Here is a 144,179-nt window from a genome sequence, read left to right on the forward strand (position 1 = left end):
CAAGGCTGAATAAACTTGATTCTCTTAGTCCTCAAAGGAGAGTTGCTTAATTCCTCTAATAATTTTGGTGGCCTCCTCTGGACTCGCTCCAACAGGTTGATGTGCTTCCTTGCTGAGGATCCCAGAGCTGGATACAGCATTATAGCTCAGAGAAAAGGCACATATTTAGATGATGTAGGGGTGTCTGAGAAAAAGCCATTGCAAGGACTCAAAATTGCTCCCATTTAACAACCTACTCAGGATATTTTAGATTCTTAAGGGTGAAGATAGATTTCCTTGCTTCTCATACCATTACCACAGTCATGGGAATGCCTCTGTAAGTCATAAAACTACAAGAGAGATGCAGTGAGAATAGATCACCAGATCATATGAAAACCATAGAGTTACGTCCTGTAGTTGCAGTTCCTCTGTACCCAGACAGTCAGGACTGCCTGCCAAGAAAGAAATATGCTCCGTAAGTCTCAAATATTTCAACACCACCAAGATGACTCAGTATTTCAGTAAGAGATAAGAAGAGAACCTAAAATGCTCCATGATAATTTCACATCTTTTCTTCTCAAGAAATCTTACTTCCACAATGTGAACAAGGGGCTTGGGAAACAGAAGACAATCATGATTAATTCAAAGTGTAGGAAAACAGAAGATTGTCTTATGAATTCTGAGGGATTATTTGGGGTTTTTTTAATACGACAGTAAAGTCAACCTTGCACAGTTTTCTATAGACAAAATTCAGCCTGCCATTTGTTGTGTTCCTTCTGCATTTTCCTTTACCAACCTGCTACAATCCAGCTGGGTACCATTTTAGGTACCTAACTTAAATTGCATCAGACTTTTTTCCTTGCTGCTTGAAACTGACATGAAGCCAGGGAAAACTAAGTTCACGATCTCCTCACATTGTTAAAACTGCCATTGATACTTAAAACAAGTTCTTTGAAAAGGTGTGCCAGGACGGTCAACAATAATTTCTCTGATGGACTGAAACCCAGCTTCAGAAAATACTATGTTTGAAAAGGGGGGAAAAGTGGAAAAATTAAAAGAAAATAAGGTAGTTGATACAAAGTAATTCTCACTGTGGTCCATCAAGCCTGTGCATCCATGTTCTCATTCTTCTAGCTGCAGAAATGCCCAGAATAAAATATACAAACACTTGTTTCAGGATCAGAAATCTTCTTTTTACTAGGCATTGAAAAAAGAAATGACTGGTCTAGAGGCCAAGGTTAGTAAAATTCAGCCTGATGAGAGAAGGCTGCCCATGTCTCACACAGAACCATTTAGGTTTTGATACCATTTTCCCCTATGCTTCTTGACAGATAAGTGAAGGAACCCTCAGCAATCTTTGTCCTCAAACCACATCTCTCACAGCAGTGCACAGTAGCAGCCAGTACAACCAACTACACAGAGCTGTAATTATCTTGCCTTCCTCCTGTGTAGCCAAGATCTCTTCCCTCTCTTCTCCTTGAGGTTTTTCTGAGCAGCTTACAGCTATCAGTCCGTACAGCTGCAGTCTGGAACACTCCACTGAACCCAAGTGCTATGGACATGACCAGCAACAGGAAAAAAAAAGGAAAAACACTTCTGAATCTCCAAGCTCAAAATCCAAACACTTTTGACTTACAAGAGAAACCAGATCATCTGTCTGGGCTGATGGAGTACAGACCAGTGAGTCTAAGTAGGCCACAGCACACTGCATTGTTATGCTTGCATTATGCGCAGTTCTCTTTTCTACTATTGTTTTCAGAGAAGTAGTGGCATAATAAATAGACCTAGGGAGAACTGCTCATTTTTCAGCTGAACGCAAACACTGCAAAGCACATGTTTTCTGTTTGACAACCCTTCTCTTCAGCTCTCTTCAACCATCAAGCTTCTTTCAAAAATAAACCCCCTTCATTCCATTACGAGAATACATTCTTTTATATGCAGATCAAGCATTTAAGAAGGGCTGGGAGAGATTCACGAGCTATGGACACCAGTATCCTCCAATCACACACACATCTTCATAAACGTATCACTCTCAGTCTTAAAAGCAGTCTACTTTTTTCTGGTCATCTTTCCTATTCGAAAGCCATTGCCTGGTCATCTGCTCTTAACAGAGCCTCTTTAATTCCATGTTACACTGTTACAACGTGTTCTTCACTTTTTTGTGTGGGGGTTTTTTTTTGTTTGTTTTTTGGTGGGGTTTTTTTGTGTTTTTTGTTTGTTTGTTTTGTTTTTTGGGGGTTTTTTTGGGTTTTTTTGTTTTGTTTTGTTTTTGTTTTTTTTTTTTTTTTTAATTTGGTTTGAGGTTTTTTTTGTGGTCTTGTTTTGGTTTGGGTGTTTTTTTGTTTTGTTTTTTAGGTTTTTTTTGTTTGTTTGTTTGTGTTTTTTTGGTGATTTTTTGGTTTGGGGTTTCTTTGTGCTAGATTAATCTTTCAGTGTTAATACCACCACTTTTGATGAATAGACATTTGAGGTACTTTTAGACGCTATTTGTATCTGCTTTTGGTCTGCCACCCCAAAAGATTAAAAGGCGACAGGCTTTCCTTATGTGACACATTCTCCATCCTCTTTGTTTTTCCAGTCTGCCTGGTGAGGTACACTCTTCTCCCTGTCGGTCCCATTTTCAATTAATATCTTTGAACACAGGTGACCAGGTTTGTACTCACTATTCTAGGCAAGGTCTCACCAGTGCCTTGTATAATGAATGGCAGCAATACTTCCCTATTTCTGCAGCAAATGCCTCTCCAGACACATCCTATATCACATTTGTCTTTTTCATGGCTGTCTCCCACTGGCGCATTGAGCCTACCTAGAACTCCTAGCTGCTTCTTCTCCCCCTCTGTCATTTCCAGATGATGAGCACCTGTGAAACCTGGTAAAGCAGAAGGGTCAGCTGCACAGAGGACTGCTCCTACTGCATCTCTTTATTTAAGACTGCTCAGAGAAAGGAGGAGGCATAAGTGAGTCTGTAACAGCTGTCACAGCAGTTGTTACAGCCAGCGAAATCCTGTGAATGTTTCCCATTCCAATTCACTGAGCAACCCCTGAGAGCAGGACCAAGCCACAAGCAAGAGCATCTTTGGAGCACTGAACTCCAGCTTCAGGAAGGTTCTCAGCGGGGGAGGAAGAAGTGAGAAAATATCACTGGAGTCACACACAACCTGCAAGAAACCCTAAAACTGATATGATGCAGAAAAGCTATTATAATTATTCTTAAAATCTTGGATGAAAAAAGCTAATTTGCAATGGAGGTGGGAATTTTTTTATTCAGGCAAAGACATGTGCAGAGGTAAATGGGAGGATGGTATTAAATTGCTTTAAAAATATATTTTCATTGAAATATTAACATCGTTGCTCACATGAGATTATAAAATGAGCAGATTTTTTTCCGATAATATTGCTTCATGTGCTGGAGATGAGAAAGTCTGGTAACTATCCTCATTCTTTCGGCCACTGTTTTTTTTATTAGGTGGCCAGACACAGCATCATTAATATCACAAGAGGATTCATGCTTATTTATTCTAAAATGAGTGCAGATTGGACTTCATACCTAATACTTTAAAGCCATGCTGAAACACAAGATAGTCTACGATCTTTGTATCATATATTTTAGGGGTTTTTTCTCCCCACTCTAGCAGAAGACTGACAGTTTATAACACAGCAGTGTGACTGCCTCATTTGCACATTTACGGTGCTTGATAAGGAGTTGAAATGCTTGATTCCCCAAAGGTCCTCCTTGTTCTTTTCCCAACAGAAAATGCCTCCCTATATTTCAATACAGCTGTGACAAATTTTTCAAAATAATGGATAGCTAGCCTTTAGATAATGCCTTTTGTGAAGAACATAAAAACACTTTACACAGGGCTCATGCAAATCATTTCACTAGGTGTCAGGCAGCACAGAGCACAGGCTGGAATCAGAAGCGGAGCAATGCATTCCACATACCACTCTTGCCCATAGTCTTGGGACAAGTGGTGTCCTTAATTACCATTTTTTCATCAAATGTGTCCTAAATTACAGTTAAAACAAACAAACAAACAAACAAAACCAACAAAAAAACCCCACCCCCCCCACACAACCAAAAAAAAGAGCACCAAAAAAAAAAACCAAGACAGAATTGCTGAAACTCCTTACAGCTGAACCTCTAAGCCATACTGGACAAACAGCACATTAAAACATGCAGCTAAATTCCATATTGCTTTTGCTCAGGAAATGAGCTAACACCTTTGTCCACCAAATCAAACTATTTTCCTTCAATGTTAATAGCATTCTCTAAACCCAAACTTGTAATAGCAGCCGTATCACCTATTCTCATTTATACCATTACTGTGGACTTTGTTACTGGACATTTGTTATAACATTCTTAAAGTATAATGACAATAAACCCAAGAAAATTACTTCTTCATGCACTAGCTTCGGGGTATTTTTTAAAGACAGATTTAATTGAAAGGTAAAGATTAGCTCAAAATTCTTCCACCCCTTCTTTTATTTGAATATGAAAAGAAAGTGGAATACAGATGCTTACCTTGATATGACATTAAAAGACAGTTTGGGTCCTTAAAATTACTGTAGAACAGCAGATTTTTTTTTATTTTTTTTTTAAATCCTTAAATATTTGTACTTACTGATTGTAACCTCCAGATGCATTTTAACATTCTGGGGTAATCACCTAGGTCCAAACCACAGATGCAGAAGTAACCATTAGACAGTTCCTCCCCTTAACTTATACACTGTGCATATGTTATCACAGGTTAATCTCTCCTAAAACAAGGAAAAATTTATTTCTGCAATGTTTTAGAACATAACCATGTGAATTCGAAGTGACCCCACAGAAGAGCTTCTTTGCACTCCTTGGCAGGTTTATGGACATGTTGTAAATGTCAGACTACACCATTTTTAATAATAAAAAAAGACACTATAATACTGTTTCCTTGTAACTGGGACAGAAAATCATTTGGTAAGAGTAAGAACATTTATTGGTTTTGACATAAAAATTTCTTGCTGTGCAGTGGAAATGCTGTAGTCCAAATACTGGAAGAAACGTGAAATCTCAAGGGCTATGTTCAGTAACTCTTGGTTCAAAAGCAGACGTGGCAGGTGCATTATTTAAGAGCTTGTCAGAGATGATCTTCTACAGCACACCACTCCAGGATTCATCTCCTGCTATGTCTGGGAAGGGGATTCTCATGCAAGTGTATGGCAGAACTGGCTGCCTGCACATCAAACCCAAACTGCTCAACCCTCATCAACACCACTGTGCTCACTGCAAAACGTTAGATTCAGAAAAGGTCTCCAGTACTGAAGGCAACTACCCTCCTACATACCATGTGAGAACAGCTCTTTGGATTAGCTGTTCAGAGTGCATTTGCCCTGAAAAATCCAAAGTAGCATTTTTCTCACTAGCCATAGTTGATGTTCTAAAGCGTTTTTGTACTACTGTATACAGTGTTAATTTGGTGCCACAAAGACATAGTATATTCAACATAAATGAGAATCAGTGCAGCACATGTTCTGCTTTGCATTTCTTGACTCCTGCACATACAGAAACTGAAGTTAATTTTATTTTATTCTATTGTATTCTACTTTATACTTTTATTTCATTTTGCTTTAATTTTCTCTCACAACATGAATCATTGAGTAGAAGCTAGTCACATCAGGATTTCAGTTGGAATGATCAGAAATAAATAGGGTAGTAACAGAAGAAGCATTTATTTATGCCAAGGACCTAGCATGTTTTTGAAGAATATAGTCCAGGAATATGTAGACCTGAATGGCTACTTTCTTGGTTCTCCCACACACCTATCAACATTTCAGGAAGAAGAAATTTTGTATTTTCTTCAGATGCCAGAGTTCAACGCAATACACAAAATCCAACTTGAACTATTCCAGAACCAATTTGAACTATTCCAGAACAAACTTAAAATCCCTCATACATGAAAAAACATGGCTAGTGAAGTAAATCTTATTTTCTTTTTATGTAATGGAAGTGCTTAAGAAACAGGAGAGAGAAATCACTTATGGCTAAAAACAAACAGAGAAATATAATTTAAAATTGTGCATCTTTAGAAAACTCTGGTTTGATAGGAAGTGTTCCCTTTAAATGTACCTATACTGGCCCATCAGAAAAGATATAAAAATGAAAAGAAATTTCTTTCTTAATCAGTCACTGTACTAAGTAAGTTTTGAGAAGGGAAGAATACAGAGTAAGAGATGGTTGCACCTTGAATTTGGAGTATGCAAACACAACAGCATCAAAACGCTTTACAAAAAAAAGTGCTGTGGAGTTGCAAACAAAACTAATGAATGAAAAAGGAAGGTGACCCTACATATGCATAACTGAAAAACATAAAGTAGCTTTGTACCATCTCTCACTTGCACTCAGCCCTGAAGGGGAAAAAATTAGGACAACTACACATTTAACTGCAGTAATCCTGGATTAAAACATTTGATTCCTACACTGCTTACAAGCCATCAATACAAACATTAATAAGCAGATATACAGCAGGCTGCTTCAGAAGTATATTACCTTGCTGTCAAAACTATCTCTGTTAAAAAATCCAAGTGTATGCAATGTTTCATTCTTTTTCAAGGAATGCTTTATCTTGGATGTTTTAAGTAATCTCATGCCTGAACTACTATATAAAAACACAACACCCTCTTTAAGTGTTAAGCAGGTGGTTTCTCTTTTATTTAGTAAATGGTGTCCACCATAGCATTTCATATTTTTGAATGGCTTTGAAAAGGTTTCTCCAATATGTTTTAACCAGCAAATTCTATTTCTTCAGAGTAAAAAGAGTAATTTTTAACAGAAGGTATCTGTACCATGTTTACTTTTATGGAGCATTTTTGTGTTAGGTAGCACAGAACCTTAGTATGAGTGAAACCTTACATTATTCTGGGGGACATCTGGAAAACTCTTCACCATTGACCCTAAGGAACTGATAGTTCTGAGAGAAACTTGCCTCTACACTCCCCTCCATCAAGCATCAACAATTACTCAGAGCACAAGTGAACAACTTCAACTTATGTCTTGTGTTGACATTTCAAGAAAACCCAAAATATTTCTAAGCTTGGGTTCATGTACCAGCAGTCACCACGGGCTGTCACCACATGACAGACTTGCATGTTTGGGGTAGGGATTTCCACCATGCACAGCATCATTTCAGAAATGGGTTACAAAGCAACAAAATACAAATTTTCCTTTGGATATTTTTCCATTTCCTTTTTTTCTATTACAGACAGCATAACTCCTCCCTCTGCCACTCCTCCCAGCAGTGCATTAATTAATTTTCCCTACCTTACTTTTACTTGTGTTCCTTAACGTCATGGAAGCTGGGCTAAATCCTTGATCTAAACCCAAACGTCAGTGGGAGATGTCTGCCTGTGAGAGCAAACAGACTTCAGGCCCAGATGAGGAAACCCTGATGTCATGCTGCAGTGCAACAGCGCTCCCAAATCCTACCGAGCTCTACATACTCACTAGGCATATGAGCAGTAATGGTCCTCAAATTCACTCTCTCCCAAGTTATGGGACAACACAGGTATGTCAGACGGGAGACCACAAAACTGGGACGTGGCAAACTCTTAGGTGACAGGCAAAGTCTGATGACTCCAAGTGTTCAGAATCAGCGCAGTCACGTAACTTAAGAAACTATAAATTCACAGCTTTCACTATCTCATAGAAACTACATTGTGTTTCAGTGTCAAAACCACAAGTATCTGTAGTGGTATGTTCCATGACTGAAAAGCTGCACGTGTGACTGAGATAATCACACACACAACGAGGGAGGGGAGGAAAAAAAAAAAAAAGAAAAATGCATCTTAGAAGTTACTTATGTTTAATGCTTAAAAGTCTGAATGCACAAACAATAATCTACCATTATAGAAGTACTGGTGGTCAATACAATGCATTAGAACTATGTACAATGACACAGTTTAGTATCAAAATCTTTCTACAATGTAGAGTATTACGAAACTGTTAATGACATCAAACACTAAGCACTTAAGACACCATTTTTTTGCTACCACATTTGGAACTTCAATAAACAGTCCATTTTAACTTGCAGCATCAATCCATTTCTAGTATGAAATTAAGTAATTTTCTACTTATACAATAAGATTTATCTACACGGGTCTCTTGATTTTGATCCATAGCAGCAAAGGCACTGTACATCAGCAGATCCACAGACTTAAAGATTTTTTTTAAAGCATTCAAAAGAAAAATGTCACAGATCATAGTTTAACAGCAACAACAACAACATAAAAAGATAACACGTTGTCTCTGGCACAATGGCTCAGTCTGCGTCCGTTTTAGGGACATCCAATCAAGACTTGGACTGAACTGCTGGCGAACAAAGCAAGTCCTTATCCCAATGAGAATCCATTCCTTTTTGTATGTCGGAATGAGTGCTCTTGTAAATCCTACCTCAGAGGTCATTGCTTTTGTAGTTTGTATATTGGTAGGCATCCATTCTTATTTCAGTGCAGTTTCCAAAGAACATATCAAATATTTTTCATAATCTCTTGTAATTGAAAAATTGCCCAAAGACACATATCCCCATTTTCAAGGAAACATTGCAAAAGTTTCCAGAAGTAACAAAGGTGATTCTTTGAGGCAACTTATTGTACTCTCTACAATATAACAAAGAGAGGTGTTTATATTAAAAAACCTAGCTTGACACCTAAAATGCTTTATGTTTATCAACTGAAAAGCATTGAGAACAAATCTGTACACAAGATGCTATATTAACATTGCAAATATATAAATTAGCACATTCTTACTTAAAGTGAATTTAATTTAGATGTGAACTGAATTTGCCATTCATCACAGGCATGTAGATCACTGGCTACAGTTTGCAATTTCCTAAGTTTCCAAGACTGTCTAAAGTAGTTAAGATACAGCATCTTCCCACCAAATAATTATACTGTAGTAACACTTAGAGGTCTCATCCAAGAACAGGACTAAAAAATATAACAAAGTTTATTTTTTTAAATAGAAACTACAAGTCTATTTAGTGTAATTTTAACTATCTCCTGAACATCCTTCTCCAGGATCCCCAATTTATCCACCTGCAAAAACACAAGTATATGATGAAACTTTTAAACTAAAGCCGGGCCAGACAGCTTTATTTAGTCAGTTCATTGTTAGAAAGACTTCTTTAAACAAAATAAATACATTACAGCTATAATACATAATTAAAGAGTCAAGGTCACCATTAAGTTTGCTTATTCCATCTTCTTCCAAGTAGATATCTGACAATTTGGTATCACAAGTTCTTAATGAACATTCACAAATCAATAGCCAGTTAAGAAAGTAAAAATAAATCCTACAACTGTGATGAGCATTTAAGTTTTCAGTTTAAAACAAAAAGAAAAAAAAAGAATATACAGCAAAGTGCTAGGAGAAGGAGTTCTGTCTGCATTCAGATTTGTCTCTAATAAATAACTTCATAGACTGTAGCTTTCTTGTCCCCAGAGCCAGTGACAATGTATTTGTCATCCACAGAGATATCACAGCTAAGCACAGATGAGGATTCTTTGGACTACAAGGAAAAAAAAAAAGGAAAGAGAAAATTACATCTTTCCAATCTTTCAATCCTGAAGGGCTTGAAGATTAATTGGAAGACTTTATAGATAGGGAATACATGAAAAGCTCATTAAAGTATCAGAACCATAGCAGCAATTTTTTTAAAAATACTTTTGTTCCACAAAAAGATCTACTGTAAAACGAAGCAGTGGTAGAAAGGGAAGTGAATATTATGGACCTATAGGTAATCTACCAATCTAACAAACAGAAGTAGTCCTTTCTGTATAATTTACAAGGAATGAGCATTCATAAATATTTTATTAATTTGATTTGCATAAAAATGAATGAAAACCCATCTTCTTCCCATTTCTTTTGTTGTAAACAAAAAATTCACAGAGAGAAACACTTCAAAGCCCTACCTTCCCACAGGTATGAAACAAAGATACTCCACAGAAATAACTGTCTCTCTTTTCACTACTTCCCCACTACAAAAAGACAAAAGCTTTGTACAAAGGACTTTACATTATCACAGAGCATGCAAGCAGAAAAAGACACCTTGGTGGAACAGGGGAACAGGATACACAAGTGTGTAGGAACTGTATGAGACACAGGATAGAGCAGGTTGAAGTAGCTCTGTCTCTTCTGGCTTTGCTGCCTTTTCTAAGACGAAGTGTATGCACTGTCACACTTACCTTGCTGTTTCAGCGCATGTTTTCTTTACATAATATATGTCCACATCATTTTCTGCCCATTACCACAAGAACTAAACACTTCCCAGTCACGCTGTGTTGCAGCAAAAACATCTCTGTTCACTGCACTAGAAGTTTCCTTATCTACCCTCTGTAAGAAAGCTGTACTGGAGTTTTTAACATCACTTTTAAGGGGGATCTGCTCTTGTCAGGATGATTTGGGCTGCCTGTGGGGGTCGGTTCTAGAAAGGAATAGTCTCTACTAGGAAAACTTAGACCCCCACCTTTCTCAAGGTAATATATCCCCATCATACCAAGGTAAACTGCACTGTCTCCAAATGTGGAGACATGGCAGGCATCAGTACACATGAGACTGGTAATTTAAACTAGAGTCAGTCAAACAGTTAAATTAAAAAAAAAAAAATTCCCAACCTAGAGGTGCCTGCAGGTGAAAGAAAGGAACGACATGCCAAAAATTCCAGTCTTCTATAGTGGCACTGAAATGCCATTAAAACTGGGCACAGATGGACTATAGATAGGTTTCAGCTTCCAGTAACATTTCAATGGGCCCCTCCATACAGCCTCAGTTTTCAGCTCAGGAGTCTGCTGGTCCAATCCCTCAACACACCTCATCCAAGAAAAATACACATGCTGAATATGACTTTCACTGGTTTAGCTACATTTTGGACCTTCAGTGAATGTTCACTGACATGATCTGGGTACTGTATTTCACCAATATGCAGAAGAAGGTGAGAAAGGAGGTTATTAAGAACAACTTTGGATTAACGGGCTACTTTACTGTTAGAGCTAAATAAGTGAAATAGTAGAAAGGACTAAAGCATTTCTTTCTTTCTCTAATTACAGACAAACTCTTTAAGGACTACAGTAATTAGATGCATATCCACCTGAAAACTGCTTAGACTACTGACAGACCCTAATATGTGCAGCTCTACTGCACTGCAATGTATGTGGAAAATAGCTTTTAGGAGATTATTACCTGGAATATACTGGCTCCATAAGGTGTTCTCCAAGCATTAAGAAGATTATCTTTTCCAGTGCTTACAAACCATTTGCCTGCAACAGATTGTTTAAATGTTATTGCTGCATTTTGTTTCCAAGGAATACACCCCAAGAAACAGATGATCATAACAACAAAGCATTCACACATATCCAAAGAACAGTAACATTTTCATCCAGTTGCACTATGATGTTCCATCACAAAATAAGCAGTACGTAGAAAAAAAGCAGTCAGAGTGTTTTAAATAACCTTAATACTTAAATTTAATATCTAATTTTTAACTATACTTCTGTAGTTAATAACTATATTGCACTTCCATTTAAAGGTAACCTTAAAAGAATTTTTCATGAAGGAAAACACTGATATAGAAAGATTTGCCTACCACAGTGAGCAAACTTGAGTGACAACACACAGCTCTCATGAAGATGCAGCTGATACTTGTCCGGCTTAGTAACGTGCAGCACCTCGACATTGCTGTTCTCCATTCCTACTGCCAACCACTCACCAGTTGGACAATAGCCCAGTGAGAAGATCTGTAATTAGCACAGCACATGCTTCAATCACTAAAGGAATGAGCTTGAGATATTCAAAACTGACCCTTGCTCACTGTTAGCACTGTGCAAACTCACATTTTTGGTCTACTGCAGTTTTAAAAACATGATAATCCAATTAGTACAGTAATCAGGATAAATTAGTTCATGCAAACACAGCTAAAAAACTATGCTATTAAATGCTATCAAAACTTCAATAGTGAAGTACTGAATTAAAATATAAAAGTTAATGTCCAAGCTTATCTGACAGCATTTAAAAATATTTTCATAAAATATTTTTGAACTTGAATCTACAGTAATGGGAACAGATTGCAGAGAGGAACACTTTAATCTGGCACTTGTTTTATAAAACCTATTCTCCCTTACTCTCATGGGAGAGGTACTAATCTGTCAAACAGTCATAATCCAGATAGACATTTAGCTGCCACAAGAGGAAAAAAAAAATCAAAAATGAGAGTATGGAATAGGAGGCTAAGTGAGAAACTCTTTGGAGTTCTCTTTGAGACTGCTTTTTTTGGCTTATAAAGGAGAAAAAAAATTTAAGTGTTTGTTTTAAAAAACCATGAGAAAATCTTGTTAGCATGCCAAAGGTTCTGAAATTGAACCTGTGATGTGAAGTCATGTTGCTGTAGCTGTCTCCCTTCTCTGAGATCCCAGGATCTGACTGTATTGTCCAGACCTCCTGTCCATAATTTGGTGCCATCATTAGAAATATCAATACAGCTTGCTCCATCTGTGTGGCCCTGAAATTGCCTGAAAATATTAAAAGGAGATCAGTACATTCTGAGCAAAAATACAATATAAATTCTTTCAGTCCCTGAGTTGTAAATTAAGAGTCCAACAGCAACCCCAGGTTAACACAAACTCTGGGACAATCATATGAGTTTTGTGATGAATGGATGATGCAATCAGGCCAGGCAGCTAATTTGATTTCAAAAAGAACACTTTAGGAGTCAGGTACTCTGGAAGTCTTTGCTGCTGGCTGTGTGATACCCACTACTCAACTTAAAATAGTCATTTCCCCCAGAAGACTGTAGCATGATCAGCAAAATTACCTTCGTTTAAGAAAAATGTGCAGGTCACTGAAGTTAAAAAAGAGAAGTCTAAATGGTAACATCAGGTAGTAAAAGCTTGACTTTACATGCAACACTGATACCACATGTAACAACACATATACAATGCAGCGCACAGAGAAACTCTGCATGACCAGCTCTTAACTTACTATGTATCAGTGTTGAGCACCAACCCATACTCATGAAAGCTTAAGTCTGCAATGCAATAATTTACACATATGTTTACCCAAGACATATATGCTGGATCTCTGATCAGAGAATAGAGTGAGAGCAGTGTATTTGCACATAAACAAAGAAAAGCATCTGTTCAAGGAATCTACAGCAGTATTGACATCTGCTTATATTTAGGGAACTATAGTTATGGGCTGATCAAAAGGCCTGGAACTATGAAACTCTCAAAACCTATAAAAATACCTTTTGTCAAGGTATTACCATGGCTATGCTGAAAAACAAAACACTAGAAACATCTATATGCAGAGAAAAGAGAATACACATGCAAAAGCACGTTTATGGCAGTATCTAAATAATTCTTCACTATCTGATCCCGTTTGGTCAACTTACCTTACTAAAGTCTGATTATGCAGATCCCACACTGCAATGTTGCCATCACTACAGCAAGAGAAGCAGACCTTGGAATCAGGGCTGATAGCTAGGGCATAGCAGGCTGGAGCAGAAGATGTCAGCTCTGCCTTGATGCGAGGAGTTGGAGCTGCCAGGTCCCAAATGGATAACGTGCTGGCTTCCCCACCAACAATCAGGGTGCGGCCGTCAGGGAGCAATCTGCAGGAACGGATGTAGTTGTCTCTGTTCTATGGAGACAGAAGCCATCAAGAGATTACTCATGAGGAAAGAAAACAGCATTAACATGAGAGCAGAAATCCATAAAAGTATTGTATTCCCTCCTGGTTTTAATGAGCCATTTATACGTATGACAATGATAAAGTGTATTAATGCCAGAAAATTATATGACATTAGGGAAGTACTTCAACTTGATCTACAAAATTCAGTAGTGAGAGATATTTAATCTTAATTAGCATCAAAACGCAAAGACCTGAACCCAGCCCAAAACAATTCAAGATAGCTGAATTTGACAGCTGGTGTAGAAAGTTGTATTTTCATACTCTGTTTATTTCAGCACATTACCCTCTCAGCATGGGGGAGTGCCAAATTCCCTGCACACTTTCTCCCTTCCCATTCCAGTGAGACATGCTGCCACCATCTAGGAGATGTCAGAGGGAAATATTTGGGCAATTTTCCTCATTTGTGTAGCAGCTTGTGTAGCAATTCATTGTAAGTCTACACATGCTGCACAGCTCTCATTTTACTGCCTCTGTAACAAGCAGCAACATCTCACCAAGAACTGGTAAATGACAAGAGAAAAGCTGCTAACAATAGTTCATCCTGTTAGCACATTCAAATAATTTGTGAATAACACTCAAGGATATTTTTAATTGCCACATTAAGACAGGTCAGTGCATTCATACACATACACAGACATAAAATACGTGACACAGTCTCCAAACATTCTTGGAGAATACAGCTGCAAGACAGCAATTTTTTAGCATGATAGGGTATCAACAAGCTGTAAAATTGCCAGCAAATGTCAAAGTTTATAAACAATATTTGCTGTGCTGTCTTTGATCTTTCCTCCTACCACGATTTAAGGATATTAAAAATGTTTTGACTCATTGTGGGGGATAAAAACCCACAAGTACAGTGAGGAACATACTTAAACCTCAGTTCTAATAGAAACAACAAAATTACAAATGGAATACCAACCTGTGATACCACAATAGAAATCAAATGCCCGCTTGCTCTTTACACCTTAGTGGAATCACTGCAATCTCAACACAACATCCTCTCTCCTTTCACCTACCAGGCAGTCCAGCTGAGAGACAGGACTCTTGTTGCCAGGATGGCTGATGTCCCAGACCTTGACACAGCCCTTCCCACCTGTGTACACATGTCTTGTGGGGTTGCTGATGGTAACTGCACACACAACTTCCCCGTGGTTCAGGGTGTTGATCTGACGGGCATGGCGAGGGATTCCTGGACCGATGAGGGCATCAGGAGGGAAGGGAACTGGCTGCATCTGACCATCTGCACTTACATGAAATGAGTAAGCTCTGAGGGGAAAGAAATTAAAGGGGTGATTTAAAGAGTTTTACTTCAAGTCTGCTTAAACAGAATCAAAGATGTGCTTTCACTGCAGGCATTCAGGTTGTACCCTCAGCTCAATTTTTTCACAGATATTTCACAGAATATTCTGAGCTGGAAGGGACCCTCAAGGATTGTGGGGTCCGACCCTTAAGTGAAGGGCCATATGGGGAATGAATACATGACCTGGGTGTTATTAGTGCCATGCTCTACTCAACTGGGCTAATACCAGGTATTTTAATCACGTAAGGAAACAACGTTTATTTATCTATAGCATGGCCCTCAAAGCACAAACATGCTCAGCTTTTAATGTGAAAAGTCAAGCACCAATCAAATGAGATTTTACAACCCACATTATGATGATTTCTGGCATGAGTGAGGCTATATTACACCACCCTTAATTTTGGATGGGGATCTCACTGCATGAAGAGAAGGGAAGGAAGGTTGGGTCAGGGCCCCTTGGAAGGCAGAAATCATTGGCTGGTGACTGTCAGAGCATGGTGAGTAGCTGCATGCCAGGGGACATTTGGCTGCTTGCTTTACTGATTCTTATGTCCAGCTTCAGTTGGACTGCTGCCAATGTGGGTCCCAGAGCCCCTTGAGCAAAACTGCTCAGCGCTGTACCTAAGGGTGCAGTGAAACTTCCACCAAAACTGAGGAGGTTAAATCCTGAAGGTGCAGTTTTTGACAGCTGACATGACAGACCAGCAAAAATGCACTGCAATGGAATTTCAAGTTTTGTGGGTTGTTTTGGGTTGGGGTGGTTTTTGGTTTTTTTGGTTGGTTTTTTTTTGTTGTTTTTTTTTGGTTTGGTTTTGTTTTGTTGTGGGTTTTTTTGGGTTTTTTTGTTTGTTTTTTGTTTGTTTGTGGGTTTTTTTTTGTGGACTTGACAGATCCAAATTTCTCTTGCCAAAATAAGGCCTCTCACTGAGAAGGAATCTGTTCTGTGATTGTCACTTATGCCACCTGTGAATAACCTATTAACAGCTTTATCTCAAAGTATTTTCCAGGGAGAACAGTTAGGCTGTGAAATTGCCTTGTTCTGAGATGCTACTGATACATCACATCTATTACAAGAGCACAACATTTTCAAGAGGGTTTGGTTTACCTATACATACCAAGGTATGCTTAATGGAAGGCTTTAATTTTCTTACATATAAAAAATCATCATAGTGCTCATGGAAAATCCATTGTCACAATGGTGGGATAACAAGAGCTCACAATAAAATTGTTTCATGAGAATACTTTCTAAGTTCACTTCCTTAATTGATACTTTGAAGTGACTAAAGAAGGCAGTATTCCACAATTAAACTACTGAATTTGTCATTTAAGATTCATAATGCATTTACACTGGATCAGTAATTTTCAGGACAAAACGCATTAGCTATCTTTCAGTATTTATATACTGTACAATACTCAAGAGTTGATACAATACCAAAGTGAAAGAGAGTTATTAGGGGCCAGATCCTGAATGTACCACATGCTGCCCACTCCATTTCAGGACACTCAATAGTGCTGAGAAGTCACACACATTTCCCTCTAAGGTAATGAGCAAATGAGAAAATAACAATCTTGGAAGATATGACAACTATCACATTCAAGACAAATTAATTATAATTGTGCAAAAAGAATCGCAGATTTTAAAAGTTTTAAGCCCTCTGGTAGACAGTTCTATTTAAATGTTTAAAATAGACATCAACAGACTAACAAAATTTTAAAATCTTGGAAATATACCAGAATTGAAATTACTTGATTTCAGTTCACCTTGTGTTTTATTCCTCTTAATTTTAATGGAAGTAAGATAGGGAAGTCTTTCAACTCCTGCAATTGCCATTTCTCTCACCACAGCAAGCAAAGCCTAGTAGATCCAGAGACACTTCTTTCCAGGTGACTGACTCCATCAGGGATGAACTTAAATCCATTGAGCATTTGAAAATTACATCAAGACATTTTTTAGAGCCCACTGTATATAATGGATGAAGATCTGTGCCACACAGAATTTTTAATGCAAACAGCTGGTCTACAAGCTGGTGTACATCAATTTCCATACCTGCCCCATGCATTCACCTAGAAGAGTGGCACAACTAGCAGAAAAGTAAATTAAAGTGGTTACCAGTGTGCGACGCCTGAGAGATCTGGACCTGGCTCATGATTTGTGTGACGTGTGTACATGAGGAGTCATGGGCACTAGGCCTGATCACTTATCACCTGATGCTGTTAAACCTGTGTGTCTGCAAGCTCACTGGCAAGTAAGTGTATGCATTTACTCACACAAATCCAAATGTGTGACTAACCCCAACCACTCCTACACAAACATGTTCACACATAAAAGAGCTTGAGAAGGACTGGCACAAACACCGCTTGACCATCAAACTCTCCCGTATGAACTGGTCATAATCTCCCAGAAGTGTGACAAGGAAGTGGAACTGGATGAACCTTAAAGAAAATCTGGATCAATATGGTTTGTGTAGGTGCTTTAGTTTTTCTCCTTTCTACCTCAAGAGGAATGTGAGCAGAGAGTTATTTGTCTCTGCAATTCTTCCAAGGCTCACAACACAAAAAGCCTGGTGAAGCAGATCACATTATACAGGTCAGCTCCATCAACGATGAATCTGAATATTATCGTAAAATAATTCTTTCAGTATTTTCAATCAAACAAAACATTTCAGTATTCATTTTTCTGCACACAGCTGCTAAGCTTGCAAATAACTGCAAGGCTTTTGTGAACAAAGAAATAATTTTTTTAAGCTGAGAAGCAGAGTACAGTGGAGATGGAAAGCTGAGATCCCATTCCAGCGCGTACTTCCATAAACAACCAAGTTCATCACCTTTTGAAGTTCATCTCCTTTTCCCATTTATTTCTGTCTCCTTTACTTTGTATCACTTTGTCCATGTCAACTGCTATTAGTCTTTGAAACAAATTTACAAACGCAGCTTTAAGATTACACAGTGATTCTCCTGCTCTTGCTGAGTATCTATACTTATTTCTATTCACACAATTGCTTTCAGCAGCTAAGGGGAATTCCAACCAGCAAGGGAACATGACTTCCAACAGATGATTGACTTTTAAAGCTGAATGTTTGATACTCACGGTTTTCCTCCCGGGATGCCTGTGAGATTGGGAGGGATGCCTGGGACTCGCATGTGATGATGTGGATCAAAACCAACCTATAGTTTTCCCCAAGCAAAACAAAAAGGTGTATTAAAGTAGGAGTTAGGCAAAGGAAGACTGTTTAATTCATGCTCTCCACAGTATACTCCCCAAACCACAAAGTGAGTGAACCAGAGTTAACTCCACAGGCCTTATATTCAATATAAACAGCTCTCAAAGTGAAATGCACGAACAGCAAACACTCACCACCGGAGATCGCCCGTAAGCTGCCGCCGCCGCCGCCGCTGCAGCTGCTGCACTCATCTGAGGGGAAATATTGTGCAGACCAGCATAGGCGGCTCCAGGGCTGGTCAGCTCCCCGTTCATACCAGCATGGGGCACGATACCAAATGGAGTAGGATAAGGACACGGTACTGCCATAGGTGTCCTTAAACCTGAAGCTATAAGAAGATGGGGGAAAAGTGAGAAGTCACAGAGGTATTCTAGAGCCATCAGATGAAACATGACTTTGGAAAGCTCCAAAAAAACCCACAAATAACTCAAACCAACCAGCCAGGCAGGCAAGGAAAGCCACACAACACTGTATTACAGTGCTGAAGAACCAGCTCAGCACACAGTTTAAGCATCTGTAACATACTGACTTGTCATTACAGATTTAAAGGGAGCCTGACAAGAGGCAAACAGTCAATGCTTCTTTCACACCACCAAAATATATGGACACTAACCTATTGGATCCACACCTGGGGGTTTGCCGGGCACTGGCCTCAGTCCGGGAGTGGAGTTACTGCCTGGAGTTGGGGCATCAGTCCGCGGAGTTGGGGTATTCGATTTAGACACAGGAGTGGTAGATTTCTCATTCTAATCACCAAGAAGTAAAAAGATATTTTATTTTAAAGATAAAAAAATATTTTATCTTTAAAACTAGGGATTAGTGATATTAGTGATATATAGCTTCTGGGTTTGGGTTTCAACAGTCCCTGGCAATGAAGAGAAGATGCAAAGACACTGAAAAACATAGAATGGCTTTGGTAATTAAATACAGCCTTCACAGCTTTTCTCGTCAGGAGAATCTGTATGATTCAGAATGAGGTAAATGACTGAAAATCATTGCCATCTGACAACTGGCAGCATATGTGAAATCTGTCAGTGATCTCACTATGGTAATGGACCTTCTCCCATTATAATTTTCTGTGAGAGATAGACAAGAAGAGCAGAAAAAAAATCCCTGAACTGACCGACTACTCATACCCAAGCGTGGTGCTAGAAACTCAAGATAAAGACAGTGATGGGTATAAAGTCAGGAACTGTGCAGTGCAGCTCTTGTGACAGGCTTGTTCATCAGACACACCACTGATTCCCAGGTCTGAACCTGTCATTCCATCACCTTTCCTGAGCACTACATTCACTTTAAGCTTTCTTTTTGTTTATTTTATTTCTTAAAATAATAGCATACCCTGCCCTGTGAAGAATCGAGAGGGGAATTACTGTGCAGCTCAGGTAGGTGATTAACTGTGGACACAAACAGGAAAGGAAAGAACACCCCTTGCAAGCAGCTCTTTTCTTTTGCATTATGATTTGCGATGCAAGTCAAGGAAGGCTCTTGTAAATGACAGATTACTTTTTAGATAGAAAATAAAATTTATTGTTGTTGTATATAGCCTGGTAATTCAAACAAAGCTAACAACCAAATCACATCCAAGCAAGGAACTGAATTTGCTATAAACCACAGCAAAGGAAAACAGCTCAAGAAACCCCTGTGTACTTTTATTTATTCTCAGAATAACAGTTCTTCATATGGAGGAGGAGAAAAATATCTCTCAGAACACCACATCTATCATCTACTCACACCACCAGTGAAAATAACCTCCTCCTATCCCTAAAAAAGACTGTGAACTTTCTATTATTCCATTAGACTCCCTTGAAAAGATAAACTAAACTGATATTAAATTGATGCTTCACAATTCTTTACTGACAGCGGTAAAAATACTAATTGTGTCCAGACAGAAATTCCATAAGCATGTATTTCAGTCTATGATTAGGGATCAGAAGCATTTTGTAGCACTTACAAGGCTAAGTTCTTTGGATTTGGAAGAAGGAGTACTGCTAGAGGATGCAATAGATGCCGGACTAATTGGTGCATCTTTTTTCAGCAGTCGAGTCTTGTCCAAGCCATTTTCCCGTGGAGAGTGTGCTGGGCTTCCACGGGGAGAAGAAGGATCCTAAATATCAGGAATATAGGTTAGCATAAAAACTTCATACTAGCCACTAGTTCTTGTCTTGAGCAGTCCTCAATTTGGAATGAAGATCTGTCATAGGACATTTAGCTGATACAACTGTAAAATTGAGAGGGATAGTGAAGGACAATTTGTTTTTCTTTTTAAAATGTTAAAAATTGATGCCATTAAACCATGAAAAATAATACCAAAAAATGGATATTGAAATAGGCAAGTAAGTATCTTTTTTCAAGTGGTGTCTTAAAAAGATCTGATGTATTTGGCAGACCTGATAAGGTTCACACATGAAGTCATGGCCAAAGTGAAAAAAACACTCTTAAAAGCTGCACCCCCTCTCTTGGCTTCAAATAACTCAAGAGAATTTTTTGTTCATAGGAGAAACAACTGCAGAAATAATTGTTTCTGATATGATTTGTATTCTAAAGAAAGAGGACATGACTGGACTCTCTCAGGCATTTCAAGCTCCTTTATGAAGGCAAATGCCAAAATCGTATTCATAAAATCAATATGCACAGAAACCACTGAAGATGCCCTCACTACCATTTCTGTAAGGTAGAAAAAATACCATTGTGTATACCTCATTGGAAACATCAACTACCAAGTTGTCATCACTCTTCTCACCATCGCTGTCCTGCAATGACAAATCACAATGTGTTAAAAAACTTCTATTTAATATCCCAATGTCTCTTAATAACTATGAAAACAGTGGAAGGCTTCTCACAAATCTGCAGTGTACCATTTACATTTACCAAACTTTATGTAGTAATACAATTAAAGTCTTTTGGCCACCTATAGGGCCTCTGCTTAGCAGGCTGCCACAACTACAGCATTTTTCCCAGTTTTCACACTGGTGGAGGAGGACATAGGATGAAAATCTTCATCTGAAGTGGCATTGTACTATGAAAAGGAGTCAAAATATACTTCACTAACAAATCCTGGCCTAACTAAACCTCAGCACTGTTATCACACAACTTCCAGGTGCTTTGCATTTATATTGTAAGAAATAGTATCAATCATATGCACCGAAACATTTAATCCAGCAGAGACACTAGAGGTAGGCAGCAAAAACCAGTAAAATTTGACTCCCATTTTAAAAATAGTTATGTAGCAGAAATCAGGTGAAATTATAGAGGAACACTGAAGTTCAACAATGCACAATGTAGACAATCTACTCACGTAACGAGCTGCTATTTCCTTCTCTTCTGTTTTCTGTTTTTTACTATCTGAACAATAATCCGTTGAATTTCTGTGCTTTTCTGCTGTTCTGAAACTAGCTGAGGGAGATACAGAAGAGCTCTGTAGTCCAAAGAGAGAAGAAAGCATCATCAGGCCCTCATTCGCAACAGTGGTTCATTTGTCACTATGCTCCAATACATCTTAGGCTGATAGTGTGATCTGGAGCTGTTCTCACAGACAGCACATTGGGTTTTGACCAGCAAGCATCTCATATTGAAAACTGCACTATGTATTGCAAGAGAAAGAAACAGGTGATCAACTGACAGATCATAAAGGCTGTCTGCACTGCCAATGGGATGAATTCGATGAATACTGTGCACTGGTCTTGTTTTGGTTTGTTTCCTCTACAAATACACCGGGTTAAGTCAATAGTCCCAGAAAAGGGGTGTGTGTTTGCACATGTGTGTGTGTGTTTGCCTGTGTAAATCAAAAAGAACAAGGAAGCTCAAGGCAAGTCACACTTCAGCAAACATTTGAATGAAGATTTCTACCAAAGAAAGAAGCAAGCTTCTGAACAGTTTTGAAGCAGGCAAGAACAGGAGAAAACACCTAAACTAATTTTATTTTGCTGCCTTTTACAATTAGAGGCTACGCCTGCAGCAGACAGAAACAAAAGACAGACTGGCTCAGTGATACCTTTGCTATTCCACAGTTCTCACCTAGTAATGATTGCTAACAAGCACACATATGGACAGGAGAGAAAGGAAGATAAGGTGTGCTTTAATGAACTATCCTCCAACAACTCCACTCTACTCCTTTAAACAAGGCAGGCAACATTTATCGAATTCTACCATATTTCCAAAGCTTTGTGGTGCCCGTAGCTTCGTATACAAAAAAAAAAAAAAAAAAAAAAGGAAGCAATGAAAGATGCAACGTTCCTTCTGGGACCGATTTTAGTAGCAGCAGCAGCTTTTGGCCCTAGTTCAAGAAAGCATTTAAGTATGCACTAAACTTTATCTCACTCTGAAGTCAGTAGTTGAACGTACGTAAGTAGGGATGCATTCAGGCTTTTTACAGAAATGGAAATAACAGCAATGGAGACAAAAATAATTGTCAGTTGAAATCCTGCTGACTGTTTCCATGTCTGTCCTCCTTTTTTACTGGTGTGGTGAGGAACAACCACAGAATTCCTGACTGATGGAATTTAGTTCCCCCTCTTCCCCCAGAAACACTTATCTGGGGTTTTTTCTTCCATGCATGATGGACAACTGTTGTTCCACATAAAACTGTACAACGTAGCAATTTGGTTTTGGGGTTTTCGGTGCAGCTATTAACATTAATACAAACTGAGAAAGTAGCATTTACACTGAGTAACTTCTGTTCCATGATTATTACAGAATTCCTTCTTTTCCTTATTATATCACAAGCTTCTGGTAAGGATTAACAACACTTAACCACAGAAATTATCATCCAAGTCACATAAGAGAATATTACTACCTACTGGGACACACAAGTCCTCCTCTCCATTTTGCTGAAATTTCCAGTTCTGGAGAACAGCAGCTCAGATTAATGAGTGGTAGAATTTGCAAAAATATTCCGTATTTTTGACTGGTAATTGTTAATTACCCTCTAAGAACACTGAGTGGAAATAAAAATTTTAGAGCAATCCTAGTGTTGAAGGCACAGCCTGTGCCTTTCCTATACTATGCAAATACATCTTAAAATACTGATTTAGTTTTAAAGCAGATCATTAATCAACGATTATGGCAAATAATGCAAACTAACAAAGTTATTTTCTGCTCTGAAGCATCAACACATGTTAAGACATTTGGAGACAGCAGAGCCAGGGTACAGAAGCCCTTAAAATAAAGGCCAAGTAGAAACACAACATTAAATGAACTGATGACTTGAAAAATGTATTTGTTTCTGTAATGATATAGCATAGCCTTTTGCAAAAGATTTTTGTACTAAGCTCCTAGTATATTTATATTCATCTACAATTTGGAAGGCAGTAGCTTGTAATGTGAATTCAATTCATTATTCTCAACTTCACCCTACAGAAAGCAATTTGCTTTAAAACGAAGAAAAATAATCACCAATAAACTACAAATTAAAATGTTGTCTAAAGAATTAAACTACTGCACTTACTTAAATAGAAGTACTTCTTTTAATAAATTTGAAACCATACAGTTCCATTTTTCACAATCTGGTTAGCAATGTGCCATAGATACCACTTTAATCTTTGATTTCACTACTTAATAAAGTAATAAATTGAAGGTCCCTACCAGAAAGATAAAGTAGCTAATTATCACTAGCACATTAAAGGATGAGCACCACACTGGGCAATGCACACTGCTTAATGCTTTTATTGCTTGATGGATCTGACCTTATACCAATATGAAAAGATCCTTCTGCAGTATTCTCACCTGACATTAACAGAAAAAATGGAGACAACTCACCTACTGACAGCAGGCAGGATCTTACTTCCCAATCTGAAATTAGGCCAGTGTACTAGGACTGACATTATTTTGCTTCCTGTGTCAATTACTACAGAACAAATATAAACACTTCCAATTTTAAGTGTCACACCCATTTCCTCACACAGAGCCAGCCTACCAATACCCCTGAAGAATTGCCTTCTTTTCCCTTCAACTCTAAATGCACCTGCCTCATAAAGACCAGTGATTTCATGGGATGGATCTCTTGTACTCTTGCTGACAGAGCTAAATTTATCTCTTATGTTAAATAACAAAGATATGTCACATATATAGACAATGAGCTGTGGTCTAGATCTTCCTATGGACCTAATGCCAACTATGTTCACTGTGTGAGACTCATATTGAGTTTCCTTTATTGCCTGTAACAGCTTTTCAGTCTATAAACAATGGTAAGGACATACCTTCACTGAGAAATACTGCGGTATAACAATGTCCTCACGGTTTCTACTGACTTTAGATTCAGAAAATAATCGTGTACCCACCTAAACCTTGGTTCCTGAGTGTGCAAGCCCACACTTACATTTGCAGACTGTGAAAGAAAACCTATTAAAACACACTGTTCAGCTGAAAGACTGCCCTGTTCCTTGATTAAAACATCAGTGCTATCCTAAGAGCTGCCTTTAAGAAGTTGGAATAGGATAGTTACTTAGAGAAATTAAGTGATTCAGCACTATGACTTGGCAGGCTGTAACTTAATGGGCTAGTCCTTGTTTCAGTAACTATTAAAATTTATAGAGAAATAAAGCCTTTTAACACCGCTGTTTTCTTCAATAAAATGCATTAATCTACTAGAAGAGCAGCACTTCCTACTGAACAATGCTGAGCTTGCTCACATGCAATAATTATATCAGACATGGGAAGAAATACTCTTTGGTGAAAGTAGGTTACACTTAGTTCGTGTTCGAGCAAAACATACCAGTTTTTCATTTTCTGTTTTGGTAGAACATTTTTATTCATGGTAAATACACCACAAAATGCTGACAAAAACAATAAACATACACATTTATAGAAAAGATGAGCACATTGCCATGTTCACATAATTTGCTTAAGAAGTGGAACAGTGTCTTTCTCATGCTGGACCCACAGTAATTTTTGCACTAGGCTACAGAGCATAGCATGCTATGATTCAGTCTCTGTTTTGGGCAGTGCTGAGCACAGTGCTATCTGAAATGGTCTCCCACCAGAAGGATTGTGCTGTTTTCTCTCCAACACCATCAGGGTGCTGCTCCTGGGAGTATCAGTGCCATACAGGTGCAAATTTAATCAGTATCAAGAGAGACACACAAGCCTCCTATGCAGCCATAAAATTCTCACCAGCATACTCACTGTCTATTTGGGATAATTAATAGTTCAAATTTCTAGGGGGAAAAAAAGGCATTGTTCTACCCTCACCTTCCACTGGAATTCAGTTGCATCAACACAGATAGCTGACACTGTAACGTGGCAGAAATCAGTGTGGAAATCATAAATCAAATTCTACAGCTATCCAAGCTGCAGGCTTCAACTCCCCATTTGCTGACTTCTCCAGATAAGAACTGGCCTGAGCACAGTAAGTGATAATTAAATGAAATCAGTGTTAAAGGTAATGACTAGAGATGACAAGATGAAAAGCCTTCCTACATGTTAAAACTGGTAACTCTTTAAAGCGTTCACAAGAATGACCATTCCCCAATGTACCCTTACTACTATGTCAAAATGATGTATTTGGAGTGCAATAATTAAAACAATAATTCCCAACAAAGTGGGAATTACAAGATAATTGACCATACTGAAGTATTAAGCAAACTGCAGTAAAAACCAAGGATGCTCAACGCTAAGGTCAATTACAGTATAATTATCTGAATGACATTATTGCTGTTATAAAGACTGTTGAAAGTATGAAAGAAACTATAAAAATGGATAAGCCTGCAACGCAGGAAACAACCAGGCAGCAATGCTGCTTCGTTGGCTGCAGCACTGAGCTTGGACTTCGGGCACTGCCCTAGGTTTGGGCTTGGAGCACTAAGCTGCCTAATACTGTAAACTTAAATCAGAAGCGGGGGCAGGGGGAGGGGGGAAAATAAAAAATTCGGGTTAAGTAGGGTTAAGGCTTCTGACACCATAAGGGTGAGATGACAACTGCTCTGACATGCAGTGAGAAATGTCCCACCAGACAGGTGAGAGGCCAGGGCAGAAGAAAAAGAGGCAGTGCAAATACAGCACAGAGACCATGTGCTCAGGGAGGAAACTGTGCAGCCAAGGGCTTCCACAAAGCAAACCTAAGGGCTCCAAGGTAACACAAATCTACCCATTTAAAAAATGAATTCACTTACATATATCTCTATGCACAGATACATTACTTTGATTAAAGTCAGGAAGATGGCATGAAATGCTGTGGGTTGATCTACAGATACCATAATGGAGGACTAGCACAAAGACTCTGCCTCCTGAAGTCACCCACACTTACACGGCCTTTTGGTTGCTGGTATTGTTATTATTATTATGATTGTTATTACTACATCCCATTATCTGCATGGATGGACATGGATTTTGTCCCTTTTGCCTTAATTTTTCAACACACACTCTTTACAGCCCTTAGGCAAGCAGATTTTCTTTACCATGCCCTTACCTTAAGGTTGTTTACACAGTGGGTCATCATCAGGCTGACACAGTCAGGCACTACAATCTGGACCACAGCTCTTCCAAAATGATTCATCACAGGAGGCTGGCAGTCAAGTGTTGATCCCACAAGTATCACTCACTGGTGATGGTGGACTTCCTTAACATTTTCATGCACCCCTTTCCCCCTTTTTCTAACTTGTTTCTCTATTCTCCCAAACTAAAAGGTAACTTCCACTCAGTGACACCATGAGCTTCTTGGTTTTTTTTTTTTTTTTTTTCCCTCATTCACTGCCTTGTCCCTATTTTCAGATACTAGGAAAAGCCTCAGTAATTGTCAGAGTAGAATGCAACTAACTAGCTAGGAAAGATACAGAACAAAGCCAGTTTAATATCACATGACCCAGCCTGAGCTAACTGCACTGAGCTTTGTAATCAAGCATGTGATAATTATTTTGAATACAAACTATGATTAAAATGCAAACTTTGAAGTTTTATATAGCATTTTAAACCACTAATTAACTTCACTAATTGCAAAATTAATGAAGTTAATTAGAGGATAAGAGTGCTATAAAAAGCTTCAAAGTCTAGATGTGCAGTGCTGTCTGCAAAAGCAATGAGAAGGCCATAAAAATGTCCAGAATAAAGAGAAAATGTAGGGTCAGCAGCCTTCAAAATCCAAGTATTGTCGTAAGTGTTATGTCAAGAAAAATATAGATATATGTGTGTACTATGTATATCTTTGTGTATCTTCATTAAAAAATGCCCATGTAACTGCTTACCATTGGTGGCAATGATCATGATGTGCTTGCCATTGGTGGTACCACTGGAGCATTTAATTTGAGCTAATTAAAAGCATCAAAGTCTAGATGCTATGAAATGGGTGATAAAACAAGGCAATAAACTATACACTTGCACACATTAATTCCAGTTGTATTTCAACATATACTTATCAATTTGCCAGAAAAGCTGAGAGAGCCACACAGCAACAGTTGAAAATACCCAGCAATTTTGATGTATAATCCTATCAGTGTGTGATGATGCTTCTCTGGCCCCTCCTGGTGTACAGGTTCATGTTGATGACAAGAAAAGTAGATGTTTAAAGCAATGGTGAGGTCTGCCGGCTAGTCTTTCAGAGATGGATTTTTGCAATAAACCCTTTAAAATACAGCTTCTGCACTAATCACTGGCCGAAGGACATAACACATATAAGGTGTAATCACTACTTGACACTGTGAGAGTCAAAGGATGAGGAGAACAAACACACCTTTGGGACAAACAGTTGAGCAGTAGAAGAACACAGATGAAAGTGAAAAAAAGGAAGGCCAGGTTTAAAGTATATCCTAGCACAGGCACATGAAGATAGTGAAATCAGATGTGCTAAGAGTAACAAGCACCCTTTGGTAAAGCAGAACAGTTTAAACACAGGACCTGGTTTCAGCAGGGAACAAAAGAAAAAGAAACAGATGGCAGGAAAGGGAGTTAAACTTTTCTGATAGGTTTACAGAAGCCTCTAAGTTCACATATTACATTTACTAGGAAGTCTGTTCTCACCCACTTTTGCTACTTGTTAAATTGAATTTAATTGACAGTATGACAACCGGGATGTCAAACATCCTCCACCACTCAGTCTATAGAGCAATTCACTTGATATATTCTCTCCATTCATCATCCTGTGATTCTATCTCCTCCCTTGATCAGACCCCAAAATAAGAATACATGCTTCAGAACACAGCAGAGTAGGTAATTTGGATGGAGTGAAAAGATCTGCAAGAAGGTGTTAAAGCACAAATTGCAACTGGTATACACAATAGAGCAGGTGATCCCCAGGGAATATGCAGGCTGCAAAGGAACATCAACTCTAATGATCCCAGAAAGGAGAAGTCTTCCAACATCATAAGCCTGAAGATACCACCAGAGAAAAATGTCCTGCTGGCATTTTAGAAAGTAAGTGTGAGAATCTGAGACACACCTGCACATTGGTCATCAAAGACTGCAAGCCTCTAAATGTTACTTTAACAAAAATCAGAGTCACCTAAAGGGAGGGGTCAAAGGTTATCAAGTTGCAGACATTCAGAAGAATTCAGGGTAAATATCTTTCGAAACCTGAGGAACTGAGAAGTGCCAAGGAAATAGGAAACTAAAGTCGTCCTCTCTTCAAATATTTGGGGTTCCAGTTACTGATCTTTCATGCTATTTCCTTCAGCAGAGACCTGAAACAATTTGGGCAATTCTAACAAAACAGAAACAAAAACACAGAACAGAGAGTATGGGTAGTTAACAAGGGAGAAAGAGCAAGGGAAAGTATGTAATCACAGAGCAAGAAAAAAAGCTCAATTAGCTGGAGCATTCAACATGGCAATTTAATTGTGGGCTCACCACCACGAAAGAGAGAGAGAAGAATAGCCACCAGCCTGCATTGCAGGTTTTGAGTCACTGACATGCCATGAGGCAAGGAAAAGCAATAGCGCTCCATGAGTGTTCTTCAAAAGCCAGTGATGGACATGCATAAATATTCCCCACACCCAGCACAGCTCCAGAATATCAATGCTAATTATGTTTTCACAACAACTGCATTTAAACAGAATACACGAGGATACTTGGTTAGTTTTCAGAATTCTAAAGAAACACTACAGAGGGAATGTTTTATGATTGCCATTAAAGGCTTGTGTCAGTATGCTTTATACTCTGCTCCTGCAAGAATCAGGAAATCCCTCTGAAGAATAACTGAGTTTTGCTCAGAGCCCTCTTTTCAGACCAAGCACTGTAGTAGAACTGTTATCCTACCACTCTGCAAAGTGATTAAAATGGACTGTAAGGCACAGAGCCAAGCTGAATGCAAACACTTTTCTGCAGCATCTCAAGGCACAAGGGTTATAAAAATCTCTTCAGTACTGGCAATTGAAATTAGGAGGTAAAGAATACACACATCTACACCCCCTAGATTTTCCATGTTCAAGCAGCAATGATCAGGCTTTAAATGTCGCCTTCTCCAGGGATATTTAAGTGGATTCAGTTTTCATGTGACAGGCCCTAACAATTTTCTCCTGGGATTTACATTCCCTATCTATACTCAATTTTGACCAGAAGGATCTACCTCAGTGCTAATGAGCCTTTTTTGTTGTTGTTGTTGCTTTAAAACCACAAAGATCACATCTGAAGACAGTCCCAAAAGACACCAAATTTAGCTTCCCTCCATCAGGTACTGTGCCCTAGTATCCTACATTTTCAGTTTTGGTTATATCTAACAAAGGCTATATTTATGGCAAAGGCATAAGTTTTGAGTTTTCACATTTCCGCTCCCTTCCAATCTATCCATATGCATCAACCCTCCAGGGAAAAACACTTTCATTTTCTTCCCTTCTGTTTGTCTCTAAAGGATTCTAGCTGTTTTGCTGCAGAGATAACGTAGGAGATGATAAGAAGACAAAGCAAATTATTGTTTTAACTGAGTAATTCACAAATAGAGCTGATGATCTCTTTCTACACGTTCTGACTAGTTATCTCCCTTATCTCTATTATTAATCCTATTTGTTTCTGACTTGATCAGTAAAACAGTAATAGAAAAAATAGCAGCCTTCAATATGCTACAATGATTACAAAAAGCCCCTGTCCTGGTTTGGAGTAAATTAGGGAAGAACCTCCAAAAGGAGTCCCCTAAACCAAACCTCCACCACCCCTTCCCCGCCCCCCAGCCCTGGGTTCGGGAAGGAAAATACCTTGGAGGAAAGTGGAAAAACCGGTTTATTGAAAAAAATACACTCCCCAACACCGAATAGTGGGAAAAGACGGGTTAATGTGATGAGGAGGGTTCTGATGCGTCTCTGGCAGGCCCAGGACTTCTCCAACTTCTCAGGTCAGGCCAGGTCCGGAGCTGGTTCAAACCTTGGGGGCGGGGGGAAGGAAGGAGGGAAAAAAAACCAAACAGAAGCAGCGGGGGGGAAGAAAAATGGCGGCAGGGGCAGCCGGAGAGCAAAGCAAAGCAAAGTGAAGCGAAGAAGGCAAAAGCAGCCGAGCTAGCTGAAGCAAGAGCTGAAACAGCCAAGCAAGAAAAAAGAGAGAAGGAACTGCAGGCTCCCGCCCAAGAGGGCGGGGTTCAGCTGCGAGACATAACAATATATCCAAGATATGGGATGGATATATGGGATAGGAGGCAGCTCAACCCAGAACATTCCACCGCTTATCCCATATATCCATCCAATTAAAACTTTCATCTCACTTACTCAGACCTTTAACACTTACACGTTTCCGTCCGTCTTACTTGCTCAGACCTTCGACACTTACACATTTCCTTCTGTTTCATGTCTAACTGATCTAACGCGCAGACAATGGTAGTAACATTCAGCACATATCAATCTTACCCCATATTCAGATCTCCCTGAGGTACACATCGCATCGTTCCATCTTTCTGCATTATCCACCATGTACAACCCAGTCCTCGAGCAGAGACAACTCCACGGATGGGTTTGCCTGTACTCGAGTCAGGGTTGATCCATACTGTCTTTCCCAACAAACCTCTAACATGGGCCACTGGGACTTTATCTCCGTCTACTATATTAAGGTGCTGGGACTGAGCAGGACCCGCTCGGTTGGTGGAACCTCGAGTGTTAACTAACCAGGTGGCTTTTGCTAAATGCTGCTCCCAGTTTTTTAAGGACCCTCCACCCAACGCCTTCAGGGTGGTTTTTAACAGCCCATTGTACCTCTCCACTTTACCCGCGGCTGGTGCATGGTAGGGGATATGATATACCCATTCAATATTATGTTCCCTAGCCCAGGTTTTAATAAGATTATTTTTGAAATGAGTCCCATTGTCTGACTCAATTCTCTCGGGAGTGCCGTGCCTCCAAAGGACCTGCTTTTCAAGGCCCAGGATGGTGTTGCGGGCTGTAGCATGAGACACAGGATAGGTTTCCAACCATCCCGTGGTGGCTTCTACCATGGTCAGCACATGACGCTTGCCTTGGCGGGTTTGAGGCAGTGTGATGTAATCAATCTGCCAGGCCTCCCCATACTTGTACTTAGACCACCGCCCTCCATACCAGAGAGGCTTCATCCGCTTGGCTTGCTTAATGGCAGCGCATATTTCACAGTCACTGATAACCTGAGAAATGCTGTCCATGGTTAAATCCACCCCTCGGTCTCGTGCCCACTTATAGGTGGCATCTCTGCCTTGGTGACCTGAGGCATCATGGGCCCATCGTGCTAGAAATAATTCTCCCTTGTGCTCCCAGTCAAGATCTATCTTCAACTCCCCTATCTTTGCAGCTTGATCTACCCGCTGATTACTTTGCTGCTCCTCATTAGCTCTACTCTTGGGGACATGGGCATCTACATGGCGAATCTTCACAGGTAGGGTTTCTAACCGGGCAGCGATATCTTTCCACTCTTCAGCAGCCCAAATTGGTTTTCCTCTACGCTGCCAGTTCGCCTCTTTCCATTTCTTCAGCCATCCCCACAGAGCATTGGCTACCATCCAAGAATCAGTGTATAGATAGAGCCTTGGCCACTTCTCTCTCTTTGCAATATCTAGGGCCAGTTGAATGGCTTTAAGTTCAGCAAATTGACTGGATCCACCCTCTCTCTCAACGACCCCTACGACCTGTCGTGTGGGGCTCCATACAGCTGCCTTCCACCTCCGACCCATCCCTATGACACGGCAGGAACCGTCGGTGAATAAAGCGTAACATATTTCCTCTGCTGGCAACTGGTCGTATGGCGCAGCTTCCTCAACCCGGGTCACTGGTTCTTGTTCTTCATCTGCAACACTGAAACTTTCACCTTCAGGCCAGTTTGTAATTACTTCCAAAATTCCAGGGCGATTCACTTTCCCAACTTGAGCGCGTTGTACAATGGGGGCAATCCACTTGCTCCAGGTAGCACTGGTGGCGTGGTGGGTGGAGGGAACCTTTCCTCTGAACATCCACCCTAGCACTGGTAGTCGGGGTACCACGACAAGTTGTGCTTCCATACCTATAACCTCTGAGGCGGCCCGAACCCCTTCATAGGCTGCTAGAATTTCCTTTTCTGTTGGAGTATAGCTGGCTTCCGATCCTCGGTAACTTCGACTCCAAAATCCCAGTGGTCGGCCTCGAGTCTCCCCAGGCACCTTCTGCCAAAGGCTCCAGGACAGACCGTGGCTCCCGGCTGCAGAATAGAGCACGTTCTTCACATCCGGTCCCATCCTGACTGGGCCAAGGGCTACTGTGTGAGCAATCTCCTGTTTAATCTGAGTAAAAGCGTGTTGCTGCTCAGGGCCCCACTGGAAAGTGTTTTTCTTGCGAGTTACCAGGTGGAGAGGGCTTACAATCTGACTATATTCTGGAATATGCATCCTCCAAAAACCTATGACACCTAGGAACACTTGTGTCTCCTTCTTGTTAGTTGGTGGAGACATCGCTGTGATCTTATTGATGACATCAGTGGGAATCTGACGCCGTCCATCTTCCCACTTAATTCCCAGGAACTGAATTTCTCTAGCAGGTCCTTTAACTTTGCTCTTCTTGATGGCAAAACCAGCTTTCAGGAGAATCTGGATAATCTTCTCTCCTTTTTCAAACACTTCAGCTGCAGTGTTCCCCCACACAATGATGTCATCGATGTATTGCAGATGTTCTGGAGTATCACCTTCTTCCAATACAGTTTGGATCAATCCATGACAAATGGTAGGACTGTGCTTCCACCCCTGGGGCAGTCGATTCCAAGTGTACTGCACACCCCTCCAGGTGAAAGCAAACTGAGGCCTGCATTCTGCAACCAGAGGAATGGAGAAAAAGGCACTGGCGATGTCAATAGTGGCATACCACCTTGCTGCCTTGGACTCCAGCTCGTACTGGAGTTCCAGCATGTCCGGCACGGCAGCACTCAGCGGTGGAGTCACTTCATTCAATGCCCTGTAGTCCACAGTCAACCTCCATTCTCCATCCAACTTGCGCACAGGCCAAATGGGGCTGTTAAAGGGTGAGTGGGTTTTACAGACCACCCCTTGGCTCTCCAACTCACGAATCATTTTGTGGATGGGAATCACTGCATCTCGAGTTGTTCTATATTGCCGCCGATGCACTATAGAAGTGGCGACTGGCACCTGCTGATCTTCCACCTTCAACAATCCCACAGTAGATGGGTCATCTGATAGTCCAGACAGGGTGTTCAGTTGCTTAACACCCTCTGTTTCTACAGATGCTATTCCAAATGCCCATCTGAATCCCTTTGGGTCTTTGAAATACCCATTCTGAAGAAAATCTATGCCCAGAATACACGGGGCCTCTGGGCCGGTCACAATCAGGTGTCTCTGCCAGTCCTTTCCAGTCAGGCTCACCTCAGCCTCTAACAAAGTCAACTCTTTTACTCTCCCTGTCACCCTGGCAATGGAAATTGGTTCTGCCCCCACATGTTCCGATGGCACCAAAGTACATTGCGATCCAGTGTCCACCAAAGCCTCATGTCTCTGTGGCGCCAATGTGCCAGGCCATCGAATCCACACAGTCCAAAACACACGATTCTCCCCAACCTCTACCTGGCTAGAGGCAGGGCCCCTCTAAGCCTGATTATCTTTCTTTCTTTCTTTGGACATATGTCCTAGAGGTTCCCTCCAGGGGATCAGATATATCATCATCGTCCTGGCTGCAGACAACTGGTGCTGCTCTCTGTTTAGTAGGACTTCCTCTTTGTATCCTACCTTCTTTCAATTTACGCACCCGTTGTGCCAGAGCAGCAGTGGGTTTTCCGTCCCACCTCCTCATGTCCTCCCCAGCTTCACGCAAGAAGACCCAAAACTCGGTTCGCGGGGTGCGCCTTCTCTCCCCAACAGAGGTACGCCCGCGTTGAACACCAGGGTCTCTAATTTGAACGGCCGAAATTTGGAGGAAGTCCTCCCTAATCTCTTCCCTGAGTTTTTTGTGATTTTCCTCTAATTTATCTCCAAATTTCTGCAGTCGTGTTTCCACAGCTGCAATCCTGGCCTGAGTTGGGCCATGTACTGCATCAGCATATGCTCGAAGCTTCCTTGCCATATCGAGCACGATTTCATGTGTCTCCTCCCGCTTCATTATTGCTAGAGCAGAAACGTATTCAGATGGTCCAAGTCGTACAAGTTTCCGCCAATCACGGGTGTACATGGTACCAAATCTGGGTTCTTAGTGTTTAGGTCATCTGAGAAGATAATCTCTACCACTGCCATTTCTCTCAAGCGTTGAATCCCTTGTTCTATGGTCTTCCACTGGGTCTGCTGCATGTAGAGATCGTCTGCACACAGGTATCTTTGTGCCACACTTCCCAGGACTCGTTCCCAGAGACTGCAAGGGGTAGCCTCCCTCATCATTCCTTGGTCAATAACTGGATCATGTGACAGGGAGCCCAAATGCCTTGCTTCAGTGCCATCCAGAATTGTAGCTTCGCCTGCAGCATCCCAGAGACGGACTAACCAACTAATTATAGACTCATCTGGTCGTCGGGTGTAATCCTTTCTCAAACCTCGGAGGTCCTTCAGGGAAAAAGCATCAATAGTGGGTCCTGATCTTGTGCCAGCTGGTTGGACATTTGATCTTAGGCCAGTTGGTCCGGCTTCCAGTCGGGTGTCAGTTGGTTCAGCTTCTGATTTTATATCAGTTTGTCCAGCTTCTGATTGGGTGTCCTTGGGAGGCCTCGAGGGCCCTTCACCTTCATCATCATCATCCTCTACTGGTCGATCAGTCTTTCGTGCTCTCTTTGCCCCGGCGACTGCCAGTGTCTTAGACTCCCTGTCTGGTTTAGCTGTTGGCCTGGAGCCCAGGATATTAGCTGCAGCCTGAGTGACTGGGGTGGTAACTAGCTTATCTCCCTGTTCCCTTTCTTTTATCTGCTGTCCTTCAGTATCTAGCAGAGTACGGTAAACATATGCCAGGGCCCAGCTCACAGTAATAATCCTTTTCTCCTTAGTATTACCACAGCACTTCTCTTTCAAATACTTCGCCACCTCAGCTGGGTTCTGAATTTGTTCAGATGGGAAGTCCCAGACTATAGGATCAGAAAATTCCTTTAAAATTTGGCCCATATCTTCCCATTTCCCACTCCACTCAAGATTTCTCTTTGTTGGCTTTACCCCTAAATCAGGAGTCTCATTAGCCCTCTTAGAAATCTCAGCTTTCATTTTATATAAACTGCAGACAGTATAGAAAAGACTTACTAGATTAAATGCCAGAAAGATGGTCTCTTTAACACTCAGGGGAAACTGAACATTTTCTAATAGAGATGTAAAAAATTCAAAGGAGAAGAGGGAAGAAAGAGCCTGAAAAAACTCTCCCCCTGCTTCTCCCCTAACAAACTGAATGCACCACCACAACAACGAACTATACACTTCTGGAACAGATTTAAGCATCTTAACAGCCCTTCTATAAAGCATCACAAGCAAGCCCAGCCCAATGAATATTCTGGTTAATGCCCCACGGCCCCAAAAGCTACGTATTAGTAGCAATACCAGAGCTTTTTCTATGTAAGGGAATAACCCTAGGTACCACAGAGGTATTAAAACCTCAAAAATCCCTGGGGACCAGAAATATTGGCAGGCTTTCCCCCCGAATGACATTATGAATCCAGAAAAAGACATCCCAATACACCCACAAAACAACTAGAACCACCAATATTATTATTAAGGTTTTTCCACTTTCTCTGGCCCTTTCCCGGCCAACGCACCAAGAAATGTCCTGGTTTGGAATAAATTAGGGAAGAACCTCCAAAAGGAGTCCCCTAAACCAAACCTCCACCACCCCTTCCTCCCCCAGCCCTGGGTTTGGGAAGGAAAATACCTTGGAGGAAAGTGGAAAAACCGGTTTATTGACAAAAATATACTCCCCAACACCGAATAGTGGGAAAAGATGGGTTACTGTGATGAGGAGGGTTCTGACGCGTCTCTGGCAGGCCCGGGTCTTCTCCAACTTCTCAGGTCAGGTCAGGTCCGGAGCCGGTTCAAACCTTGGGCGGGGGGGGAGGGTGGGGTGAGGAAGGAGGGAAAAAAAAACCCAAACAGAAGCAGCGGGGGGAAAGAAAAACGGCGGCAGGGGCAGCCGGAGAGCAGAGCGAAGCAAAGCGAAGCGAAGAAGGCAAAAGCAGCCGAGCTAGCTGAAGCAAGAGCTGAAACAGCCAAGCAAGAAAAAAGAGAGAAGGAACTGCAGGCTCCCGCCCAAGAGGGCGGGGTTCAGCTGCGGGACATAACAATATATCCAAGATATGGGATGGATATATGGGATAGGAGGCAGCTCAACCCAGAACAGCCCCCTAAAACTCAATAGAAATACTCATTCCACATCCTGACGGTTTCTGTCAGCAGAAACATGTTCACATGTTTTTCTCAGGTATCAAGGAAGAGACTATAAATTTGGTCCTCCCTTCTCCATCAGATTTTGTGTGGTTTCTGAAGACTTTTTTTGTACTCTACATAATTTAGGAAGCCATGGCCACTGGTAAGTGCCCACTGGAAACCGAATTCCATTATCCAACCAAATTCTTAATTGGACAAGTGAATAAAACATAACTTGGTGCTATTAAATGTTTGCACATTCCAGGTCATTCTGATTCTGAAACAAAACATTCTCTTAACCATCTATTAAAAATATCTTCCATAAAAAAATCTTTGAGCACTACTATTCTTCTCTCTGCCCAAATAATATCACAGCCAGTCTACCTGACTCAGTTCATCTATCCTCACTTACTTGTGTTCCCAAGACCCTTGTTCAGGAAATTATCCCGTTTCCTATTCAGGGAAGCACTTGAGCAGAAGCCAGATTTGAGGCACACACTTTGATCTTATGGAAGTCACAAAGCAGAAAAAGAAATCAGAGGAATGTACATATGTGCTGAACTTTAGATACCTACTGTGCACTACTGGTATCTGGACCTCAGCCTGCTGGCAAAAATAATGGTTTCATTCTTCAAATCACTGACTCTGCTAAGTGAAATGGATGGAGGAGTGGTGGGAACACCAGATTCTGCAGGCAGCCTTAAAGCAGTTACATCAGTATATAATAGTACATCGTAAGAATAACACCTACTTTGAAGACTGAAAAAATAGAATGTATGGTCCTTTCTGTCCGATTTTTAGATGCATTACAGCTCCTCAACATAGTAGAGCTTTGCCAAGGGAAGCAGCAGTAGCTTCTCTGGGACTTCCATTATTTATATTAGATAGGTCACATTGTTAATGTTTTAAATGTTAAAAGCAGAATCAAATAGTCACTTCAGGCTAGCTGGAAATGTTTTGATGTTAGCAATGAGTAGTCAATACATTTTTAATTCAGGTTAAAGAAAAGAAAAAGCAAGAATCTCTGTCTTGTACTCCCCCTGCACTCTGCCAAGTAGTTAAATGTGATTAACTTGGCATGCATGCACATGACCTTCTATTCTATTCAAATTAGTTATTTTAGGTAATTTCTGAAGACTCTTGTCTCTCACTGAAGTATTTAATAATACGATTCATCTTTCCACTTGCTTTTAAGGGAAGACTAGAGTAACATCCCTAAAAGAGCATTCTGGCAAATGCTCCTGAATTACGTAATTCACTAGGTTCAACTCTACTGTTAGAATCATTTTCAAGGAAAACAGATATAATACATTATTATTACAGCTACACAACCCTGAGTTGAATTTTCCTTTGCTGAATTACTAACACGCTAATTCTGAAATTGATCTGTTTTAAAAACCTCATGTGAAAGGTTTTTTAAATACCATACATACTCAGGCTCTTTATTTTAAATAGTTTGGAAATGAGCTGGTGGAAGCAGGGAACTAAAAAAAAGTCTTATGTTCGCTAATCTAGCTTTAAGTACATGTTAAAGAACATGTTTCCAAGCAAGACCTATGGTGTGGATTTAGATCTGCAAAGACCTGATATTTCATCAAGGTTCCAGGAAACCATTTTAAAAATTCATTTATAAAACAAAATGAACGATGTTTACTTCCATGTGGGATGCCTAGAGAAGCTGGCAAGCAACAAGTTTATTAAAATGACAAGTTCAAGGTTTTTTTTTTTTTGTTTACTGTAAATAATCTCCCTGTGAGTCAATTAAGAGTGTGGAGATCAAAGGCTCAAGAAGCACTATAAAAGCTGGAATTACAGGGTTAAGGTAAAGCCTCCACATGCTCCTTCAATACATATAATTTCCTCTAGGCACCCACTGACTGGGTGAAACAGTGCAGACAAGCACTTTTTTTACTTGCTTTGGAGTACAGCAAAAAACAACACCCACACTTGAAAGGACACCTAAATAGGCAGCTTGATCGTATGCACAGTCAGGAATGAATTTAGTTGCAAAGACTGATCCAGGTGAGAAGGCTAAAAGGGATCTGGGATGAATGCACAGAATGACTTATAAAATGGGCTTCTTTGTTGGGAAGTTATTAAATCTCAAATTACAACAGTTTGTCAGTGCATTTCTTCTCCATAACAGCTTGCCAAGATTATTCATTTTCAAAGCATTACTCTGAATAGTTAGTGAAGTGTTTCCCAATGCAAGGCTTTACTACAATGATGATCTCTGCACATATCATCTTCAAATTTGAAGAGTGAGTATGGCTTTACACTGAGTACACAGAGCACTGCCAGCATGTCTTTAGCCAGAACTTCAGAGGCTGAGTTGGAAGTGACACCATCGTTTACTGACCAACATCTGGGCTGCTTGAGTTTCCTTGCACTGCTACCTTGCTTACTCTCAGTAATGAGCTAAGTCTTGTTTTAAGACAAAAAATCTTGAATTTTAAAGTGGGTCTTCACTTCTGTTTCCTGCTAACATGGGGACAGATTCTGAACCTGTCCAGTCTGTCCCCTGTTATCTCACTGCCTTTTCTCACCCCTTTTATATTACAGAGCTTTTATATTACAGAGTGCAGGACAAGGTTTCATTATTTGTTATGATGGATAAGACCATCAGAATGCTCACTATGCACAGCCTTTAGTTCTGCAGTAAATGCAAATTTTCATTTAAAGACACCTAGAGCACCAGATGGAGCCCTTACAGTAAAAAAGTTCAATGAACGCTTTCACAGCAGGTATGATTATATCCAAAGCTCCAGCCCACATATGGAAATCTTTCTTCCCTGCTTGCACACTCTCCCCACTGGGCACTTTCACTACTAACAAAAATCACATTCCCACATCCACTGCTAGGGCTGCTCCCCCGTAGCAGCCTTGCAGGAAGTCTGAAAGAGTCCTCCAGTTGTGCAGGAGCCCTTGCTGTGTACTTGGCTAAGAGTCAGTGGAGCACTGTGCCCAAAATCCTTATCTGTGGCTGAACAACCTTGCTTCACGTACAGAAAGTGCCAGAGCCTTGCCTATGCGGCCCTGGGCTAGAAGTCACACAAGGAGGAACAGTTCAGGCACAGTGCTGGGATGTGTAGAGTCACTGCTGCTGGTGGGTGGTGTGGTCCTAAGGTGGGGTGCTTTGTGACATAGTGTATTTATTTATGCTGTGTGACAGCTGGTTAGCCCAGGATGAGCAACACAATCAAAACACAAACTCTCCTTGCCATGACCCTCCCAACAGTGCTGTGGCTTCCACTGATTCTGCTACATACCATAGAATCACAGAATATGCTGACTTCGAAGGCAACCCATCAGGTCAAACTCCTGGTCCTGCACAGGACATCCCCATGAGTCACACCCTGTGCCTGAGAGCACTGTCTGAACGCTACTTGAACTCTGTCAGGCTGGTGCTGTGGCTTTTGTGGAAAGCTGTTCCAGAACCTGTTTCTAACAGCCAACATAAACTCTCTTGTCACAACATCAGGACATTCCCTCAGGTCAGCACAGAGAAGAGATCAGTGCCTGCCCCTCCTCTTCCCCTCACGAGGAAGCTGTAACTGCAGTGAAGTCTGTACTCAGTCTCCTCCCAGCAGAACAGACCAAGTGATCTCAGCCATTTCTCACACAGCTTCCCCTCAATACCCTTCACCATCCTCACTGGCCTCCTTTAAATGCTCTCTTAACAGTATCATATCTTCCTCATATTGCGGCACCCAAACCTGCCCCCAGCACTAGAGGTGAGGCTGCCCCAGCTCAGAGCAGAGCAGGACAATCCCCTCCCTTGCCCAGCTGGTGATGCTGTGCCTGATGCTCCCCAGGACAGGGTTGGCCCTCCCAGCTGCCAGGGCACTGCTGGCTCATGTTCAACTTGCTGGGACTCCCAGGTGTCTTTCCACGACACTGCTTACAGCAATCTCATTCCCCAGTCTGTCGAAAAATCCCAAGTTGCCCCACCCCTGGTGCAGGCACTTGCCCTTGTTGAACTTCATATGGTTGGTGATTTCCCAGTCCTCTGGTTTGTCGAAGTCCCTCTGCAAGGTCTCCCTGCCCTTGGGGGAGTCAGCAGCTCCTCACAGTTTTGTATCATCTGCAAACATGATTAGTGTCCCTTTTGGTCCTGTGTCCAACAACTTGGTGTGGAAGGAGCCACAGAAACATAAGAGCAATGAACTGAGCCTGAAGGAAGGATGAAAATACAACCAAAGCTTGTCTCCTGTAAAAACATGCAGAGCTTAGACAGCCAAATGAAACTGGAAGTAGCTCAAAAGGACTAAATGGTCAAACTAGAAGCATGACTGTACTTGCCAAGAATAGGACTCAAAACCACTGAGAAGTTTCAAAAAGGAAGAACTAGATACAGATGGATCACAAAGAAACATTGATGCTTGAGCTGAAAACTAAAAGCGAGGAGGTTGGAAAACTGTATATATTTTGGAAATGTAGGTTTAGTAGTCCGCATTTTTGTCTGATCACATGAAGTCAATTGAGCCTCTTCATGCCTCAGTTCATTATCTATAAAAGCAGGATAATTTCAGAAGTCTACAGGGTTTCCTTCCCTTACAGGATTGCTGTGAGGATTCATGGATTGAAGATTTGGAAGTACTCTGGTACCACCAAAATGGATCTATTACATACACTAGACTGAAATTTAAAAATGAGGAAGAAATAATCAGTATTCCTTGTATCAGTAAAAACACAACTAGAAGATTAGAACAATCCAATTACTGTAACAGAATACCTGCACTAAACTCCAGAAACTATATAAATGTAGAACTTTAGCCAATTCATTGTTTGCATAAACCGGTACAACACAGACATGAGACGTGTAAAAGACAAAACATTTCTGCACTGTATGTAAAACCCATCAGTCAAACTATGAGAACCTAAACCCACTACATCTGAGATGCAACTAAATACTCTGAACACAGTTCCAGGAAGAAAATGCTACTGGTGGTTAATGCTGCTGTTTTTTGAATTACCTATGGGTAACAGAATTAATCAGGAAATGTGCTATCCGCAAGTCTGTCTTTGAAATTATTTTTTTTTCTCTAATTAACCTTATGCATCCAAGATGTGTACAAAGCTAAGCCTGCAGCTACCTAATAAACTCAAACCTGTACTTCAGAATGAGTAAGACCTTCTCAAAGACAGACAGATGTCAGATGAGCCTCCCTGATTTCTGCAGAAATGCAGAGTCAGTCTTTCCATCATCACTTCTTTTACTACAACCCACCAGGTGCAGTGTCTTTACTGCTTTTTGTTATGCACAGTTTGCACTTACAGCACTACGTAAGTATGAAAGACAAACATGGTCTGTGCCTATCTGATTAAAATCCAATATAAATTATATGCAAAATAGGTGCAGCCCACTGGTTCATGGCAAGCTGCCAGTAAATACCTTCTGTGGCTGAAGGAAGTGCACCACTGATTTAGAGCTTCATCTATCTGCTATACTGTTACTTCTGTCTTATTTTACATTTTATGAATGTTCTTTCCCGTATCCACTCTTCTTTCTAACTGGCCGGCTTAGAACTCCAGTTGCATACTATCTGACACCAGACAGTACAAAAAAATGTTGCCCCACAATGCACAATCACTTTGTGACTTGAGTAAAGTCCAATTCAATCTCAGCCTATGTAGTACACCAGTTTTCTCCCTCCTTGCTTCATTCAAAACTACTGTTACTTCAATGCAAATTCATTCCAGAAGCACTTTCCTGCTTCCTGGTCTCAGCTCTCTGAAACTCCAGGTTAAGCAAAACTTGGGGCCCTTCTGAAGGTAAAGCAGATTACGCTAATGAGCTAGTAACTGTGCAGCTAAGTACAGGGAAAAGTACACTTCACATGAAAACATAAAACCATCCAAGCCTGTCTAAAAAGTAAGGCAATACTACAGAACATTTACAAGTTAGTTTTCCTGGACCATCACACAATTTAGATGATCCAAAACTGGGTTTCCCAAATGCTGTTCAAGCGTGATTATGGAATACATTTGTTTTGATTGAGCTTTAAGTCCCTGCATTTCAAAAAGTCCTCACTTTACCTTCAGTCAAGGTTGAAATTTGCTATCATGATACCTTCAGCTCCCTTTAGAATTTTTATGCGTATTTTCCAAAGAGAAAAGAACCACAGATTCATCATGCACAAACTGATATGTACAGTAACACCACTCTTAGCACATTTGCTAGGAATAGCTTGGAACTTCTACCCTTAGTTTTGATATTTGTGGAATTAAAAAGAAATTCAGGCCTGGTCTCACAGTATTTAACATCTGGGTAAAACACTTGCTGATGTCAACAGGGCTATGGTTTGACACAACAAACACCTGCACGTTACAAGAAACTTTAGCAGTGACAGCAGTAAAAGGCAATTTCTTCCTTATCTCTTTTTGTGCTTCCCTTCTTTTCTTACCATGATGAGAGCAGAAACAATATGGCAACCATAACAAAGGGGAATAATGAAAACACTCACATATGATTACTCAAAATGGGTCCATAAATACCAGGATTACCTGGCTACTATGGTGCTTGATTTCAGGACAACTTGAAAATCCGTGAAGGGGAGTGACAAAGAACACCTTCATGGATACATGTGTATCACAGCTTTGGTATCCCAAAACCCTGTGGCTACCTCAGATACCAGCAGGTGCACAAGTGACAGCAGAGGCAAGGAATACCTTTGTATACCTTCAGACAGCAATACTGAACAGTGCCTTCTTTCACTGCAGTAGTGTCTTCACCATTGTGAACTTTGTCACTTTCCAGCTGACCTGCACAACGCCCTGAAGCTGATTGCTACTAGAGCACTACAGTCAGAGTAACAAACACAAAGTATCTCTCTTGCCAAGCAGCAAGACCTTCCAGATCATACACTAACTTCCTCCAAAACCAGCCAGTATAACTGTATTTCACCAGACATTACATACATTACAGGTCCCAAGTAAACAATTCTCAGGCACAGAACTCAAGTGCCGGAGATGGCTGGAGTAAACTTGCAGTTCCTCCAGGGCCAAAACTTTTTCAGTGAAGATAACGTGATGCTATTCTTCTGCATCTATTCTCTGCCAACCCTCAAGACTTGAAAAGAAGGACAGCCAGAAAACTATGAGTCAAAGAGAGGTAGAAAGATTACTCTCTGGGACCTAGAAACCACAAGGATAGATACCTCAGTCATGTTTTTTAAATGCTTTCTTTCTGTCTACTTCATCCCTTCCTGAAAGACTAAACGTAAAATTAAATCGTCTTAGAGAAGGACAGCCACTTCCCCCCTGTGCTCAATCATTCCAGTCACACTATGTTGTCCAGTAACCTGCATTGATAATTCCTCATAAATAAAATGCCAACATTATCATCCACAGCTATGTTGTTGACATGCATTTGCTATTTCACTAAAAATGCCATTAATTTTCTGGCTTCACAACAGCTGAGCTACTTCCCAATTTGAATATACAAAAGAGTATTTTGTTTAAACCAAATTAAAAGCGTTCCAGTAAATGACTTCAATTTTGCTGGGTATACTACTCAGTGTATACCATTCTATTTAAGCCTCTCTTTTCTCATCTCTAGCCCTTATACACATCCATCCTTTTCTCTCTGTTTTTTTTTCCCCCTTCCCTTTATATACTTAATCCTTTCATTTCAAGAACTGGATTTGCCCAGCAAGACATCCACAGTCACAGAGAGCTTCAAAAACCTAGTGCCAAGGAGAAGGCAATGGTGAAATTGCCTCTGCTCTCTTTTTATTCACCTGTTTGCCAAAACATATTTAGCAGTAACGAAAGAAAGGGAAAGGGGAGGGAAAAGCACATAGCATGCTGAATACACCTTCCCTTACCCATCCAGACAAGTGCTGACATTCTCCATTTAAGCTGGAATGAAAACCACCATTTCTGCCAAGCCCTCCTGGCATCTCACCACTTTATTTGTTCCCATTTGTATCTAATGCTTTTGTCAACAGTTCAACAAAGTCAAAGCAAACAACCCACTACAAACACTGAGGGTAACAGCAACAAGCATGAATCCTTCACAATTATCCAGCCCAGCTGCTCAGTGCCTGTCCAGACTGCTTTCATTTACAACAGTGTCAACAAAAGGCTGAAACCCAATAACTAGGTGGGTCAATACTACCCCTGTAAAGCCTCCAGAGAAAAAAACGCTGTTCTGCTGCTTAACTGCTTCAGCAAACATGCAGAGTAATTCAGTTAGATAGACAAGTGCTTGCCTAATCATTTCTTGTGTGAATTATTCAAGGCTTTCCCTTCAAACTGCTAAACAATGGCTCTTCAAATATTTCCAAGGAACCACAGATGTCCTACAGGAGAAGAGTGAACATAAGGCACATTCTGACGTAACAGGGCAATGGTAACCTGTGATCTTGAAAAGCATTAATGTTTAGAGGATTAATGCCTCCTTACACCTTGCTTCTGGTACAAAAGAACACACAGCTTTTAGCATACAAGTGTTAGGTGCACATCAATTTACTAGCTGCTTGATCTCTACACAGCATTATCAAGGCTGTTGCATACAATTTTTCTTCCTTTTTTTTCATGAGAATTGTTAAAGAGTTCTCTCCAGAGAATATGTGAAGTGTAGGTAAAAATAAACACATTAGTTAGTCTGGTGGATGCAGAGAGGAAACATGCATTTATTCCCACATCTCTCTCTTCCTCCACTGCCCCCCATGTATATTTGACACAAGCCAAATGCTCACTCGCCTCACCCCAGAGGTTTCACATAGGTTCATGTTTACAGTTTCAGAGAGCAGGACAATGTAGTCTTACTGCATAGAACCCAGTGCTAAGCATTACATGTTTTACTTCAACTGCCATTTTAGTATAGGAAACAGCCACCTCCAGATGTCTGCTTCCCTGATTTTGCTGGCTTTTGTCACAATCACTCCATTACATTAACATTATTTCTAAACTTTTAGCAAACTTTAAGAAAATGGGCAAATTAGGTAACAAATGGTGCTTGTTTTGATTTAATCACATTACTGGCAAGAACAACCCTGGATATGAACAAATGTTTTTCCTAGGACCAGTTAACATAATACATCACAGTGCAGTGTCTGACCGATATGTATGTTGAGCCAAAATACAATATCAAATACACTTATGAATATTTTACTTTTGACATCTAAAGTAACAGTTGCACATGCTGACTAACTAGTATTCCAGAGAGGATGCCTGGCAGTTTTAAGACTTAGACAAAGAGTACGAGAAATTCTCTCTGTATGTCAAATTAAAGAACATGTTTTTGTTTTTATAATTAGAACCTGCAACATATTTTGTTTGCAAAACATACGGCTTTGCAGCAATTGAACTGTAGCAATCTCTGGTATTGTGTGTTGTCAACATGAGACGTCTATTAAATAAAGTTTTCATCCTCTTTCTGTCCAAAACGATCATGAAACATTTGTTTACCGCTCCATCAGGCTGTGATCACCGCAGCTGTTAGTACCCACGACAGCCCTACACTACTTGCTGGGAAACTTCTGTTAGACTTACTATTAAAAATCAGGTTATTGCTATTTGCAACACTGTTTGTTTATTAGCAGGATTTTTATAGTCATTAGCAGGATTTGTAAAATTGGTTAAGGTCCACAGAGAGGAAAGACACAACAGAGAGGTACTGTACAAGAGAAAACACCTCGTATCAAGAGATGCAACTTGCGCAGATTAAATGGGAAAAACCTCTGATGCTAGATACACTAGAAACAGTCTAATGATACTCTAGAAAGAGTATGGAAGAGAGATAACAGCAAAATTTTTGATGGTGTCTCCTCCTCTTCATCCATCAGAACAGGAAGAAGTGCCAAAAAATGGCACCTCCAGCCTTTGCCACAGCTGAAGGTAACACTGTTAACCAGAAAACCTTCATAATGCTTACCAGAGTCCTACAGGTCTGCTAAATTACTGCTTTCAGACACCTGCAGTGTGATACAAAGCTTTTAGGCTACCTAGATGGTGAGCACACACTGCTTTTTCTGAGGGCAACAAACATCCTGGAGAGATGCCTTTATGCTTAAGGTGGGGTACTTTTGCTACTCTCATGTCAATTATGCATACTGACATGGCACTCAGAAAAATACTATACTGCAAGGGAATGGCAGAAAAAGGCATCTCTAACCCCATAAGGTTTACTGTAATGGATTTTAAAGAGATTATTTCTAAATTATTCAGACCCTGCATTCTTCTCATAAACTGCAGTAAGGGACAGCAAGGCTCATTACAAAATAGTAGTCAGAGGTCATAGCACAAAACTTCTCAAATCAGGAAAGAAAAGCAAAATATTATTTTCTTCCAGGGCTAAAATAAATTGCAGTTTGACATTTTTAAAAGAAATAGAGAGGTGAGACAGAACTATAACATCAACAAATATGGCTTCAACAAATATATCATGGAATGGAGAGACAGAAACACACAGGTACAATTACTACAAGTCAGATACAATGATTTCCTAAATGCCTGGTACCGGAAGATCATAAGGAAAAGCTTTATGTTATTTAGTTCAGCACTGGCTTTTCAACTCAATGCAAGCAGTGGTTTCTACACAGTCTGTCCACTTTGTTAATATAATAAAAAGAGCAAAGGACTCAAAAATACATTGCCATAGCTGAAGAGTTTTATGCTGTGTGTGGTCTGTGCCAAACACAAACAAACACAAACACAACTGCAGAAAACCCTTCTGGGGGTCACTGTAATTGGGAGATACCTCTCCTGGTGTTTTTTCTGTATTCCTGCACTGTACTGCTGCAGAACATGCCAGTCTGACAAAACAGGACTCTGCCAGCAAAATCAGTGTTATTGTTTATTTTGATCTGTCAAGATTAATATAGCAAAGAAAATACTGTATGCCCTCTTTCAAACAATACAGCAGCTTGAAATATGCCAGCTTCTCTATATGGAAAATATATGATAGACAGCTCACCCAGTTAATGGAAAAAGGAACAACCCGTGTTGAATCTTTTCCTTCTCCCACCCCTCCACCCCACTTACTGGTAAGTATGCATTAAGAACACTCCCACAGCTGTATTCACTGCCTCTTGAGTGGCAGAAAAACAGAGGTGCAGCTGTGCCTGCTAATATTCGTATGCAAACAAGCAGCACTGGACTGGCTGCTATACCTCACTTAAAAGCTCCTCAGTACCCTTTGGTAAGTTTGCAGATCAAAAAGAAATGATACAGAGCAATCTGCTGTCCTTTTAATGCAATTAGCAGATTAAAGCGGCATTTCACTTCCAATACTTTATTAAAACACTGACAGCATCCAGCAATTGCTGATGATACAACATTCATAGTGTTCCCCCTACAGTCCTCCCCGAGACTCGGTGGAGAGTTGGGGCAAGCCCTGAGCTGTCAGCCAGCAGTCAGAGCCAGCAGCCAGTACAGCACTGTGGAGCCAGACATGAAAGCTGTACCCTGGTGCACTGCAGCAGGCAAGGGAAGAGAGGCATCTTCCAGAGAGCTAACAGACAGTAAATAACACTTGTGCTAGTGGTCTCTACAATTCCTTCAGGAGGCAATGGAAAATACCATCCCCAAGATTTGCATCTCTTATGCCTGGTTGTGGCCAGGCCTCTTGCTGGGTCTGCTGTCACAATGCTGACTTTTGCTACATGTCTCCATTATATAATTTGTGTGAGACTTTCTACTCCTCAAGTTCTGTTTCTTCTACAGACCTGTGAGAGTGAAGCATGAGAGCAGTAAAGTCCAGTAAAAATGCCACGTGGACATATGAGCCTATTTAAATGTTCCTCTTAGATTATTTTTTCATGCAAGACTGACAATCCAAACTATATGTCAACTCAGGAAAATATTTTTTAAATCTCTTCCCCCCATACATCTTAAAACAGGTTAACAGCATCCCAGCAAAAGTGCCATCAAGCTGAATTTCTTCAATCCCTTCACTGTGGGAATCACTGTTGGGGAAGGACCCGGCTTCACCCTTTCTGCCAGAAGCTTGGGGCATCCCTGGGGTACCCTCCAGCTCTGGCCCTATTGCTACCAGCCAGCACAGCTCCACTGGTGCCAAGGAAAGAACAAACTAAAAAAGATTAATTCGCAGATGTTCATGCATTTCACACACAGGGTGCCCTGTGGTCCGTTGCCAGGGCAACGGGAGACCACCAGCGCGCGCTTTATTGGCTTTATGAAGTGCGTCTTGGGAGCTATAGTCCGAGAAATGCTGCATGATAATCTTCAGGCTTTTCAGAAGCCTTGCTTTGTGTTTATCCACATTTAACCCTCTGAGTGTTATTAAGAGCACCACTATGTCTGGCATGACAAGGAAGGTAGAGACAAGATGTGAGGAGACAAACACATCATCTCTGTTTCCAGCCTACAGACCCTGGAAAGCATGTCCTCAGCGCCTGTTCCCACCTGCCCTGCACTGAAGTTTTCACCCACAGCCTGCAGGTAAGCCATTGTAGGGCAGACCTCAGCACAGTCATGTCTGGGAACAAAACTGACATCACAAAGTGCAAATGCAACAGAAGTGTCACTCTAGACTAATAGATAAGTGATGGCAAGCACATCTTCTCAGTAACTTCAAAAGAAGATTAAAAAGAATCAAGAGCATTCCAGCAACTTTCTAGACATGTGATGCAAAAAACCACACTTTTATTTGGAACCGCAACACCAGCAAACCGCTCATGCCAAAACCTTTACCAAAATTTATAAATTCAGACAGAGAACATCCCTTTCTCTCCTCACTCCAGGCCAGCATCAGGTGTCTCCCCTAGCTATCCTCTCACCAGGTAAGGCAGGGCTGCAGACAGGGGGCAGGATGGAACAGGGGTTGAAATCACAAATGACACAACACCCCAAGCAGCAGCAGCAGCCGCCACTGACATCAAGCGCTAATCCAGCAGGAGAAGAGAGGGAGAAAGCAAGGGTGGGAGAAGGGATCAGTAGAAGAAACGGCTTCCATTCAGACTTGCAGGAGAAAGAGCATGCAGAGACAATAATTTCCTGGGAAAAGCTAAAGCCTAATGAGAATTTACGCTGCCTCCTTTATTCAGACAACCAATCCTTTTGTGGCAGGGGTTTCCTGACTGACAGGAACCCAGGTCTCTTTAGTAGGATTTCCATATTATTTCCAACACCTGCCTATAAGTTATTTGTTTATATTGAAGAAGGCAAGATTCTTAAATCAGGCATCTGCTTCTAGTTCAGGCATATTTTAGGAAACGATCTAGGAAGAAGCTTTGTTGCTATGGAGACATTTTTATTTTCTTCCCTAAGTTGGATGAAAAACATTAGCATTTCCAATTTTTTGTTCTTCAAAAGGCCAAATGTCACTTAAGAAAAGACAGAACTTTTCAAATTGCTATGCAGAATAGGCTAAATGAGCTTTAGGTATTTAATTAATTATTCAACTCAGAGCTGTACCAAGAAGAGGCAGAAAACAGTGCAACTTTACAGCAAACTTCCCTCAATGGCCAGTTCCTGCTGGCTAGTCTAATTGCTTCTTCCCTCAAAGCACAGCTAAAACCTTGTAATTCATGTTGCACTCATAATCTTGTGTAACTGCTTGCATATATGCCAACTACCCATTTCCCCAAACTTATTCTAAATCAACCTAATCATCTTGGACTAGGAATGTGATCCTTTCCCATTGCCAGAAAAGAGACACAAAGAGCAATACAAGTACAAATATACTATTAGCATTCAGTGACTTCACCCACATGACAGAAACTTCCAATGCATGTCATATATGTCGCTGAATCCAGAAGGTGCACCTCTTCCCTCTCTTTAGCAGATAATCTGCATGCCCAATGAATCCACTGATTCATGTAAAGAATAACAGATGTTTCAAGTTAGTTTGGACCTAAGGGTTTTAAAGGCAAAATCAAAATGTTACACACTCATAAAAAAAAAAATAAAAACCACAGTGTCAACAGAAATCTGTAAGTCAAAAACCTAGTCTGTGTCCCACTTTTGACAAAAATTGATCTGTGGTATTTTCTCACATTACATCGACAAACATCTGTGTAACTTGACCTGCAAATGTGTTCTTCATTCCAACTCATCCACCATGGGTAAACTAGAGTAAGACATGAATTCCAGCATCTAAAGTGTGACTTTAATTGTATGCTTACAGCAAGGAGAACTTGAAAAGATAGAATAAACAAATTAATTTCCTCCCTTTACTTCTTTTTCCCCAGCTATTATATTGTCAAAGCCTTTGCGCTGGAGACCTTTCCACCCACCTCCTCATTCCAGCAAACTTCCTCTTCCTACTCTATGATGTGAAATCATAATCCTGTGTTATCAACATCACAGTCTGTTGCCATGGAAATAATTAGACATGACTGCTCAGGTTAGAAATTACAGCCCATGTATGTATTTGCCTTCTGGGTGAAGAGAGCATCTGGAGAAAGAATATTTGAGTTACCCTAAATCACCAAGTGGCAATATAAAACTTTGACAGAGGGATGCACTATGGAAATTTGACCAAATGTGAGCACACCACTGAGTAAGAATCACCCTGTGGTAACGTGCAAAAAGATATAAGATAAGAGGATAGTGTGCCATTAAGAGACAGAAGTGGGTACAAAGCTACTGGGTAAAAGAGGTGAAGCCATCAAAACTGGCAGAAGCAGCTAATTCTTTGATACCAGAGTATACTGTTATTTTTGTAACTCTACACTAAATAAAACTTCCCAGATGACCTCCTGAAAAAGACTAAAGTTGTGATACTGCATGAATGAAAGAAATTTAAAACTCAGCTTGGGTGGGGGGAGAAAGAAAAAAACACAGCAGGCAGATATACACCTGAGGTTTAGTTTCATGTTCCAGAAGTCTTTCTAAAAGCCACACTGAATGACATACTAAAGTTTAGCCATGAAAAGGTTATTAAGAAAAAAAAGTAGTGCGAAAAAAATCAGCTCCATAAGATGGACTGAGACAACAAATAGGACCTTGCTAATTAGTATTTGCTCTGCTCAGCAGACAGTTACTGGACGAGACTGTAACAAACAAGCATGTCTCACCCAATTCACATCATTAATCCACTCACATTCACCACCTGAGGATCAGCTATGCCCCACAGATATTTATTCATCTGTTCCACAAACAAACAATTACAACACATTTTCTGGAATTAGGGCACCTGTTACATTCAGCACAGCTTACACGCCCAGAGGCAGATTTCAATTAATACTGAAAAAATTACTGTATCAGAAGCCAACAGAAGTTACTCATTATTATTTGGTAATGCTACTCCCAAACCACCCATGAACATCAAAAACACAACTCTTGCAGATTAGTAGTTCAAATCCGCTCTGTTTAAAATTACTCCTTCATCATAACTGAAAGCAAAACACACACAATACTTCATTCCTGAATGGCAAAAGGTACAAACAGAATCCACGACATGAGCCTGAAATGTCTCGATTTTAAGATGCCTGTGAAGTGCTTTTTAGCTGAATAGTGATTAACTGGCCAAGTAACAAAATGATCAGGAAACAAACTCTGCAAATTTCTTTAAGTTTTAACAGGTAACCACATTTTTTGGCTTGTTTAATACACCCTGAACGCAGAGACATTTGGCAGGACACTCACGCCTCTAGATGAAGTACCATTTAAAAGGAGCCTGACAATTAGGACAAAGTCCACAGAATACATAACAGCAGCTTATGTGGTGTTCCTCTATTATCAGAAAAACTAAGTCGGCAACATATTTACATCTGGTAATACCTAGAAGTCTTATATTTTGGGGCATTTTTATTTTAAAGTATCTTGAACTCTCTTGAAGTGCATTTACACAACTCCTCCAAGCATCAGGTTACTCACAGATTTGGGATTAAGCAGCCTACTCTTACAACTAAAGGAAAAGAGGTCTAAACACTTAATAGTGGCTAACAGCTTGAGAAGCACAGGAGCATTTGCTACCACAAATGTAAATGGAAAGTGGGAATCGCATCCATCCACTTTCCCTGTATCACCCACATGTGTAATTATTAGCTTTCACATAGATTAAGGCAAAAGTAATTTTATTTCTAAATTCACCTCAATTTGCCCAGACAGACTTCTCCCAGCTCACCAGCATGTTGGCCAGAAATCCACCCTAAAGCTGAACTTGATGCATTATTTCAGATCTTTTCTTTTAAAATTCCTTTTTTTTTCCCAGTGGAATCTCAAACAAGGTGTTTTATTTCTGTCACAAGACTCTAATTTTCAATTATTGGCACTTGTTGCTGCTGAAACAGACCAAATTTAAAAGAAGTTTCATTACCTAGGCAAGCCTTACTATATGCACAGTCTCTGCCCCAAATTATTTAAAAATCAGATTAAAAAAAACCAAACCAACAACCGAAAAACAACTCAAAGAAACAAACCAACCAACCCCAAAAGAAAGGCAATGCATAACAGGCATAGAAACAACAAGATATCTACATTAGAAGTGATAAAAAGCTACACATGTTGGATCCTGTGCACATGTTCCAGAAGACTCTGAGGTTCTTGAACAATCTGCTCAGGGACATCCAGGGTACCTCTAGCAGGCCCACAACCCAACCAGCATCTGGGAGCTCCTTCCTTCCATTTGCTGCACTGAGAGTTATGGGAAGAGAGTGCTAGCAGTACACTGCTTTCTGTCAGGTGGAGCTTTTTTACACAAGTTGTTTCCATAGCTTCTCCAAAGGGAATGCATTGGAAAAGGAACTTTGTTAGGCACTAAAGAAACTTTTGCCATGTTTGTCCCTGAGGTGATACCAGAGCTGGAAAGGACACGCCTCAAGCACCAAGAGTTCTCACAGGTGGTGGAAACAATCTTGTGCACTGGAATTAGCAAGGAAGAATCCACTTAAAATAATAATCCTTTTTCTTTTTTTCTTCTTTTAAAAAAAGTAAGTTTTACAGCTTTGAAAACAAGACGCACCAAGTCCTCTGTGAAAAGCTGTTCAGCTAACTGCACAGCTGTTTGTCTTTCTGTCTAAACACATTATATTCCCTCAGAGCCCTTAAGCCAGGGCTGCCCTCTGAGCACAGCCCTGGCGCATGCCACCCTTCCCTTTCTTTTGTCCGCTCCACAGCCTTGCCACCACACAAAGAGCACTCCCATGACCGAGTTTTACTGCGTTTAGAATCTTCCCACACTTCAAACTTTGCAAGGAATTTGAAGGACTGGATCCAAGAAGAAATCAAAGAGCTCCCAAAGCTGTCCTCCTCCACAGAGCTTTCCGTGTCAATGCTGATCTATTATTTAGGAAAAGCTCCCGGACAATCTCATGTTACCTGAAGGTGACTACTCAGTTTCAGCAGTGAGCTAGTCACTCCAGGGAGGTGCTGAGGAGGATGAGGCATAACACGTCCTGTTTGGTAGAGTGATGCAAACTGCCTTTCCCCTGGCCTGAACTAAGAGAAGAGTCAGGACCAGCACAGCTAGAGACAGCAAGCGCTGTAAGTAGTGGCAAGAAATGGGTCATCTCAGCCAAATTCTTTTCTTTGTAGAAATGGGTACTGTACCTTTGTTATCTGAATTGCACACTAAAGCGTAAATTTACACTTCATGAGCTATTTTAAAATCCACTCTGCTTAATAATTTGTATCAGCAAGAAAACACTTTAAAGTTTCTCTCACAATTAAACCCAGGCACAACCTTATATAAATCAAAATTTTGCTACCATATCAAAACGTTACACTGGGGCTGTATAACATTGCCCATATCCTCATTACATGCTACACTAATTACTACCAGCAGATTCAGAATTTTCTGCACATTAGAGGCTTTTAGAGGAGCTATAAAAAATTTCAGGCATCATTAATTTAAATTTGTATTGAAATTTCCTTTTGACAGATGGCCAAAAATTACTTACTATTTAGAGTACCAGAGCCTGCATGTTTGCACATTGGAAGAGGAAAGGGAAAAATTAAAAGGAAGAAGGAAATTTATGTCACGTTCATTACCTGTTAAATGTTAAGGAGCATTATCCTGCATGAATAAATTATTTCATACAAGCACACAAACTCCAGCTGGTTCTGGCTGACAAAAACTGTCTCAAGTCACACAGCAGACAATCATAAAAAACCTCTCTTAACCAGGAACCACTTAAGGGAGGAGGGATCGATTGAACAAGCGACTAACTGCTACTCTGGGCATCACTGAAAACATTTAAGGAAATTAGCAAACTATTTCACCTTGCAAAGCTGGTAGTAAGCCAAATAATGCTGACACACAAGCCAATTCACAACCTGAGGACCGTGCAAGATACACATCCACTTATCATTTCAAAGTAAACTGCACAAAGTAGATGCCCTTCTTTTCTTCTGGAAGCTGTATGAGTTAACAGCACTTTCTAATCAATCCCAGACAAAATCAGCCTTTTCAGTACAAATGCCCCCCCAATATCCATGCCAGCAGAAACACCTCACAAATGCTAAAAAAACATGACTAGCATACGTTGTTTAGAAACAGTGAAGGGCATATATTAGCAGTTCTCCTCAGTCACTTTCTTGACTGAAATCATCATGGTTCCAACTGTATAGGTAAGCATACTCACTCAAGAAACCATGTGGGTTTGTGCTCTCACAGTTAGGTATCTGCCCCACTTGCATTTGTTAGTTTGAGTTCGAAAGGAAAATGGACTCAAGTTATCTCTTCACAGTGAAGAGTGGGGGTTCTAGGGAAATCGTCATTATTGTGCGCTCCCACCTCATCACAAAAAGCAGTAATACCAGTTTCCAGCCCTCATGACAAAGAGGCTGAAGTGAAATCCAACATGCTGTTGTCTCATGTCAGCAGATAGACAACTTCAGTGCCTTTGCTGCTCACGGTGAAAACTGACAGTTCCTGTCAGCTCCTGGTTGTTATGCAGAGCCATGTGTGTAACACCAAAACTGACAACTATTGGCTCAGTTGTGCTTGGCTGGGACACGTCAGGAGTGCCAGTGGCAGAACGGATGTGCTGGGATAGGCTGTGGGACATGTCCCCACCTGTAGCTGCCAAAAAACCAAGGTGTCAGCCCTCATGTCAGCCCTGGATGGGCAGGTCTCTGGTAGGGACAAAGCCTGTGCCCAGAACCATGCTTCTCCCAACACCATCAAGGGCACACTAGTAATGTCTGCCTGACATGTTCCTGCTGATCTTGCCTAATGCACGCCAGACTCATGCTGTGAACATCTCTTCCATCATTTTCCCAATCCCAAGAATGTATTATATCTTCATAAAAAAGGCACCACTAGAAACCTGACAAACTGTTTCTAAGTGCTCAGTAAGGCTGGTAAAGGTCTTGCCATTTCTAAAATAAGTGTATCTTTCTTTTCACATTCAGCAGCACCTAATAAGGCTTGATCTTGTGTTTCTGAAAAGCATGCAAACTAGGAGAGCAGACCCATAAAGGAAGAAAGGGCTAACACACATCTCTCCATCTGCTTCAAAACCCCAGGAGTCCCTAAGAGACTCTGGTGGCTATCAGTATGGAAAAGCATCACATGTCACTGAATCATACTTGTATATATTACTGAATGCCTAAAATTATACAAGTTGCAAGGTATGTTATTACGTCTACTTATGAATACCACCTTACACAGGACACAGGTATGCTACCGAGTCACTCAGAACCTGAAAATTAATTTTGGAAAAGGAAGGCAGAATCCTCAGTGCAAGCTTCAGTACAACGTTTATCAGGGTAGAGGAAAGGGCAGCCCATTCCTCTCCACCTACAGGACAGCAGGCACATCTCCCCCTGAGACTGAAAGAGCTCTTCTTCCTCAACTTCATTATAAGGAAATATTGGAATTACAATTTACAGCCTCCAAATCACTTAAGTCTACTGGCTTATTCTTTCTGTCTCAAAAGCTTGGAGAGAGACCCCGGGCAGACCTTTCCTTCCATCCAAGAACAGCCTCAACGCTGCTCCAGCAGACTCCCTGGTTGGTGTGTTGCTTGCAATCCTAGCTGCCCCATTACCAGCCATCACCTAAATGTGACACAGGCTATGCAGGGTGCTGCCAGCCAACAGAAGCATCACAACCTAGTTACATTTTGTGACTTTTTCCACCACTCTGTGCCACACTTCAGATAAATGCAGCCTTCACACAGCTCTACCGAGCTACCCTTTACACCCACAAAATGGAATCCTACCTTGATGGAGTCTCTGTCTGCAAGTAAAGCAGCCCACGTGCAAAAGGAGGGGGAAATATGGTGGCAGAGGATGGGCATGAGGAGGAAGAGAGAAAGAGAAAAGTACTAGTTAGTTTACATAAAATGATACATTTATCATACTCTGAAGAAAGAATCCTGATGTCTGTTAATTAATAAATTGCACAGATGTTAACTTTTCTGTACAGTTAATTATTAATGTTGTACAGACAGATTTATAAAACTGGATTTCCAGCATTTGAACACAATTTCTGGCCACTGCTAGATAATAAACACTAAAGTAATTAGCTAGGAATCCTTCTGAAAACTCCTCCCCCCTCCCTCTCTCTCCCTTGCTTGCTTTAAACAGGAGGATTTAAAAAAGAAAAGAAGGGAAAGGAAGCCAAACACTCCTCTGGCAGTGCCTACCTCTTTGGTGATCATTATCATGGTGCTTCTTCTCATCTTTAATTGGGAGGTGGGACTGCCCCCCCAGGGCGCTGGAGAGTGCCAGGAGACCAGCACTGCTGCCGATGGGAGGGATGGCTGGAGGCTGCAAGCCCGAGGGGTGCGGAGTGAGTGGCACGGGGAGACCATGTCCATGTGACAAGTGCTGGGCCTGGAGTTGTTGCTGCTGTGAAAAACAAAACACAGATATTGAATTTGTTCAGGGAGCTGAGGGTTGTCTGATTGATCACCTATGTCAACTGTGACTGATCAGACCAATCAATGTGTCTGATCAATCCAAGATATCAATGCTCACAAACATCCCGGTGCCTTAAAAATGTCCAGATGTTTGGACACAACATATTTCGTAAAACTCAGACTGAACTGGAAAACAGGAATGACAAAAATTAAAAAATAAAAAAAATAAAGCAAAAGAATGTTACCATTTTTGGTGACTTTTTTTTTTTTTTTTACGGAGGTATTATGTTTTTCTCTTTCTAGTAGAAACACACCATGTACGCATCTAATCAAAACATATGTAACTGTAAAAGCAGTTATATAATGAAAAAAAAAAGCTGAAAATTGAGAAAATTAGTGTTAAACAGTTCTCCCAGTGCTACTGCACAGCATGCAGTGAAAGTTAATTTGAAAGAGAAAACCTGAATTAACAATCCAGAAAAGGAAACTGGTTGCAGCCACCGTTTTAAGCCCTTTAAGTGTCCTCAGCGGCACTTGAGCAAATTACTAAAGAAAATCTAATGTAGCAAGGCTTGGGTCCTCCTGTAGGCTTGCTCAATAATGCTGAAATAATTGGGCACTCTGTGCACGTTTAGTGATGCTCGAATGAAAAGCTAGAGGCCTGCCCTTGTACTCTTCTCTAGCTGCTGACTCTGTGTTGTGACAGGTTTATTTGAGTGGGACTGTGATGCATGCACCAGTAACTGCACTGACAAGAGTTTAAAGTAATTTTTACCAGTACACCGGCAACACATAGAGAGAGCCCTTGAGAGGTTCGAATTGGAGTGCTTGACCTCAACCAGGGCTGCATCAAGCTCTGTGCTATATTAACCACTGTGGGTTAGATAGGCTGTTGCTATTCGTTGAGAAGGCAGGGGAAAAAACCCTGACAAATCAACAACCAAAACCAAATATGACAAAAAGTTTAGGCAAATATATCCCAAAGAGATCTGGTCAGGTCTAAGGCTTACACAATACATACTAGCCAACCATTCAACTAATTTCTGTTCACAGAATAACCAGATTACCCCTGAAATATTCTTCTGATTTTCAAGCAGCTCATGATAAGTCAAATTCCTCAGTCTTCCAGGATTGTTTTCTCCAACCTGCATATCTATACACAGGACTTTAGAATAAATAAAAACTTAACTTGCTTTGCATAAAACCGTTTCACTTCAAACTTCTAAGACATGAGACGTTACTTACATAAAGGGTGAGCTGAAAGTAAAAGGCTGCAAGTCACAACACACTAGATAACCCTTGCAGCACACTGCACACATACCTCCCTTGACACCCTACCCTGAAAGTACAGATCCTTCTCTTCTGCTTGGGAAAAAACCTCATGCAGTGGAATCAGACTGGCAGTGGCATGCACACATCATCTAATCCAGATCAGTGCAAGAGAAAGGAGGGCAATGATCTACAAGAAAGTTATGAGGGAACGAAAGTACAAAAGAGGGCGGGGGGCAGACACCAGAACCAAAACCAACCAAACAAAAACCCAGAAAGAACATTCCTCCAAGTGGAAGAAGGAAAGGCTAAATCCTTTCCCTGCTTGCAAACTCATTCCAGCAGGTGCTCCTTCTTGTAGAAGGTATCAAACCCATTTTGCTTGCTTGATGCTCTTATGGCAGTACGCTTCGTTCTTCAGAATATTAAATTAACTACAATGAAACAAAGCAAGAGAAAATAGTGTATTGTTTAGCTTCAGGGTTCAAACCGGGCTGCCTTTCAACAATCTGGCATGCCTGACTTGCGGAGGGAGGAGAAGAACAAGTAAAGGAAAAAGGATGAACAAAATAATCTCTCTTCTGTTTCCTGGTTTTGAACAAGCAATTTCCTATTTCTATTCGAGCATGTGGTATAAACCACTGCATGAAGATCTCTGTCTGAATCTGCCAGTGGCTTAAAACAAAGACTTTGAGAAGAGCTGACAATATCAAGAGTGAGCTTTCCCCTTGTTAACTATTACACTGTCAACCGAAGAGCAACACTCATTACACACTACTGCACATTCCAGAGAGATCTGCCTACTGACCTAACCAATTTGCATTATATCACCTCCTCTATTGATATAGGACAGTTTCCAAAGAGCTGGAAGAAAACTGCACTGTGAATGTAATACCCTTTTTTACTGCTCTTTGTTGGGAATTTCTCTACATAGCTCAGCAAGACAACATCACAGACTGAAGCTTGGATGTACTGAACATCATTAATGACTCTCAGACATAACATGGTCTTTAAGAGCAGTAGCCTAGCAGCTTGAGATCACCCTGAACAGCTGGGCCGCCCCAGTCCCTCCTGGCCTAGAATCAATGTGTTTTCACTGCATGTTGAATTGCAGAGAGCTCTGAAAGTAACTGCAGAGAGTGGGGAATTAAAAAACCAAACCCAGAGACTTTCTGCCATAGAGAACTTTTCTGAAGAGACCAAGCTCTTCCATTAAAAGTAATGGGAACCTGAAATATGGTAAGAACATGGCCTCAGAAGTGACAAAGTGTCATTCACTGATACAGCAGAATTTTGGTGTTATTAAGTCACATTGTAATAGCAGAAAGAAAACGCTTTGGTATGAAAACTAGATTGTTAAATAAAGCTAACATCCAAAAGTCTAGCATAGCCCCACATGCATGTGCCACACAAGGATAATATTGTTGCATGCTGTCAGATAGTGTGGGAGTAAAATTTCAACAACAGAAGGAAGGTCGTGGATTAGGATGCATTGGTATGGGAAAGACTATGACCTCCTTCCAATACAAAGAGCAATGCTGAACACCAAAGATGAGGCACTGGTCCAAAACCAGAAAGAAGTAAATGCAAGTGAAACACTGGGTAGACTTTTGCTCTCAAAATACAGAAGCAGAAAAGGAAATAAAAGAATATAATCACATAATTAGTGCTAATTGCTAAAGGAGGTTTAGTCAAGAAGGTAAAGACGAAGTGACATCTCTGACTGCTATTTCCAAACTTTTCAAAATTATTACTGTATTCAAATACCCACACAATGACAGCTTGACTTTGTTTTTCCATTTTTTATGGAGATCACTGGTGGCCTACATGCAGGTATTCATTTAAACGGAAAGTTATGTAAAAATGGGCAATTCCATAGCCCACTGGGCATCAGAGTAGTACTACAAAGTGGCAAAAAAGGTTATCTCCTCTAGTCATCAAAATGCCAAAGTTATGGAGAGGTAAGACAACTGACACATAACTCTCCACACAAAAAAATATTCCAATACAGAAGAAAGTTCACACTTGTTTCTGTGATCTGACACAATTTAAGAACTGGCAAGGAAAGCCTGAAAATGAGGCAACTGAGCAACCACATATTTTTTAAGTTGCTGTAATGCCTTCTCTTCCCCTTCTCCATCTTCTCTTTGTTATCTTTGTTCATGTTATTTATGAACTCCTAGCATGTGTAGCATGTGGTTGACTTCAGACAATCCCATCACAGCTGACTACAGTATACGTAAAGTCAAGCATCCATTTTCAGCATTAATGCATAATAAGTGAAAACTTGGAAAGGCAGACTTTATGGTGCTGTAAATTTGCCAGAATTATTCAAAAATAAAACCAGCAACAGTTAAGCTACTGAGAAATACACCCTATGGAATCACAAAATAGATTGCAATGTTTTTAAGGAGCATTCAACACACACAAAATATAAGAGCACAGCAATCAGAAAGAAGCCAAAAAAGAAGATTGCATTCCTTTTAGTAACAAGTTTAGGAAGATGATAATTTAAATCAGCTGAGTAGTAAAAACTGAAGTAAAGTTTTAAAAACACATTAACACATGTCAAATAAAGATAACATCTGGCTGGTACTAATGGTATCTTCTTTTCTGTATATTCTTCTAGGCCATCTAGAGTAAGGAATAAAATAACTCCAAAGTCACATCTACACAAATAGATAAAAAGGATTTGCTGAACGTTTTTATCTGAGTAACAATAATTTTTAGAACCATCATTCTAAATGTTGATGCTTAGCTTAATTCTTTTTCCAACACATCTTAAGAGATTAGCTTTTAAGTAAAATGTGGTAACAAACCCAGTAAAAATTAGCTTTGAATGCTCCTTGTTATAGTCAGCACATTCAAAGCCTATTTTCCTGGAAGAGGTTCAAGTTTTTACTGGACACTTTCCAATTAGCTCTGTGTTGCAGTAATCTACCACTTTCCTTCTTACAGACTCTGAAAAGTCAGAGCCATTACTCAAAAAACCTGAACATACTACTCTAACCTGATGACATCTCTAATGTCAACAAACTAATGTCCCAAAAAGATACTTTCTCTTTTTTATTTTTACACGTTTACTACTCATACCTGCAACAACGCTGGGAAAGAACCTCATAAAATCTGAATCAAATAGCTTCACTATCTGTTTGAAATGAGTGAAGTGATGTGGTTGGTTGCTCAGAGTGAATCATTAGTAAGATAGCATACAGACAAAACAGAAACCAAGATGAAGAGGAAACAAAGACATAAGAACAATGGCTCAAGAGTAAACAATATCAATGTCAGTGGTTTGAAAACCAGCAAAGGTGATTTTTTGGCACACACAGTTTTAAGTATATTTAAGATGATACGAATTTTTATCTATCATGCCTGTTCACACCCTTGATGTGATCTGCACTGTTTGTACTTCCTTTGTACTGTTCTCCCTCTGCTGATAGATACTAAAAAAAAAGAAGTTTTTCTGATGTTATGACATAAGACAGCAAAACAGCCTACAAAGAGAGTCATGTAAGAGTTCCTCCAGTAAAACGTTTCTGGAGCTATATGGATGTGTATCATTTAATAGGTTTGCATGAAGAAACAGTGGTATTAATGTAGAGTAGAACAAACTACTACCCTTACTCTTTTAGGGAAGACTGAGCATTTTGAAAATTATTACAGTGCCCAGAGTAAAAGGAAATATCCTGGTGGGAGTCTTGCTATAGACCACCAAGATGAAGATGCAGATCAAATATTCTATAAGCAGCTCATAGTATTTTCAGTGTCACAGGCCCTTTCTCTCATAAGAGATTTAAACTTGCAAGATGTCTGCTAGAAAAACAACACAACAGAGAGTAAACAGTCCAGGAGGTTCCTGTGTCGCTGCTATGGACACAAAAGAATGAAGCAGGCAGCAGCAGGTCAAGCAGGAAAGCTCCCTACTTTATTTTTTCTGACTCCATATATACAGTTTTACAAGCGGGCCAAGATTGGCTACACAAGTAGCCACTTCTTCGACCATGTTGGTGACCATCACCATCAATCATATTTCTTCTCCCAGAAGGGAAATATGTAAACAATAGATAATTACTGAAAATATGCATAGTTTACTTGAAGCTGCATGAGAACAAATGCAAACAGTGAAAAGCAGGCAAACTTGAGGCAACATTCCTGGTGGACAATTTCCTGGCACAGTAGGGATGAGGGAGACAACAAGGGCTGGTGCCCCCCTGGACCTGATGTTTGTTACCAGACAAGGATTAGAGAGAGAGGTGGCAGTGGTCAACGGCAATCTTGACCCAGCCATCATGGGTTTATGAAAGGCATATCCTCCACATCCTGTGGATATTGTCTACATGGACTTTAGTAAAGCTTTTGACACCTTTTATCATAGCATTCTCTTGGAGAAACTGGCTTCCCATGGTAGGGATGAGTGCATTCTTTGCTGGGTATAAACTTACTGGATGGTTGGGCCCACAGTGTTGGTGAATAGAGTTACATCAGCTGGCAGCCCAGGGCTCAGAGTTGAAGATAGGTCTGCTGAACATCTTTACTGACATTTTGTACAAGGGGATTGAGTGTCCCCTCAGTCAGATGGCAGATGTTGGGCAGGCAGGAAGACTGCTGAGGGCCCTTGACTGGATCAATGAGCCAAGGCTAACAGTATGAGGTTCAACAAGACCAAGTCACAACAGCCGCATAAAGGCTGGAGGCAGAGTGGCTGAAGAGCTGACTGGTGGAAAAAGACCTGGGAGTGCTGGCTGGCAGCAGCTTAACATGATCTAGCGTGTGCCCAGGTGGCCAGAAAAGCCAATGGCATCCTGGCCTGTATCAGCAATAGTGTGGCCAGCAGGAGCAAGGAAGTGATCATTGCCCTGTACTCCCACTGGTGAGGCCACACCTGGTGTGCTGTGTTCAGTTCTGAGCCCTTCAGCTCAGGAAAGCCATTGCGGTGCTGGAGCATGTCCACTGAAGGGAAATGGAGCAGGTGAAGGATCTGGAACACAATTCCAGTGAGGAATGGCTAAGGCAGCTGGGGCTGTTTGGACTAGAGAAAAGGTGGCTCAAGAGACATTATCATTGTCTACAACAGCCTGAGAGGAGGTTCTAGTGCAGTGGGAGTCAGTCTCTTGTCCCAGGCAACCAGCTACTGGATGAGAGGAAACGGCCTCAAGTTGTGCCAGGGGAGGTTTAGATTGGGTATTAGGAAAAACTTCTTCACTGAAACATGGCCAAGCACTAAACAGGCTGCTCAGGGAGGTGGTGGAACCACCATACCTGGAAGCACTTAGAAAAACTTCTGGAAACAGCACCTGGGAACATGGTTTAATTCTGAACACGGTGGTGCTGGTCTAATGGCTGGATTCAATGATCTTAGAAGTCTTCCAACACAAAAAAAATCCTGTGATTCTATGAAATGTATCAGCAATCTGGGGGAACTCTAAATACTCAGATGCAACTGATCTACTAGAAAATTTGGATGTGTCTGTTCACAAAGGTGAATGAATACAGACCTTAAAAATCCAGGAGTAAGAATGGAAATGGATGAAAAGGGAGAGAAGCAGGAGCAGACTAGTGATGATAATAATAATGATAACAATACTGCCTTTTTTTTTTTTTTTAATCAAATGCCACATTACTTGCTCTCTAAGATTCAGCAATTTCTGTCTTTGAGGATGCTGATTCCACAGAAGGAAAGCAAGCTTTACTGAGGAAACTATGGGGGGAAGGAAAAAAATCAATAGCTGTCATTAATCAGAAGAGGAGCATTTAGAGCTCCTACATAAATAACAAAGAAACCATCAGATTCATATCTCTACAAATTGCTTCAAAGATCTTTTAAGTGATCTAGGAACAAAAAGTCATCTCCCAAATCATATTGTCGGATGAAAGGCAATATATGCAGAGCACATTTCCATTCTTAATCATATATATGGGAACATCTGTCAGGATACATGTTTCACATTTGTCCTCCCTTACACTCTTATGACTATTTTTCATTCAGTGAAACAGCATAGACAAATTAATACAACCTACTAACAAATAAAAGATTCATGGCCAAAAATTGGACAGAATCTTAAAAAGGGAAAACCCAAATGCTCTACAAAAGGCTAAGTTCACATTCCCACAGAATATTAGAGTTCAGTAGCTCCTCCTTCTGGTTGCAGGACTTCACCTCCATTTCACAGTGGAGGTGGAGGGAGAAAGAATTAAACTCTTTGGAATCACTTTTATTATCATTTAATAAAGGGCAGGAATTCCTACATAAATAACACAACTTGAAACACTCTTCTTCCTTCTCCCCCATCAATTTCTATCTAAGGTAAAGAAAATCCACATCTGCCAGAGAAGGCTGAAAGCACAAATAGTAAGCTAAAGGTCTTGCCATGAGGAGTGCCAGTGATGTGATATGTGCCTTGACATACCAAACCTCTACTTCAAAACCTTTTCACATAGACCAGTGCAAAAAGTAACAATGGCAGCAAATGCGTCGTTTCTGCTATATAAACAGACGGCAAAATTAATCTCTGGCTAAGTAGGTGCACACTGGTTCAGGTACCTTATTTACCAAATGCTTCACTTATGTCATCTGGGTAGAGATTTTTTTTTTTCTCCTCTGGATTAACAGTAAAAAGACAGCATCTCTGTTAAGACCTTGTAATCTTTTCCTTTAGAAATGAGAGTAACGCCTGTGCTTCTCCCAGCAGAGTTCTAAATAATCTTCTAGGGTCACCACAGTAAGAAGTTTCTGAAACCCCAGGCTGAAAAATGAAAAAGCTACCATCTGAGATGTATCACAAATCAAACAGTAAAAGCTAGAAGTTAAGTAATGGCACTGGTCACAGAGAGATTCAAGTGGCTAAATCTATAAGCAATTCTTTTACCAGAGCTTTTAAATGTGGCAAGTAAAATTCACTTTTAAGATTCCTCACAAGGTATGGTTTTAAAGCCATGTAATACCAGCATAAAATACATGCATGTTATGCACCTCACAGATCTATTTCTCTAATGCATCTTATCAAGTCGATCCTTAACATGCAACACAGCAATTACTGAGAAGCAGAGGCTCCTTAACTCCAAGTGCTAACATCAAGTTTCATCATGCTTAACAGTACACAAGTACACACTGCTGGTTTTCAGCAAGTTGTCTTTCCTTGGGACAAAAACCTGGGCTGCACAGACTGATCCATTCTTTCCAGCCCATTCTGTGTCCTTAAAAACAGCCATTTCTGGTGCAGCTGTAGTCCTGTGCAAAGGGCTGTAACATCTGCACTTCTCAGAGCTGAGTAGTCTCTTCCCACAAGTGTTAGGATACATGGACATCAAGCAGATTTCACTGTGAGATGTGGTGCTCTGTCTCTTTAATGTAGTGCCCCATTATTCAGGTAACTGAAACTTAAAGTGAATTCTTTTGCTTCAGTGCAAAGTCCAGTTACAGCAGCTTTGATAAAGGAAGGTCTTGACAAGAATCAAATCACCTGGATTTAAGCTGCAGCCCAAGACTGTGGAAAGACCACTTGTTCTTTTTGCCTGAGCCTCTTTAAAAACTGTAACAGGGAAAGCAGTACTCCCCTGTTCAACAAACATTTCTTGAGTTAATCAGTGTTTGTGACGCATTCATATAACCAAGGACATGACTGTAAAGAATTCACCAAGCAATAAGCAAGTAACTGTCTTACTAATAAAAATCAAACATTCCTATGAATGAAATATCAGACAATGTAAGAATTTAAGACTCCTAAATTCCTTCTTCATGAATGGATTAAATATGTGGAAATACTCTACTTACGCAGTACTTTAGTGTCCATCCCAGTTAAGCACTAGAGGCCTTGCTCTGGTCCTACATTTAAGACTGAGGACATGAAAAGTACTATCCACTCACCTGAAGCAATGCAAACATTAAAGAGATCCACTCTATAATACAGTCCTGGTCCTCATTCATTGCTGTAGCCAACAGCCTACAAAGTGTGGCAGGGTAGAAGGCAAATGTTCAACCTTGTCTAGAGGTTGTATTGGGACTCTTGCACTATGAAAGCATGATACAATAGCACCTGTCTTTAGGGCATACAGTACAGGTAAGATCAAGGGTAGGTACACTACATAGGTACAGTAAGGGTACCTATTTAAATAGAAAGCATTGTCACTGAGTACATAAACATTGCTGATTTTACAATCAAGTGGGTTTGGAAAATCCCTGTCTTCACGATACTTTAAAACCAGATAGACTTTTTTTTTTTTTTTTTCCCCAGAGAACTAGCATAAGGCTATCACTGGAGGCAATAAACAGCATATAACAGACCAAGATGGATCACAGCACACCTGTATTTGGTTGGCAACAGCTTCCCCTTACTAGAGTACAGACTGTTGACAACAGTATTATCTGCTTTCTATAGTGTGTGAAATGAAACCCTACAAACTTAAGTCATAATAAATAAAATGTTGCATATGTTCATGCTACAGAATATCACAAAAATTCTCCACAGGACTCCTCATATCTACACTGATTAACCCTAATTCAAAAAACAAAGAAGATACAGTGGTCACATAGCTTTGACACCAGGGTTTGTAAAACCTAGATGAACATGGAGGCCCAAGTCAGCTCTTCTGTCTGATGAGATCCAGTGTGTGAGCCACAACACTCATGTCATATGCATTTACTTAAGCATAACGAGCAAAGGCCTCTGGCAGCAGCATATTGGCAGTGAGATGCCCTAAGTGGTCAGCACTTCACACTGCAACGCTACTGACTGCTCATATAGTGATAGAACAATATAAATTCAAGTAGCTACTACAGTTACTGAAAATAGGAAAAAGCAGAAGACAGTGGCAGCTCACTCAAAGTGTAGCAACAGTATTTAAAATCCATCTTTGGGAATGTGGAACCTGGAAACTATTTACATTCCAATAAATTCCCTCAAAAATCCCTAAAAAGATAATTTTCAATTTCTTTAAATTAAGACACTGCATACTGAAGAGATTTATTTAAACTAGCCCTCACCTTCAAGGCTCTCTCTGAGGCAGATATATGGGAATAAAGGAACAAGATGACAAATTCCTCAAAAACACTTCTTTTCAACCAAAAAACAGGGTGTCGTTCACTTAGCCTGACTTCAGGTGAATAATTCAAAACCAAAAGTGCTCACCCAAAAGCCTTCTACAAATCCATTTCAGGCACTGGGCAGGACCAAAATATTTACAGGACCATTATAATCACTCAATAAAAAATCAGCAAACGAGAGTAATTAAATGGGGAGCAGCGAATTTCAACGTTTCTTTAGGATACACAAAAAAACATAACTCAAAGCACCTGGCTATTAAGACAACCTCTGTCATCCTACTTTAACAATCTGTGTACAATATATAGCAGACTACCAACTTGTTTTACAGAATTTAAGCTTCAACCACTGCTTAACACACTTTGAATGAGCAACACAGAAGGGCTGGAGAAACAAGCGACTGCTGCCCCCATGCTACAACACATTTGCCCTAACTGCCCTCGCCCATCCTCCTTGACATCACCATTTCTGAAAGCACACATGTGGGCAGGAACAACTTTTCCACACAAACTGAGTGTACTGGTTCAAGTAGAAAACCCTCACTCCTCGCAGCATCCGCACACAGAGGAGCCAGAAACAAGCCACCATCTGAGAGGAGCACAGGAGATGCCTCTGCATGTTAAGCAGCATTTGGCATCTGCAACCCTGGACAAGGCACCACAGCCATGATGGCAGGCACCAAGGCCAACTCATCATTTCAAGTTGTGTGTACTTGTCTGCACCACACTGCTTTCAAAGGCTTCTGTGCCTGTTTTCTGAACAGCTGTTGTTCTCCACAGCTGTAGAACAATCATGTTCTTGAAAGCAAACAAAAATTAAGGACCTTTTGAGATGGGTCAAACAAGAACCTTGGCCTCAAACACAGGGTAGAAATTGTGACAAACAGTGCATTTAGGTAGAAACATTTTAGCATAGTAACATAGTGACAAGACAGAAGGAGTCCTTTCTTCCAGTAACTGCCATTTGCTTATTTTTTAAGGAGATAATAAAAGTGGCATAGGAAAACAAAATGCTTAAAAATTAAACCAAAGCCACTCTTTTTTCACTCAGATACATAGAATGGTAAAGAAAAAAAATAATTTCAATCATTTCCTTAGTAATACACGTAATATTTAAATAGATTTAATAGTGCTGCTCCAAACCAATGAATTATGAGTTTAAAACCTATTAAAATGTAATGGTTTTTTCCTTAGCTGAGGGGAGAGAGATTTAAATTCACTGAATTTTAATATTTCAGCTTGAGCTGCAGGAGGTAGAGAAAGTCCAAATGAACTATTCCATCAGCACCATTCAAGCATGAACATTTTAATCAGTTTTACTTCCTTGGAGTTCTCCAACACAGTTTACGCTGTCATTCTGAAAGCACTTAACACAGAGGGTGTGAAAAACCACCAAGGCTTGTTATTGCCTTCACAATTGATGGCAAATAATTTTGCAGACTTCCTATCATTAAAATGTCACTGCTAAAAATTGAGGTTCAGCATTTCTTGTGCTAAACTGCATTTTCTTTGAACACCACCACATACCTGTTCTTAAGTTTTTGGTACATTTATCTCTCTCTATGTGATAAGCAGGCACACAAGCCCTCATTTCTGTCTTACTGCCATTGAAAAATGACTATTTTAAACAGATAAAGTTCTTTAAAAGTTACAAGTTAATTCCCCGGTTGCCTTCGTAAAATGTAACCACACTCGCATGTTCCATTTGTATAATATACTGGATTAAAGAAAACAAATGCCAACATTTTAATAAACTTAGACGACTCAATTTACTAACACAGGAAATGAAAATATCATTCCCAATTAGATTATTTTACTGATTTAAGGCTACAGTTTGTGTACTGTTCCAACAGTGCAACCTTGCAGATTCTAAGCTAAAATCACGGCAGCACGACACACGACAAGATCAACTGAATATATCACACTGCTCACCCTGGAACACCCAACCTGGAAAGTACCTCTGGATGTGCACTATAGACTGCCCTGAGCAAGAATGCTGCACCACACTGCCCATGACAGACACCAGAGGAAGACTCTGGCTGCCCGCAGATTTACAGTCCTCCTGCAGCATCCTTATGATATACTCAGTTTTGGTTTAGTTTTTCTCACTACATCTCCCCAGAAGATGATAGATGATATTTAACTTATTTGAGCCCATCAACAGTTTTAAACTGAACATGACCTGTGAAAGAAGTCATTATAACTCTGTTTCATTCCATTAAACATAACTAGTTTATTGTCAGTAGAACAGGCAGTCTCTCTGGGTTCCGGGCTCACTTCAGTATTTTGCATTTAAACTGCACGGATCAGTGATTTGGTTCATTTACCAATGAAGATAGAATAATATTGCAAAGTTAAAAGGTGCTTCATCAGATTCCATTAAATCAGAGCACATTCATACAAAAATATATACATGTGAAACAAAGAGAGAGATAATCTGTGCACCTTGAATTCTTTTCTTGTGCCACACTCCATTCTGGTAGCATGCTCTTTTAACTCAAAGCCAGAGTTGCTCTTCTTGAACCAAGGGAGTTTAGCATGAGTGAGGTGAACCAAATAGGATGCCCAGAAAACAAAGAGAGACTTAAGCTACAATTTTATTTCAAAAACACAAATACTGCTTCAGTTTTTGTCTGATACACAATTTAATGGGTTAAACAAACACTGAAGTTTTTAAAATACCACAGGATTAAAAGAACACAAACCCTGTCAGATATACTGGACAGAAATATAACGTAAGACAACATAATCAGATACATTAAAAAGCCATGATTTCCAATTATGTTCTTTATTTTTATTAGTATTCACTTTACAAAGTATGACTAGTCTTTTCCTGCCCCATGTTACATTTTCAGACTTTAAATCTAAGTGTGGACATAACACTGTTACAGGATTCTTGCAACATAATTAATATTAAGCTTATTAGATGACTTGCATTCCTGTTTATTCCATTTTAAAAAATTTAATCTCTAAAAGACTGCATGAGATTACTTCTTTTTAAACCTAATGAGTACTCAATTTCAGTCTGTATTGCTCCCGTTTTTCTAAAATTAAAGAGGAACACACAGTATTTCCTAAGTCAACATAAAGCAGCTAAGTGAAGGCAAGAGCAAGGTAAAAACTGGACTTGTGAGGGAGGCAAGGGCTGGCCAACTTTAATGCACAAACCTGAAGTCTGACAGTTTAGAGAAGTCTGAGACAATAGAATTTCAGTTCACCTGAAAAGACAAATTCAGACAGGAAGAGAAAAGAAAATCTACTACTGTCTGGTGGCAAGAAGACCAACAGAATTACTGCCAGGCTCCCAGACAAGTGTCTCATCTGTTATTTTTATTCGGTGTGGTTTAGTGTTTTATGAAAGCAGGATAAATTTAAATAAGTAGCACGACCAGTATCTGTAGCATCACACACTTTACACTTGCTTCCTTTACTAGAAATCAAAATCCTTTTAGCAGTCTCTCTAAGGCAAATAAAGATGAATGGAAAAAATGTGCACAGGAAGACTGTGAAGTACATGTGTGTGCTCACATACACAAAATCACAGATGCATGCATACACACACGCCACAAACGCATATGCAGCACACAGAAATAAAACCTTTAACAAAGAAGTCAACCTTCAGCTACTTACTTTATGCAAAGAATGTTAATAAAAGACAGTATTTTTGGTTAGGTAATGAAAACTAATTGGGAAATTATTCATTTCCCACTCTCCCCACTGGAGCGTAAAAGACATACAAGAAATGTTATTCATGATTCTACACGATGCGCTCTGATTCACCTCCTTCTTTCTAACAGGCACTTCAGAGGAAATAAGGGTTACTCTTTTCCATTTATAATTTCTAATTGACTACCAGTGCTTTCTTGTGGTCAGAGGTATACAAAATGAGTTAGAAACAGCCTATTAAAAACAAGCTACAATCAGACTGCTGCTCCAAACTACTATCAGCAATGATCAGAAAGTCCTGATTTCCTTGTTAAAAGACAAAGCCATAATTGAAGCAATATCTTCGCTTCAGATTGATTATTCGGCGACCCTTATCCACATCTTCATCCAGCAATTTGAATTTTAATGAAAGTAAATGGAATAATTAGCATTTCAAAGTGTGTTTGATACACTGAATAAAAAAAGAAAAATACTTTTATGTATAATCTATACACAAAAGAAAAAGCATTTGGGAGGATGCAGAAGATACGAAGCACAGTTTTAGTGTCTTCATTAGAATAACTAAAACAACTGCTTGCTTCAGCTGCATAATTACACAAGAGAATAATGTGTTATTAAGCTATGACTTCTCACCTTTATTTTATGTAGTGTGAACAGCCAGGGCTTTCATTGTTATGTCTGTCTTCTCCAGTTATAAAACATAAACACTGCAGCTGCCCATATAAAACCTCTGTACTAGGCTAATACTACTCTCAGTAAAAGTTTTAAAGAGGGGCTCCACACACCTGTACTTATACGTGACTAAGAGCAGGACAGCTACAAGCACAATGGGGATGAGTTTTTTCTGCTGTCGATTTTGGTTGTATGTTTGGGTATTTTGGTTTTGGTGAGCACATTTTGGTTCATTGGTTCTGTGGGTGACGTCTTTTTTTTTTTTTTAAGTAACCACTATTTTTTAATGGAAAAATAAAAGACGTGGTAATACTCAATTTAAGAGTCTTGAACCAACACACAGAAAAAGATGTGGGCAGCAGGGATGGGAAAAAAAGTCTATCATATCAAGGGTACCTGTTACCATGGCTGCAGAAGCAGACTGGCAGGTGGTATGCAAAGGAAACAATGTCAATTAAACAGAAAAACAAAACAAAAAAACAAAACCAACCAAACAAAAAAGCCCCCCACAAACCAAATACTGAGTCTGCTTTGGGGAATAGATACAACAGAGACATTAGTTACCCCATTAGTCTTCTTGGCACAATGCAAGCAAAAGTTTTCAGGTAGAAACTAGCTTTTATGAACATCAAGCTACTGAACTTCACCACTGCCCACTTTTGCCCACCTGATGGAAATGAATTCATGCAAGAGAGAAATAAAAAGAAAAGCTATTTGCAAACACTATCAGGGCTAAAATGGAAAGACCACATACCCCAATGATTGCGTTCAGTTCTGCCATGGTCACTTGTTTGGCACGCTCCACAGCCTGCACCACTTGTTGCTGGTGCTATAAATGAAGATCAGAAACAGAAAAAAAATTACTTGTTTTCTAAATTATTAAGCACAGATTCTTACTTTTATTGTTTTTATAAGACATGCAAGATCTGAAATAACTGCTCTCTAACAGACAGTCACATTGCGTGTTGATAAGCAAGAATATATAGGCAAGGGGAGGATTTTTATTTTTATGCCCTTACATGCTGGGAATTACACCTTTGCTTCTCAAAGAGCTCTTTCACAACCTGACTAAATGGGAAACTGTCTTCCTTTTGTTCATCAGCACAGTGTGCTTTTGAATTTAAATGCCATCTTCAAATGTAAGCCTCTTTCCTTACAACCATGGAAACTTTATGAATAAACCCCACCCACTATTCTGAAAAGAAGGGTATGTATTTTCAACAAGCACATGGCAAACACATCACTGAAGAATATACAGATTCTCCTCCTAGCAAAGGAGCTCAACCATAAGAAAAGAATTTAAAATTACATTCACAAATCTGTCAAACATGTGAAAGAGAACTAATTATTTCAATCCTCAACATGTACATGTTAATAGCTTTATAAAGTCCATCAAAAACACATGGTCTAATTAACAGCACAGTTTACAAGCTCCAGTGGTTGTATCAGTTTGAGTGATACTGTATTCCTGCAGTAAATTCAAAATTGCTGTATGTTGAAAGCTGACTGGTATTTATTTAAAAACATCAACTACAAACAAAATAAGGTTCTCATCTTGCAACCAGATCCATGCCTGTTCAGACCTCCACCAGTGGCAAATTAATCTTCATGGGCAGCCTCCCAGAATCAGGATGACACAGAGCAAATAGGTGCAAGGAGGGGTCACGGAGAACTGCAAGTAGGTTGTGTGATCTGCACTGAGAGTGAGACATTGTTGATTTACAGCCACAGATTGAACAGAAAAAGGAGTCTCTTGACTATGTGGAGAGGTGCAAAAACTGTAACAATGAAACATCAGCTTTGCATAAAGATCAACATCAAGCCGGCAAAAAGTTTAAGGGAATGCTTGAGAAGGTCCCTTTAAAGAATCCAGTTTGCCTTTCCATGAGCAGAGTGGAGCAAAGGCACAGATCATTTTGTACAGCAACTCCTATGCATCTTTATCGGAAGCAACAAGTTGTCTTTAACAAAATGAGGACCCAAATCCTGAAGATCACCTCCAACACAGGAGTTAGCTGAAAGGAACTGGGACTCCCCAAGGAGCACCCTAAGCCCCACTCCAGGAAAGGAGGAACTCTAAAAAAGGATGCTGCTATTTCGGGGCTTGGCAGGCTCAGATTTCACAATTTTCAGTGCAACACACAAACAAAAATGGCATTTTTTCTTACAAGCCCTTATGCATAAGGGCAAAGAAAAACAAACCTAAAAATCCACCCATAACTGTATGTCCTGGTTTTGGCCTGCACAGAGTTAATTTTTACGCAGCAGCAATGAGATTTGGGTGTGTCTGGGCTGTTCTACACCACCCCACCTCATTGCCTCAGGGCAAAAATGAGGGATTATTGGGCTAACAGAAGAAATGGTTTTTGGTCCAGGAAAGCATGGCAGCTAGAAGGTCTGTCTTTCCTTAGTTTTTTGTCCTGGGTTTGGTGAACAATTTTGCTTGTACATCAGCCTCTCTCCGCACATTTTTGTTATTAGCATTGTCGCTGTTACTGTCCATTTTTTTACCTCATTGCTGTTTCTAATAGTTTGTTCTTATCTCAACCCATAATCTCTGACTTTTTTCTCCCATGGAGGAAGATGGTGGGGGAAGTGCCTGCATGGTTCTCTTTTTAGTGGGAACAGTAAACCGGGGAGTGCCACTACTAACCTAAGGAATTCCGATCCCAAAAAGAAGATAAATGCAAGTAATGAAGCTCACAATTTAGAAAAACTCCCAGAAGGAAAAAAATAGTTTTAGAGTTTGTTTGCTTTTAAGCAAAGAATTGCATGAAGGAAATGACTGGAGACCACTTAGAATAGTGCCACTTTGTAGCTATAAACAGAATCACAGCAGTCCCATTCTGAATTTTGTAGAACTACAGCGCCAATATAAACCAATGTGCCACTTAAAAGACAACCATGTAAAGACTAAAAAGCAGGTTGAACATCAGCAAACATGTTCTTGGTAGTCAAGAAAAAAAACACCTAAAATTAAAAGTCCAGTGTATCCCTGCCACAGATACCAGAAAAAAGTAAATTGTGGTATGGAAGCACCAAGTTCCTGATAATATGTTATCTGCTCCAGGCTGTCACTTGTTAAGGACAGGTACAGCTTTCAGAGATTATATAGCTGAAAGTCTGGTGACCCACAACTCTATATGTCAACAGGGTGATTATAAAAATTACACCACTATTTTCTGGTAAAAGTCATTCACATAATGGAATTTTTCTTCAAGTCATTAAAAAAACCCCAAAAGAACAAAGCAGAGTTTTAAAAATTTTTGCTTTTTTAAGTAAGAGCTTTTACTAAGAAGTTTATAGTCAATGGTTTAAAGGCAATACTTTTCGCACTGAGGCAAGGAAAGGTCTTGAATATATGAGTGTTCTATTCCAACATCAATTTACTTAAATCCTGTTCTCAGGAGAAGAAGAATTTCTAAGGTGCCTACAAAAGCTGGCCTAAACCTATCAAAATTATTGTAGAAATTACTTCAATTTGCATCCAGGATTTGGAAAATGAGTCAGCTCCACAAGAGCTAGTGTTTTCTGTTCCCTTACAGAAACACATAAAGAAGAATAATTTGGGAACAATCCATTCTTAGGTAAGAGGAAGAGAAGGTGAGGGGATGGTCTACCAAAACCCCACTTTCAGATTTTTGTCAGAGCAGCCACCCAATCCATCTTGCACTGATTCTAATAGGTTTGGGGTCAAGACTTCACAGATAGGAGAAAACCCAAGGGCCTAGTAACACTGAACTTAAATTAGGTACAGAAGAGACAATTAAAACTCTCCTATTGCTAGCTGCTTTAACATTGATTTAATCTTCCATGGCTTTGTATGCAAAAGATTCAAAATAGATGGTCTGTAGCCTTTCCATCACTTCCAGTGCATTGCAGCAACTAAGGAGGCATCTCCTCAGCTCCCAAAAACCCCATGGGGGACATGCCTTGAGTGACCCTGGAGCTACTTCAAGTTACAGACAAAATCCACACACTTGAGTGGAAAAAGGCACAGGAAAGCCCACGCAGGGTTTGAAGAGCTGTCTACTTGAGGCCTTTCTAAAGCTGGGGCAGGCTGTGGGCTCCATGTTAGCGCCCATGGCTCTGGGAACAGGTGGGGATCTCTGCATGTAGAGAAGGAGCCCAGCTGGGTCCAGGGACCACCTGCAACTCAAAACCACAGTGAGGGGCAGGGAGCCCAGGGGCCCAATAAGCAGGATGGCACCTGGCTGGCCCAGCCTGAGCTGGTACTCCAGGATGGATGGTTCCAATACCTCTCATGTGCCTGAACACCTCCTTGGCCAGCAGACCAGGAACAAGCAGCATTATGTTAAAACCAAGTAGTACGCATCCGCCTGTCCATCCAGTGATCATACAGCGATTTACAGCCAAGCAAAAACTGCTACAACAAAAAAGGGTTACTTTTTCCATATATAAATATTAACACAGTGTTGCAACTTTCATACACATTTAATGCTAGCCTTCCTCTGGGCACACAAGCAAATGACAGATCTGTGTTTTTTCAGCTGTGGGAAAACAGTATTTTGTACTGCATTTGACATGCCAGAGCAATGAGCTGAATAACCTGCCCCACCTGTCATGCAGACTAGTTTCTCCTTTCTAACTTCTTTTCTTGTTTCTTCTCCCCTTTTTGCATTCTGCAATGAGCAGTGTGCTCATACTTGCCTCACTTCGGAAAATCACTTCTTGTAAGTCAGTGGGTAGCAACAGCTACAGAGACTGCAATTAGAATCTAGGCTTTTTCACCATCACGTTGTCTCACCACAGAGTTGTCACCTAGCCCTGGCTTATGCATAGGCACTGCAACATGGTGGAGAATTCCTAGGCTTTTTATACCATGTCAGAGCTCTCCACAACTCCCAATGACAGTGAAGCTGTGCTGACAGGAAGTGAGTGGCCAAAACTCCCCCAGGCATGGACACAATTACACTGGTGTTAAAAAATTCTAACCTGTCTTCAGGATCACCACCAATATCCAAAGCAAAACTCACTGAAAAACTTGCTGTGAAGAAGCAAGCAGCCTCTGCTACTCCTTGCTTGTATAATTTTGTTGTTATGTGTTTAGAGGAAGTATGGGTGTTGCTTAAGAACTGCAGCACTGCACTTCTTGGAAGCCCTATCTAGAGACAGCATAATGAGACAAGGCAATGCCAAAAATGCTAGTGAGAATTGGAAAGCAAATACACATTTACCAAGGAGTACAGCACATACTGTAAAAGCTAGAAGCGACAAGTTGGGTCACTGCATCCAGGCATCACAACTCAGGCAAGACATAATAACTACTTCAGAAAAATGTAAGAGCATTATTAGCAAAATATGCATAAATTGCTAATGAGATGCATTCCTTGGCAGAAGGATTACAGATCTGAGTTTCCTTGCATTTACTATTAAGCTCTAGTCTGGGGCAAGTCTAAAATGGAGGCAAATAATTCTGTCTTCTTAACCTCACATCCCAGACGAAAAGCTAGCTCCTCTTGATGAGTATGTAAGAACTCCTGCTCTGCTTCTACATAATGGATCTCACACTTCTCATTCAAATTTACCAGACTTTAGAAACACCTCTAGGGAAAGTATGTACAAGGAAGAGCAAGCATATTATGGCCCACATCAATCTCTTAAAATGAATACCATCAACTGACATCAAAATGTCTGAAAAGAGAAGACTCCAAGCAGAATTTCCTTTTGATATTTGTTTACATATACAAATGCCAGTGCTTGGCATTTTATTATACTAGAAAGTAGATCTGACCACTTTAATGTGCACAGGGAATTGAAGATGTGAGTTTAAAAAAAAAAAAAAAACCAACAAAAAAACACCAAAAAAACCCCCCCAAACAAACAAACAAACAAACAAACAAACCTGGCTTGTTATTAGCTAGTTCACTGGCAGTTGGAAGGGAAAGTGAACCTTCAAAAAAAGTTTATTACAGCCTCCTTCAGTGTTACAAAATGCTTACATTGAGGCATGTAAGTTCACAGGGATCACTACTGTCTTATCAAGCAGCTTTTGCAAGAAGTGCTGAGTTCCGTGCCACCACAACTACAGCATTTGCTGTACATAAGCCAGCTTACATGTGTTTCATGAACATGAACACAAGACAGTATTTACCCAAGGTAACTGTGATATCCATCTCCAGACACACTGAAGAAATGCCACTATCCTGCACTTAAGGTCATTCAGCACTTAGCACACAATGACAGCCAAAGGTTGCAACCAGCCACACACACCAGACAGAAACCAGCCCCAACTTGAGAGCCACAGGGTTGTGAAAGTGTCATATTCTGCTGAAGCTGGTAAATTCAGCTGGAAGGGTCAATTAGCAGAGGCGCTGTCTATGGCTACAGACACAAAATTAATTGCACTGTACTGGCTAGATCATTCAAGCATGGGAACATTGAACTATCTACCAACTGCAGCAGATCAAAACTAAATTAACCGAATGACCACAGTCTACACCCTTGCATGCACCCCTTTCATCTTATGCAACAGGAACTCCTTTGAGCACACTCGTGCTCACAATATCACACAGAGGTAGAAAATGACTGTTGCAACACAGGAAGCCCAAAGCCACAGCAGAAATCGAAAAACACATTGCCTCTGAGGTCCATCTAACATTTTTGACCAAAGAATCACTCTCTCCTACAAAAATGGAAAGCTTGTATTTCTTGGTGCTGTTTTTTACAGTATGTCTAAACTGGAATAAATGTAAAAACAAGGTGTGTTTAGGCAGGTTAGAAAGTTTGTTTTAAATATATTATTAGATGATGTACAGCACAATAAAACTGATTGAGGCCTGGAGAATTTACTGAATACGTTACTGGACTGTCCCCAGAAACAAAGCAGTAGTACACAGTAGGGTGATTTATTATAAATGCATCTTTTTCACAAGATGTCTAGTGATTTTGCCCACAATTTCTTACTTCTAAGTGAGTTATCACAAGCCATTGATTCCTTACAAAGTTAACAAGCAATAATACACGTTAACCTGGTGCTATTATGAGGCAATAATGTTGCCATCAGTGCATGTAACCACTCTATTTTGTACATTTTTCCCTCAGGCACAATATAAAGAAGCCTGATCACATTTTTCAGCCACTATTCCACAATTAGACTGTATGTAAAATGAATAAACAGCAAAAGCATGCTGCAATTCAATTCTCTATTAATCTGGATGATGAAATAAAGAGACTTCCATTAAGACATTAACTTTTTAAAGACACAAATTAGAGAGAAATCAAGACTATCAGTATACTCAAACATGAAGCTCAGTTCTGTTTTGACACATCAGTGTATGTCAATATAGACTGATTTAAATATGTATTCTTGCTAGAAGAGGTCAAACAATCATCAAGATTTTCCTAAACCCATTACAAAAGCAATCACTGGCAGTTGCACTGTCAAGACACATGAAAAGCTTCCACTCTCAATCCTTCCCTGCTGTCTATACATGGTATGCTATCTCTGCCCAGCAAATAAAAACATGTAACTACACCTATAGAGACTCTGAAGCAGTCAAAGTACAAAACAGCTACTTGTTTTAGATCTGTGCAGGACTTGAATTCTAGTCCTCCAGCAATGAAGCAAGAACTTTACAAGTCATTTATTTTCTACAAATCCATCTTAATAAGCAGAGAGTACAGTGGCACTCACAAACACTGTCAGGTTCTAGTTTTGACAGCATTATTCTTGTTTTGAACATACACAGATACACACACATGTGGCACGCATAAAGCTCATTAGCTGAACAACAACAAGGAGCACACAGCCACTCATTTGCAGTGAGCTGAGCAGCTCTCCTGAAAACATGGGCATTTTATGTAACAACTGAAAAGCCGGGAGAAAGTCACATCATATTCTCAGGCATGACGTTTTACAGATGCAATACACAAAAATACACCTTCCAGTTCTGTCTTCACTGCCACATATTATACTGAAATGAAACCACATGCTAAATTGATGCACACTAACCTACACCAACAAATCCCAGTCCCCAGTCCCTTTCCTACAGGGAGGTGGACAAGTGCAACCACTGTGCACCTGAGGTTTCCTTTCATGAACCACACTTCCCATTTATTTCACACACTCCAGTTGCTCGGAAGCTTCCTCATTAGCTCCCATCAACTCCCCCAAACCCCAGTGCCTCTTAAATTATCTACAACATACTCATAATAATACTAGCAAATCAAAATTTGGAGAAAATTAATGCTTAGAGAAATTAGCTCACAGTGAGTTTCAATTTTCTGTTTATATTCCCCAAACAGACAAAAACATAAAAGGATTTAAGGTAGTAAATAACTGGGGATAGAGAGAGAAAAAAGCCAACATAAAAACTGTGTTTCTATGCCTGCTGTGTTGAACATCATTATTCACATACCAAAACAGAAGTTTCTGCTGAACTTAAATGTTCATTGCCAAGGATGTAGCACAAATTACACCTTTCTAGCATTTTTGTAAGCTGTTTTTCATTTCAGATCCACAAAATCATAATTGCAAGAAAAACGATATTGCACATTAAAGAAAAATATTTAAACTAAAATTCTGCTTTGATGTTACAACACATTCCATTTCATAAATATATTTAAATGATATTTTAATAGTCTTGAAGAAGATAATGACAATAAAGTGATAACAGCACAACGGAAAGTCTACAAGCGCCAAGAGATTCATAAGGAAACAGCCTCAGCAAAAAGTCCCACTTTTGTAATAGATACGATGATGCAATTGTTCAGATCAGAAGCAGTACAAATGACTACCTACCTCTTGGGACAGGAAGGGAATGACTTGCGCACATATAGCATTCAGCCTCTTGACAATTTCTGCCTGCAAGTCACAATAAAAAAGAAGTTCAATTACATTAATTCTCAAATACAACTGTCACCCACAAAGAGACATTTGGTTTTTGTTTTTTTTTCAACTCTGGCCATCCTCTGGCCAAGAGATATTCCCAAAATAACAAAAGTGTTTGCACACGGATCCAAATGTACTCAGGAAGCTACTAATTTCTGCTAAAATATTTTCCTTAAACACCACTACTTAGAACTGATACAAAGAGTAGTTCATTTTGATTACACAATCATAGGAATTTAAAGAACAAAATCTTCAGGAGATGTAACAAAGAAGATTTACAAAATTCTGTGTATCAAACTGAACTCTCTCCTACGACGCAAAAGGAAGGATCATTTCAAATAACAGCAATGCCATTGTAAGCAAAGGGAGCAAATACACCACTTACTTGTAACAGTATCATGAAAACATTAGCATTGTAATATACAGCATATCGTGAGAACCTTAGCATTTAATATACAACCTAACTGATAATCATTTTACCATGTATTTCAGAAAGGAATACTGCAGTCTTGTAACACACTTCTGCTGTTATCTATTCTCCTGTTTAGTAGTAGTTACTTTCATGTGACAACTGTAACCACAACTTAATAATACACAATGTTTTATTTTCATACAAGAGATAAATTCGTATTCTCTGCATTTAATCTAAAAATTTCAATAGAGACAGAGGAAATCTGTTTAGATAACACAAAAATTGCAGCTCCAGGAGCAGAATTTCCCACCATAAATCATGATTTTCTTAGAAAAAATTCTACCCAGAATCAGTTCCTCATTTGACAATCAGACAGAATGCTTTTCCTCTTGCAAAATTACTTATCATGTGATGAACACGTACTAACATGCCATTTAGCATTCCTTCTTCTAAAAGCAAACCTTCCAGCCTTTTTGATATGCTGTCTTTTAAATGGCAAACGCTTGGAAAATAATCTATAGATCAGAATCTATAGATCAGAAAGGCTCACAAGTAGCAGTAGAAAGTGCTATTTTATATTTTCATATAAAATAAATCTGGGTTCAAGGAATATTACAGTTAGAGAGCTATGTAACCAGCAGACATGGTTTGCAAAGAGGTAAGAGCACATATGAAACTAACTCTGCCCCCTTGTGCATACTGTGTGATACACACGAGTTAATACAGGCTAGTTCAGAATACAACTTTCTCCTTTCTCTGAAATCCACCTAGATTCTCATTTGCGTTTTCTACAGCAATTTCTATGTTAAGCTGTCCTTGTATCTTCCCACTGGTCTTCACTGTTTATGCAAGTTCTCATTTCATTAAATTTATGTGTTTTAATATTTTTTTGTATTTGTCTACTACATCTTTTCTATTTACTCAGCAGCACAGATACTTTATAGGATACTTCATAATATACTCTGTTCAACACAAATCTAAATTATCCACAAATTTCAAATGCATCAGTAACATCAGAAATTCCACAAAGCAAAACTTAAATATGCCTTTAAACAGACAGTATTCACTACACTAGTTGACAAGGAAATTTATTAACTGCTTGTTACACAGAGCAGCACAGGGAGCAACAAGTTTTGTGCACCTAAGCTTCAGCTAGAAAGGCTGCATAATCCAATACAGCATTACTTGAATAACAGCATTACTTGACTAAGAAAATGTAGACTGTAATACAAGGCACAATTGTAAAATATCTCTTCTTAGTGGTTCAAGCACCATTAATCTAATAATTTCCAAATTTTGAGTTCCAGACACACTGCCAATTTTTTTTTTTTGAGAAATCTCCCACATGCCCTAAAGCCAGAGACAAAACCACACATTCTATTCTTCAAGGATTTTCCACATGAGCAGAAAATTCCCAAGTTGCCCCTGTCTTGGCATAGGCTGAAGCCACTCCAATCTGCCATTTAAAACACACATGTGCCTTCGTAAAAAATAAGGCACATCATGCTTTCTTCTGCTGCAAAAAAACTCCGCCCCATCTTTAAAATGCCTGTCACAACCTTGGGCTGCACAGCTCCATGGCGGTAGCCTTTGGAAAACCACTCTTCAACCTCAGCTACATTAGCTAGATACCTTTACTGCCAAGGAACTGAGAACAAAACTAGCTCCAAGTGCCATGCAGGAGCCCAGCACCTAATTTTAAAAAGCTTGTAGATTCATAGATTCTAAGGCCAGAAGGGACTCTTACAATTGTCTTATCTAACCTCCTGAGTAACCCAGACTTGTAAAACTTCACTGGCTTCCCCGCCAAACCCATAAATTACCATTCAGCTAGGATATAGCTTAGTCAACAAAATAATTTTATTCAATTCACTTTGAGGCATTTCTTCTCAAGTAAGGTATTCAACCATAAATAGTTCAAGTTATTTCAGTTATGACATTTTAATTTTCATCACTTCTCTCCCCCCTCCCCAACGGAAATATGTCTCTCTTCTACTGCTCTTCTGGCCAAAATGTGGCTGAAACATATTTGCTCAGTATTTATATAAAAATTCACCGCTGGCAGATTCTGAACCTGAGAAATGTTAAACTAAAAAGTGTTTTCTAAAAAGCTGTAAGTAACTGAAAGCAGGTGGCTTAATATGCAAAGTTACACGACTGTAATAAATCTCTTGCAATCAATCCCACTGGAGTGCAGAATGAGTCCTTTCATGCTGTATGCAGGGAAGCGAGCTGATGGAGGCAGCACCCAGCTCAGCCTATGGAGAAGAAAAAGAGCTAAAACAGCTTCAAGTGATGTAGAAAAATTCCTCAGCAGCATTTCTCTACTAGGCCAGTCACAACAAAGCCAAAAAGTCCTTGCTATTTTGAAGTGTTAGCATTTTTTCCTTATTAGAAGAGTCTTCACTTTTCCTAACAAAGAGCATTCCCAGTTGCATTGTTGTGCATACAGTTACCTTTTATCATCCTCCCAACTCAGGCAGTAAGGAAACAGCCCAGCAGAGCAGCAGCAGACTGCAGAGTCACAGCATGACTGAGACATGGACTGCCTGCGTTTGGAGACCACATGCAGTCTGAAGGCATGAAGAAAAAACCATGTACATGCACAAATGAAAGGAAGGTACACATTCTGTACGAAGGAAAGTCTCACACCAGACATTTTCACACGGTAAATATGAAGTACACTCTGTCTCAATACTGTAACTGTTTCGACAATTAACTGCAGGAGATAATGCCACAGCAACAGGTTTGATTGTCTTCCACAAAACATATAAGAGAAAGGAGTTAGCTGCCAGAAGCCAGTTGAGTGAGTTTCTTTGAGATGATGCCCTGAAGCTGGAAGGTGTAGGTACTGATGGCATAGATTAGCATCTCAGTAGACCTATTCCTAGTACCCCTGGAGCAAAGTCATTCTTCTTTGCCTAAGGTACAAGATCTGACACACAGAGGTGTAAAGGTAAAGCACAACTTTACATTTCTACTCACACACATTTTAAACCCTGCATTGGAACATTGGAAATTTAGCTCTGTTTTATTTTTCCTGTTAGCCACCAGGTCAATGGTTCTTTCATGATCAGTCTAACTGCCAGGAGAAGAAAAAAGTATGATTTCATAATACCAGCCATCCGATTTCTCACATGGAAAGTCAAAACTGTCTCAGAAACACGACTGCTTCCACAATCATCTAGTTTTACTTCTTTTCTCCCACAGGACAAGGCTTTAGAGAGGCTTCATTTATTTACAGGCACTTCCACTGGGCTGCAGTTATCAGCCAGGAATGCTATGGACACACACAAGTCTAATGGCCTATGTTTTGAAACCAAGTCTAATCTGATGGCGCAGTGCCCAAACTCCTTTTCCAGCATAGCCATTAAAGGATGTAGGTTATTGCTGTTGTCACCATTGATATTTGTCATTGTAACGTAATTAGGGCCCTAAAATGATGCATTACAGCCCCTGGCACAGCTTCTATTAAAATCTTTTCTTCTGCTCACTGAACTGCGACCTGCTTTCTGATGAATAACAGACAGACAGCTTTAGGGTGAGGAACAGATTCATCAAAGTAGTATTTTTCAGCTCTGGAAATAAATAAATAAATGAGTAAGAAGGCAACCTAAAAAGAAAAACACATGGTGGGGTGAGGGGGAAGGAAAGCAAACAGCATACTTGAATATCATCTGACCACTCAAAATTCTGATTGCATCTAATGAATCTATCTTAGGACAATATATTCCCAGCCTGTGAATCACATGGTTAATCAGGGCTCTAATCTGCTATCCATCAGCCTATGCCAGCACTGTAAATTCCAATTACATTTATAGGTTATGTGGGTCATGCATTCCCAAACAACTATATTCACGGATATCCCATGTAAACTGGCACATTTTCTGAAATGCTATTGTCAGTGTTACTGAATGTTATAATACTATTCAAAGCTTTATGAAAGCTCCTGATAAACAACTGCTAAATTATTGCCTGTGGATGCAGCGTGACGCTCTGAAATAGCATTAATGGCCCAATAAAAGGGTGAATGCTCATGCCAAAATATAAAAAAGATAGCTTTTGCTGCCACAGTTTGTCAAATCTGTTAACAAACACCGACACTTCTATTACGCCTTTCTCTAAACACAAAAGTGCCTGGTTTTGCTGCTAACACCAGCACGCAACCAGAAAAGATGGAGGAAAGGCAGAAAGGAAAGGCTTGGGCTCGAATTGCCTTTTTGCTTATGTAATGCAAGCTTGTATTGTTTGCGTCCTTTGGGAGACACCTACAAGACACTGTTTTAAAAATTCTGATCTCTTTTCATAGCCACTTATGTGACATCATTTTTTAAAAAGAGATTAAATATTTATTAACTACATGTTAACTTTTTTCTTTTTTTCTGTGTATCAAGAGATGATAATAAAAACACTGTGCCAGAATCTGATCCCAGTAAAGTTATGAAGAATCAGTCAACAGTCTTTTCAGCATTGTTGCAGGGATTCAACACAAGAGCAAAAGCTTAGGTTTCTGATTCAGACAATGAAATCTTTTGGACCTGATGTTTAAGTGGTACTTTATTTCCTAAATACACCCAAAAACCTAACACCTTAAGTTCACAGGTACCTATAAAGTGTTCTGCAAAATGTTCAAAGATGTCTGTATACAAGACTATACCTTGGGCCTCATGTGGTGATCCAGTCTATGAAGGGGGCTCAGTAAAGCTAGTCCTTGGAGTACAACCATGGCTCCACCACTCGAAGTTGTAGGAAAAGAGGAGCAGGTGATGGACCATTAGACTCCTAAATACCTTTCAGGATGGCAACATAGTGGTTTAATTCAATTCATCCTTGCCACACACAGCTAAAATAGGACATAAGCACTCAGTTAAATATGTTCAAGTGCCTTAATTAGCATTTTAGCATATGTCCAAATTCTTAGCACTGATGGAGATAAAAAAAAGAAGCAAGAGTCATATAAACTCCCCAGTATTAAAGTATTCAGAAATGTTCTAACAGATAGGGAGTTTAGAAAAAATTTGTTGCTCAAAAATATCTATTTGCAGTCCCTTTTTCCTTTATGAAAAAAAAATCATAAATTATTCTGTGGAAAAAAGAAAATTGGGATTTTATTTATAGCACATAAGCTTTGAGAAAATATTTCCACTATATTTCACAAAGTTCCATGGTTATTACAATTACAAAAAATTGCTGGCAAAGAATTACCACTGGAGGCCCTAGGTTTGTCAGTGGAATGGAAAACAAAACAACTATATATGTACTGTTGAAATAAACAGAATAATAAAGCATTATTGGGAAACCCATTTCAGCAGCCAGTAGGAAAAAGAATATATGCAATTACGCTTTCAGAAAAATAATCTGAAACAACTGTTATTTCAGGTTTAATTTGTTCTACACAATGCAGCCTTTGCCAAAAAGATCAATCTAGTTTATTAAGTGCTTACCAAGAACACATGCACACACCCTAAACAAGCATTTCACAAATTAGTGAGAACAAAAAAACATTATTACACTGTATGAAACATATCATGGTTCTGAATAAAGCAAGCAAAAAAGCTAATCTTAGTATTTCACAGAAAATTAACTCTTCATTCATAAAGAAGAATGTGTTTTGTTTTAATCACAGACTTTTGTCTCGTAGTGCTTACTACAGTTCTACAGAACTGGAGGGAAATACTACAAGCCTTGAATATGAAATTTCTCTTCAGCCCTAAAGGAATGGTGTTTGGAAATCAAAACAAAAAGAGCCTCGCCTTGCAGTAATAACAAGTGGAGGGGAAAGACGTTCTTACCTTCTCTGGTAAGGACACTAAACAAAAAAGATCTTCTTGACTAAGCCAGTTGCTGATGTTTAGGAGATACAATCTGAGCAATGCACATACAAACTGAAATGTAATCACCAGCACCAGATTGCCAAATAACCACAGGTACGATTCTCCATCTCACTTTCTACCAACTTCTTTACAAAGATCCCAGCTAAGCTCATAAAGCGATGTAACTTTCTCTTCTCCAGTTAATTTAGTGTTTTGTAAGTTAATTTGGTTGGCTATTTTGCAAAAAATACTACAAACAACAGCATAAGCAATAAACTGGAGTGGCAGACTTCTCAAAATCAATTTCCTAATGTACATACCACTCTGTGGACTGCTGAAGTGAATTGATAAGACACAGCTTTTATTTAACAGAATCACATGGAGCTGAACTGAGCATGAAAGGATACATCCTGAATCATCCATGATTAGGACAATAAAAAGCAAGTCAAGAAGGGTGACACAAACATGCATCAAGCCTGTCACCTGATGAAGTCGATGGGTTTTTGTTAATATCAACTTACATCAGCAAGTAGGGGAACAGAAATGCACAGCCTGGAGATTACCAAAGTTCTTCAGTTGCTCTGACAGCCACGATGCTGCATCCTGCCCTGCCCTGCCATATGTACCTGCAGAGCATACAGAAAAAAGGCTGCAAGTGGAACTTGAAGTAACAATGACTGGCTTCAATTTCCCTTCCTCAAAGGCAGCAGGAAACGCTGAAAAATCAGACAGAAAGGAGTAAAAGGACACTGCCAAAAGGAAATGTTGTTTCCGCCAGTAGAGCTTTGACGTCCTGTTTAAGGTACTATGCCTTCACCTCCAAGCAATCCTCAGCATTTCACAGCGATACTTTTTTTGAAATACGTCCTCATTTACACAGGGATGAGAAGTTTCCACCACTCTCTACCGATTTTTAAACTGTGACTTCACAGCTTAAAAAAATACAGGAAAAGAATTGTTTTACACTTATAGACCCATGGCACCATACTAAGGCAGCTTCAGCTCCAAGTTCAGTACCTTGCATCTGTCCTCCAGCTGCAATTAAGTCAGAATCTCTCATTTTAATCCTTCCTAGAACTGCTGAAAGACAGCAGCACATGCACAATCTCTTACTATTCAATTTCTGCCCTCACGCACTCTGCCAAACAGTCCGACCACAGTTCTGCACCTGCTGGAAATGGTACAAATCAGCCTGAGCCTGTGCTTGCAGCTATATGCATACATTGGTTTTAGACTCCAGTTTTAATCTAGCTGGGGGAAGAAAAATCTCTTACGTATTTATTTACGTGACAAGTATTTTTATAGTTTGTTTCACAGAGGTGACAGGAAAACTAGTCAGAAAAGAATAGTGCAGATCAGTAGTTTTAATGTTATACCATGAAAAATTAAACAAATCAAAAAAAGATTGAGAGTAAAAACTTGTTCTCTTAAAACCTGTGTTTAACTTGAGGTGGTGGCCTTAACTGCTCTAAAAAAATATTAAGGGGGCAAGATTTAACAGAAAAGGTGAAAATATCTAGCATTTTCATCTAAAAGAAAACGTGCTTTTAAAATTTACATATAGTGTGCATAGAAAAGAGGGTTCTGATTTAAAAAAAAAAAAAAAAACAACAACACCAACAAACAGCTACCATAAAATAAACACTGCAGTAATTTTCCCACTACAAGATGGAACTGTCAATGTCCGCTTCCGACCCTTGCCAGAACTTTGCTTCCAACTGCAAACACATCCAAAGGAAAACTCAGAAATAGCTGTAAGTACCTGTTATCCCACTGTTACCTGCTCTCCTTATTATGGCTACACTGCTTCCTCTGGAGCAGCATGCTTCAAACATGGATCACTTAGAAGCTGATGTGCTACCAGAGTTGAGAACTGCAAAGATTGTGACAGATTTCCAGTTACACCTAAACAGTTATACTTTACAGTCTTGATACTTGCAGAAAGCACTGCAACCAGGGGCAACAGACAATGGTCTGCCAAGAAAGAAAATATAGTTCCTCCAGCAAGTATTGTGCTCTTAGAGGTTTTAACAAACTACACAAAACCAATCAATAAACTGATAAAAATAGCAATCAGAAGTCACCCATAAAATCAAGAAATAAAATGTGACTGCTGGACTCAAGTTTATTTTCTTTCAAACTCATCCGGAAGTCAGGAATCGATCCTTCTGCATCAGGAACAAGATTGTTTCCTTTGTTGAACTGCCTCAGCCCTGTAAATTGTAAAAGGTGGAGCCCATAGTTGGTCTGATTAATTGATAGTCACACTTGATTGTGTTTGCTTCCAGAGAAGAAAATACTACGAATAAACACCGATGTATTTGGTGGAGTTTCTAATTCCATTTACAAGAACTCTCAGAGTGCTTAGAAACTTTGCTGTGTAGTACCTTCAATCATTCTTCTTCCTACCCAGCAATTTCACAATACATCACAAACAGCAATCAATCAGCTCAATAAATAAAATATAAAACATATTTATTCAAAGGAAACAATCGTTTAATTCATTTTCCATTACCATGAAAACGAGCAATAGTCAGATGCAATTTCTGCAGATGAACACAACAGATTTTAGAATTTGAAACAATAGACAAAAAAATTGCCCATTTTAAGCCAATAAAGAACAGCAAGATTTTGACATCCCTGAAAGAGATGGAAAAAACAGTGGATTCTGTGGCAATGGTATTATCAAGTTTCAATTTTGAATCCTTACAAAGACAGAAATTCAAATAAAGCCTGTTACTCTCTCACATTTTAAACCAAGTGAAGTATGATACTTGTTAATTCTTTCTCAAGATAAAAAAAAATTTCTATACTCTATCAAATTCCACTTGCTGGAACAGAGTGATCATCTGAGAAGTAGACAGTTAAGACACCTTGCTTCCTTTCCGATCTAAAGAATTTTTTGTTTGTTAAATCAACACACTACAAGTCAAACTTTACTAAAATACTGGGAGTGTAAAAGTAATACACATTTTCTTTTACTCCAAATTTAAATGCAAGTTTCAGCTGCAGTGTTGGCTCATGGTTTCCTCATGCTTGAGATGGTAATGCCACAGACCTACAGAAGCGCAACTGAAAACTTCCAGTACCCTGTAGGTAAGGGCAGCTTGTACTAGGAGCTTACACTATGAATGACAGAGCCTGTGAGGATCCGAATTCCCTTTCTCTGGAGCATGTTACCATGAGAGTACAAGGGACAGTGCCATGGAGCCAGGGAGCTGAGCAGAATATCCAACAGGTAAAGACTGGACATTCCACACTTTGCACTTCTCTGCCACCACAGAGATGATACTGATTCCTATTTGTATTTTTTAAGAAAAAGACTTACTACAGCAACCAACTCTGCAGGAGGGGATTCCTGATGCAGCAGAATACTGCTTTCCAAAAAGGAAGAACAACAAAAAAAGACTATAGTTCCAAATACTATTGAGAAGAAAATATTGATATGAATTGTCATTGCTCATAATTTCAATCATCATTCATCATAACTACCTCTGCTGAAAATTACTATTCCAATTTCAGCATTTCTTCAATTAGGATTTCTTGGTATTTTTTCCTCCTAAGAAAAGGACAATGAAAGAATAGGTAATTTAAGTCTTTAACATGTGAATATGTAACAAGTGGTAGTTTCACTAGGGAAATACATCTAAAATAATCCGGTAGTTTACAATTCTCTTTTTAGCCTACACAAGAAGACATTTGCAAAGCAAATGTTAAGACATTTGTAAGACATGCATGCTTAATATGTTCACAAAAATTCCCTTGTCCAGGACAGCTGGATACACTAAGTGTATCTTGATGTTCAATTAATTTGAATGGCATTCCCCCAGTAAAGCTCCTACCAGAACAGACAGAATCTGAATCAAGCAACACCTAACTGCATTTATTTTAAATTACATCAGCATTATTGAAGTTTTCACATACTCTTCATCTAAAAGGAATTTCAACATAAAATAACTTTTTGTAGAAAAGTAAAGTTTAAGACAATGCCATAAAAAAGCAGAACAGGAGGAATGGAGCAAGAACTCTCCAGTTAAGAAATGTAGATTTCATGGAACATTTTCCAGTGTGCAACTCCTGTGGGATCACCCTTTCTGGAGAGGTACTATGAACTGCATTAATTTCAGAAAAATGCTCAAGACACACCATATGTTAAATGTGCTTTTCATGATACTACACCTACAAGCACTAATAGGAAAATCTAGAACATGGAAAACACATCAAGTGTAAGCAAATATAGGGAAGTAAATAACTCGCTAAACAGATTAACCATGTGATCAAAGCAGTTCTCCTTAAACATGTTCTTACCTAAAGAGGCATCAGTCAGACCAAGATTCTTTCACAAAGGAAGGAACAGTTTCACACCCATGATCCTCTACTACAAATATGTCTGGGCCAGAAACATGGATTACACACTCACCAATTATTATGTACTAGGCACAGAAGAGACTCTCCCTTTACCCAGCTACTCTTGCTTGCCCCATCTTCTATTGGTAACATTTTTGTGGACATGTGATAAACTAAGCAATGAAATTATCCTCATTAAAGCAGAGCCCACTTCCAAATGAAACTATTACTTTTTTGAAATACAAACATCATCCCAAACCCAGTTTACTACAGGGTTGACCGAAATGTAGGATCACCTCTTCCATTACCACCGCCATCTTCGGCCTGCTCAAAGTGCACAGAAGACTTCAGTCCTAGATACACAAAATCTCCAAGATGAGACTTTTTCTGAACACTCCTTTGAGCCAGAAAACAAAAGCACACTTAAGGGAGTAAACCACACAGCAGCATTTCTGTCAAGCTGTTTATCTTATTAGAGATACCAGTAGATCTCTGGGCAAGATAAGGCACCCTGTTTCACCTTCTCCACTACACTACCACCAAGTCATATTGGTATGAATCATATCCTAAATTTTCGCCTCTCAGATTAGTATCATGATTTGTTTAGCTCCAAGTTTCAACTAGCCTTTAGAGCCATCTGTTAGGTATCTGGTAAATCAAATCACCAATACCCAACACCACAGTGAATTCAAAACAATCAATAAATATAAACTAGTGCAAATTAGTAGTGCGCATACCAAGTCAGTACTGGTCAAATGAAGAAATTAAATACTGTGGTCAAAAATGTGAATTAAAAAAAAAATTCACAAAACAATGTATGCTTTTTCAGTTATAGCAGACAGAATGAGAGAAAGCAAAACCCCATTTCTGTGTCCAGTTTCCTCTGGATTTAATGCATTTCTGGCTTTTCAACATGGAATGATTCTATGATTTAGCAAAATGCAGTCTCTGGGCTTGCTAATTTCATATTTAGCTGGCTAGGTCTGTAATCTTACCACTCTTTTAATCAAAAAGGTTTCAGGCAAGCATTTACACAAAAAATACTCATTCAAATCCTAACATTTTTACCCACAAAAATACACAGAGGTTGGATATATTCCAGTTTATGAAAATCTGTTTTGCACAAACTATGATAATTATTCCTTTCTGTAATAGCAGCTTCCCATGACAATTTGAGACTTAGTTGTGCTATTCTGTTTGCATTAGAAATTTGCCAGAAATACTAGAAAGGAAACCTTAAAATTACTGAGCTACCTACCAATGGTTTGCAAACCTGCTTGTGTAAAATCATTATCTGTTTTTCACAGAAGCAGAAAATGCTGGGAGAAGTAGGATGGCAAACTGGTTTGATGACAAGCAGCTTCCTTTGCGTGAGCTTCAGTGAAGATGAGAAAGTTGGAAAATACTATACTTCAATATAAAGTGAAATCAGATTAAAATTACTGATTTATTTATTGAAATAAGTCTATTTTCACTATTATAACACATCAAGTGTGGGTGAAAGCAAGGGAAAGAGAAGTGAGAAAACATTTATTTTTTTATGTCAGCAACAAGGGATACAATTACTTTTAATATCACAAGTATAACTTCTGCTCCTGAACACAGAACCAAAGTCACCTTAAACTAGCTACAGAATAACCCAACGAGCTGGATAAATAATCAGCACAGTAAAACCCTGCCAACTTCTCAATTATTAGGACCTGAGCAAGTCAGTTCAACAGCAGTTAAAGCACACCTGTGTATACTTCAGCCGTACTCTTAAATACCATCCACATGCAACAAACACCACTTTATCTTAACTTTGTACCTGTAAACAAAGTCTTCAAAATAGATGCCGTTTTTCTGCAGTCTAAAGCAATAAAAAATTACTCTCAATATCCTCCACAGAACCCATGTAGGGCTCATGTGATATGGCTGTAAATCAGACTTTCTTCAGCTCTACTGACTAACCTACAGAGACTGTACACAGAGAGATTTTATAGTTTTGTTAAATTCATAGCTGTTCTGCATCCAAAATTGACTCCCTTCTGAGGGAGGGTAACCACAACAGGTAGAAGCTCAATACATGATGCTCAAATACAGAATGTGACCTGCTTTACACCTATATTCCACTGCTTCACCAAAGTGAAAAAGCAGAGCAGCCTTCCACTGGAGAGAACAAGATATCAAATGTTTATTTTATATTGTGTTGAACAGAGTCCTTAGATTAGTACTTCTTTTCAAAAGTTCAACTTGCATTTATGCTCCAATTACATTTGCAGCTTCTCTCAAGTAGGGTATTCATATACTGACGAGTGATGATGATTCAAAGCTGTGATCCTCACTATTGAGTATGAAGCTGGTTTGCCTAATCTTTTGACATCTCACATTGTCATTGCCTTCCTTCCTTCAACCTCTGCAACAATAAATCAAGAGAGAGTCTTGAGGAATTCGTTGTCTAGTGGGCAGGTAAAAATACAATCGTGGTTAAAAAGAGACTGGGGAAACTAGCTATTTGAGAGCTGCACCAAGATCCTTCCTCAGATTAATTCTGCCTGGTTCCACACAAACCACCCAGCACAGAAAAGTGTATCAAACCCCCTATTTTCCCTAACTTTACAATGTAATTGTTTGTACCAGAGAACTAAGATCTCACAGCACTCCAGCCACTACATGATAGCTATATATGCATTGTAAGGGTTTGGGCACACAGGTGGCATGGATACTACTGCAAGGTAAGAAATTTTGTTCTGGTTTTCCCCAAAAAATACCACTCTAAAAAGGCAGTATTACCCCACTGTCCAAATGGAGAATATACGCTGAAAAAATAGACTACCACAGGCCAACTTCCTCAATACAAATCAAAGCATTGACTGCATTACCACCTCTGAAAGGTACATTACAGGAACCTGTGAATTGCAGCTGAGATGGCAGACAGCAAAGTTCTTACGGGAAACAAAAGGAGGACAAACCTGTATTGGGAAAAAGCAGTCTGCCCCAAGCATACTACCCTATTAGATAAACACAGACACTTCTAAGTGACTCCCATGTAATAACATCTCACCTCCCATTTCTTAACACACTGCTCTCCAAACAATCCCCTGCGGTAAGGGCAATGCTTCAGGAAACACTATTATTTCCACTTCCCAGACAGAGATCTGAAGCAGTGAAAGCCACAAGTAAAGTCTCCAGAAGACATATAATGGGATTTTAAAAAATGTCTTAGCAGACTAGACAGGTAATTCTGCAGAAAGCTAGCAAGAGACAAATACTCAACAGGATTTTCTAGAATACCTAAGCACATGGGGCTTCTACCCTTACTTATAGCTATGTAAATGTAGCTTTGCATCCTAAAAACCACAGCACATTACTAGAAAAATCCTTAACTATAGTCTTCAGCCCCTAGTCTCTCCACTTAGGCATGACACAGTGATGAAGTCACCAGAAGGGCATAGGAGTTTCCATCTTGGGCACTGAAGCTACCAACTAACCCTGCTGAGTCTTTGGCTTGATCAAGCTCTTTTGTCATACAGGTCACAACTCAGCCCTGCAAAAACCTTATACCTGCAACTCCCGCAACTCAGTGCTTCTCCAGCCATGTTGCCCCAAGAGCTGACAATCTCTGCATTATTCACACATTATTCCCCTATGAAGTACCCTCCATGTGCACTACATTTCTTTGGTACCATGCTGAGTCCCTTAACTTACATCACATCCATCAAGCATTTGTCTACCCTCATTCTGCAGCCCACTGGTGCAAGAGTGCCCACAGCATTGCTACCATTTCGCTGCACAGAGTAGTCAAAGTAGCTTATCCAAGGTCTCATGGGAACCCCTTGACAGTATGGTACAGAAACTTGCACTAGCTTCCCTCCAAGCTCCTAGCAGCTGCATCTCTCCACCTGAGAGCTTTTTGACTTGCTTTACATTAATACAGAGAGGCACTTCCTGTGTCTACAAATTTTCAGGTCCTCCACGTCTGTCACAGGCTTAAAAAAAAAACAAAAACAAATCCTCTTGACCCTTAATGTAGTGCATACTTAGAGGCGCATTTTTCTTTCAAAATGTGTAAATTAAGGTTATCCCAAGATTTGTTCACCTACACAAAGAGATGTTAAAAATCAAGGCTCCAGACAAAACATACCTCTGAGTTTCAAGCACAAAGAGAGAGCTAACAGCAACTAAACAAAGGACGAAATACAATTCCCTACATTCATAAGGCCTTTATGTCCATTTGACTGAAAGAATATTTGAAAAAAATGTTGCATATGCAAAGAAGCTAGACATTTGTATCTGCAAAGAAAAATTTTATGTCTTTCCATGGAAGAAGGTTCTTTAGGTTCACCTAAATTGCTTTAAAAGCAAGGCTGCTAATGTCAGTTTCAAAAACATCTTGTATACATGCTAGAAAACCCATCCTCAAACAGAAATCTCCAACCTCAGAAAGAAAAAAGCAACCACATGTATGCTCATGGGAACCCTCTTCTTGTACAGTCTTATGGAGTTGTTGCTTTTTACATCTCTATATACATGATCAAACCTAAGAACAAGAACAATTTTCATCCTTGGTAGATTGTGGGTTTAGAAAAAATGTCAGAAAGAAACCATGCCCCAGAAATTTCCAGGATGTCACAGGCACCCGATTGTAAGACTTTTTTTTATGCTGCTGACAACTGAAAAAGGATGCATTTTTTGGTGTCACTAGTCTGTAGAGATAAACCAGGGACCTTTGTGGGGGTAAGAAAACTAACTGCCTTGTAGATACCAATGGAAAATGTTCTATTTATGTTCTTCACATTCAAGACACATAATCAGCTTTGTCTTCCACCTCTACAAGAAAATGAAAGCAGAGAGATGCAAAGGAAGCAGGGTATCATTCTTGAATTAATTAAACCAAGAACTTGTACAATTTACTTTTCAAGAATAAATACATAAAAAGTAATTCTAACATAAAAAGTCCTTTGACATTTGGATGAAGCTGCCACGGATATTTCTTTAATACAGTAAATAAGCAGGAAAGCCTCATCAATGCTCGATTTTGCTGTTGTTGTAAATACTGTTTAGGACGAGACAAAAAGAAAACATACATCTTGCCACCTGAAATTAGGATGTACTGATAAAAACTATAAATAAGCAACACGTTCAGACTGCAACAGCCCTCTGTAATTAGGACAGAAAGTCTACTGGTCAAATCGAGTATAAGAATAACAATCTATCCTTTGTTAACACACTGACACAAGCATACAAGGAGCATGTTTTATGCCCTCAGAGTCTTTCAAACATTGTGCTTTCAAGACATTGGATGTGTATTTCAAGAAGAGGCATCTACTTTGTATGTAGTCACATGCTCTACAAAATTACAGAAACCTGACATCAGTGGTTTTGTAGCTGACTCTCTTTTACACATCAGCATAGTGCCATCTTTCAGAGGGCACTAAGAAATTGGATGGTTCTCATACCATTCTCAGAGTGAATGGTACTGCAGGGAAGCAGATGTGAGAAGAAAACCAATTAAACGGTTTCCTCCAAACATGCCTTTTTCTTTGCCTTCTCCCTGAAATGGAAAAGTGTTAAGTGTTTCAGCCAGGCTTGGCCTTACTCTCTTTTCTTTCCTTCTCCAAATGTTATCACAAGACCTGGCTCCACTATTTCCAACTTCTATCTCCAAATACAATTAAGAGAATAGCAGACAGGGGGACAGCTCAAGTATCAGTGGTGTTATATCTCCTGGTAACCTCTGAAGCATAAGGACAAAGGAAACTCTATAGCAGTTATGGCACTGCTGGACCTTGTTACACAGAGAACATGCGTTTGGAAAGAGTCCTCTTCCTTCCACTGCAAACACATACTCATTCAATATTCAGAAATTCCCTAGAATCTCTCATCTGATAATGAATGTTATCTAACTAAATCTTGGATCATGCCCCATCAGGTACATATCACCACCATTACAGTGAGAGGCAGAGACACAGAAATGTTACAACACTTTTGCAAAGGGCTGCAGAGCTCACAAACTTGCTGTCAGTAATTTGTCACATGCCTTACATTAATAATGGTCTCTTCCCCAGATCTGAGGCAAGCAAGTCCCTGGACAAGCATTAGCAGGTATCTAGAGCAGGAAACAGAAGAAACAGCAACACTGACTTTTCTCTGCAGATCCATGGTGCTTCATGAAGGTCGAGTACCTAACTTTTGCCTCCTGCAGCCGCCATAAAAATCTAGTGAAGATCCACATCCCTCTTAACCAAAACCACAACACAGTTTGGCTCAGCTGCTGGGCTCAAACACCCACACAGAGTCCATGCTGCCATGGACTGGAGTCCATACTTGCTTCTTGGCTGCCAAATAGCAAGATGACGGCTTGTCCACTTCCAACCCAATACAGGATCTCTCAAGGCAGCCAGGTGAAAACACATGGACAAGCACTGTCAGTCAAGTGTGCTCCCTACCCCAAGCCATGGCTATGCTGCACTAGCTATTTTTGCACCTATTAATAGGAAAGTGTATGGAAAACAGTACTGTGTCTTAAAAAAAAAGTCAAGAATCATTTTGTATATTAAGGAATGGCTGAAAACTTCTTAACCATCCCTGGAAAAGGGTAGAAAAGGAGAAAAGTGGCTATCCAACATAACTTTTTTCAAAGAGTTCTCTATTTTCCTACTCATTTTAAAAAGTAACATTTGAATTGCATGATAAACAGAAGAAATTGGTTTACCAGAACATAAAAGTTACTGAGAAAGAGCGATTACCCAGATATCCAAATATTTTTATCTGGAAGTCTATCTCATTATATAAAATGTGCAAAAATGAAGATCCACCTCTCCTGCCAAGAAGCAAAGAGACTTGAGAAAGAAAAAGTGTGATCAAAATGCTTTCTCTTCTTTAACCTCCAGCTAAAAGCTCACTCAAGTTTGCCTTATGAATAATTTTAAACAATACTATCAAGTTAACATGGTGTAAGACAGCTTCAGCCATTGAGCAACTGTCAGTAACATCCTGTAAACCTGACTTTGCCAAATCTGAGATCTGTGCACCATCACTCAAGCATTCTCCCACCCTCTACAAGGATCTCACCACTGAATTAGTTCAATGGGTTTCAGGTTACCTGCTCCTCCCTCATCCCCAGCGGAGCCTGCTGCTGTCACCCCAAGCGCACCCGAGTTCTGAGGAAACCAATTGCCTTGAGGACGCAACAGACCCAGCATTCGCCTTTTTGCTGTTGTTCCTGGTTTTAAATTTGTCAGTGTTAAATTTCAAAGCATTTGCTGTCACTGCCTACAAGTACCACAATATTTTATTAAGTATTTGTGAAGCATGTATTGGCCTTGCTCTGATTTGTTGATTTAGGGTTCAAAGTCAGAAAAGACAAGGAGAAAGGATTCCATTTGTTCACCGAAGCACTCTTCTGCTCTAGTATATGTGCACACCTATAACTGAATAATATGGGCTACACCTGCAATTGAAATGCAGGTGATGTCTCAGCAGCAGCTTTGTCATGCCCTCTCTGTGGTGTTACTCCATCATTGGCTACTCAATCCTAGGGCAATCACCTCTTTCTGGGGTAAGCTAGAACAGGGTCAAGAGGGGGGGTTTTCTAATCTGCGAAGTCTCCAAACAGCCAAGCCACTTCCGTAAGCAGACAGAGTAACATAAAAGAGGCTTACTATACTTTAGATGGAGGAAAGAATAGCATCTTTAAAAATTAAATGCTCTCAGTAATCACACAGAACACGCACACAGTATGTAATACATACCAAACAAAATCCAGCAGCAGGGCCTAGTGTTATGAAGATTCTTTATAACATGAAGGGGACAAACTTTTACTTCTGCTCAATTGTGAGTTGTTCCACCAAGGTTTTTTAAGCAAACACAAGAAAAAAGAAAACCACATATTCTTACTGCTGATGTTTCACATCCCAAACATAACAGTGAGAAGTTTTTCTCCTTTGAAGAATTTGAATCTCATGCAGCAAATGTCAGAAACTTCTGGCTGTGTAAGATTCTGCAGAGAAGCTATTTAAATAGACCAAAAGAGAGGCCAACTTAGAAGATCGCCACTATAAATTATGTTCTCTGTTCCCTTCTAAGACATGAAGAACTGTCACCACCATATCTCTGCCACCTTATGACACAAAAACTTAACAAGCAGTTGCAGAAAGATTCTTAAATGTATTTTTAGTTTGGTACTATTTTTCCTTAGAAGAGTACACCTCACGCATTTTCTGAGATCAGGAAATTATGACAAAAAATTGTCACCTGTATCTCACACTCAGCTCCATTGGCTTTATCCTGAAACTTAGTATGTATTAGTCCTTGCAGAAAAAAAAAAAAAAAAAAAAAAAAAAAAAAACACACTTACGGAAGAAAGAAAAGAGAAATATAAGAAGCATGAAACATGAACAGTTTGGCAGCTTAAAATCAGAATGGAAATAAAAAGAACTCTAAACTTATTTTGTTTATCTCATGATTAATTTTTAGCCAAGCTCATGATATTCCAGTGACCGGCACAATGTAACATTTGGAGCTGGCAATACAGCATACCATACAACTACATAACCATAAAGAGGCTAATTCAAGTTTACTACGGGGACTATAACTTTGACTTGCCTGACATTTGCACATTTAAGTGTCTTAGTCATAACACCACAGTGTTCAACACCATTATGTACCTGTCCTGGGCTAAGAAACGTAATTTTTATGTCTTAAATCCTATCCATACAGGCAAGAAATCACTATTTAGAGTTCTATTTATAATTTGTGACATATTTCAGTTATATTTAAAAGCTATTATTTAAACAAAAGAAATACGGACATCTGCTGTTGACATTATGCCAACACCATTTCTGCAACACTGAACTACAGAGTTTGTGTCACCACTAAGACAGACAGTTATCAGGGAAAATATATTCAGAGAAGTACTTGAAGTAGAATCAGAGAACAGACTGGGTTAGAAGGGACCTTAAAGTTCATCTAGTTCCACGCCCCCTGCCATAGAGGCAGAGACATGTTCCACTAGGTACCACTGGAACTGAAACTATTACCTTGAGCCCAGATAAAACCTATAAGAATACATATAAACAGAAAGACAAAGAGGTATTCTTAGAACCAACCCATATTTTTGCATTTTAAAATAAAGATTTTAATAAATTTTATAAAGTTAATATATTGTTATATTATATATTATATATTATAAATATTCTATTATATTAAATTTTATATATTTATACATATTTAATAAATTTAATAACTTTTAATAAATATTTTAATAAATAAAGATTTTAACTTGAACAGTTTCTGACAGAACAGCATTTCTTGACTATAGATAGGTTCGTCTCCCAGATACACTTTTGTCCCCAGCTAGTTAATGCAAGTATCAGTCTATATAGCCCACATTTCACATTATCATCTTTGTTCTGCTCCCAGTGCACCTTGTGGCTAAACAGGTTTTCTGAAAGTCAGTGACAAGATGTCCACAATCTGCAGACCACAAAGGTAACTTTTTTGACAATTATAACTGCACTATTCACGAACTGACCCACATTTTTGATAGGCCAAATACTCTATTACATCCATAAACGGGACACTACAATTATCCATAAAAGAAAGAGGGAAAAAAAGCAAGACCAAATTGATAACTCCAAATTATCCATGTCTAACAGCCTTGTTAAATTTTTTTTAAATGCACCAAGTCTACGATATTCAGTGTGACTGACCAGTGTAAGCATTTTGTAACATAAATCAAAAATCAGAATCATAAGGAGCTTACTTACAATGGCAATTATTTCATATGCCTGAATCCCTATGTTTGAAGTTATTTCCTTAACTGAGACAAGCAGCCAAACACTTTTAAACCAGCTTTACAATCAGGTCTGCAGTCTTAATTCTACTTGCCTAATGTCTATTTTGTGCAATGAAAGAGCTCCTCTAGGAAAACTGGTCATGAGATCAGCAAGTGTATAACTAAACCCTGCACTACAATGCACATACACAATAGGGCAGGATCAAGTTTACACAAATGCTGTAAAGCCTGGGCATCCCAGCAAAGCAGTACTTCACTCTGAAACCTATCTGCTAATTAATATTTTTTTTCTTTTGCTGAATGACCTCAGCACTTCTTTTTTGCCCCTAGAAGGACAGCAAATCTCACCACACAAAATGGTGCAAAACCTATATACAAAATGGTGACGCAGTTTGCCTCTCTTGGTGGACAGTAAGTCCTGATTGCTCAGAAGGAGCTTTATGCCTGTGTCATATTTCCAGCCACACTGGACAACCCAAAGAGCAGTGGTGCCAGGCAGGAGGGGAGCTTCTCACTGCAAAGGTGCACATCATCCTTCTCCCTCTGCCTTCCCTCTCCTCTACAGAAGAGGCAATCCCCCCCCAGAGGGGCTGGGGGTTCTCACTGGAACACTCCCCCTTACTGCAAGCTCCTTTTATTTAAAAAAAAAAAAAATTAAAAATGCAAGGATTTTTTAGGTTACTGTGATCACAGGGTCACTGCTGGCCTCTACTGTAATTGCAAGTCAGCCCATAAACTAATACAGTCAGTGCGGCAGCTTCATAGTAATTAGTATCTTTCAAAGACAGAAGAATGCTTTTATGTTTAAGCACTGTGGAGCACAGCCTTTTGCCAGTCAAAACAGAGCATATGTCTTAATTTAAACATTTGCTCAGCATGTTTTGTGCTACTTCCTATGTTTCATGCATCTGTCTGAATTTGTGTAAACAAATGGGAGAAAACAACGCTTTCCTCATGAACAGCGAAACCTGGATGAAATGGAAGTTCACGTCTTCATGCATGCTATTCCGCAGTTTCAAGGGGAAAGGTTATTTCAACAGTAACTCATGGAGTAGCAGCAACAACAAACTTCTCAGTAATTACCAGGACCTCTTCACAGAACAGCTGCCTAACAGCTGTGAGGAAAAGAAAGCACAAAACCTTGTCACAGAACTTAGCAGTTATTACCAAGTAAAAGGTTTCTGGTTTAACTCCAGAATAATAGATTTTCTAACTTTTCATAAGCTTCTAAGCTTTTCTGCTGGCTTCAGAGGCTAAATAACCTAAAACTGGGACAAACAAGCCTCAGTTGTCAAACTGATTTGACAGCCTATTTTTTACATTTTGTGACTTTAATCAAAATGCCACTTGTTTTTCTCTTCCTCCTTAACAGCACTGTGTGAGCTGCAGTCTTCAAAATTTCACTTCTAATCTCTCTTATTTTGAAGTTTTTCTGTTTAGTTCTGACTACCCACTGCCTGTATCTCCATTAAATCTTTCCTACTGTTTACAACAGAGAACAAATTCAGCCAGTATAATTTTAGTTGCCTTTCCAGCTACTTTTCCAATGCAAGACAACATGCACTCAGCTACTGAATGTGTCAAAAAAAAAGTCCACACATGCATGCACATGCTTTCATGACAAGCCCAGGTTGTCACCAAAAAATAAAGAGGGAAGAGTGTATTTTTCTGTTGCACAGGTAGAGCATATAAAAAACATTTCTCTGTGATGTAAGTGTTTTATCACCTTGAAGATGAAAAAACAGTCAAAATTCTGCCCTAAATTAAACAAATTGATCCCCATGTTTAGCCCTGTAGGAAGATAATTTACTAAGTCTTAAGAAGCAAGCAGAGTAAAGGCTGGGATGTCACAGAGCCCATATATTAACTCAGTCAGCAATAAATCTCCCCTTACTCTCCATACTACTTTCTTAAATAGCTCACTATAAAGCCCTAATCTAATTAAAAACAGCTTTCTCGGCAACAGTGGCCTTGATTTCACTTATTTACACATTAACTGTAGCCTCCGTTTTGCCAATCCTGTCTATTCCCTATACCACACAGGGCCTTTTTTCTGCCCTGGACAGCATTTTCTACAGCAGATGAAGTAGATGCCAATTGATTTGCTGTCGAGCATGGTAAATTAATAGCAACAAATTGCTGAGGGCCCCATCTCGCTGCTCCACCATGCTTCGGCAGTTTTGCTTTATTTGCTCCATGATGGGCAGCAGTCAGGCCTCTTCAAGTCAATTTCTTCTTAACAACCTGCAATACTTTTCAATGGTGAAAATAGAGCTATTCCTTGTAAGACAGAAATCAATATCCTATTGCCCTTAGAAAATGCTAAACAAGCAGTATTGGCAATCCACTTGGTACTAGAGGGTATCAGATATAATGCAAATCCATACTGCTTCCCTCCTCATAGTTATTACAGCTTGCTAAAAGGTTCCTAATGCCATTTATCATCATTTACCATCGACTACTGCAGCTACGATTATGATATCCTATCAGCTAGCAGAACCCTTTCATTTCTATCCAATTAATATTTTAGCAGCACTCAAATGGTTGCTGCCCAAGTCTTGTAATAAAATTTACATGGATCAGACTGATTTTTTTTCCTGATCTTAAAAAGCGATTTCATTTATTTTTTAATACCCAACTTCTTAAAAGACCTAAATTTTTCTTCCAACAATGCTGAAATTCAATACCGTAGCACATTAGTTTAAAGATGATAGTCTAGGCAAAAAGTGTGAAAAAGAATTTATGCATTGACACCTCCAAAGAAACATAAAATAAAAAATTAATGCCGTATCTTATTTATACTTTCCATTAGTCCCATTCACAAATCTCTTGTCTGTAGCCAAATACAGACACTTATTTTAATCAATAATTACAATTCTCACTTAAACATTCAGCAAGCGTGTTTGATTACAGCAATTTAAATAAACTGTTTACCACAACATTAAAACAGTCTAATTTTCGAAATTAAACCAATGACCACTTCCAAGTACCAACAGTATGTTAGAAACACAGACCAGTGAATTAACTATTCATTCATAAACTATCAGCTGAGCCTCTTAAAAATGTTTAAGAAAAGCAACTTAGTAAGAAATGGGCATCTTTAGACCACACTCAAGCGTATGCTAATATTAAAATTTAAAATTGTAGGGACATATCTGCTTATTATGCAATCCGGAATTCCTAATGCAATATCTTTTTTTTCCGGAACATGCCCATTTTGAAGCCGTATTGAACCAAATATAGAATATCAAAAATCAGCTTAGTATATTAAGCTATAACATCACATGTGACAACATACCCTACACTTGTCTTTAAAAAAATACAAATTACTAATTCTACCAGTCTAATGCTATTTACTCAGTTACCAAAATTTAAATTAATTATGTTCTCAAACATAATTGTTAAAAATTGGCAACATTATGCAGGCTTAATTAAGATTAAATCCAATTTACTAAATGTACTTTAATTGGTACTAATTACATTAGCTTTCCTTTCAGAATGACAAATTCCCCATAGGTTTCACTTTAATAGTCTTCTATCAAAATCAACACAGGATGACTGATGATGAGCATCACATAAGGGGTGGGAAAAGAGATGCTCTTCCCCCCTCTCTGCCCCCAGCCACACAGGCACACTCACTACCGCTGCTTTCTGCACGTTTATCCTTTTATCAATTTGCTAAGTCACAGAGTCATGACTCTATCACACATCATTTTCTGTTCTAGTGAAAAATTTCTCTAAAAATAAATACTCTGTGGCTGGAAGCAGCCAAGAAGAACAGAAGCTTTAACAGAAAAATACACAAAGGTTTCAAATATCAGGGCCACCAATTACTAGGGTACTTCCAAGGACTCTAGGGAGTCCTGCTCTTGAACCCTTTGAGACGCAAATCTAATAAGTGAATGAGCCTAACCTGATCTTGAGAACTAGGCCCAATTACGCCGAAGGGCAACTTCACCGCATTATTGCCTGCTTTCCATTACAAGGGCATCCATTGAGTACATCTGGAAAAGAACCTGAGAGGAACCAAGGCTGCCTGCCCAGAAAAACAAATAAAGACAGATATGCCTCTGTGCTGAAGTGAAAAAAAGAAAGAAAATATAATAAGTAGGTGGTTTGCAGGGCTGTCTGTATTTCATAATGTGATAAACCACCCTCAGGATTTTTTATATGATTGCATTTAGAAAGCTGGGGGGGCAAGAGAAGGAAAATAAAAAAGAGTGAATCGCTCAATTTCAGCTGAGTGAAATTCAAAATTGGGAGAGGAGGAAAAGGGAATTTAAGGTGGTAGACTAAAAAAGCTTTGCACACATTGAATTAAGCAAACAATGCCATCTATAGAAATACCAAATTGGACCACAGTACTCTGATCATAATGGAAAATGATAATATTTTGCATTTGCTGAGGCAAGAGAAGACAGGAAAAATACAACACTGTGTCAACAGAAAAGACCTATGAAAGACAGGAAATTGATATCAGATTTAAGAAAGAGAGTGAACGAGTTTCTTAGCCGCAACTAATTTGATTCATTGTCTGACAAAATATTTAAGCATTTTGCATGAGAGTACAATACTTAAAACTTGAATAGACTGAATGGTGATGGAAAAAGATGTTCAATTAAAACCCAGTCTTTTGTAATCCCCACACTTAGTTGTCACTAAGTATCTGATTTCTGCAGAGTATCAGTGATGACTCCATCACCATAAAAGTACAAAAGTTCTGAAGTAAAGCATTTAGAAATTACAAGTCTTTTGCTGTTGATTTTTTACCTTAATACAATTTTATGACACACTTGCACTTGCAAGCTGATTTTGTTGCAAAGAATTTTGTGCAGTTAGCGTAGGTCTAAAGTACTGCTGTAAAAACAGGGTATCTAGAAATATAAACAAGTCTGACTGCAATGCTTGCTTTCAAACGCCCGTAAGAATTTGCTACGTAGGTGGCCTGTAAAGACTCTGGTCTTGTGAATTGTTTCCATATCTACAGCTTTAGTGATTAAGGGTTTGTTTGGTTTTATTTTGGTTTTGGTTTTACTCTAATGGGACCTGAAACAATCTGGATATTCACTTGAGAACAGACCAACACCTCTTAGAGTCAGTGATCAATCTTTCCACCAGCACACAGGACAAGGATCAGGTCCAGAGAGTCAGCATGCGCATACACTCTGATTTGCTGAAATCGCTGCCTTTTTCTGTCAGCCATTTGTTAAATGCATTTGGTGAGTTTTATGGTACCTGTGAGAAGGACCCATAGGAGAATTCAAAATATCTACATGTGTCTGCAAAATAATTTTTATGTACAAGGTTTCATAAGTTTGATTGTAGATGCAAAATGCTTTGAGGCGGGAAATCCCAGTGTCTCCGTATGTCTGCCATCTAGCAAAAATGGCCCTGATTGGTCCTGTGGCATTGAGATGCTAATGGAATACAAAATGTAATAAATAACATGAAAACACTTTTGAGTTTATGACTGCTGTCAACAAGATTAAAAAAAATCCTAGTTCCAAACCCAGAGAAGTTCCAAATCCCTAACTTTGAACAGAAGTGCATAAAAACTAATTTTCAGGTGATCTTTCTTCTCCCATCCAATACTTTCTTTATTTCTGCAGTTTACACTCCCCAGCAGTGCTGGCGAATTACTCAACCATTTGCTAAAATGAGTTGTCAGTATTAAACTCCGCTACACAGGAAGCTCCCTCACTGGAAAAGAGGTCAGATGTTTAATTCATTCTCTTCTAGAGAAGGTTAAAAAATAGGCATTATCAAATAAGAAACTCTAATTTACACTAGCATCCTCTAGCTGACTAATCTCTTGCTAATCGTAGCCTAAGTACTAGAGTTCAAGGCACAGAACCGATAGCAGTCCTCCAGCATCTAGAGCAGAACTATGAGAGATCTGTAAAGGGCCTTTAACAAGAGCATGTAATGACAGGACAAAGGAAAATGGCCCTAAACTGAAAACGTGGCAGGTTTAGTTTAGATATTATGATAAAATCTTTACTGTGAGGATGGAGAAGCACTGGAACAGAGAGGCTGAGGATGCCCCATCCCTGGCAATGTTCAAGGCCAGGCTGGATAGGGCTTTGAGTAGCCTGATCTAGTGAAAGGTTCCCTGCCCATGGCAAGGTAGGGTGGAACCACACAATATTTAAGTGCCTCTCCAACCCAAACCATTTCATGATTCTATGTTTACACCATCACAGAAAGCTCATTTATTCCTTTGTGTTTGAGACGGTAACACATTGGCTCTGGACAGAAGTCCAAGTAAACAGGCTGTAACATTAACTGCATTTGTAGCTCCAGCTGCAATCAGCCCAGGTTAACCAAAAAACCCCATTTCTTCCACACACTCCTTTTCCTAATACACATTCATGATGTAGCTAGCATCCCAAAAAGTAAACCCCAAAAGTTTGAGACCAGACAGAAAGGAAGATACATCCCACAAACCCATCCATACTCACAGACACTCTCCCTGTGAAGTATAGGAGTGCCTGCATGTTGTGAAAATAGCATGTGGAATGTCAAGCGAATAATGCACAATTGGCAGACAAGACCGTAACCTACAAAGAGTCCGCATAACAAACATGAGACAGAAGATTCAGGGCCAAATGAAGAAAAAAAAATTTCTGATGCACTCAAGCATGCAATGAAGGCAAGTCACACAGAATACAAGTTTTCAGATTAATGAGAGAAATTACACAGACCATTCTTACAACAAAACAAATTATCTACCTACCTGTTTATGCATCTCTATATTCAGCCCATAGGACATCTCGTAATACTAAGAAAAAAGAAAATTACTCTATTAGACCTTGCAATTGTGAAAATTATTTTGAAATTTACTTTGATTGAAACATCATCCATACAAAGACACACAGACCCACACACATTTATTTGCCTTGAATAGTTCCTGGAATTGCAAAGAGCACATTTCAGAATAAACTGGGTTTTTTGATTTATCTATATTCACAAAGAACAGCTATAAAACAAGACAACAACAACAACAACAACAGAAAAAAAAAAAAAAAAAAAAAAAATTACAGGCAGAGTCTAGGATTAGAAGAAGAAATTATCAAGATTCTATTCACTAGCATGCATAAAACATGCCAAAATAACACCCAAAGTGCTTCAAGCACATAAACATATACATCAGCAGCGACTAGCAGGTCAATTATTCAATATTTTAAATTAAAAAAAAAAAAAAATCCTGTAATTAAATTGCAGGAATAAAAAAAAAGGAAAGACCACAGAAATTTAGGCTCAGAGCAGACACACCAATCTAAGTACGTCCTGCTGTGCCCAAGTACTGCAGGGAACTCTACACAGTGTGTAATGTTAATACCAAACAATCTCCAAGAAAGACTTAGGCATATCAGGCATTAAAATGACAACTTGCGAGCCTTACAATTTTTGTGCTAAGATTTTTTTCAATGTTATTTACTCTTTTTGTGCATACAAGAGTATTACTTGTCACGTGCATATGGAAAACAGCTAATCCTTCAGAGATGTATAAAAGAAGAGATAGCAAGAGCTCCTCTAGAGTTATCACGATCTATCACACAATTATCTATTTAGAGATGTCTTTCTATGTGTATTATTTAACCAGGCAGACCACAACAACTGAGGAAATCCCTTTCACAGCTGAGATCCCTGACAATCTCAGTTTAATGAAATAATGATTCAGCTGCCGAAGAACAGTAGTTCTTCTAGGAAGTAGGCTTTGGATTTGCATGTGCTTATGTACAATTTTGTCTTACTCCCATCACAGAAAATAATACTATCCCAAACCGTTTTACAGAGATATGACCATTGGGACAAGTCAGCAAAAGCGGAGAAAGTGAAAACATCATCCCCAGGTACACTACTGAAGTTGCACACAGCTTGAAAGGGCTAAGTGATTTGCTAGCATTTGAAAGAAACATCGTCAATTGCTTAAAAGGTTAAAAAGCCAGTTTTACACAGATACTGACTGCTGCAAACAAGTTGAAAGACCCCAGAAACTACTGATTTATAATAGAAGCACTAACGCAACCTCAACAACAGCAGCGCTACTACAATCTTACTGTTCGCCTCCAGCAATCCAAATGTATGTCAGTCTCAGTATACCAGGCTAATAGACATTTTGAATTTGTTATGCAGCTCGCTTACCATGACATAATGTCGCTGCATCTCTGTCTTCTCACTGGCCAGTTTTTCACATTCTAGCTTTAAACTGTTCAAGAGACAAAAAGAAAAAATCATGGCTGCTTCATAACACTAAAGTGACATTCTCCTGAGCACCAGCTGCTCCCCTTTTCAAACATTTCTCCACTACCCAAATATAAATGTGTATTCCAGCCCTAGCTTGGGAGTTTAGGAAGGAGTTTTACACTTTTCCATTTTCAAGGGATACTATGTAATATCTCCATCTCCTAAAAGAACTGCATACACACATGTGGTATACACAGAAAATTATTTTTCTGACAAAAAACTAAACACCAACACTGGTTCACAGAAGAAGCACACAGCGGTACATATCTTTAACAGCCAAGGTTGAGAAGCTACTAACAAAAATGTAATTTGAGTTTCAGAGTTTTTATTTAGGTGTTTTAGAAACACTTTTTCTTCTACTCGACCCACAGAAGAACCAAATGCACATTACCACTTCAAGAAGAAAAACTTGTGGATTAGAATTTTTGCTCTTTGCTATTACTGATGACAGAACTGCAAGTAAAATATTGCACGTAATTTAATGAATACCGTGGTAAATACTAACACCTCCAGTGCTTATTTTGTTTTCAGAAGCCGCCTAAACAATCCTGCCAGAAGTCAGTTGTCACTTTGAGGACACAGCTCTGTTCCACCTAAGGATAATGAAATAGCTCGCCGCCTCACTTCCAGGTTATCAGCACTTGACATGTCAATGAAAGGCGCGAGGGGGCCGAGCCAAGCAAGACAAGATGCCTATCCTGAGAGGCATTTCGAAGAAAAGCAGAGGACAAGCCCAACCAGATACATATTTTTCTATCAACACCCGCCCTCCCCCACTCCGCACCCAAAAGTAAACAAAAAGACCAAAAGAAACAAATGAAAATTTAAAAAAAAAATAAATTTAAAAAAAAAATACAACCGAAAAGGGAAGGCGAGTAAGACAAGAAAATCCGCTGGCACGGCTAGGCTCGGGGCCCACGGGAGCCCCTCTTCCCCAGGGCCTGGAGCGGAGCAGGATGTGCAGGAGCTGGCGAGGAGCGCCGGTCTGGGGTGGGTCCGCCAGGGGTCCAGCGCCCCCGCCCCGCCGCCTCCCCGGGCGCGGCGCTGGAAAGGGCGAGAGGGAAGACCAAGACCGCTCGGGGAAAGTAGGCGGTTTTACCTGTGGTACTGAGCCTGCAAAAACTGAAACTCCTCCTTAATCCGATCGCAGGATTCTGAAATGGTGAATTTAAAGGGCTGAGCTGGCTGGTGAGGAGCCTGCAAGCAAGGAACAGCAGGTCTTTTAATCGCCCTCTCTCACCCGGTCACCACCTCCCGCCCGCCGCCGTGGCCCTCGCCCCGCGCCTCCGCCGAGGCGCAGCTCCCTAGCTCCCCGCTCGTCCCCGGGCGGAGGAGCGATGCCCCAAGCGCCCCGAGATGCTGCGCCGACGTGTCCACCGGCGGTGCGGGACCGCCGCTGGAAGAGGCGCCTGCTCGGACCCTCCGCACCGGCCGCAGCCGCGGGACGCGGGGCTGGCGCCGGGACCGCCGCGCACCGGGCGAGGGCAACTCAAACAAGCCAGCCCCGACCTGGGGAGGCGGCGGCGGCGCGGCGGACAACAATAAGAAAATGGCTACAACTCCGCGGTGCCCGCGCCGGAGCGCTGCCCGCGGGGCCGCCGCCGCCACTCACCGGATGCCGGGTCTGCGGGTACATCTTGCTCAGGTCGCGGATCATCCACACCGCTTCGGGGGGCGCTGGCGGCCGGAGCGGCGGGGATCAGGGCTGCAGGCGCGGCGGCGGAGACGGCAGGCAGGGACGCCCCGGCCCCGCCGCCCCAGGGCTGGCGGGGCACCGCCGGCAGCAGCGAGGCGCGACGGCGGCGGCGTCCGCGACGCTCGGGGGCCGCTGCCACATCCCCCGGGGGCGGTCAGCGGGCGACGCCGGCCGGTTCTCTCAAGCTCCGCCGCCGCTCCACGGGCTCCGGCGGGCTGCGAGCCCCGTGCGGCGGAGGGCGAGGTGGAGGAGGGCGGGGAAAGCCCCTCTGCCGGCGCCGGCGCGCGCTCCACCGGAGATTCCCCCCGCCGGCAGTTTTCCTCTCCTCCTGAAAACTTTTACTGCTGCTGCTGCCGGCGGCTCTCCCGGCGCCTGGCAGAGCGGGGCGCGGAGCGCCGGCGGGGTCGGTGGCGGCGGGGTCGGTGGCTGCGGCGCTCGGGCGGCTGCTCCGCTGCTGCGGCGGGGGTGCGTGCGGTGCCCTTTTGTGCGGCGGTCCGGTCCTCGCTGCTACCGCCCGCACCGCATCTCCCCCGCTAGTGCTGCTTGACCGCCTTTTTTTTTAATTAAATAAAAAAATTTAAAAGAGCGAGAAAGATTAAAAAATACGGTACGGTCCGGGCAGCTTTATTTATGTCTTTTTTTTTTTTTTTTTTTCCTCTCGTTTTCCCTCCGCGCCTTTCGAAACTCCGAGAAGTGGAGGTGGTGGCGGCGGAGACGCGCGGAGCGCAGCCCCCTGCTCGGCTCGTCAGCACAGCGCGCTCCGGCCCAGCCCAGCCGTGTCCGGCCCAGCCCGATCCAGCCCGACCGCCGCTCCCACAGCACGCTCTGCCGAAGTGACTCCTTTGACCAAATTTAGCAGCGGCTCGTCATTAACATTCTGATACATATTCACAGCAGCAGGAAGGCCGCCGCTGCGGGGCACCCTGGGAGTCGCAGTCCTGCAGACGTCGAGACTGCCCTCATGCAGCTGCTTCGAGGACTACTCCTCCCATCAAGCATCGCGATGCCGTCTTTCCCTCCCTCCGCGCCCCGCCCATGAGGGGCGGCGGCGGCGACCAATAGGCGGCGGGCTGCCATTAATCGCCGCCCGGCACTAATGCCCATCACTTCGCCGCTGACAAATGGGCGCGCGGTCCCGGGCAGAGGGGCGGCCCCGAACTCTCCCCCACGTGGGGTCCTGACGCGCCGCGGGTCTGCAACCAATCAGGAGGCTCTCCGCCGCCTCCCCGCCCCCACTCGTCCGCCGCCCGAGGCGGAGCCCGCAGATCGCCGGCGTTCCGCGGCGCCGGCGTTCGAACAGGGGAAACATTTGTTCAGCCGTCAATCAAAGTAACGTGGGGCCGGTGTCGGCTGTCGCCGCCGCCGCCGCCGCTGCTCCCACCGCCTCCGCCTCCTCCTCGTCCGCGTTGGGCGGTGGCGCGGCGGGAGCGGGGAGCGGCAGGGGGCTCCGCCTCGCGCCCCGCCCGCGGGCACTGCCGGAGACAGGCCCTAATGAGGGGCAACGTCGCCTTAAAAAGCAGGGTGCGGCGTCGTCGCTGGCCTCGCGGGTTGGCGACGGGGAGAGGGAACTGCCTCTGTGCCGCTTGCCTCGAGGGCGGGGCGCTCCCGCCTGCCCTCGGCTCCGCAGGCCCTGCCGTGCCCGGGCCGGGCGCCTCTCGCAGCGCCCGTGCTCCCGCGCTGGCACCCGGGAGGCGCCGAGGCTGCAGCGCCGGGGCAGCCCTGGCCGCCCGACGGCTCCCTCAGTTCCCGCTGCCGCTGAGTGCCCCGCTACAGTCGCCCAATGCGACGCGATTTAAGTTTTATTGCATTTTTTTTCCGCTTTACTGAAGGAGCTCTGCCTTTACTCGAAGAAGCGGTGACAGGGACAGGGTGTTCTCCACTCGCAAGAGGAACGCGTCCAGACCTGGTCGTTAAGTGCTGTATTGTCGTAATGCAGCGTTTGTGTTCGACGGGGCGTTTTGTCCCGGCTTCACAGAGCGGCTGTGCCGTCTGCGTACTGCAGGTTTTGGAACCTACAGTAAACACACCTGGAAGCGACGCGTGGGAAGAAAAGGACAGGAACTACGGCATCCTCCCTCAAGCTGCTAAAGCGGCAGCAGCCGCGGCAGCTGCGTTTTGGAGGCCGGGTAGAAGGCGTCTTCCCTGGCCTGAGTGTCGTATGCATTCTCCAGGGTTGTCACTGAAGAGCTGGAATGTGAACACCTGTATCCACACACACTCGCCTGGAAAAAGAAACTGATTTTGCACGTTGTAGTGCTGTGTCCTAAAAAGACCCCAGAACAATTTTTCTGCAGAGCCCCGCTCTAGACAATGCTGTGCACTGACGCATACATGAGGGATAGGCTCATAGATTGGGGTGGGGTTTTTTTCTTCTCTGTTTCTGTCATGCTTAGATTTGCCTTCAAGCAGTTTGTATTCCTGATGAGCTGCAGTTTAAACCTGCATGCAAAATAGATGTGGTTTAGTCATGTCATTTTTGATGCCTGTATACCAAATCCATAGTCTCAAAACAGACATTCAGCAATTAATATGCTAACGATGGTAGCTAAATTATGTATGTTTACAGGTTTGGTTGTAAATTCTCTTCACTGCCTGCTGCCAGATCTCTGGCTAAGGCCTGCAGCTACTGAGCACCTTGAGGCCTTGACAGGACATGCCAACTGAAGTTTTACCATTGAGATTTTGCTCTGCTTAAGGCTGATGCAGTGAAACAGTTGTGGTGGTGATGATGAAGGTGGTGATGACATCCATCTTCTGCTGCTGCCTGCAAGAGCAGGACGCAGCTGCAAGAGGCACACAGTAGAAATTCTGTCTTTTTCTGGAATTTGTAACCAAAATCTGCTCCCGTATGGTGAGTGCTATGATCATTAGCATCTGGAGCAGTTTGTCACAACAGATTCTTAATCCTTTTGAAGAAAGATTTTGCCAAAAATGGCAAGTGCAAAATAGGCCAAAATATGTCCATCCCTCTCACCTTCTGTTTTTATATCACCAGAAATATCTGCATGTTATGTATTGCAGTACTCATCCTCCAGCCTACTTGCATGTGTAGTTTCTGCTATAATTTTCATATCTACCAAGGTATAGTCAGATTTCTATAGGGATCTAGACCTCTAAATATTGTTTAAAAATTTCATGATAAAACACCTGCCTAATTATGAAAATGCTGCTTCTCATGTGTCTAAATCTTCCAGCATCAAAAGTGCTTTTAAAAAATCAATCATGAGCACCACTCACTAGACAGAGGAGCACTTCCAACTCCTCTGAAATAGAGGACAATCACAATATGCCTGGACCAAGTCATGGCATTCAGAAGTATGGCTGCCAAATCTAGAAATGCTTAAGTGGCTGTCACCAAGAGTATGAAAGCTGTGTAGTAACAGTACGGAACAATTTACTCTGCAGAGTTCCAAGCATCTTTGGAAACCTGATGGATGTTCACAGTAGATGTCACTATCAAATCCACAAAGTGGAGAAGGATAAGTCCAGTTATAAAATAAACAGTATATCTGAAGAACCTGGATTCTGAAAGCAGCAGCAGGATTCATTGTTCCCTGTGGCCCTGCATGAGTTTGGCAGTAGGTATAGACCCCAAACATTAAGGTATTCAACACCTTAGAAGGCAAAAGCATACAGCTTTTGCAATCTCTGGTCTTCTTGTGCCAGTCAGTTTACCAGCAATGTTCATCAAAGCTGCACCAGTGTTTGGTCTTGCTTGCCCATTGGTCTTAAGTGAATTTGTGTAGCTAAAAGTAAAGGCAGAGCTTAGTTTGCAAAGCTTTAGCAAGATGTATATATCCATATATTTAACTCTTTATGTAACTAATCACTGTCCCTTTTTGTACAGTTTTGCAGCATTCTGTCAAGGTCCATGAGGCTCAGAAGTTTAAGAGAAAGTGTGGTATAACTTACCACTTTTAAAATATGTGAACTAAGATCACAATGTCATTGTCATTATGTTTTCCTCTCTTTTGTCACTTCTGGCACACAGTTTTGATGGATCTTTAAGTATGGGCTGTTTTGTATTTAAAGTTCCTTGTTTTTTCCTTCTTTTATGAAAAATCTTTTGGACTAGGTTATATAACCTGTATTGTTACCTAAGAAGTGGAGAAGCTAGATTTTAAATGTTTTACACATATGCTAAAGATTTCTCATAAGTGAATCGACTGCAAGAAATATTTAGGCAGTTTTGTATGCACCATAAGTGCTGAGTTTTGACTGGTGTAGAAAAACCCTTATAAAATATCTCAGAGGAGCCAGAGGTTGCAAAGTGTCACATCCATTCTTTTGTCAAGAAAGGCAACTGGTTATTTCAGTCCTAATAGTTCAGAACTAGCTTGCTTTTGTTTACATTCAAAATTTAGAGTCTGAAGTGAACAGAACAATGTGGGCTTAAATGTGCACTTTACTGAATAAGTGAAAAACCACTGTTTTCCACCTAAGATTTTCCACTTTCAGACTCCTGTGATTATTCTTTTTATATAATCACATCATAACCTTAGTACAGATTTTACCAGTGCTAAAGGACCTTTAAGAAAGAGTCGCATCTCTTCTTATCTTTTTGCAAATAATTAGAAAAAATTGAGTTTGAGTGAATATTTTCTCATCTTTTAGTTACTTCAATTACATTAATTTTAATGTACTATTGTGCTCTGTTATGAAATACAAAAAAAATTAGAGCCTGCTTTAGGTTCCTTGTCAAAGATAATTGCACAACAGAAAGTAAATATAGCATGCTGGTGAACATTCAAATCAGTTTTGAATATTCCTTCTTCATAAGATAATAAAAGATCAATAATTGAAATTTTGGTTAGGTTTGTCTGCACAGTATGATTTCTCAGCTATTCCTTCCCAAAGCAAGAACTTTTAACTTTCTTGTTTTCTTCTTTTCATTAAAGATACTATATTCTTAGTTGTGTCAGGCATAGTAGTTGCTGGTAGTTGTTCTTTGCCCCAGGGTTCATAAATGGTCCTAAAGGCCTTTTTCCAAATGTGATCCAATCCTGAGGCTGTTTTATGTGTAATCTCACATATTCCCTGTCTGGAATGACTGCAGCTGAAGACCAAGACAGTTGTGCCTCGCACTGCAACTTATTACAGTTTATTTTGGGACCAAGTTACAAGGTCACCATACTTTGTCAGCTGTATACTCAGACACGCAGGCACAGAGACTCACTAAAATAAAGTGTTAAACTGATAATCAGTTCAGAATGCCCCGAGTAAATCTTGTATCTCTGCACAAATTTAAGTTCACTGTGTAGCAAGTGCCCTTCTTAGCTTTCAGAAAGATAAACTCAGTGAGATTGTTAGTTGAATTGAAATTAAGTTTTTTCTGCTTAAAAATTTTAATTATGGAATTAAGTCAGGTTCTACTGGTAGAAGAATGTAACAGCATGCCACACCGTTTATGATCTGGTGTTTTGCAAGCACTATCGAGTGACCCTGTCTCAGCAAGTTTTTAAAACACTCCCTAGCTACAATTAGTCATTAGTGACCTTAGGGATATGTTGTTGCTGGTAAGCACATTAAGAGAATGTATGATACTATGTATAATGTAATGATTTATATTCCAATTTATATGTACCTCCCTTGTAAAACAGGGATTGTGCTTGTTCCAAACTATTTTTCATTGAAATCTTTACTTTTTTCTTTTATATAGCCAAAGTCACACTTTATTTAGTTATTTTGTAGGCATTGGTGGTTTGGATTTATGATCTTACTTTAATTCTGCTTGATTCAGTACATGCAGAATTCTTGCAATGACACAGTTCTGCTTACAAGAACTGCACTTGGGATGTGGCAGGAAAACCTTTGTTAAAGTACACTGACATTCTTTTCTGCAGGAAGAATAATAGTTTAGTTATCCTGCACTAGGAGCTGGATTTGCAAACTTACATGGTGCAAAATGGCTCAGGCAGATACTAGAAATTAAAGTAGTTTTTCCAAGTCAGTGTTTCTTTCTGCATTAAAATCTGTAAACCAGCAGTAGCAAATATTTTTATCCCTGGCCAAACCACAACAAATTTTTTGGGAGGAAAACTTTAGCTCTCTTGGAAAAGTCTCATTAAGTCTTATGCCATCATTAAATTGTGTTTAAGCCTTTTTCATAATATTTGATATGTGAGTGCTACCTAGTCAAGCAACAGAAGTCCTGAGGCCCACCTGCAATATTTGCTAAATGCATATAGCTATAAGGCTGCTTATTCCACATTTTGTGGTAATACTCTTAGTTGCAATAAACATGAAATGAATGAAAAAAAACCCAAAAAACAAAAAACCAACCCCCAAAAACCCCAACAACAGCAACAACAACAGCTCCAAACCAAAAACAAAACAGAACCTGAACAAAATATTTTCTTACAGTAATATCTTATAGTTGGATCACGACTACATCACAAGTTATACACCCCTGATAAGATTAGTGTTTCCTACTGCATTTATTCATAGGCAGCACTTTAGTCTCTGTTACTTAAAATCCACCACTTGATTTGCAACATCAGATACAAAATTTTCTTAGCTTCTGGAAAACTAATCAGATGGTTTCATAAGAAAATATATGGGCTAGGCTGGGCTAAGTGCTAAAATCCAGAGTTATAACCAGGAAGTAGTCAACCACCCACACAAAACAGCCTCCCTTGCATTGACCTCCAGTACAAGAACAAGGATTTTCTTATCAGGAGTGATAACTGTAATAGAACACATGGCTTATCGTTCTACCTCACTTTTCAATCTCTCTAACCAGGTTTCAGTGCTTACTGCAATGTTAGGAGTTTGCTAACCATATTAGAAGATGGGGTGAATGGACTTAGCATTCCTTCTTGCTGCTCAAGATACAGCCTGTCGCCTTGAATGTAAAGAAAGTTCTCCCAGCCCTTGCAATACCATTAACAAAAATCACTATTTTGTCTCTGGCACATATTAATTACTAAATAAATCCAGTCCTTTAACTCTTTAACTCACGTTTTCCTAGGTGCAATAAATAGTATTCCACTTTTTCAAAACTTTGGCTTTTCAAAAGTAAATACTAAGTTGAAAAAGGGAATCTTGTCATATAATTTTGATGAAACAGAACCCACCAGTTTGGAACTTAACATTTTCAAATTATTTATATTTTGACATGCAAGAGAACTTTACAAACTAATTTAATTCTATAAGTTCAAAGTGCTTTAAGTAGGATGAGGAAAGCATACTTCATGCTGTAGGCTAAGAGGCCAAAAGAAAGAAACATAATTTTAAATGTATATAGTATGTCTTTAGCTTAATGTTCTTTATAGTTTCTTTAGTAACATTAACTTTGGCAAAGCTAAGTAAAATGAGCAGCACAAAAATATTATCTAATTCAAAACCTAAAAATTTTTAATTTATTTTCAGTGTGTAAATAAGATTTTGTACTTCTCCTTTTCTTATCCTATACTGCAGATTTCCTTGTTGCTCTGAAAAGGTGAAGACAGCATTTCTTTTAATTTTTAATTATATATTGAAATTGAATTGCATGCTGTCATTGTACTGCAGACTTTGTCAGCACAGGAATCAGGAGTTCAGATCTGTGTATTTGAAACAGCTTTATTTTCTTCAGACCTTCCTTAGGAACATCATTCAGAAGTAAGGTAGCTATGGAATTACTATATGATAAAGATAAATGTGTTTAGCAGAGACTGAATTTAGCAAATAGTGGATGTAAATATATTCTTTCTTCTCAGCCCATGGAAAACTTACTCTATGGCAGTGTGTTTTTATCTGATGAACAACCAGGATTATTTTCTAAACACACTTTTGCTTTCTAAGGAATGTAAAGAATTCCTCTCCAGTTTTATTCAGAATGGAAGTAGTGGAGATGATGGGCTTCAAGTAAGTTTATTAGTTGAAATGTGAGTTTTCTGTCTTACAGTGCAGGCAGTTTTGAATTTTTAGGGTAGTTGAGCATTGAAGCTTTTGAACAGTGTGTGGATTTTGAGAATCACTGAATGCATTCTGCTTCTATTTTTGTGTTTCATGGATTAATCTAGAATGACCCTGTATGGACAGGGTCATATTCCTGACCTGGACATGTACATATTTATGGAGTCATTTCTTCAAGAAAATGGTCAACATTAGGCTTTTGTGGCTTTCATGCATATTTTACTGTGATGCAGAAATATTGCCAATACATCAGATTATGTCAAAGCCACATATGAGGTTAATTTTCCTTTATTCCTGTTCGTACAGGTTCGGAGAGTTCATGCTCTCCTGTATTACAGCCTTGTTTTTACTGACTTTGCACATTTTTCTTTCCTGCCCTCAATAAAAGAGAAACCCAGTGGGGACTCCAGAGTATCTTCTGTGGGATGGAGAGCTGTTGTCACTCTCCCGGAGTAGAGAAGAGTGGGTTCTGTAAGTGGGAGCCTCCGTTCTGTCTTCTAGGTATGTTTTATAGCTGGAGTCACAGTCTGGTCTCCATCACAACTGAACACAAAGAATGCTGTTCTCTTCACTGAGTACTGACAAATGGACATTCACAAACCATAACTAAAGAAAGTAATGAGGAAATGACTGTTATTTGAAGGACTCCTTCTATTTGTATAACTGGGTATGCAGTGATTGTCATTCCAGGTATCAGCCAGCCCTTTAACCCACGCCTGTCTGAAAGGTAAACAATGACATTTTGTTCCTGATAACATATCCTTTCGATAGGCCAACCTCCTGAACTTCTGTAAAGTTTACTTAAGGAAATAATGAATGGAGATTTACTCCCTACTTGCTTGTAGCTGAAGTGACTCTGTCAGGTTATATAGCACTGCTTTGGATGAACACTGGTATAAAAGAGGAGAAAGAATACGACCCACAGGGCCAAACTGATTTGAGCCGAATTTGAGAGGCAATTAAATTGCTTATTTTCAGAATAACTTGCAAGATATTTTGGGTCAAACTTGATGTGAGCTGGCTGAAAACAAGGAGTAATTTACTAAACAAACTTTTTTCATTACTTATTTTCCCTTAAATTTTAAAACAGCACCTGGCATAACAGAGTCCCTATCAGAGAAAGGAGGGATAAAGGTGAAGATAGCAAATTAGTAGTATCCTGTTTAAGAACAGTCAGTCACTTCTTGCAATCAAAACAACACTAATATGTGGCCTGTTCAAATAAAAATTACTGGACTAGAGCCAAATACTAAAAAGTAATTGATAATGGATTTTTTCAGAACCTGATCATCCATCAAATGTGTCCCTCCTCCATAAAACTTTATTAGCCCTTTTTTAATTAAAATTAAGAAATTTGGCAGAAAATAAACACTCTTGCTTTCCAGCTGGTCCACAGAGTTCTGAGGGGCTTGGTACGAACTGGGCCTAATCTCTGATTAGAACTAATTTGGCACTATGAAGTCTGATCACATTCAATAGGATGTTCCATGACCACAGATTCACAAATAACATGGCTTACCAATTCAATGCTATAGGTCAGGTCACGTTAAATAAGAACATGTGCAATCACAGATTCATGAATAGTGCAGTGAACCAGTCTGGCACTATAAGTCTGGTAACACTATTCAAGAACCTTCAGAACAAAGATCACGAATATAGAAGTTTATTGGAGCAAGAATTTGGAATTGCTGTTGACAAATGTATTAGCTGGGATGTTAATTAGCTGGATATTAATAATATTGTTATTAACAATAACAGTAACATTGTGTTAATCTAGGTAATAAGAAGAATTAGAAACTTACCAAGAAGACATGCCCACTCAAAAGAAAAGGCAGGAGAAATGCCAGTCCTCTGTCTCAAATCTTTTTGGGTTTTCCTCCTAAGTGAAATTTTTACCCTTCTTACATACAGTCCTATCTTATTCCTCTCCTCCTCTGCTATATGTAGCAGATATAGGTAATGAGTTGTGTAAAATAGTCATACATGTCATAGCATGTAATTAATTGAGCTTGTTAACATATGCAGGGTGTGTATTTTACAATTTAAATAACCCTCGGTCAGGAAAAAGTTAATTTTTCTTTGTTATGGTGTCCTTCAAAGTTCCAGTCATAGGGCTCTGCCATTCTGTGTCATTCTTCAAAGCCAAAATAGGACCATCCTCTTGTCTTCACAGGGCTTCCTCCTTCAGTCAGTTCTTGATGTTAACTATGCAGGTCTCCATCTGCAAAATAACACAGAGTACACAGTGTAGGCCCTAGATAACCCTTAGCCCTTCCCTAGCTCCTTGGTCATCATCCCACTCACCTTCTAAAGAAAGACCTTTAAAATTCATTGTGTGCACTTAAAACAACGTGACCCTATCCTGGTTTATAATTATTGTCTTTTAGATTGGATTTGTTTTGTTATTTAATTGCATTATCTTATGCCACACATCTTTAGACAGTTGCTGGAAATTTTTGCTGCTCCTAAACAAAGAATCTTTTGTGCTATACTGGCTTGCATTTTCCTTGGATTGTGTTGTCCTGGTGTCTTTTCACTGACTTGAGAAGTGGAGTATTGTAGTCATAGTTTCACTAAGTAGACTGTAACAAACAGATTCTTTGGCCCTTTCTCTATGTTGCATCATATCAACTATCTGTGGGAAGTGCTCTTTATGTTGTTAAGGCATATGTGCTAATATAAACAACAAATTAACCTTAACTGGAGGAAGCTTTGAGTCTCTTAATACAGTAACCCAGCAGAAAACAAAGTTTATAAAAGTTGTGTATCTAGCAAATTCCATGGATGTTCTTGTTTAAAGGTTCTGCACTTATTTTCTACACCAGCCTTTTACAATTGGCTTTACCAAACAGATATTATGAAAACTGCTCTGAAATTTCTTAATATGAGATGGCAAGGGAGAGGCAAATACTGGATTCATTCAATTGTGTTGATATATTCCATTTTTTTTCCATGCAGTTAAAAGAACAACAGTTAACACAATTGTAGAAAGATTATTACTCTGAATTAGAGGCCAGTAATCCATTGTACTAGTTTTATAGGATCTGCTAATGATAACTGTCAAATTACAGACTGCAGTATAGTTAAGAGGTCAGGTATTGAAGTGCTAATTGATTCATACAGAAGTGCTTTGGATTCTAATGTTTAGAATGCTATTTCGTATAATAAAGTGTTAGAGCTTACAACTTCTATCATGAGAAGAATACAGATTTTCATGAGAATGCAGGAGTAGCAGCATTTTAAGCAGGAAGAGCTGATGATAACAGTTCTGGTAACTGATAGTATCTAGAAGCACACTTGAACAAAAACCATCCACACTCCCCTCCAATAAGATGTGCAATGTCTCTGCACCCTCGAGGGAGAAGTTTGTACTCACACACTGTCTATAGCACATTCTTTCACTTATCGAATCCTATAAATTGATATTATGTTTCCAAGTGAAAAAGTTCATCGCCTACTTCCTGCTCTGGAAACTAAAGGCCAAAAAAAAAAATAAAACCCCCAAAAAACGAAAAGTATTTTAGAGCTACTCCAACTATGGTTGATTAGCTTAAATCCTCAGCCAGAAGTACGATTTGTCATACAAGAATGTTTAAATCTTTCAATCAGATAGCAAAACAAAGTAAGGATCAAATAAATGGGTAGTAAAAGCTTGATACCAACTTTGACGCTCACTATGTGGCTTTGGACGATTTATTTTCAGTTTGGTTAAGGAAGTGTGAAAATACTTGCTGTAAATGGCATTAGTACAGGGCTGTGGAATCTGTAAATTACTTATTATATTTCAAAAAGAGGCTCCAAGGTTAGCATATGTAAATTCCAGAACTCCTGCAAAGGCATACAATTTGTGTGCCCCTCGGCTTTAACAGAGCTTCAGGGATTTTTTGGACATCAAATCTTGTTCTAGTCTCACAATGACTACAAATCTGAGACTGTTTGAAAAGCAGCACTGGGAAACTCTCATCTGATATTTGAAACTGAGCACGTAAAATGCTTTAAGCATTTACTTAACTTTGAGCCCCCAAATTGTGCTATAAATTCAGTGGAGCTAATCATTAGATTATGATTAAGTTCATGCCTAAATGCTTTTCTGGACTTTTAGCAGATTGTTAGGTTTATAATTTTGGTATCCTTTTCAAAATTGCTGAGGTCAGATCTCCTGATTTAGGAACTTACTATCCAGGTGAAAATGGTGGACTTAGATTTCTGTGAAAATCATTTAGGGGCAAGATATCTCTTATCATTTAGAGATATCATCACTTATCTAGAGACTGAGTAATTCTTATTTAGTTATCTAAACTTTTCAAATTCTGCTGTGTATAATTTATATTCTTGTATCTCATATTTATTCATTTTCTTTTTCTCAAGGCTAAAATCTATAGTGCTATAAACCACTGTGCCTCAGGCAACTACAATGAGGCTACTGCATTTTACATTTTTAAAGTTTTCTTTCTGGCGCAGCACAACTTTTAACATCAGCTTTATCACTTGTAGTACAGTACACAAGAAATGCATGTAAAAATACATGCTACATCTTCCACATACAGAGCAGTCTCAAATTAATTGCAAGGAGCCTATTTGAGATAGCAGGCACTACTGAATACTGTATATTGTCTTGTAGAGCTGGGCTTATAGTGTGGGTTTTAAAGCTGAAAAATAAAGCTTTCACTTTAAAGTAGATATTTGGATGCTTATCTCCACAAAAACAAATCTCTGCATAGCCATAAGATTTCAAGGTGTAATTTAGAGCAATATAAGGTAAGAAGTATAGGTTTTTTGGGTAAAAGCCATCCTCTGCAGTTTTACCTAACATCATTTCAAGCAGTAGTTTGAAATTTACCCTCACAAGTCAATATTCAAAAGATGGGTGTTTTATTTGTACTAGAGGTTGCTTTGTTTCCTATTGAATGGGTAAAGGGTGAACATGTGTGATACAGGAATATTTTTAATGAAAAGTTGAGGATCCTTTTTATAAACACATTAAAATATTGATCACGCAGTATGTTATGGACAGTTTCTCTTTCTTTTTTTTTTTTTTTTTTCTTTCCTGATTAGCTTATGGGAATACATTATTTACATTCAATATGACAGTTTAGTTTTTTAGAAATGTGCAGTATGGCCACAATGAATCTTTCAGTCTTTTGGGATAAAGGATTTTATTATTATCCTAAATAATAGAACAACATTTTTAAGACAATAGATATTTTTCCCCAATAGCAATCTCATTTGAATGTTTTCATTCATCAAAGCATTTCATGTTTACTTAAAAAATACATTTTCTGCTCCCTAGAGAAGTCCATAATGTACTCAGTGAAGGCTGAACATCAGAAAAAATGTACCCAGCAACAGAGTAAAATTCAGGAAAAACTGTTCTCATTTTGTTTTGGTAGAGACACATGTTGCTGAATGTTAGCAACATAAAATTTTTGCCTACATTAACACAATTCCTTTTGTGGTCATCTGAATAACATATCTCTAATTTAGTTCAAAAGATATCACTGCCACATATTGTAATATTAAAATCTTATATATTTAAGATGAAGTGAAGTAGTAGAGAAACATGATCCTTTTTTCCAGTGAAACTACCTGAGAAATTACATATGACTAAGCTGGAATTAGAGCATTTTCTTAATAGTTAATTTGATAAAATCCAGATAGTTTATGTAAGACTTAAGCTTTGCCTGAGTGGAAAATGGCATCGTTCATTAATGAACAGCAAATATACACAACATCTTAGGACAGAGTTTGAAAAATTCTATATCCATATGAAATTACAGAAGAAATTCAGAAAGCTAAAATCAAATTATTAGAACTGGAACATTGCCAAGATCCTTGGGTTAACTTCTCTGTTCTTTTCAGAAGCTATATATTAGATCCCATTTCTTGTCTGTCTGTACTGTACATTTTCTCTGGGTTTGTTTGTTTGTTTTTGTCAGTGTTTTTGTTGGTTTTGTTTGTTTGGGGGTTTTTTAAGTTCTGTATTTTTTTCCCTCTTTTTTTTTTTTTTTTTTTTTTTTTTAAGAGAATGGCAGTTTGTGTGGCTGAACACGTATGAGTAAAGGTATGTAGGTATGCTTGGTCTTCAATATTTAAGAAACTTGTATTTAAACAGATCTTCTAGTTTAAAAATGCTATCACTGAGAGGTTTTCAGGGCTCTAGTAGGCAAGCTGAAATGAGCAGGTCAAGACTAACAGTTTTATATCACCTGTAAAAGCATAGCATGAAGTCCTTTGCCCTGTCAGGTCCTCAGTAAAACTCTTGCTAACGTTGGTCAGCAAATTACAGTTAAAATTATAAGCACCAACATATATTTGATATTATAATTTTAACCTTGCAGTAGTACTAGGTATTTTTATTATATTCTCAGCTCTAAGTCTTGTCATGAAACTCTCAACTTTGCTTTTCAAAAGCCTCTGCTAGCACCAAATCTACAAAACAGTGTTGGTCCCAGATCTTACTGAAAGATTTCATATGATGAGTGTTTGTGCATTATGTTTTTAGATATGCACACCATATGTCTTGCTCTGCTGTTACTCTGTAAGTCCATGATCAATTAGTGGAGCACTTGCACAGCCGAAACCAGAGGTGCCTCTGCTCCCAGCTTGCTGTGGCCATGGTACACATACACACACACACACACACACACACACACACACACATACACACACCGAGAGACTTTCTGTCTGCTTATAGTTGCCCCAGATACTCTAAGCAGTACCTGTGTAGTGGCAGATCTAGAGAAACTGACATGCCTATTCCACACAAATACTTTCCTGAAACTTTCTGAAGTAAAATAGCTGCACATTACTAAAATAAGTAATATTTAGGACAGTTTAGGCATTTGACATGATTGTTTTTTTAGATAGTTTTGTTATATTAGCTGTTGTAAGCATCAACATGGCCAAAACACATCTCCTCTCTAGGCACAGAAGCAGTCACATTGCCAACCACAACTGGAAATATAAAGGCACAAATTATGTAAGTAGCAATTCAGCTCTGGTAATGCTTTGGAAGAGTGCTGAAGTGTGCCAAATACAATTACAAGTGGGGGTTGATGTGAAAGCAGGATCTGAAGGCTCATGCTCCCTTCCTTTAACCTTCCCCACATGCTGGAGACTAAGGAACACATTCTGAGCTGCGGATCTGCAAAAGTGTCTACAATTTTTTTATGGAGCAGCCTTTGATTCTGTAGTTGCAGAAAAGAAATTTCCACACAACCTTCCTTCTCTGAAGGAGGAAGCTCATGGGCCATCCAAAAGGAATCTGAATGGTGCATTTAAACAAAGGTTCCAAGAAATCCTCATTATTTTAGCACTAGTAGGTAACTTTTTGGCCAAAGTCATAATTTTTCAGTGTTTAACATGGAAAGTAGTTACCCCCCATGAGGCTGTTCCTTCTCCCTGAGCTGAAGGTATAGATGACTGCCTATAATGAATATAATCAGCATCCAAAAGATTTTCCATCTCAGTACAAACTCTCTTATGAGATTTCTTGGGATCAGGAAAATGTTGGTAGAATATGTCTGGTGGCTTTATGTTATTGCATCAATCTCTAGTTTTTGCACTAGTTAGTATGAGGAGATTTTGCACCTTTACTGTAAATCCTTTAAAAAATGAAAGTTCCTTTCATCTTGATGCGCTTGTGGACCCCAACCAGAAAAACACAGTTCTATATATAATAATGTTTGCCTCTAGCCAGTAATGAAATCTCAAAGTGTATACAGGAATGCCATTACAAGCTCAGTTCACTAACCCAAAATAGTTGCTTCCATTTAATCCAGTTATCTGCACATGTAGTTTTCCTTTTGTGACAACTGAGGGTATCTCCCTGGAGTGCAATCAGGTTCCTACCATTGATATGCATATCTGAAAGGTCCTGAAGTTTTTAGTATTCCTCTAGCATATACTTCACTTTTAATTGTTACACATCTCTAGGCATGAGAACTGTTGTGGTTTGAAAGCAAAACTAGTGAGAGGTTCCAAGTCAGAAAAACAATTTAATGAGAGGAAAAGGGAAAAAAGATAAAATAAAATAAATGCAATAATACAAAAAGACCACTAACAGAGTCAGAATACAACCTGAGTAGGGTGATGGAAGCAGTCCAGATGAGGTAGTCTTCTTGAAGCAGTGATCCCGTAGGTCTGGTAGCTCTGGTCCTCTGGGAATCCAGTGGGTAAGGGCTGCCTGTACTGTCCCAAATCCCATCATATATCCAGGTGAGAATGCTTAGCTCTTCCCCATGGGCAGAGTATCTCACAGTGGGATGATGAGTCATAAAGGGGGTCCTTGATGGCCCATTAAAGAGAGATAACTCCTGGAGGGAGTTATCTGTGAGTCATGCAGCAAGGCATTGATGGGCCATTAACTGAAGGCACCCCAGAGGGAGGGGGGCCTGGGAAGAGCACTGCTCCAACAATTTGATTCATCAGTTCATGAAGATGGCGATAGAATATATCCTATACTACAACCCAGGACAAGAACACTCCTGGTTTCTTGTTTAGAGAACAGACAAAATGAAGGATTGAAAACTAAAGAAAAACAGAAGCACAGATTTCTTTATACCTTATTTGAGTGAATGTGTATGGTTCTTTGATCATATCAAAAGAAAACTGTTGATGACATGTGCTGAAAAATAAAACAACATAACATATGGCTGAAAGCATATCAGCATAGTACTTCTGTTTTTACACCAATCTCTACAGAGTTTTTCTAAAGCACATTTGCTAATATTTTAAAAAATATATTGAAATGTTCAAGTTTTTGCTATTTGCTCTTATGGCAGCTTTGGTAAAAACAATTTCTTTTAAGAGTCTACCATCGTCATACTTCATTGACAATAAACTGCTTGCTGCGTTTTTTAACTTCTTTAACAATAAACTGCTTGCTGCGTTAATTGCAGAAAGTACTCATTGCTAGCCAAAAATACATTGCATGGGTTTTAAACAAAGTATATGTCCTATACCACCTTTCCAGGAGTCACTGACTACGTAAGTTCAAGACAATTTCAGACACTCTGATATTCCTGCAGTCTGGGAAAGGTTTATGTGACAAACACCATATCTTAAGCTGGGTTTTTTCACATTCTTATGCTGGAGGTACTAATTCCTATGGAAGTATGAAGACTGTTCCCAGTTACTGTGGTTAAAGATGTCTTTACCTGAAGGTGAAAGATATAGCAGGGATCTCTGAACTCTGTGTATAACAAACCTCAGGTCTATGACTCAATACTATAGGTTTTATAATTTTTATATTGTTCTCCCTAGTCTAAAAAACTTAACAAATAATTATGTACTGGATGAAGTTCACAAATTACAATAACGGGCACTTTTTATAATCTATCATCACACTAGCAAACTTTCAAAGAAATGGCAGCCTCCAACAACAGAACCAAATTTAGATGAGAAGTTCATTTGGCTTTACTGTCAACTTTAAATAAAGTTATGAAGTAGAAGTATTTTATACACTTAATGCAAGTTGCCAACCTAAATAACTTATACATAATCATCTGCATTTAAATTCTTACTTGGAATAATATTTATTATAATGAATTCTATTTCAGTAGAAGTACTTTTACAGATTTCAGTCTTGAATTTCAGAATCAGTCTAATTTTTTAATAAATAAATAAATCCAATTTTATTTCCTCAGAAAATTTTAAAACGTGGATGAGTAGTCTCGCTGCTCTTTGCATAACAAAGAGCCAGAAGTGGCCAAACAGAATGATCTGTTTGTGGCAATATGGGGAGCTAATGACACAGCCTGGAAAAGAAACAGAGCACCCCAAAGATCCATATCCTGCTCCATGGGCTCTGATGCTTTTCACTGTTATAATTTCCATCTATGCAAACTGTAGTATTCAGGAATCATCAAAGAAGCAAGGAGATTTAAAAGAGGGACAGATTACATCTTGCAATGGTAGAGCTTAAAAGCTGTATATGGAGAAAACTCATCTATTTCATACTCTGAATTTTAAAAAGCCACTATACAATGACAGCTTGTACTTTTGTGCAATGCAAGAAAACTAATAATTGAAAACCTCTGAAGGGCCTGTGTCATGTTTTTAATGTATTCCTGTTCAGTGTTCTGAGTAGAAATTTTGTTGTTTCTATTGGTAGAGGGTAGATTGAACTGATTACATACTGTGTTATAAATAACTCTGTTTTGTTCCCAGAAAAATTATTGTTTCTTGAGTAAAAGGAAAAGTAAACAAAGAGAAAAGGGTGCATTTTAAGGTTGCTGTCCTAGGCTTTCAGATTTCAGTTGTCGGCTACAATATCATAAGTATAAACTATTTTTTATTTTTAGGTCCAGTTTCTAAGTTGTTTAAGAAGAGACTTTTCCCAGTTAATCGGTAGATGTAGAGTTGCTGCATAAGCCCTTTGCCTGAACTACAAGGAAAGGTGGGAAAAGCATGGCATGAATCTATGTTTATAGTCCTATGATTTTGGGACTGGCAGAGCCAGATTGAGTTTGGCATAAATTAGAGCCATCTAAAACTCTTCTGTCATTGCTGGCTACCTGAGACTCTGTGGGATCACTCAGAACTGGAGATCAGGTATTGTGGGCCATGCTATGGGAAGGCACTTTAAAGAATGGGTAATCCTCAGCAAGTCAGCTAGATTTGTTTTCCAGATGGTTGTACCACTCAAACAGAGGCAAAAAAAAGGCATACTCCAGGTGTGACAGCAATATTGAAAGAAATGCTCAGTTCTGCTATGAATAAATTTACTTAAAAAACAAAGAGGGTTACAGTGGCCCTCTGGAGTTCTGTGCAAGGTGCAAACCATGGACAAATGAGTATAGTTCATGCCTTTAACCAGTTAAGTTTGCATCTCTACAGCTACACTGCCACTGAGTAGTTTAAATCTAGCTTAACTGCATTGATAAAATTGCAGTTTTTTCTTTTACAGTAGTGTAAACTCAGTACTGGATCAGGCAATATTGACCTTTTTTTTTTTTTTTTTTTTTTTGATCTAGGCCACTGTTGTGTCTTCAGCTGAAATGAGCAACTGATCTTGTTATCTATTCTGCCACTAAAAGATACATCACAAGTTGCACAGCGTCTGGTAATGCCCATATCAATTTATGTGTCAACCTTACAGTTAAATTTCACCTTCCATCATCAGTAATTATGAGGGGAATTTCCTGATGTCTTTCCTCTTCTTCAGGATTTTTAGCCTTGTTTCCTGTTTAAACAGCATAAACAGCATCTTCATGTTGCTAGTAATGATAATGAGTAAGAGAATTTTTACAGTTCTGAAATCTCAGTGGACTTCTAAGGGTTCACAGCACTTCAAGAAAAAACTCCCAAAAGACAAGTGCCGCGTTCCAGTGTGGGGAACAACCATGAGATCTTTTAATAATGGATGGTCAGGAACAAAATTAAGCCGGATGAGGCAAACATTGTGCCTGACAAAAAAAAAAAAAAAAAAAAGAGTTACAGTTACTCTGCCAAAGAGAGCTAGAGAAGACAGAGCAAGAGGAAGAAAGAGAGAGAGAGGGAGAGAGAGGAGGCTGAGGGCAAAGTTATGCAGTTTAGGTAGACCTTGATACCCAAGCTACAGTTTAACTTTGACACTGACATTCACAAGCATCTCCATAGAAAGTACTATAGTGTCTTTAGTGAACACAAAGGGATATGTATTTTCTCTAAGCTAAAAGGCCATGCACCCACAGGAGTTATTAAGAAGTTGAACAAAGGAATGGTTTATATGACCAGATGCAACATTTCTGTTTTTAACTGAGAGCTCCTTAAGTGTTTCTATTCAGCAAGATGAAAAATATTTACACTATTTCACTATAAGGAGGTAAATTTTTATATGTGAGCTCGTATGAATGTGGAAGAAGTGACATACCACTTATTCTCTGTTATGTAGTTGTTACACACACTCTTGTGTATACTGCTGTGATACACCACACATCCAGTTTGGGCATGAAGATGAAGAAAGATTGTGCAATATTCACAAACAGGATGAAACTAAATTCTCATTTATAAATTGTTTAGGCACTTTCTTCATAGTCTTTTCCTCTGCTACTTTTAGTTCATTAATATGATTAGGTCTCTGGCCATGTCTTTTCTTCTCTTTTAAATGTGGTATATTTTCATATGTGCAATGCCAAAATTGCCTGGTTTTAATGTTCTAATGCAGGATTGCACTTTGCCTCCTGACTTGCCCACTTGTCCACTTGGAGCTAATGTTAGTAAACATCCCTTAGAAACAATCGCTTTTAATCTTGTCAGAGATGACTGTGTTATGAGGGTGAAAATTAGTTATTAGCTTAGCTTTTCATCCATGCATAATAGGATGTTAAAATCAGAGGTGTTTGCTTGGGGCCATGAGAGGCATCCCACTCTGAGCTTACAAGTTTTGAATTTATAAAATGCAACATATTTAAAATAAACAAGCAGAAGGCAAATGGCAGTTTAAAATTAGAAAAGTTTGTTTTGTGTATTTTTGTCTTTGTACTAGAATATCAAGGCATCTTTTTGATTGCAGCAATAGAAGAAAAATATTCTGTATATTTGCTGGTTTTTTAGTCTCTCTTCCACCTTTGTTATAATAGATAATTTACAGAAAAAAAACTATGCCATGTCCTTCTTATAGTGAAGACTTTCCCCCTGAATGGGGTTCTCATCATGTTGGTTATTCAGAATTAATAATCTTCTGTCCTCATGCTGTACCTTATCAAATTAAGCTCTAAAAACTAAAAAGACAAAGTCAGACTGAAGACCAAAAAAAAAAAAAACAAGAAAGCCAAAAAAATATTAACAAAATCACAAACCACTTTGCACCTGTATTGCAAGTTAAAGCTGATGTAATTTATAGTTCTCCCCTTCATTTTGCACAGAAGCATCTCTGTGGTGGGATGGAAATCCAGGATCCCTCTCTGCAAATACCTACAGACCACCAACAACTTCCCATTTTCTTCGTCTCTTATTCCACTTCAGCTAAATCGGAGAAAGGATGTAAAGCAGGTGATAGCTCCCTTAGGACTATCTATGTTAGAATCATGGTAATTGGCAATGAAAGCAATCAGTGAGTTCAGGCATTTTCAGAGAGACCTCTCGATGTCTCAGTGCTCTCCTTTGTCATCCCCAGCAGCTGCATAGGAAAAATGGCTACCATAGAAACAGAGGTAGGCATCATGGTTCTGAATGGATATATAATGCAAACTGCAGAGTTGTATGTCAGTCTGCTAGATGACAGGCTTGAGTCTTGGGATTGCCTACCAAGTGTTGATGAAAAGCCACACAGATTCTTAATTCAGAAACTCAAATTTTTCCTCTGTTTCTATTTTCTTTATCAGCGGGGGATGACTTACACTTTCATAACTGATTAACATTTTAAAACTGTGGGAGCACTTTGTGTGGCCTTTCTAATTATTTAACTCTTTAGCTCTTTGCTGAGCTCCTCTTTGGTTGGTTGGTGGTTTTATTTTTTTCTTCTTCTGCTTGTTTTGTTCTGTTTTTGGAATACAGGCTGTGCCAGCATCTCAGCACTTCCAGAAAGTGTTTTCCGTTGTGCAGAAGATATTGGGGACATCAGTAACATTAACTAAATTTGGGCAGTACAAACAAGTGGAGGTTGACAAGCTTTCACCTCATTGTCTGACATACGCATGTAAGTGGACGAAACAGCCTTGCCATAAGGCTTTGAGAAACCAAATAGATTTCTTAATTCTTTTGATGTCCTGTTTGTCCTCAAAATAATGTCTTCAATGGCTGTTTAAAATCAACAGGACCTATCCTTTTCCCCTTAATCTCTTTTTTCTTGTTTTACCCTTCCTTACATGTGATGTATGGGCAAAGTGAGAACTTGCTGGTACGCAAAGAGCAGTCTTCCAACTCTGCTTTTTCTCTCAGCCAGTTGAAATTCATCCTTGAGCATGGCTGAGGAATACTGTTCACTTAAATACGATACTTGAAGGTGTTTTTCCATATCCACAGTCAAACATCTAGCTGCAATGTACAGAGAATCATGTGCAGCTGAGGAAAATTATTAAGCAATGCCTACAGACTTGTCTTTAGCCCACTCACAATGGCTGCCACCTGTAAATTAAAAATGCCAACATCTGTTAAGTTCAGTAATTGAATTGATAAGATGGCTAAAGATATATCAAAAAGTTTCAGTTCCAAGGTCATTTGAGTAAGGAGAATCCATATTGACCTTGGTGGGACTTGCATTTGAATCTCATGACTCCAAGCATGGATGTGGACATTACTCCATACCACTGTTCTGCAGTGTTCAACTGAATACTCAACACTGTAAGTATTAGTTAAGTATTAGTTTATTTTTTCTTTTTACTATTTTTCAGCAAACAGAAGTCAGTTTATGACAGGACAGTCTAGGACAGTTTTCCTACTCCCTTACAGTAAAGAGTGCAGAGACAAAACTATATTTCTGGTTTTCTACAATATATTGTGATGAAAAGTTGGGCATAGGTATCCTGTTTTCTAGGTTGTCAGTTTTAAGAATTCAGAAAAGATATGAAAGGCCCAGTAGTGAAGGACAGGAAAGAAGAAAAGACAAGAAAGACACATTTTGTCTGCATTTGAAGATGGAGTATTCATTTCCAAACCTAGATTTCTTCTAACTTTTACTGCTTTCCCTTTCTAATTCTGCTTTAGCTGAAATTCATTCCCCTATTCTCAGATTTTCCCACAGGATTCCTTGGGTTGGAGATTTCTGTTAGTCCTGTCCCTGCATTCAGTCACAGGGGCATTGATTTTTGAGTGTATTTCTGTGAGTGAATGGTAATGGCCTGCTACCACTCTTTGGCACAGGTTAACCAATAGACATGGTAAAGAGAAATTCATTACAGTCATGCCAATAGAAAAAAATAAAATGGAAAATGCAAAACACTATGGAGAACCAATCAGGAATGCATTTATTGTTCTCAAAGCTCACATCTACTTCCTGAAAATCTAACTGTTTTGCAATTAGTATTAGAAAGAAATCTCCTTCAATTTTACTCTTTCCCCTGTAGGAAATAGCACAGGACATTTCAATCACTTGTCTTTGTTACATTAAATAACGTCAAGCAAGAGCAACAGGAAATTGTGCTAGTAGCATTGGAAAAGCTGGTGCCTTAAAAAGTCCTGCAATATCTGAAAATCATGATTATTTCTGAAAAGACTAGTTGTTTATTATTTTATTTTATAGTATAATATATTTTATTTTTATATTTTTTTTTATTTTATTTTTAGTATTCTGAAATACTAGTTGCTTTGCAAAAATTACTAGCTTTTTTGACAATTGATCAACAGGTGCAAACAGCACATTTTAAGGTTTGGAGCAGGTAATTTACAGCTTTTTGTAGGGGAAATGAAACCAGAGGAAAGAAAAGTTGGAATGCTTCATCTACATTTCTTCACTCTTTCTTTGAAGTTTCCTGTTAATATTCAGGAAAATTTTCCCTTTTCTAATGTTCTTTTGGTAGTCGTATTTTATTTACCTTGGTTTCCCATTGTAAATAAAAAGTAAGAGATGTGCCAGTTCCCTTTGATCATGGTTCTGTTCTTTTCCCCAACAAAACTTACACACAGAGGATTTTTGGTGGTTTTTTTGTTGTTGTTTTTGGGTTTTTTGTGGGGTTTTTTTGGTTTTCTTGGTGTGGGGTTTTTTTTGTTTTTTGTTTTTTTGTTGTTGTTTTGGTTTGGTTTGGTATGGTTTGGGGTTTTTTTGTTGTTGTTTTTTTGGTTTTGGTTTTTTTTTTTTTTTTTTTTTCTTTTTTTTTTTTCTTTTTTTCAGAGGTGAAAAGCATTCCTCATTAGGAAGAGCAGATGCATCCTATCATAAAGAGTTGAGGGTTACAGATTCTTCCAAGTAGTTTCCTTTCTCTCCAGGTACAAATTGTTTAATCCCCAAGCTTTGTCAGTGTTCTGGAGTGTTCATATATTTAGAATACATAGTCACTGGAAGCTCCAGGCAAACCATGTGTAAAAATAGAAAAATATATTAAAGCATAAAATCTAATGAGGACACAGTACAAATATTTCTCATAACCATTGCCCAGAGTACTTCCTCAGGGGAGTCAGACTACAGTATTTACATCAGGAAAAGAGGCACACTACAGGTGGGTTCCAGCATTCTCCCTTTATCCATGTATAGAACAGAAACACAAAACCCAACAAAAATTCTTCCTTTACCTTTTTGATAATTCTAATTTGTTTGAAAAAAGATAATAATCCATATTCCTTTTCATGCTGATGATATTTTGGAAGTTTTATCTAAACTCCTTTAACTTTTCAATTTAAATGTATTTCCTGGGGACATATATATCAATTATTTTGCAAGTTTACAAAAACCAACAGGGAAAATATTTCAGGCATTTAATAAACACAGGACAGAAACAATACACTGAAATTACTTGTCATACAAGATTCTGAAACAAGGGAAGTGTTGTACTCTACTCAGAAAATGTTTTCTTGAAGTTTGTGTATATCCCCTTTCCTTTCCTTGTGAAGTTTTAAAGTTACACACACACATACACTTGCGTGAAGCCTTATGAAACTGAAATGTCAAGTGAGAGTTGCTTTATATCATGTTCTGTCAATCAAAGTAAGCGAGGCTTTATGCATCTGTTGCTAGTATATTGGCACTTTTTGAAGAGTGTTTCGGAGGGAGCGAGAATAAATAAAGATTCTTCAGGCACTTTCTCATTTATGGATGAGGAATCAAAGCAGTCTGAAACTTCATTTTCAGCCTGATACCCTGAAGATTGTTGGCTGATAATTCTGGATGGAACAGCTTATCTGGGAGGATTAGGGAGAACACGGACTTCCTATTACTGCTGGCTTCAGCCTATTCAGCTGGGCAGACTCTGTCACACATTATCTGTGCCTTTACATATGTCACTAATCTTATCTATATCTTTTCAGCTCCTTCTCTTGGAGCTGTGGTTTCCTGTGCCTAAATCTCCCATTTCTTCATTACACCAGCTGTATAGGCATTAGCCTTCTCTAACATCCTTTCTGCACCATGTCATTCAGTAATGGCTAGTAATGCAAAGGTATGAGAAGGTAATGGCTGTGCTTTATCTCTGATCTTACAGGCCTCACATCAATATATTAACTGCACACCTCCCTTCCCACCAGCATACTCCATTTTTCCCCCAATGTTTTTGACCAAATGCACTTGATAAAATAAAATCACCCCAACAACAGAGTATCTCTGCAATCTTTAAAAATAATGGAAGAGGTAATTTGGGGGCAGGTTTATATGCTGCAAGGGTCAAAAGTAGTTTGTAACCAGCAGAACCAAACATCAGCACCAGAACTAATCAGGAGTGTCTGCCATTGCTAAATGGTGTTACAAATTTTGTGGTGTTCATCACTAGGACAATATAGCACAAAACAAGGAAGTCTTGGAGTCTTCTGAGAGTCCCTGCCCTTTTTAAATTTCATAGGGTAGCCGCTTTCCCACAGCAGCTCTAAAATACTTACCTGGCTTCATCTGGCTCCCTACTTGACAGCTGAGTTCCATCCTTTCTCTGCTATTCTGCTTTTGACTTTCAGCCACATCTCCACTCTGGTGTCCTCCTTCCTTTCTAATCAATTTTCTGCTGTTTCTTCATCTCCCTCAGCCATTTTAAATGTCCTCATTCCTTGTTACTATAATGAAAATGACAATAAATGATTTTTTAAAAGTGAAGGAAATGAAACCACTGAGACACTACTTACTACTTTACTGTAACTTTTATTATCCTACTAACTGTTTTTGACTGTAAGGTCTTTTGGGCAGGGAATGCTCTTATTGTATGTTTTCCATGTGCCTAGTGCTTAGTACAATACACATCAGAAGAAAATGAAAAATCGTAATTCAGTCCTTATCTTAAAGACTTTTTTGAGTACCATCAGAACGCAAGCTAGAAAAACACATCACTGACCTCTGACTACTAACTTCTGCAATAATACTATCTGACACTTTATTTCTAATTAGTAACTCAGCCAGGTTCTTATATAATTATTTTTAATTACATTTAAGTATAATTTAAATTATTTTAAAGCGGAGAAATTTTCCTTCCTGTTTTTGCTGCCCTTGCATTTTGTTTTACTTTAAATTGCCAAGTTATTAGGGATCTGTATCTTGTCTGTTCTCCCGAGGTTGGAACAATAATCTTTATCTGAAACTGACAAGCATAATTTCTCCTCTTCATAAATGAATGCCTTCAACGTAACGATTTCCTCACCCCACCACCACAAGTCCAGTCAAGGCCACGTGTCTTGGTTTGGGAAGACGGGTATCTGCCAGGGAAAGCTGGAGCTTCCCTTGGAATGGAGAATGTAAACTACCCCCACCATCACCCTTTTTCCAATTATAAATTTTTCAGTTAAAAGCTTTTAGGCAAAAGATTTTGGAAATAGAAATAGCAGTTCTTTACTAGTATGTATAACAAAGCAAGCAAACAAACAAAAAAACCAACTACAGCATTGATAACAAAAACAGTACCAAGAACTTCGAGGACTTGGCTTCACAAAAACCCAGGGCAGTTTAGTCTCAGTGTCTTTGTAGGATCCTCACAGCACCAAGATGGAAATAGTGGAAAAGTCCCGGGCTGGTGGCTGGGATGGCAGGATGTCCTGGCAGGGCAGGGGCAGGGTGTCCCAGCAGGGCAGAGGATGTGGGGTAACACTGTAGCAAGAGGAGCAGTGCCAACAAAACCACAAGGGTGGGGCAGGGCTGGCCCAGCTCTCGCAGGGCAGCAGAGAAGCTCAGAATTCCAGGGCAAGCAGATGATAGTAGATTTCCCAGGACTGGACTCTTTCAGAGGCAGTGAGCCCCATCCAGCCGTGCTTTCTCCCCAAACACTGAAAACCAGAGTGCCAGGCTGCCCCAAGCTCTGTCTTTTACCTACCCCAAAACTCATGTTATCATCACCACCTCCAAGCTTCAACCACCCCTTTGTTTTGTTAAATAGTCTTAAGTTCAACGCTTAAGTCTCCTTGGTAACTTATGGGGAAAAAATTCTTTAGAGTAAAAAGGAACAAACCTAACCCCCAAGACCATGTCATTTTAACACAGACACATTTTTTTATTCAGTGACAAGCAGAAGCAAGAAGAAGTGTAATGTCTATCCCAGAGATATACAATTATTGCTGAATTATATAGATGAAGCAGACACAGAGAGTTGTGTTAGCTTCAGCACTGATGGCAACTTTAGGAAATGATGTCGTGCAGCAATGGAACATTTTCTTGACTATTCTCATTCTTTCAGAGATCTGAAAAATCTCACTGTGGACCCTGCAAGAACTTCTGGTTTTTAGCCTACACAAGGCATTCATGGTCTCTTAAAGATGGAAGGAAGGATTTAATTTCAGATGTTCCCATGGAAGTTGTTTTCACTCTTCTAATCTAGTTGACTTGTTCTTCCCTATGGTCCTGTACACAGACTTTTTCAACAAGCACTAAGATCAACTGAGTATTTTGTATACAGTTCATTTTGCCCATGCAAAATGAACTGTATACCAAATTATCTATTTCACTAATTGGACAAGACTGTTTCTCAACTCAGAGAATCCAATGTTTTATCAGGTGCACCTGAACCCCTTAATGATACACCAATATGAAGAGCTATATAATATGAAGAGCTATATAAAGAATCTCTTAAATACGTAATTTATAGTCAATTTATAGTCCTTGTCTGAGTATGTGTCATTTATGAAAAGATAACATGGGGGCATGTGGACTTGTCATTAGCCCGAGGTAACACAGGTTGTGACTTCTAGTTCTGTTCGCAGCCCTGCTACAGAGTTACTACATGACCTTGCACAAATCACTTTACCTTTATAAGACTAATTTTATCCATCTATAAAATGAGGATAGTAAAATTTTTAGCTACGTGCAGCAGGATGATGAGAACTAATTAATGGTATTGAAAACCCTGAGAAAGAACACTTTATATACAGGGTGTAATTCGATAAGTATTCACTCTCTGCCACTTTCTTGAGCAGCTACCTCTAGGTAAGCAACATTAGTGTAAAAACCTAGCATCTGGATTTGCTTAGATTCACTGTGCTTAGGTATGAAGCTCAACCAAAACATTTTAGAGAATCAACACAAAAGAAAAACTCAAGTGATTCATTACCGATATTAGTTGAACATCCATATACAAAGTGTATAACCAACCATGTTTGTGCATTCAGAATTTCATAGCAGGGGCTCCAAGTAGCATATGCAAAAATTGACATCTGATTAAAAGTGCCTGTCCATGTTACTGGAGCTTCAAGCAACAGGTAGGTGAACAAATGCCCATGTGCATGTGTGAAAGAGAGTGTGCACTTTTCATGTAGTTCTTCAGCTTCCCTTTTTTTTTTTCAAGATTTGACCCTAAAACTTCACTTCTACATTGTGGACCAATTTCCCAAATACAAAACAAATCAAATTTTTATGAGAAAACTCAAGTTGGAAATGTTGTATCATGTCACCTACCAATAATTGGAACTTTATGGGATACGACTATTAAAAAACACAGCAAAAAGAGCTAGCTAGTACCTATGTGTAGGGATGAGGGAGGAGCAATGGAGCTGAGGCAGCCAACTTCACTTCTCTCTGCTACTAGCATGCTCATTTACAGTGGGCAGCCCAAATTAGTTCTAATCCAATTTCAATTCCCACATATTGAGACATAAAGAAATCCTTATATGATATAGAACAACCAGTTTTCAATATTCTGAACTGTTATTTTACTTAAGCATGCATGGATTTGGTCTAAACAATCACTATATTTCTTTCTACCATTAAGGTAGAATTTTCAAGTTACTATAATTGTTGCAAACTTCATCGAATGTACAATATAGTCATATTCAAACCTGGAGATCAGTCCAAAATTACAGAACTGTCAAGAAGGCAGAAAGAACAAGTCTTGTCTGTAGGTATCAGTAATACAATTGTCTTATCCTAGAGTTGCAACAAACCAAGAGATTTAAGGTTCAAGCTCATGTGTGGTGTAACCTGAAGTACTCCATGGCAGGCCCTAACTCAAGTGCACTTTCAAATTAACCTCAGAAGATTCTTCATCATAAAGAAAAATGAATTCTTTATGCAAGGGAAGTGATTAACCTTGGACCTTCAAAATCAAGATGATCAGAAGATATGTGTGGGGGAGGGATTCTGCACTCTCCAAAGTGTTTGAAAACTGATACATTATTGAGAAAATAAACAAAATAAATACAACTCTCTCCTTAGTCTGCTGCTGCAAAACATTCCAGGATATTTTGTTGTAAAACCCTTTTGTCTTTTAAATTATCAAAGCAACATGTGAACCAATCAGTTAAACAACTGCAACAAGCCAGAACAACACAAATACGCTTAAATGTCCTGTTTACTAAAGATGTTCATTGAAGATAATGATGCACAGGGCCCCAAGAGATTTGGAAAAAAATAAGTAAAGAGAAATTAAACCCAGCTTAATGATGCCCTAGGATAAAGTGTGTAGGGTGAAGGAGGGTGGTGGTTTTTGAGGAGTATGCTCAGTGCAGGTAGCTCTGGGTGCAGCTGCAGTAGGAGCTGCAGATTGAGCTCTGGTCGGGGACAGCCCTGGGAGCTGCTGACTCTTTCCATAACAAAGGGCTCAGTGGCCTGTGGCCTGGCCAGGTGGGTGAACACTAAGACACAGCAGGAGTAGATTAGTCCCAGGTTTTCCTTTTCTTAGACTGTGAGGGTACAAAAGCCCCAGGGGATCCTTTGTTCAGGGTCTATTCAGAGGCACCCATCTCAAGTTGTGTTTTTTTATAGAGTTATTGCATCACGATTAAATTATTTTAATAATCGTTTAAGGATCAAGATATCTGAGACTCTGCCATGGAAGTCTGGGGTCAGAAAACCCGTTCTGGCTGTGTCAGTGTGGGGATTGCAGCTGCAAAGGTGCCTCAGTCCCAGTTCAGCTGGCATGGGAGTGAGTTCCAGAGTGGCTCCTGCATGGTCGGGCAGGGAAGCTTCCGTGACAGTGGTGACATTTTTGTCTTTTGTCTTTTATTAGAACTAAGAAAAATTTTACACTGCTAAAATAATTTTGCAGCTTACACATTGAAGTTAGTATAAGCACAGCAGAAGAATATGACAGAAAGAACTAAACACTGCCAAAATAGCTTACCTTTAAGCATGCCTTCCCCTGGGTCAGTAAGAAAAAATGTGCTCTTCTGGAAAAATGAAATAATAATAAACTAATAGTAATAGTAATGCAACACAGACTATTTCTATAAGAAACAAGTAAAGCAAAGCCATAAATAAATAAATGCAAGGTATTTTTGGGATGTTTTGGCTTTGCATGTTTGTTGGGTCGGTTTTTTGACAAAATAACCAAAGCATATAATTGCATTGACTAATTCCTTCTCTTCCTTCTTTATTTATTGTCTGTCTGGCATTCTTTATTTCTTGTATCCCTTGACCTGTTTCAAGGAAGGACTTAAGGAGGTGCTGATTATTAAGTCAGATGAATTTTTTAATTGACTCACATAAAACATATGCAGAAGGTTTTCAGATGTGGGGTCATCTGTGAGGACCTCCCAAGGAGGCACTCACCTGCTGGCCTTACGTTAAATTCCACTGTTCCCACTTTATCATGCCATAGCCTAGGCTAGTCTTCACAGCCATTCACACTGAGTCAATCAACCTCAAAATGGCTTTTTTTCTGCTAATATCCAGGAACTGTACTGCCTCCACAGAAAACACTGTAGCTCTAGAAACTCCCCTTTTTCCTAAATACACACTTTGGAGAGCTGTTCATCTTTTCTTATCTTTCCATTGCTCAGGTTGGTTTGCAGTCTTACCTCCCATATAAACCTGACTTTTAAAATGTAGCCTTTAAAGTGGCAGGAAACTCAACAATTTGGTGCACGCTAATAGCACTCAGAGGACTTTTCACATCATGAAGCTCATAACGTGGACATGGTTTGTCTCTCCTTAGGTTAACTTCATTTTTAAAACTTCATTATTAAAACCTGCAATCATTTTAAAGGGATTTTCCTGTTCACTTCAGTCCTGATGTAGTCATAGCAGTAAGCCTTTTGTAATATTCTGGCATGCAGTTGATGGGAGGATATGTTGTTTTTAACACCCTGAGCCGTATTCTGACATGCTTCCCATTTCACATAGTGAATCAGAGAATACAGGTGATGCTCAGCCCATTCTTATCTTAAAATAACATTTTCTTAAGTTACAGTCAGTCTTAGTGAAAATTAGTTTATCTGAAGTGATCATTCATATATGTACATGTACCTTGAATCCAAAATTAGTAAGACATATTTCTGTATCATTAGATACCTATTTTAAAATATTTTCTCTTATCATGAGTCAAATAGCAGGATTACTGAAGATGGAACAAGATAAAGATGATTCATCCCACCTGAGGTCTCCTCATGCACTTTGTAAGCATTTGATTTTTATACAGGACCTTAACTGAATAAATACATCTGAATGAATGAGTGAGTAAGAGACCCTATGCTCAAGTGCCTGAATATACTATACTGGGAACTAATACTTAACTATGTTGGCTAGGAAAGTTAAACACAGACACTAAGTGTTTCTGGATGTATCTAGAAATGTGGCCTGCATCTATCCTAGAAAACACTAACAACGCAGGAGTGATCCCAGCTTCTGGATCATGTTGTCATTGGCAGTAAAATATTAGAACATTTTCAACAGACACAAATTACCAATAACAAAGCACTCAACACAACAGATCAATACTTATAAGCTGCCTTCTAGTATCTCCATCTGTTAACTTACTAACTGTTGCTGTAGGGTTTGTGTATACACTTTAAACATCTTCCAAAATGTTTAGATAGGCATTTTTTCCACACTATCTCTATATATTTAAAAAAAAAAAAGGTAGAGAATTTTTTTCTTGCCTCTTGATTTGTAGATTTCAGAAGTCACATTTCTGAAGATGAGTGGGAGTGTTTGCCTGAAAAAGTCAATGTATTCACAATTAAATGCTCTAAAAATTTGTATTTTCATATTCAGTATCACATATTTCTTTACTACTCACCAATATTGGAGGTAAAGGAGTATAAATTTTTTGTGTTTTGCAAAAAAGCGTGATGCTATTCTGTTAAATCCATGCTGTATTTCCTATCAGAATGTAACAATGTGCAGGATTTCTTTTTAAAAAGCAATCTTTAAAGTGATCTGCTGGACTTCTTCTTTAAGAAACCCATCTAAGAAGGCTATTTATCCTCCAAGAAACCCTTTTCTAGCGTACCATAAATAAAGTCACTTCTGATAAAGAGATTAGGAAATTATGTAGTCAGACTTTTTATGGTGAAAGTTTTATTGTGGAAAACAATCTAATTGAATGATGGTTTAGGTCTGAAAAGTTAGCAGTTGTATATTCCATTGTTTAGATATTAAAAAAAATTGCCAAAAATATGTATTTTACTCATCAGAATGCAGTTAAAGTGCTTGCAATTAGGATTATCTATGCAGGTGTATCTTTATATACACGTCCTAGTACATTAGGGAAATTTTCACCAGAAGCAAATAGCCCAACACCCTGTATGAGGACATTGCATGCCCTCAAATCAGGGCTCAGTAGAGATAGCAAAACTTGTACAGGTGAGTAAATTAATCCTATAAAATTACAAGGTTTATTAAGATAAATTAATATTTATATATTATGTCCTCCTACTTGCATTCTTTTTACTTAATATCAGGAAGACTAGATAGTCTCCTCCATTGTTAGAATCATATGCACAGGGAAGGAATTATGCTATGTGTTCTAAGAAGCATTAATCTATGTGAAACACTAATATGTGTTTGAAGTAAAGTGATAAAACAGAACACCACAGATCTATTGGAAATATAGATTTGCTTTAACTGCTGAATAATTGTTAATTCAGGAAAAAACCATAAAATTTGTAGAATCTTGCAAATCC

General features: G+C 39.5%; 1 protein-coding gene across 2 annotated transcripts; it reads right to left on the reverse strand.

Annotated features, from left to right (window-relative positions):
* Nucleotides 1-7,797: 7,797 nt before the first annotated feature.
* Nucleotides 7,798-111,815, reverse strand: LOC136374236 (transducin-like enhancer protein 4). 2 transcript variants are annotated; one of them, XM_066339537.1, is made up of 20 exons: nt 111,321-111,815; nt 110,808-110,905; nt 109,607-109,670; nt 108,195-108,239; nt 81,019-81,081; nt 73,009-73,083; nt 57,392-57,593; nt 56,966-56,982; nt 21,513-21,632; nt 20,914-20,967; nt 20,169-20,321; nt 18,828-18,960; nt 18,349-18,542; nt 18,082-18,158; nt 14,710-14,959; nt 13,395-13,642; nt 12,366-12,513; nt 11,592-11,742; nt 11,189-11,265; nt 7,798-9,518 (listed from the first exon to the last, which is right to left on the reverse strand). In XM_066339537.1, exons 1-20 carry the CDS (start codon nt 111,363-111,365, stop codon nt 9,411-9,413), a joined length of 2,322 nt encoding a protein of 773 aa, XP_066195634.1. In that variant the 5' UTR covers nt 111,366-111,815; the 3' UTR covers nt 7,798-9,410. The 2 variants fall into 2 exon arrangements, with proteins under 2 accessions (XP_066195634.1, XP_066195633.1); XM_066339536.1 differs by having other exon boundaries at nt 57,392-57,596.
* Nucleotides 111,816-144,179: the final 32,364 nt, after the last annotated feature.

The sequence above is a fragment of the Sylvia atricapilla genome, chromosome Z (assembly GCF_009819655.1).
Source record: "Sylvia atricapilla isolate bSylAtr1 chromosome Z, bSylAtr1.pri, whole genome shotgun sequence".
Classification (NCBI taxonomy): Eukaryota; Metazoa; Chordata; class Aves; order Passeriformes; family Sylviidae; genus Sylvia; species Sylvia atricapilla.

What these genes read in the sequence shown, in the direction of transcription:
- LOC136374236 (XM_066339536.1), bottom strand. Translation starts at nt 111,365, where the DNA reads ATGATCCGCGACCTGAGCAAGATGTACCCGCAGACCCGGCATCCG. An exon ending in TGCAGCGACATTATGTCATG is followed by an intron (nt 108,240 to 109,606) that starts GTAAGCGAGCTG and finishes CTTTTTTCTTAG; the next exon opens with TATTACGAGATGTCCTATGG. An exon ending in TTCCCTTCCTGTCCCAAGAG is followed by an intron (nt 73,084 to 81,018) that starts GTAGGTAGTCAT and finishes CTTCATTTATAG; the next exon opens with CACCAGCAACAAGTGGTGCA.